Source organism: Sphaeramia orbicularis, chromosome 18 (genome assembly GCF_902148855.1).
Source record: "Sphaeramia orbicularis chromosome 18, fSphaOr1.1, whole genome shotgun sequence".
Lineage (NCBI taxonomy): Eukaryota > Metazoa > Chordata > Actinopteri > Kurtiformes > Apogonidae > Sphaeramia > Sphaeramia orbicularis.
The window spans coordinates 2,713,505-2,857,683 of NC_043974.1; the positions used below are offsets into that span (position 1 = coordinate 2,713,505).

At 38.2% G+C, this 144,179-nt stretch overlaps 6 protein-coding genes across 10 annotated transcripts in view; 3 read left to right on the top strand and 3 right to left on the bottom strand.

The window, feature by feature from the left end:
• The window catches only part of LOC115438146 (low affinity immunoglobulin gamma Fc region receptor II-like), a 14,950-nt gene extending 8,105 nt beyond the window's left edge, over positions 1–6,845 (top strand). Inside the window, exons 5-6 of the mRNA XM_030161560.1 lie at positions 3,982–4,050; positions 6,557–6,845. Of these exons, the coding sequence (XP_030017420.1) occupies positions 3,982–4,050; positions 6,557–6,624 (137 nt within the window). The 3' untranslated portion in view covers positions 6,625–6,845. The remainder of the gene's footprint in view (positions 1–3,981; positions 4,051–6,556) is intronic.
• Positions 6,846–20,689: 13,844 nt separating this feature from the next.
• On the bottom strand, positions 20,690–24,891 carry LOC115438152 (galactose-specific lectin nattectin-like). 2 transcript variants are annotated; one of them, XM_030161570.1, is made up of 8 exons: positions 24,831–24,891; positions 24,659–24,752; positions 23,918–23,965; positions 23,622–23,669; positions 22,142–22,245; positions 21,511–21,630; positions 21,283–21,418; positions 20,690–21,100 (listed from the first exon to the last, which is right to left on the bottom strand). In XM_030161570.1, exons 2-8 carry the CDS (start codon positions 24,711–24,713, stop codon positions 21,027–21,029), a joined length of 585 nt encoding a protein of 194 aa, XP_030017430.1. In that variant the 5' UTR covers positions 24,714–24,752; positions 24,831–24,891; the 3' UTR covers positions 20,690–21,026. The 2 variants fall into 2 exon arrangements, with proteins under 2 accessions (XP_030017430.1, XP_030017429.1); XM_030161569.1 differs by having other exon boundaries at positions 22,142–22,248.
• A 25,787-nt stretch (positions 24,892–50,678) lies between these two features.
• Positions 50,679–57,080, top strand: LOC115438154 (galactose-specific lectin nattectin-like). 2 transcript variants are annotated; one of them, XM_030161574.1, is made up of 8 exons: positions 50,679–50,755; positions 50,834–50,927; positions 51,630–51,677; positions 51,926–51,973; positions 55,806–55,912; positions 56,089–56,208; positions 56,301–56,412; positions 56,672–57,080. In XM_030161574.1, exons 2-8 carry the CDS (start codon positions 50,873–50,875, stop codon positions 56,743–56,745), a joined length of 564 nt encoding a protein of 187 aa, XP_030017434.1. In that variant the 5' UTR covers positions 50,679–50,755; positions 50,834–50,872; the 3' UTR covers positions 56,746–57,080. The 2 variants fall into 2 exon arrangements, with proteins under 2 accessions (XP_030017434.1, XP_030017435.1); XM_030161575.1 differs by having other exon boundaries at positions 50,681–50,755; positions 55,809–55,912.
• Positions 57,081–68,252: 11,172 nt separating this feature from the next.
• LOC115438137 (transmembrane protein 185A) lies at positions 68,253–81,022 on the top strand. The gene is made up of 7 exons (XM_030161547.1): positions 68,253–68,463; positions 70,699–70,875; positions 73,084–73,291; positions 73,431–73,514; positions 74,249–74,425; positions 78,690–78,813; positions 80,040–81,022. The coding sequence occupies exons 1-7, from the start codon at positions 68,426–68,428 to the stop codon at positions 80,288–80,290; spliced, it is 1,059 nt and encodes a 352-aa protein (XP_030017407.1). The 5' UTR covers positions 68,253–68,425; the 3' UTR covers positions 80,291–81,022.
• Positions 81,023–82,547: 1,525 nt separating this feature from the next.
• Positions 82,548–108,128, bottom strand: mus81 (MUS81 structure-specific endonuclease subunit). 3 transcript variants are annotated; one of them, XM_030161540.1, is made up of 17 exons: positions 108,059–108,128; positions 106,655–106,805; positions 105,549–105,678; positions 102,372–102,457; positions 102,085–102,216; positions 101,896–101,976; positions 101,714–101,802; positions 99,136–99,345; positions 97,927–98,091; positions 95,256–95,383; positions 93,186–93,298; positions 91,445–91,564; positions 91,212–91,307; positions 87,298–87,432; positions 86,257–86,360; positions 84,661–84,744; positions 82,548–82,952 (listed from the first exon to the last, which is right to left on the bottom strand). In XM_030161540.1, the coding sequence occupies exons 2-17, from the start codon at positions 106,793–106,795 to the stop codon at positions 82,886–82,888; spliced, it is 1,881 nt and encodes a 626-aa protein (XP_030017400.1). In that variant the 5' UTR covers positions 106,796–106,805; positions 108,059–108,128; the 3' UTR covers positions 82,548–82,885. The 3 variants fall into 3 exon arrangements, with proteins under 3 accessions (XP_030017400.1, XP_030017399.1, XP_030017398.1); XM_030161539.1 differs by lacking the exon at positions 108,059–108,128 and having other exon boundaries at positions 99,136–99,224; positions 99,255–99,345; positions 106,655–106,823; XM_030161538.1 differs by lacking the exon at positions 108,059–108,128 and having other exon boundaries at positions 102,085–102,213; positions 106,655–106,823.
• An 8,189-nt stretch (positions 108,129–116,317) lies between these two features.
• Positions 116,318–144,002, bottom strand: ovol1a (ovo-like zinc finger 1a). The gene is made up of 5 exons (XM_030162480.1): positions 143,540–144,002; positions 119,990–120,213; positions 119,374–119,583; positions 118,511–118,655; positions 116,318–116,863 (listed from the first exon to the last, which is right to left on the bottom strand). Exons 1-5 carry the CDS (start codon positions 143,637–143,639, stop codon positions 116,535–116,537), a joined length of 1,008 nt encoding a protein of 335 aa, XP_030018340.1. The 5' UTR covers positions 143,640–144,002; the 3' UTR covers positions 116,318–116,534.
• Between the last annotated feature and the right edge of the window lie 177 nt (positions 144,003–144,179).

Consider the following 144,179-nt stretch of genomic DNA (forward strand, 5'->3'; position numbering starts at 1 on the left):
CATTACATTTTTGGAAAACTAGTTCAACGTTTACATTTTTTATATGAATGTTTTTATTCTCTTTTTTTTTTTTTTTTTTCTCCCATTTACTTAAAATGGGCAAAATTTCACATGTCTGTAGCAGCAAAACTGTTGGTTGAATTCAGACCAAATTGGATTTATAGATTTTATGCTCACTTTGTAATAAAATTCTTGAACACATTTTGTAATAAACTTTGATGCATTTTGTAATAACTTATTACATATTGCAAAGTTTATTACAAAAAGCAGATGAAGCACTTTTATTTATTTTTTTTTAAAGGAAATGTAATAATCTGGTGCATTATGTAATAAACCATTAAAACTGATGCCCTGACTGGAAAAACCATCCCACCTGCAGTATGACTAAATTTCACGTCTGTAGCAGAAAAACTACAGGTTGAATTCAGACCTAATTGGGTTTATAGATTAGCAGAATGGATGTGGTGACATTTTGGAAAAGTAAGTTAAAGTTCACATTTTTTATGATTTTTTTTTTTTTTTTTTTTTTAATCTTTCTTCCCCCTCCCCTTTAGTTATAATGAGAGAAATTTCACACGTCTATAAAAACATCACTTTAATTTTAATTGACCTCAAACTTGGCACACACGTATATAGAGGCAACTGATATGATGACATCAGCACATACACAGACACGATGACTTCATCTGGATCGATGCCAAAATAAACTACAATACGTGCAGGGGGCGGGGCTTGTTATGACTGGCACCACTTGTTATTGTGTTTTTTTATGGACTGTCCTTTGCAGTGAACAGGTTTTTTTCTCAGTGAAGCTGTGAAACTCTCGTCCCCTACAGAAGAATAAAATGCACGGCAGGGTCATGAGGTTCATTCGAATGTACGGTCGAGGCTAAAAGTCTGGGAACGACAGAAATGGAGACTTAGCTTAAATGTGATTTATTTGTCAATCAAAGTCTTTCAAAATTCTGTTCTTCTAATTGTTCTTCACTGTACCTCAGAAACTCATAAAAAAAAAAAACCTGGGGAAAAAAAAATAACTTCCCAAAACTTAAAAGATTTTCTTCAAGTTTTTAAGCTTTAATGTGAAATTTTCTCTATTTATTAGACATAATAATTGTGATTTTTCTAATTCTGATGGAAGTTATTGTTACTACTTTTTAAAATATTACAGTAAAACTTAGTAAAACAGGTCAATAAAAGTGTAATGAATAACTCAGTAACTGATTAAGTGATGACTATTAAATTAAAAAGCATCTTTTCTGATCAATAATAAATCTGAGTAATTTTTAAGTCATATAATTACATTTATCTGTTGAATATTTTGTGGTTTCTCCACTCCTTTATGGAAATAAAGTGAATATCTTCTGTTTGCGGACCAAACCAGATATTTGAGGACATCACTGATCAACACTGGGCACACTTTTCTGACTTCAAACAACTAATTAATTAATCAAAAATACATAATAAATAACTATAATTACAACTCATAAATACAAACTGAGGCACGTTCTTATTAACATCTAAATGTGTGTGAAGCGAATATGAAACACCATCTAAATACAAGCAGTTTTTTCCAGCTCTTTGACAGGAACTTGTCTGGAATGTTTTGGATGTAACTCAAATAACATTCAGAATATAATATATGATCTCTGCTCTGTGAGTTTGGAGGCAAAGAAATAAAATGAACTGAAAGTTGACCAACAATATCTGAATTTAAACACTAGAAATACATGCAAATGTAAACAAATGTTTGTCTTCTAACAGCCGTTATGATGCTGTAGGTTTAGAAGATGTCGAATTATATTAATAAATATTTACGACAGCGTATTAAGGACACATAAGAAAATAAAAAAAACCTCTTGTCACTCTGAGAATAAAGTCGTTATATTTTGAGAATAAAGTCACTGTATAACGAGAATGAAGTTGTGGTTTTAAAAAACTTGTTATTTAATGAGACTACAGTCGTACCCGCTCATCGATGTGGAACTGTGAACGTTTAGTTTCAGTTCTTCTTTCATTTGTGGTTTAGACACAAAGGTTAAATCCTGAGTCTGTCCTCCATCAGCTCATTATCGTTAGTTTAAGGACTTTGAAAAGAGTCTGCACACATTTGAGTTTGTTATAAGAACTGAACTGATTTGGAGTAAATTTCCTCTTTTGTGGAGGAGAAACTGTCCAGGTGTTCATCTGTAGGACTATCAGTGGAAACAGCAGAACTGAAGGGTTTGTGTTTCTACAGAAACTGTGAGGATTCTGCTGAGTTTGTCAGTCCAACAGAAGGGAAAGGATCTGCTTCACTTGTTTCCTTCGCTGTAAAACTGGAAACTCTGTCGAATTTTCCAATAAAATCATAAAAGTACGACTTTATTCTCATTAAATAATGAGTTTATTCTCAAATATTACAACTTTATTCTCGTAGTCTCAAATGTTTTTATTTTCTTCTGTGGCCCTAATACACTGTTGTAAATATTAAATACTGGGCTGTGTATTGTGAAGTTTCAGCAGAATGAAGTCACAGGACAGGGAACTTGGGTTACACCGCTTGGCCCCAGAACACTGCATGACTATGAGAAGGCAGTTTTATCAACTATCATTTACAACAGCACATGTATGATGCAGCACATACTCTATTACACCAGCACAGAGTCATGGGGTCAAACTAAAACATTCCCTCCACCCGATCAGCTCAGCTGCTCTCCCCCCATAGACACAACATGGGTCACATGACTACACAACACATAACAGGAACTAGCTTTGAACCCATATTTTCAACATGCAAACTAGCACACATCACATGACCCAGCACAAACTGTACACCACACCAGTCTCATAACTCAGCACAAACCGTCCAACATTGCATTCAGTGTGGCTCACTGCAGTTTTTATTTTTTTTTAAATGTTTCAGACATGCATATTCACAGCTGCGTGGGTGGAAATACAAATGATCTTTTCATCTGCAACAACAAAGAGCTACTTCCTGAATTTACTTTGATTTAATTTTAGCTTTCAATGACTCCTTCAAAGTTTTTGATGCATGCTCTAACAAAACCATACTGTTGTTATTGCGTCATTGGGTGGTGTCCTGTTTGTCTGCCTCATAAACTCTGTCTGTGACTGTATGTGCTGGTGTCACACAGAAAACAGACCCCCATGGAAAAGTGACCCACAGGTCAGTTTTCTGTTTTAGAGTTCTGACCCTCCTTATGATGACCCAACCCCAGTAAACCACCAAATATGCAAAAAAAAGGTTAGTTTATATATACATATATATATACACACACACACACACACACACACACACACACACACACACACACACACACACACACACACAAACAAAAAAATTATAAAAGTACAAAAATGTTTTAAGAATAAGAATCATGCATTGCACAAATGTACAAGCTTATGGTATTACAACTAAATCCACTGGTACAATGTTCAATGCAACATTTATGCATTTACAGTATTTATAATATGATGATTACAGCTGTATCATATTAAAACAGTATTGTAACATATTGTTATTTTGTACTTAGGTCACAATACATTACATATTACAACTACAATACATAATAAAACATAAAGATTTACAAAGAGTCAAAATTCTACAGCATGGAAAATTAAAAAAAAAATAAATAAATAAATAATGATAATATATACATTAAAAAAGTATTGAATATATATATTTTAGAAAATAAATACATATAACCTATTTTTCCGCATTTTTTTCATACTTTAGGCTAGGCCCTGCACACACATGCTTTAATGAACCATCATCTGTGTGATTATAACAAGTGGTTCCAGGTACAACAAGCCCCGCCCCTCACACATATTGTACCTTATTTTGGCATCAGCTGATGTCATCATGTCTACATATGTGCTGATGTCAGCATATCAGCTGCCTCTATAAATGTGCCAAGTCTGAAGTCAACCCCTCAGTTCAACCCCCTTCGGTCACAGAATGCTGCTGTTGCTCTGCAGGTAAAAACCAGGACGTGTCCTACACAGATGTTATTATAGCAGAGGACGTCCAGCCGAGGAGGAGCAAAGGTAAAAGAAGCACCGACAAACTCACACTCATGTCCAACTATCTGGACTCAAATTCAACTTCACATGGAATTCCATTGTTTGTAGTTGTACTGAAGTCAGTATCTATAAACGTGTTAAATAAACATGTATGACAAACTTTATTTTCTCTTTCCATTCCACATGTTGTGAAGCATATTCAAACTATGAAAAACAGAAAGAAAAGATGAAAGTAAGCACTGCTGTGCATCTGTCAGCACCGTTTATATGTATTTGACAGTTTTCTGGAAATCAGGAAATGCCAAATATAAATTAAACCAAATTCTGTTTTCATTTGTTTCAGACAATGTGTCTTATAAATTCATTAAATACTAGCCTTTATTTATTTATTTATTTATTTATTTATTTCAGGACTTATATCAGTTGTGAATCAAACAGATATCACAGATAGTTTTTCGTCCCTGTACGTCTTTTCTACCCCTGAGATAATAAGATTGATTGAGGTATTTATTTTGAATATGAATGTCAAAACAGAAGAAAATAAATAAACAAAACACTTTAACAAAAGACATATAATATAAACTCAAACAGGAGTGAGAAGAAGTATAACTTATAAACTCCACCCCTTCTCCTTATATAAGTAATAATAATAATAATAATAATAATAATAATAATAATAATAATAATAATAATAATAATAACCTTTGTAGTCTAAGCAGATCTATACTAGATACCATAATATGACTGATACTCATTAGGAAATAATTTGGTTTCTGTCTTATATTAATATGAACAAATATAATATGATTTACATAAACACATAATACAATAACACATATATGTAAATACATATTCATACACAGATCTATACACACACACACACACACACACACACACACACACACGTCCATCTTTATAACCCCCAGTGATCCCCAAGCCCCTCCCTCATCCCTGTACTTCTGAAACATTGTGTCTTTGTTCGTCCTTTTAAATTCCTTCATTTTTGGACATCGCTTTAACTCTGTATTAAATGATGAGATACACTTTAGATAAATAAATAAATAAATAAATAAATAAATAAAACGTCCTGTTGCCCTTTCCATCAGTAGACCAGTGTCAGAACGTCTGTTACAGTAAAACACGTCAGTACTTTGACAGGGTCTTGTAGACCCTAATGTGCACATGTATGACTGTTTTTCTTTTTTATATCTGCAGCTCATGTCTTACGTCACCATTTGCACTTGGAGAAATAAAAAGTGTTATTTCAGCTAAAGTTCTTTAAGATAAAACATATGATCGAATGGGACATAAATATTTAGATTCAATCACTGGCAATTATGGACAAAAAGATTCCATGAGGTCTGTAGCACATGTGTATTTGTTATTGTTGTGCCTGGAAACGGCCTCTGATTGGTCCGAGTTGGTGACGCTCTGTCTCCCTGGTTACGGAAATGAAACAGTACTCCTGAGGTTTCATGTAAATTGAACTTTCAACATGTTTTATTTGGCCTTTCACAAATTAATAAAATAAATCTAGAAAAGTTATTAGTTAGTTATTTTTGCCAAATTTCACATTCATTGTGCTAAATTTGCACAGCAGTGTCCAAACATTATTGTTTTTAAGGCCCTTTTCTCCAATTATTTAGACAATTTAAAGGAAATAAAATCAACAAACTATGTCAAGTGTATAATGTTATTTAATTTGTATAATTTCTATTTATACCTCAAGCATTTTTTAAACATATATTTTTACTTACATGCATTTGTATATATTTAAAATGTAAAATATATTGTGAATTGTGAATTTTTCTATCCTTTTTTGATGTATACTATTATGTATATATTATATATCCCCCCCCCCCCCGATCACCACCTAAATTTAATCATTTGTTGCTTGTGCCAGTATCAACATTTACTGAAAATTTCATCCAAATCCGTCCATAACTTTCGGAGTTATCTTGCACACAGACAGACAAACCAACACCAACAAAAACAGAACCTCCCTGGTGGAGGTAAAAAACACACAAACCCAATGAAAACTTAAAAATTTCACTGCGGGATTTCTTCAGTTATTTCAGATTTGCCCACATTTACCCCCACATGCATGTGTTCTATTTTCAAATATATGAGCTGTTCCTGCATAAAGTTTCCAAACAGGACGGACCTGAAACTCACATGTGAAGGCTTTGACTTTCAGAATCATGAAGAGCACGAATGAAACTCTGTCTCTCTTCCGCTCTCTTTCTCTCTCTCTTACACCCCCCCTCTCTTTCTTTCACTCCCCCCCCTTTCTCTCTGTCTCTCACTCTCTCTCCCCCTCTTTCTCTCTGTCTCTCACTCTCTCTCACTCTCTCTCCCCCTCTTTCTCTCTGTCTCTCACTCTCTCTCTCCCCCTCTTTCTCTCTGTCTCTCACTCTCTCTCTCCCCCTCTTTCTCTCTGTCTCTCTCTCTCCATCCTTGTACAAAGGTAGTCTAAACAGTGCTTTCTGTTTTCTCATCTTCTTCTTTTTCTTTTCTCATGTGTTCACAGATGTGGAGTCTGCTGAGGCTGCGTTCACTCTGTACTCCACAATCAAACTGGAACACACACAAAGTTAACACAACATCCACAACATATGAACATATCCAGTCATAAATGGGGATCTGTCAGAATGAATGAACGTCTGAAGGAGTTTCATTCTCCATGACTGCCTGAGCCCTGTCACAGCCTTCGACTGTCAGAATTTTATTTTTTTTATTTTATATGTTCATTTTATTGAAAGAAAGAAAGAATTCTGACTTCTTTCTCAGAATTCTGACTTTGAACTCATAGTAATAATAATAAAATATATTAGACCTTAATGTTTTTGTTTTTCCAGTGGCCTTAATCCTCTTCCATAAGAAAGAAAGAAAGAAAGAAAGAAAGAAAGAAAGAAAGAAAGAAAGAAGATTAGGGCCACTAGAAAAAAAAAAAAAAGTAAGGTCCAGTATATATTTTTTATTATTCTAAGAAAAAAGTCAGAATTCTGTCTTTTTTTTTTTCCCCAGAATTCTGACTTTTTTTCTCAGAATAATAATAATAATAATAATAATAATAATAATAATAATAATAATACTAATAATAATAACAATAATAAATCTATATTAGACCTTAATGTTTTTGTTTTTTTCCAGTGGCTCTAAACCTCTTCCATAAGAAAGAAAGAAAGAAAGAAAGAGAGAGGATTAGGGCCACTAGAAAAAAAAGTAAGGTCCAGTATATATTTTTTATTATTATTCTAAGAAAAAAGTCAGAATTCTGTCTTTTTTTTCCCCAGAATTCTGACTTTTTTCTCAGAATAGTAATAATAATAATAATAATAATAATAATAATAATAATAATAATAATAATAATAATAATAATAATAATAATAAATCTATATTAGACCTTAATGTTTTTGTTTTTTTCCAGTGGCTCTAAACCTCTTCCATAAGAAAGAAAGAAAGAAAGAAAGAAAGAAAGAAAGAAAGAAAGAAAGAAAGAAAGAAAGAGAGAGGATTAGGGCCACTAGAAAAAAAAAAAAGTAAGGTCCAGTATATATTTTTTATTATTATTCTAAGAAAAAAGTCAGAATTCTGTCTTTTTTTCCCCCCAGAATTCTGACTTTTTTCTCAGAATAATAATAATAATAATAATAATAATAATAATAATAATAATAATAATAATAATAATAATAAATCTATATTAGACCTTAATGTTTTTGTTTTTTTCCAGTGGCCCTAAACCTCTTCCATAAGAAAGACAGACAGACAGACAGACAGACAGACAGACAGACAGACAGACAGACAGACAGACAGACAGACATGTTTTCCACACCTGCAGTTGTAAATCAGAGTCATGTGACTCCTTGGCTGACAGTATCAGTGAGTTCATAGTTTCACACACAGTTCAGGTTCCATTCCATCAAATTCCCCCACACTGAACTCACTCTGTCTTCTTCGCTGATTTTTTTTTTTTTTTTTTGAACATGTAAATGATCCAGAGACGTAAGCTGAGTTTTTATAATGTGAATGTGTTAAACCTGAAAACCAAACAGGACATCTTATTCTATTTTTGTTTTTTATGTCTTCACTTCCTTATTTTGTTCAGAACCACATATATTCTATTCAATTCAGTTCAGTTCAATTTTATTTGTAGAGCTCAATATCACAAGTTCTCCTCACAGGCCTTCACAGAATTTGTTGAACTGATAAAAAACACACAAAAAAATAAGCAAACAGTCAAATAATTAGTTAAACAGTGGATGAAACACATGGATTAAAGTCCTGGTCATGCCCCATCATTAGACCCTCCTCAGCAAAAAAAAAAAAAAAACCTCCAAAAACCCAGTGAGAAAAAGAGAAACCTGAGGCAGAAGCACAGTGAAGGACAGATCCACTATGGACGGACAGACTGGAGACGAACCAGGACTGATGGACGTCCACCTTTATTTTTTATTGGTAAAAAACCTGTTCATTACAGTCTGATAACAATTAGCAAGTTTTAGTGTGGGGGGCTTGGAGCCTGTCCCAGTGAAGGTGGGGTCCACCCTGGACATTTCACCAGTTCACAGGATAAAGCAGGTTCAGAAAATGAATGGATGAATGAGTGAGTGAGTGAATGAGTGGATGGATGAATGAGTGCATGTTAGTGCAGATCAGGTTTATCTAGAACAGCAGTTACAGTACTGGTCTGAACTGCAGAAGCGTCCACTGTGTGGGTGAATGTGGAACTAAAACAGCCAAATCCATGAATGTACAAGAGAAGCCCTCTGAACAGCGGTCCACTGCAGTGAACTCTGTGCATGAAAGGGTTCCAACAGCTCATGTGTGCTTTGGCTCATAGTCTACAGTGTTGTGTGAACTGCTGCTCTGAACTTGATAGCTGTTTCATAACTGTAGCCGTTATTATCTTTGCTGTTGGATTGTAACTATTGTCTATTGCCGACTGTTGTTTGTTATGTTTTGTAGAACACAATGATAAAATAACTAATAAAAACTAAGTGTCAGAATAAATAAATAAAATGTGGTCATTTGGTCTGTGCCACACCCACACTCTAATGGTGTTCTTCTGTCATAGTATGAGTGTCTATTTTTAGCTGATCAAACAGGTTCCACCTGTTAAAGCACTGACGTCAGTCACAGGGAATTCCTTCCATGCACAGTTTTATGACAGCAGGTAAAAGCCCTGGCCTTTATGCAAACATGACACAACACTGAGTTCACTCAGGTTCACATGGTGACTGTAACTATGACTGAAACTGGACTTTGGACTCAAGGAGTCTCATGCACTGGAAAAAAAAAAAAAACAACATAAAAAAACAGTCATATTCCAGCAGCTGGGGCGGCAAAAAAATACTGTTAAATAACAGAAAATAACCATCTCACAAAAATATGGTAATTTTCCATAATTCAAATACAGTTTTTTGCCCTAACTTTACATGAGATTTTGCATATTTTTTTGGACTTTTTAATGTTTAATAAAGAATATTTACATGTATTAAAACAATCAAATTACCTATGAATAAATAAATAAATAAATAAAGAATTTTCAGTGAGACTCAGTTGTCCAATCCACTGATAAAAACTGTATTTGGACAGTTTATCAGTGCTTATACATGTTATACATTCACAAAAATACATTTATTCAACAGTTTTGTTGTGAAACCTCCTGTAATTACACAAGATATTTGTCAAAGAACAAACAAGTCTGGTTCAACTGACAGAAAAAATACTTCTGTTACCGTTAATTGTCAGTAATGTTATCTCGTTTTATTTTTATTATTTTACAGTATTAAACTTTAAATTAACAGTTTAATCTCATAAATAGAAAATAAATATTTCTGAAATGATGATACATTTGTAAATGTATTTTAACTGTATTTTTCTGTGAAAAAAGAAAAAATTTCTTTTTAAAAAATGGAATTTTATGGTTATTCACAGTTACAGTTTTTTCGTGTAATTTTACATTTGACATGTAAAATCACAGTCTGTTTTTATCATTTCATTTATATTTTCCTATATCTTAAAAATACAGGAAAAATCTGTCAAATAAACAGTGAAAATTCTGTTAAATTACAGATTTTTTTAGTGTGTACAAAGGTTGCATACACACAAAAACCTGGCGTACACCCTTTTCCACGCTCGTGTTCAGATGTACAAACAGTGACATGACTGTGGAAATGTGCGCTCCTCCACTCCAACCCCACAGCTGGTGTTCACATGTTTCTAGTGCTTTAGAACCTTTGGAGACACCAGAGGAGACACTGAGAAACTGTTAATATGTAACAAAGGTCATTCCTCTGATTCATGTGCACATCAGAGATACACAGAAGAACAATGAACACACTGACATGCAATTCCACTGCCAGAGCAGCACATCCACCACCAGAACCAGACCCAGAACCAGACCAACCAGAACCAGACCCAGACCTGGACCCATCAGTGCCAGTCCTGCCATCTGAACAGGATGTGATTTCAACCACATACAGAGACAAGGACACAGAATTCACTGGTTGATAAATGCACTTAATGTCATATTAATGTGTGTGGGAACATTTATAAGTCGGTCCAGGTGCTCATTGACCCCGTCGCGGTCGGCACTTTCCTATATGGTCGTCATGTTCCAGATCTCATCTACGCATGTGCACTGCATATCTGTCAGAATATGTCAGAATGGTGGCGAGTACGAAACAGAAGAAACGAACAGGATGGAATATATTCATGCAAACAGTAGCAATAAGTACACATTCATTGTATTCTTTCACATTATAACTTTTATTAATTGAAATATGTTGAAGCAAACAACCATCCAGCCTGTCATAGAAGCATTCAGCACAGGTCAGGAGGAGGGGGGGCAGTTGTCAGTCAGAGAATTCTGGACCTGTAACTGCAGCACAGGATTGGTTAAACAGGTCATTTAGCACTGAATAACAAATATTCCAGAATGTCTCATATGCATGGCTTCCTTTAATAGAAGAACTGTATTTGTACTAAATAAATCTGAAGTTTCGTTTAGCCTAGTAGGTGAAAAAATACACAATATATTTGAAAATGGATTGTTAGCAATAACTTGATGACTAAGCAAAGACTGTATTAAAGCAAGCCCCTCACTGATCCTATCTGCAGGATACATGAGCCTTCTGTCCTCCTCTGAGTACATTTTAATGAACGTAAAGTAAATGACCTGTTTGACCAATCCTGTGCTGCACTTCCAGATCCTGACTGAATCAGGAGAGTCTAGGGAATTCTCTGACTGACAACTGCACCCCCCCCCCCCCACCCTCCCCGACCTGTGCTGAATGCTTCTATGACAGGCTGGATGGTTGTTTGCTTCAACATATGTCAACAAGAAAAGCACTGAGAGCACAGACCTCCGCCAAGGCAGATCAGTGGGCCCCTGTGGCCCCCCCCAACCCGATCACCACCAAAATGTTATCATTTCTTCCTTGTGCCACTATCAACATTTACTGAAAATTTCATGAAAATCCATCCATAACTTTTACAGTTATCTTGCTAACAAACAAAGAAACATACACACATGCACACAAACACAGAAATCAAAGCGATCACAGTACGTCCTGGTGGAGGTCATTAATAAAAGTTATAATGTAAAAGAATACACTGAATGTGCACTTATCACTACTGTTCACATGAATATGTCACAGTAGAGATTGAAATCCAGTAGGATTCCTAATCCTACTAGGACAGATAGTAATTTCAGTTTGTCCTAGGACAAACTAAAATCCTACAAGAAATTAGGATCTGAAGATTGGAATTCCTATCTGTCCTAGGAGAATTTACAATCCTACTAGGACAGATTGTAATTCTATTTGGAAGTGGGATCTGAAGATTGGAATTTTGGAATTTCAGTCTGTCCTACGATTTCGCCATCACCATTCCAGCTGAATTCTTTTCATATCTTAGATCCAGTATATGGCCCTTAGGTCAGTACACATTGTAACCAGGATGCCAGCTGTCCTATCTGGTCCAACCTTATTCAATGGCCGTTTGTAACTGTCATTGGTATGTAAATGACACACATTTGTATTCAGAAATCGCTAGAATTTGAAAAACGTACCTGTAAACAACCCGTTGCCATGGCAACATACAATTCTATTATTATCTAATTGTTGCCAAGCCATTCAGAAAATGTACGATGTTAAAGTTGGCATTGGCATTTTGCTGCCCCCTGGTCTAGATGGTAGGGTTAAAAGTAAAAGAAACAACAATATTCTTACAAACCATGATTTTATTCACAATTTACACAGACTTTGAATCTAATATGCTATAGCTAAGCTTCAAAGACTTTTTCTAAGACTTAAATGTGCTGCATACTACTCACTAGTTAAGTGACAATAACCTTAGTCTATAGTACTAACTTCAAAATTTCAAACAAGTAATACTACAGAGGTTTTGTCAGTTATTTTTCTAATACTTAAATGTGCTACATACTCTCCTAATAGAATTCGAGATTGTCTTGACAGAATTCTTATATTTTTTGCCGTAGGACAGACTGAAATTCCAATCTTCAGATCCCACTTCCAAATAGAATTACAATCTGTCCTAGTAGGATTGCAAATTCTCCTAGGACAGATTGGAATTCCAATCTTCAGATCCTAATGTCTTGTAGGATTTCAGTTTGTCCAAGGACAAACTAAAATTTCAATCTGTCCTAGTAGGATTAGGAATCCTACTGGATTTCAGTCTCTACTGTGACATATATATTCCATCCTGTTCGTTTCTTCCAGTTCGTACTAGCCACCATTCTGACATATTCTGACAGATTACAACGCACATGTGCAGATGAGATCTGGAACATGACGACCATATAGGAAAGGGCCGACCACAGCACCGCCCTCATGGCGTCCTCCTGTGACTCCAGTGAGCACAGAGGAGGACACAGCTGAGGACGGACATCTGCAGCTGTTGGACCAGAGGGATCCCAGGGTCTGTGACGGCTGGGACTGCATCTCACCGTCTTCTGTCTCAGTGTCTTTTGGGAAATCATAATTTCAGTAATTAAACATGAGTCACAGTCTTTGATTTCCTCTTTGATTTCCTGACATGATCACACATGAACCTTTATCTAGTTTGGCTGTGGTCAGACTGGTGAATGACCTGTAGAATGAACTAATGTGTGAGTTACACAAATACTAAATATACATTTACCTGGTGGGTGGTCCCAGTCAGCCCTGTCAGACCAGTGTCACCCACAGTAGTGGTGACCTTCTGCTCAAATGGGCTGAGTTTGTCTCTTTTCTCCTTCCGCCTGTTTTGGCTTCAGTTTATTAGTTTATTAGTTGTTCATTCGCTGCTGCACACCACAGCAGCTCCTCTTCCTGGGGTCATCAACAACAGAAAAACACAGCACCACAATTTCCCACAACTCACTCAACAAACAGGATGTACATATGCTCAACACAACAACAAAAAACCAAAAATCAACAACAGCACACAATACAAAACAATTACACCAACAATAATAATACTAACAACAGAAAAAAAAGAATAAATAAATAAACCCAAGAAACAGAAACAAAAACAGCTCCACAACAAACAAAAGAAAAACAAACCGTCTAGATCAGGGGTCGGCAACCCGCGGCTCCGGAGCCGCATGCGGCTCTTTCATCCTTCTGTTGCGGCTCTGCGTGGCTTCGGAAAATAAATTATAAGTGTCCGATTGAAGTGTATGTTATTTGTCTCAAAAACGTGTATCATGTCTTCTTATTAAGTCAAAGTTTTTAACTTCTTTCTTCAGACCTTGTGCAATTTCAGTGATCAGCATTCGCCTTCTTCAGAGACGTTTGACAGCACTTGACGTGTCAGCTGGCAGCCGGCATGCGCGGAATGCCCTGCGACACCAAAACTGCACAATATCTGAACAAAGTATTTTATTTGTGTTTGTTCGTTTGTTTAATTGTAGTTGTAAATTGTAAGATTATTGTGATCTCGAAATATTAAAATAAAATTACACACATATATATATATATATATATATATATATATATATATATATATATATATATACATACATATGTATTGTATTATTTTTCATCGCTCAAAATATGCGTCACACTCTCCGACAGCCCGCCAAAACGCCGTACATTTATCGAGACTTTCAACCCCAGGTAGGCCAAGTATGGAGAAATCTAAGAAAAGAAAAATATCTGAAGAAAATAGAACATGTAATGATGCCAGGTGCCATGGCACGACCAAGGTGCCATGGCACCTCGGGGCCAACACTAGGTGCCGTGGCACTGCAGCACTACGGCTCAATGCCAGGTGCCGTGGCACCGCGGTACCAGGGCTCAGTTCCGGGTGCCGTTGCACTGCAGTGCCACTGCTCGGTGTCAGGTGCCATGGCACCGCGGTGCCACCGGTGCCGCAGCACTACCGGCACCTCAAGCCGAGGCACCACTGTGGTGCCACGGCACCTGGCACCGAGCCATGGTACGGCGGTGCAACGGCACCTAGCGTTGGCCCTGAGGTGCGCCGCGGCACCACCGGAGGTGCGCCGCGGCACCAAGTCGTGGTACCAGTAAATTGTTGTATAAGCCGCATCGGAGTATAAGCCACAGTGTTTAAAGTGTGGGAAAAAAGTAGCGGCTTATAGTCCGGACTTTACGGTATATATAGGCTAACATCTTCATTTCAGATGTCAAAAAGTGTTTGCGGCTCCCAGTGTTGTCTTTTCCGTGGAAACCGGGTCGGAATGGCTCTTTGAGTGTTAAAGGTTGCCGACCCCTGGTCTAGATGATGTCACTATAGGATGTGCAACAGCTCAGTTATTCTTGGGTAAATATGACAATTCTTAACCTTTTAGAAAAACTAACTGCTTGAATTTCTGAAATCCTAAACTGTGCCAGTGTATTCCATGTCTTCATTGCCCTAGATTACACACTTCCCTGTATGTGATTGGTCCTACAGGCAGGAAACGTCAGCCTCTGCTTCGCGTCCACCTTGACATCATCATGTGATCATGCAGAGGTGAATCCCAGAGGGAATCCCACCTGCAGACCCTGTTTATACTGATTTGCATATTTAAATGTGGGTGTGGAGAGGGAGGAGTCAGGTACTCCAACATATGTGTTCAATTCCAGCTGACTGGGATGAATAAAGGAAGTGTGCTTGGATTCAGGCATACGCTCAGTTTTATTCATCTGGATTTTTTTTTGTGTATGGACTTTTCTGGATTTAAGCGTACGCCAGGTTTACGTATGAAATCCACTCCAGTCTGTACATGAGGCCCCAGGTGTTTTAAATGCCTGCCATAGAAGTCTCCAGCAGAAATCCAGTGCACTTTTTTTAGGTAATCTATAAATCTCTGTGGAAACTCTCCAAAACAAACCATTGTGCTAGCATTGTGACTGTCACACTGTTGACAAACACATGTCTTCATAAAGGAAGTTCTCATGAGTCACATGGGGAAAAAATAGTGTAATAGTTTATTTTTTTCCTCTTCCTGCTGTGACTGTAATGTCATATGATGTGAAGATAACACATTTAATCTAAGACCTAAATTAGTGTTGGTCTATTAGCAATTAGTTTTTGGTAATTTGATTAAAACATACATTTTTTTTATGCTTTCTTAAAATATACACAGAACCACCACAGTAGAAGCATTAGAGTAAGAGTGAACTTCACCCTTTGTAATTTTAGGTTCTAGTGCCCCCTAGTGGTTCAAATAATAACAGCAACAAAAGCTTTAACTACATCTGGCTGATAATTATCTGTGTCATTATTATCATTGGTAAAAACATCCGGGACAGTGAGACAGCATGGAGCAAAATCTGGGACAAATGTTCTCTTTTAAGGAGGGGTGGGCTGAGTGACTCCAAAGGTCAAAGGTCGTTGTGTTTCGTGGGAAGAAATGAAATGTAACAAGAGTTCATCCACTATTTTTAACATTCAATACACTGACAGAGGAGATAATCCACCAATTCACTGACAGATACAATACTTTAAATAGGATGGAAGTGGCCCTCACACAGCTCAAATACATGTGTAGAATAGAGAGAAATCTGGGAGAGAAAGACACTTTAAAAACAAAGGACAAATTGGAAAAAAGATGGACTTGGATTATAATTGAGTGCATTTTAATGGGCTCTCAAAAATAGAACAGTGCTTCATGAGTCCTCTTTAGGATATGGAGTACATTGTTAGTACAACCAAAAGAACATCCTTTCACTCCTTTAGTCAAGTGCACATTTAATAATAATAATAATAATAATAATAATAATAAACTTTATTTGTATAGCACCTTTCATACAGAAATTGTAGCCCAAAGTGCTTCACATTGATTGAAAAAATACAATATTAAAATACATTAAGATTTGATTATACATCAAGAGAAAATGAAATTTGAGAGAAATACAATAAAATAAAAATAAATATAAAAAAAAACACACATTAAAATATTTGATTATGCATAGAATTTTTGAAGTGCAAGAAATAAGATGAGAAATACAATAAAATAAAAATAAAAATAAAAGCAGCGCACATTAAAATGTTTGATTATGCATAGAATTTTTGAAGTGCAAGAAATAAGATGAAATTTGAAATACAATAAAATAAAAAATAAAAACAGAAATACAATAAAATAAAATAAAAATAAAAACCGCACATTCCTGGTTCCTGAATTGTGACCCTATTTTTATCTCCTTTCAAAGGCTAATGAGAATAAAAATGTTTTTAATATGGTTTTAAATATATTCAGTGAACTGGCTTCTCTAATGTCTTTTGGAATTGTATTCCATAACTTTGGTGCATAGTTAGTAAAGGCTGCGTCCCCCATTTTCTTTGTAATATTTCTGGGAGTCGCTAGTAACCCTGTGTTTGATGACCTCAGTGTTCTAGTTTGTACATAATTGATCAGTGAGTTTGCAATGTAACTTGGTCCGGTTCCATTTAAAACTTTACACGTGAGGAGTAGTATCTTCAAATCAATTCTGTAGGTTACCGGTAGCCAGTGCAGGGAAACCAACACTGGAGTAATGTGCTCTCTCTTCTTGGTTTTGGTTAATAACTTAGCTGCAGAGTTCTGAATCATTCAATCAATCAAAACATTTAACTAGAAAAGCACTCCAAGAGCGCAGACCTCCACCAAGACAGATCTGCCCCCCCATCACCAAAACTGAATAATTTCTTCCTTGTGCCAGTATCAACATTTACTGAAAATTTCATGAAAATCCGTCCATAACTTTGAGCTACCTTGCACACAGACAAACAAACACACACACAAACACACAAAGCAAAGTGATCACATTTAATTAGCCTAAGTATGCTTGTGCTTTTTTCTGCCTTTTTACCTCCGCCAAGGAACAGTGATGAGGTAATGTTTGTCTGTTAGCAAGATAATTCCACAAGTTATACAAGGATTTGGATGAATTTTGCAGGAAATGTTGATACTGGCACTTGATAAGCACTCAGAGTACAGACCTCTGAGTGAGATCAGTCTGTCTGCCCGCGCCCCCCCCCCACCCCGATCACCACCAGAATTTAATCATCTGTTCCTTGTGCCAGTATCAACATTTCCTGAAAATTTCAAAACTAAACTATAATGAAAAATCCCAAACTATTAGAGCCATGCTCAGTGTATGCTTACGCTGCGTTTCCAGTATGTGATCTGGACTCAGCTGGACTCCACTTCAGTACCAGCTCCTATTCCTGGAGGCCGTTTCCATTACAGGATAGTACCGACTTTACAGTACCTGCTCGTCACAGTGATGCTGCGCGTAACTTCAGTGATGTCATCTTCAACGCGACACAGCTGACGGTAAAAACAAAGAGGAAGAGAAGAAGTAGAAGATGAACAACAACAACGACACGATACATGCACACAGTGGAGGATGTCGATGGGATGGGGTTTGTGACACAAGGCTTGGACCCAAATGCACGGGACTGAGACAAAAAGAGCTTAGTTTGAGAATTTATTTTACTCAAAATATTCAAGCAACAAAAATAACTTCACAGCTGTGGTTTCAAAAATTAACACAAAAATCTTCACAAGCGTGGAATAAAAAAATTAAAAATATCTTCTCAGGTGAGGAATCAAAAAATCGAACTAAAAAGTCTTCACAAGCGCCCTATCAAAAATTAACACAAAAATCTTCTCAGTAGAGGAATCAAAAAATGTAACAAAAAGATCTTCACAAACATGGAATAAATAAACGTACAAAACAAAGCAAAGCAGCACAGACGATCAGGAGAAGGTTCAGGCAGATCTGGCATCGCATGGAAGACGCACTGACAACAGACACAAGGACAGGAGGGTGTACACTCAAAAACAGAGGAACCAGATCAGAACATTTATGCACCTGTAAGTACATTTTTTAAGGATGTTCTCTCAAAAGTATAATATTGGTCTGTAGGAGGCCAGAAGTGCACCTTTAGACCATGAAAAAGGCTCCACAGTTCTGTCCAGTCCAAATGTGTACTCTAAGGGACCCTGCAGCGTTAAAACTGTGTGTAGACCCTGAGAATAGGCTCTAGGCTAGAACTGAACAGTAGGACCAGTTAGAGTTCAAACATTAGGCTGAGTGCATTATGTAATATATCATACTGTAATTACTCTATATTATATTAAATAATCATTTGTGTTTTAATTGAATAGCCCAATTAGCTCAGTGATAATAGCCTAATAATGGATTTCTCTTCTTCGAACCTCTGATTATCGCCATAATCTGTGTTCGATCCAGTTTTCATTCACACCTCCATGTCTTGATGTCGTAGTTTGCCTATGCTGTTTTTTTTTTTTTTTTTTTTTTTTTCTCTCAATTAGTCCACCGGTTCAAACTTTAAACATCATGGCATTATCAACTATAGGAGAGTTTTCTTCTTTTGTAAAGTACTTCAGGTCCAAAAATGGACCATTTGAAAGGGTACAGAAATGTGTGTGAAAAAAGCCCACCCCCAGAGACAAGCATTTGGACCCTTTAAGAACAAGCTGGTACCTGTGTTTTTCAGAGTGTATAAAGAGTGGAGAGGTAATGAGCTCCAGGTGAAGACGCTCAGGGAATCAGGGAGGACACAGACGAACAAAACCCCTCACCAAAATAAAACAGGAAGTGAACCAAAACCAGCGAACATAAATGAACACCGCTGAGGGCAGTGCGTCACATCTGATCCACGGTGAAGTGTTTGATCCTCCTCTTTGACCACAGTGTTGTTTTGTGGGCTGTCATCATGGATGTATTTAGCCTACAGGTGTTAACTTCCAAATGTGGGGGGGGGGGGGGGGGCTGTGCATTGATGACAAAAATGACGCAGTGACAGCTCTCTGACCAATCAGTGGTCTGCAGTGTTTATACGTCACATTTTTGTATTTCTGCACCTGTTTTGGAACCTCGGCTGAGCAGGTACTAAAACACTAGTACCAGGTACCAGATTCCAAGCACTTTTATGGAACAGAAACACAAAAAGGCCGAGTCAAGTCAAGTCGAGCAGGTACCACGCAGCGGAAATCCGGCTTTAGGTGGAGGAAACGAAATAACTCTTTAATGCAAATGTGTTCTAGCAGTTCTGTCAAACTCATGTCAGTTCAGTTCCACATTCAGCCCAGTCTGATCTGCAGTGGGCTGAACCAGTCAAATAAGAACAGTGAAAAAAGGACAATTCAATTGTGATGTTTACATCTACAAAAAACAGAATAACATGAACAACTGGAAACGTCTTACAAAAAACAACTGCAGTTTTAACAATATTCTGCCTCAGATTCTCAGTTTATCCTTTACACATGTGCATTAGAACTGACATTAGAATTACAAATACACCAAACATTTAATAACAGGCACAATATTGGTACAACTGCATTCACTGATCTGAAGACATTTCAGGTTTGTCACATTTTTGGTCAAATAACAGTTTTTTAATAGAAACATTTTCATGTAATTTTACTTTTTGACACTAAAACAGATAAAATGGTCTGTTTTCATTCTTTCTAGGTTTAATATGATAGTATTTGACTGGTCTGACCTACTGGAGATCTAACTGGTCTGTATGTGGAATCTGAATGAAAAGGATTTGAACATCCTCCATTGTTCATATCTTCAGTGTAATTTTTGTATTTCATAAATCCATCCTATGGGTCAGATTGGATCCTGTGGTGGGTCGGATTGGATCCTGTGGTGGGTCAGATTGGATCCTGTGGTGGGTCAGATTTGGACCCCAGGCCTCATGTTTGACACCTGTGTATTCCTGTATCTTCAGTCACAGGTGAATCTCATATTTCTTTTGAACCAGTTTGTTCATTCATTGTCACTATTTAGTAAAACTGAAGTGAAACTGTGAAAATACCTGTTTTTTGTTCTTTTAATACTTCCATGATGTACTTTTAGAAATATTCTGCTTTAAAATAGAATTCTAATGTGGTTTAACCTCCAAAGATCCAGGAAATGTCAGCAAACTACAAGCTTTTTTGTTTTTTTTTCTATTAAATCAGTGCCTATATTGGAAACATGATGATGCAACGGTTATTTCACATGCAGTTTTTAAAATTTTTATGTAATGTCTTTTGTGGTGGACAGTTTTCTATTCTTCTTTTTTGTATAAAGTTGTGAAACTCTCGTCCACAAATGTGGACAGTGGGTCCTAGGAGGTTAAAGCAGGTTCTGCTGAGATCCTGAATTATTCCTGTTAAAATGATGTGATGAAAACTCAGAAACCATCTTGTTTCAATGCTTAAATCTTTTTAATCATGCATGATTGAAGAAGAACAGAATCAGAATGAAGATGAGCTAAAAGCATCTTTTCAGAACCGTTCAATCTGCTCTTTTATGAGACACCAGGTCCTAAAGCAGTCCACCTACAGTTCACATTTGACTTGTCGCTTCTTTCCACGTGTAGCGTTACAGCGAGAGAAAAGAAAAGAAATACAGGTTTGATTTCAAATATGGAGTCATCAGTTTATCTATGAGACTGATGACACAGACCGATGCACAGACTGTAGACACAAACACACAGCGCTGACTGGTTGTGGTTTCACTTCATGCCTCTGTGTTTGCTCAGGAATTCACTCTTCTGGTACAGATGGAATGAAGGCGAGACCTACAACTCACATCATTCCAGCACTTTCGGCCTGGAAGTCCCAAACACAGTAACTGAGTCAACATCTGTACACAAACTACACAACAGTTACACAACTCTGACCTGAACTTTAGCACAGAACCAACACATGATTTATCCTGGAGGAAAAACAGTTTCTCTCTAAAAATCTTTCACATATTTGTAGAATGAACCTATTTTTCTTTTCATACATACCGTAGGTATTGCGTCCTCCTGTACCTGTATTGTTAATCTCTACACAGTGCTCACGTCCACCGGCATTGTTTGGCTCTCCACTACACCAGTTTGCATAGTTGAAGGGTGTACCATCAACATTGAGCCACTGACCCTCCTAAAAGTAAACACAAATGAATATGAAGTTATATAGAAATGTGTTCATTTACAAACCAGACAGACAGTTGGATTCAGATTGTGGTTACATACTTCTTGTGCATCAGATGCTGCAATCCATGTCCGTCTCTTCCCCAGTAAACTCAAGGCCTGGTTGATCTGCTGCGCATTATGAACAGACAGAAGGTTTCCTCCCATGGACTGACAGCGCCTCTACAGAGGACACAGACAAAATATATGGATATGGAAGAAAAGAAGAGCAAAGGCAACGGAAAACTACTGTGTAAAAGTCTAAATGTAGAAAAGAAATACAACCACATAAGAAGAACAAGTGTTCAGAGAACGCAAACCTCCACCAAGCACCCTGAAGCATGAGTGGATCAACTATGTCTGTTTAAATTAAATAGTTTCCAGGTTGTTCCATACAGCAGAAACAGGTGAATCTGGTCCCAGTCATGTGTCTGTCCAATTAGATTCAACTCACACCAATATTAGTTGAGTTCTAATTTTAAATGTGTGGGAAATGGGATTTTCAATGTTAAATGTAAATTTCCACAGAGTCCACATTCCACAGTGGATGTGGACAATTTAGTTCCACATACAAGATATTGTTCTAAGCTACAGGTGGATCCAATTGGAGGAGAATTGGAGTCGTTTTGATTTTTTTTTTTAAATTTTCAAAAATTGCTCAAGAAGCATTTTCCATTCAGATCCTGTTGCATACCTGAGCATCAACCCACTTCAGTGGTCCTTTCACAACCAAACAACGAGTTCCAAACCGTCTCCAACCACAGGGACATCTTCTTGCTCTCTTGACAACACTGTGTTCTGCTGATGACAAATACAGACCAAACTGTAGCGGAACTGTTTAAAATACAGACCAAACTGTAACAGAACTGTTTAAAATACAGACCAAACTGTAACAGAACTGTTTTAAATACAGACCAAACTGTAGCAGAACTGTTTTAAAATACAGACCAAACTGTAGCAGAACTGTTTAAAATACAGACCAAACTGTAACAGAACTGTTTAAAATACAGACCAAACTGTAGCAGAACTGTTTAAAATACAGACCAAACTGTAACAGAACCGTTTAAAATACAGACCAAACTGTAACAGAACTGTTTTAAATACAGACCAAACTGTAGCAGAACTGTTTTAAAATACAGACCAAACTGTAACAGAACTGTTTAAAATACAGACCAAACTGTAACAGAACTGTTTTAAATACAGACCAAACTGTAGCAGAACTGTTTTAAAATACAGACCAAACTGTAGCAGAACTGTTTAAAATACAGACCAAACTGTAACAGAACTGTTTAAAATACAGACCAAACTGTAACAGAACTGTTTTAAATACAGACCAAACTGTAGCAGAATTGTTTAAAATACAGACCAAACTGTAACAGAACTGTTTAAAATACAGACCAAACTGTAACAGAACTGTTTTAAATACAGACCAAACTGTAGCAGAACTGTTTTAAAATACAGACCAAACTGTAACAGAACTGTTTTAAATACAGACCAAACTGTAACAGAACTGTTTTAAATACAGACCAAACTGTAACAGAACTGTTTAAAATACAGACCAAACTGTAACAGAACTGTTTTAAATACAGACCAAACTGTAGCAGAACTGTTTAAAATACAGACCAAACTGTAGCAGAACTGTTTAAAATACAGACCAAACTGTAACAGAACTGTTTAAAATACAGACCAAACTGTAACAGAACTGTTTTAAATACAGACCAAACTGTAGCAGAACTGTTTAAAATACAGACCAAACTGTAACAGAACTGTTTTAAATACAGACCAAACTGTAGCAGAACTGTTTAAAATACAGACCAAACTGTAACAGAACTGTTTTAAATACAGACCAAACTGTAGCAGAACTGTTTAAAATACAGACCAAACTGTAACAGAACTGTTTTAAATACAGACCAAACTGTAGCAGAACTGTTTAAAATACAGACCAAACTGTAACAGAACTGTTTTAAATACAGACCAAACTGTAACAGAACTGTTTTAAATACAGACCAAACTGTAACAGAACTGTTTAAAATACAGACCAAACTGTAGCAGAACTGTTTAAAATACAGACCAAACTGTAACAGAACTGTTTTAAAGCTGAACCTTTGTTGTGTCTGGGATAAACTGCTTATAATGTGACTTTGTAAAAGTCTGAAAAAATAACAGCAGATTACCGTCTCCATCTGCTGATTCTTCATCTGCTGATTCTGTGTCAGCTTCACCTTGGTTTTGTAAAAAGGATGAATATGTGAATGAATCAGAGACAGAAAAAGTGGATAAATACAGACATTTGATTCCATTCCCATTGCTCTGCTGTGTGTCTGTGTTCACAATCACACACATTCCAAACAGAATTACATCCATGTCATTTCAGACACTTATCAAAGCACTCATCTGTCATGCACACTGTTCTGATGAAAATCAATGACATTCAATTAAATCTATGACAAAAAGTAGAAAATGCACCCACGTTCTTCAGTCGGTTCAGCCTCAGGTCCAGGCTCTGGTTCTGGAAAACCTACAGTTTGATACCAGTAGACATTTGTTCTTTGTGTTAAAGTCCAAACACTTTCAGTGTGTGTGTGTGTGTGTGTGTGTGTGTGTGCACATGTGAGTGTGTGTACAGCAAGGTTATTACCGTTAACGAAAACTAACGAAATGACCAAAACTAGAATTGAAAAAACATTTTCATTAACTGAAATAAATAAAAACTACAATTAAAAGAAAAACCATAACTAACTGAAACTGTATTGTGTGTTTATAAAACTAACTAAAACGGATAAAAATTATGGATTAAATTCCCTTTGTTTTTGTCTTTGTCAACGTCGGATTGATACGAAATCGAGTAATTTTAGTTGGTGGCACCATACGACACTTGAAGGTCCGTCACTTGTGGTTTAGAGTCGTCTTCTCGTCCCCACTGTACTTGGCAACATGGAGACTAAAGTTAGGATAGAGTAGAATCCTGTCTGGGATTTATGTGAATACAACAGCGAGGAAGAGAAAAGACAGAAACAGACGAAAACTAAACTACAGCTAAGCATTTAGAAAAACAACAAAAACTAATAAAAACTAGCAAACCTGCTGTAAAAACCACCTAAAACTGACTGAATAGAGAAAAAAAAGTCCAAACTAAATTAAACTAAACTAAACTAGAACCTTGGTGTCCAGTCACACAAACACATGGAGGATCAGTCTGACTCATCAGTACCCTCTGACAGGACCAGCATGGATCCAACGAGCAGAAACACAACCAGCAACTTCATGACGACGGTGCAGATGATGCAGATGTCCCAGATGAAGGCCTTCAGAGCAGACAAACACATGTTAGATGTGTGGATGTGAGTATTAGTGCAGTTTGAATTCCACAGTGGATGCCAAACCTGCTGCAGATTTGCTTCTCTTGTGTCTTCTCAGTTTCAGTCTGAGGTGCTCAACGACACTAAGTCCACTTCTTATATACTGGTACATCGCATGTCATCAGCAAAAGAATCAGGAACTGCACACATTCTGACAGTGTACACACAGAGGATAAACATGAACGCATATGTACACAGATCATTTCACTCATAAATACAACAGTGACTGTTTCCATGGAAGGACGTGAAGTCAGCGAAAAGGACAAACAAGAATAAACTGAGCTGACAAACTGAACTGCAGAGCCATTTGCATGTTCTTTAAACTCTTATATTTCACATTCTGCTGGATCACAGGTTGGCCCCCTGCCCAAGGTTCCATTCTGGCCCTTGGGATGAAAGTGCATAAATGAACCTGAACAGTCCATGGTGTCCAGGTCCTTTTGGTTCAGGTTCCACATACAGACCAATGCGATCTACAGTCAAAAGAACAACACAATAAACCAGAAATAATGACAACTACAAATTGAAGTGAAAAAACCCCCCCAAAACATTACACTGTGAAAATATTTACATTTACAAAAATATTCTTTCACAAGAAAATGCAAATAAACACATAAAAAAACAAAGATGAACAACCCAAAATCTGCAATTTTAACAATATTCTGCCTGTTACTAAATGTTTGGTGCATTTATGGATCCACTGGGATCTGGAGCTGTGTTCATAATAACTCAGAACTCAGACTCAATACAAAGTTTCAAATCACTACTCAAAACTCACCTGTTCAAACTTGCATTTTCTTGAGCCTCTTTGTTTTCTCTCTGTTCTTTTTGTTTTGATTGTTTGTGAAGCCTCTTTGAGTGTCCAAAAAAGCACTGTATAAGTGTGATGTATTATTATTATTATTATTATTATTATTATTATTATTATTATTATTAAGATATGTAATATTGTAGAAATTGTTCAAATTTTAGTTCCAAACTCCAAAATTTTAACAATATTCTGTCTGTTACTAAATGCTTATGTAACATTGTGTGTAAATGTACATGTATAAATAATAAGTCCAGGCAGAATATTGTTAAAATTGTGTAACCCATGGGTATTTTATTGTCCACGTTATTTTATTTTTATTTTCACCAAAGGTTACATCAGGCATGTCCAAAGTCCGGCCCGGGGGCCAATCACAGCCCGCGGTCAGATTTTCTACGGCCCACAGCTTGGGTTTTATATTATATTATTTATGGCCCGCTTGGACTGTTGAACTGAGTACATGAATCATAAAAGGTTCAAAATGCAGTTTCTCCTGTCACCTCATGGTGGCAGCACCACTCTAACTCTATCTGGCTCTGTGACCTTGCCGTGAACCCTTTTCGCTAATTTCTAACCATGGCGCCTGTAAATAAAAAAAGGAAAGCTGACAGTGAGGGTCGCCGCTTCCAGGAGAGATGGGAATTACAAATTTTTTTTCCACTGAAAATCGAGGTGATTGTGTTTGCCTAATTTGTCAACAGACTGTTGCCTTGTTTAAGGAATTCAATGTAAAGAGACACTAGCAGACAAAACATGCTAACGCATACGACAAGCTAGCAGGGAGTAAGCGTTCTGAAAAAGTGAAGCAAATTCAAGCTGCTTTAAACTCACAACAGTGACTCTGCATGTGAACCTGAGTTCAATGAATTCACCACCAAGGCAGGCTGCCAAGTTGCCAGGTTAGTTGCCTATAACTGCTGGTGTTATGTACTTGTAGATGTGACACAAATATTACTTTCTGAATGATTTTGTGAAAGACAAGAGTAAGAGTCATATGTTTTCATCTTAAACGTTAACAGACTTTACATTACTGAGTAATATATGAGTAATGATTACTCATATAAGTCATGTTTAAAATGAATGTGGGGTTAAGATTTTTATCAACTTTTTGGAAGTTTCAGATACTCCATACAGTTTGTTCTATGTTATCTGACTCCAGATGGGAAAGGAAGGCAGAATTGTTTTTTTTTTTTTTTTTTTTTTTTAATTTGTTCACACCTGAGTGGCTTAGATTTGGTTACATTGCCATTTAAAAAAATTATATTGTGACAATGAAAATAAAATTGTTGTAGAACAGCACATTTACATGTAATTTTTACTGTTTAAAAAATGTCCGAAGGGACCACTGGCCCCTGGCAATGTCCACATTATCAGATCTGGCCCTCTTTAAAAAAAGTTTGGACACCCCTGGGTTACATTTTTCGTTGAGTACTGTTTTTTCTTATGTAGAATGAACGCACCACAGCGCAGTTCATGGCAAGTTCCTGCTCAGAGCTCCTGTAGGTAGCTTTCTTTCGCGGCATTTGTCTGCACGGAGCGAGATGTACAAAGGTGTTGTGGAAGTCAGTCCTGTAAACCTGTTGAGCCAAGGAGACTGAATGTTTTTTGTTGAAGAAAATCCTGGTTGGTTTTTATGTTGGTAGAGTCTGCTGCTAAGGACTGAACTGGGCCATCTAAGGACTGGATGCCACCGGAGATGTCATCAAAGGACGCTCCGAATCCCAAGGCCACCTGTCTTCTAGGAGGGTGGTAGGACAAAAAGGGTTCCTGAGTTCGTTAGAGGATTCCCATTTTTTTTTCTGAGATCTCATTTTATTTTGTTACTTTTTGGGTCAGATCTGATCCCACACAAACTGATGCATCAGAAAAACTGAATACTGAACAACTCAACATTGAAATACCATCCAAGTAGTGAAAAATAGGTGCACAACTGAAATGGACAGTGTTATCCGGTGCATTTATGGACACTTAAAGGGACGGTATTGAACACACATACAAAAAAAAAGTTGAACTATTGATGTGAACTAAAAGAGAAGTGGAAGGGTCTACAATATTTTTTTGTTCATGCCCATGTTCTTTTGTGGCCAAATTTAATTGTTCAAAATAATTTTTTTTTAATACATTCAATTCTTTCTTATGATGTTGTATGTGTCTGTCATTTCGGTTGAAGGTTCCTATTTACTCTGAAGAGTTACCATTGCCAATCTCCTTACGAATCTAAATGAACCTACATTGAGTAGAGTTTAGACATTTTTTGAAGTTTTGATACCAGATTATTAGAAATCTTGATTTTCCCTGACTACTCAGTTTAAAAGGGTGACAATTGCACTAATTTTTCAAATGAAATTTCTGTTTTTTCAGGTTATTCACATCTTTTTTGTAAAATGTAAATATTTTCATAATTTAATCGGGGGGGGGTTTGTACTAAAACAAAAAGAAAAACTTGGATTTGTCATTATTTATAGGTTATGAAGTCATTATTTTCCTGGTCTGGCCCGCTGCCGATCAAACTGGGCTAAATATGGAACTGAACTACAGTGAGTTGGACACTCCTGTTCTAGATTCATCTGTTTTTTCTGTTTCTCATACAGACTGTTCATTTGAGTGTGTGTGCTTTCATTCACCAACACCCAGATTCAGTTTCATGTCATCGCTGATGTGTGTTTAACCTGCTCACTAACAACACATTCAAGTTCCAACAGTATTTACTAAGGAATGAAAATACTCCTCAAACAGTCTGAAGTCATCACTATCTGTCTGAATCATGTGAACATGGCTTTCATAGTGTTACATTTCATGGGGACTGATCTAATTAATGATGGTGTTTGCTGAGTGTAGTGACACATACAAATACAACTCAATACAAATCAACCAGTCAGTATTCTTTATGGTCTTGTGATCAGTATTATTTGAATGTACCAAACCAGGGCTGTCAAACTCACTTTCTTCCAGGTTCCACATTCAGCTCAATTTGATCTGCAGTGGGTCGAACCAGAAAAATAACAACAGAATAACCTATAAATAATGACAACTGCAAATTTTTTATATGCAAAAAACCCCATTAAATTATGAAAATATTTACATTTTACAAACTACCCAAACAAAACAGATGTGAATAACCTGAAAAAAACTGAAATTTCTGAAGAAAAATAAGAAGAAATAATAATCAGAAAAATCTGATCAATGTTCTGCCTCAACTTCAGATTAATCTATGTGCATTACAGATCAGATTTACCAAGACACTAAACAGGCAGAAGATTGATCAAATTACACTGATTTTTCTGTAGACATTCCAGGTTGTTCATATTTGTTCAGGTTATTGACGTTTTACTTTGAAAGGAGATCAGAATTGAATGTTCTTTGCAGTAAATCAAACAGAACAAACTGGTGTTGTCATTATTTGTAGACATGATGTCAGATTATTTTTTCCACATGAAACCCAGAAGAATATTTGCAGTCGTTATTTCTAGGTTATTATGTTATTATTTTACTGGGGCGGTCATGGCTCAGGTGGTAGAGCGGGTCGTCCAATAACCGAAGGGTTGGTGGTTTGAATCCCGCTCTATCCTAGTCAGTCCGTTGTGTCCTTGGGCAAGACACTTCACCCTCCTTGCCTCATTACTGCTATACACCACGTTGAGCCGGTTTGTTTTTACCACTCAGTCTGACTGAGAGGGGCGTGGCCTGGGGGGAAGTGATGGATGTGCATTCCCTCTATAGCAGGGGTGTCAAACTCATTTTAGTTCAGGGGCCAATTTCACCCCAGTTTGATCTGCAGTGGGCCGGACCAGTCAAATAATAACAGTGAAAAAAGTACATTTATTATGATCACGTTTACATCGACAAAGTTTCCTTAAAAATCTGAATAATATGAACAACTTGAATTGTCTTAAGAAAAACAAGTGCAATTTTAACAATATTCTGCCTCAGTTTATCAGTTTATCATTTACACATGTGCATTACAATCGCACAAAACATTTAGTAACAGGCAGAATATTGATAAAACTGCATTTACTTTTCTCAAGACATTTCTGTTTGTTCATATTTCTTCAGGTTACTCATGTTTTTTGCAAAAGTATAGTTTGGTAATGGAAACAGTGTCATGTAATTTTACTTTTTTACATCTAAAAAACAAAGAGAAAATTTGGGGTTGTCATTATTTATGGGTTATAATGATAATATTTTACCGGTCTGACCCACTTGAAATCTAATTGGTCTGTATGTGGAACTTGAATTAAAATGATTTTGACACCACTGATTGTTCATATCTTCAGTGTAATTTTTGCATTAACAAATTCATCCCACAGGCCGGATTGGACCCTTTGGTGGGCCGGATTTGGCCCCCGGGCCGCATGTTTGACACATGTGCTCTATAGGGATGTTAGAAAATATCGTTTAACTCGAACTGATGCAGTGAGTTTCTTCTCATTCCTGAAACAAGCATCAGTTTGTAGAGAGCATAAATGTATGTGTTTATTTTTATTTCAAATATCAAAAAACCAAAAAAACAAGGATAAAAAGTTGTTTGTTGTCCTCTGTTTGATAATAATAATAATAATAATAATAATAATAATAATAATGATAATAATAATAATAATAATAATAATAATAATAAACTTTATTTGTATAGCACCTTTCATACAGAAATTGTAGCCCAAAGTGCTTCACATTGATTGAAAAAATACAATATTAAAATACATCAATACATTGATGTCATTGTTGTTGTTGGTGGTGTGTTCTGCTATGTTCAGGACCTGCTTGAACTGAATACAGTTGTCTGTGTCTGTATCTGGAAGTTCAACGGAGGTCTAGTGCTCACCACAACCCCAGTAAAACTCAGATATTCTGAAGAAATATTTATCATTCATTCATTCAATTTTAAAACTGCCCAAACAACCAAAGAAAGTGTATTTAACTAAACTAATAGGTAAAAGTCTTAAAGGGTTTGTTCTATGAGAAACAATAACAAGACATTTTTGCTAATTTATAAAAACCGCCTGGACACTCTGGACAGGACCTGATAACAGGACGTGTGGTCAACCCTAAACACAGGCTTTTATGCTAAGCTGCACACAGTACGAAGATAAAGTGTTTATTCTTTGGTACCTGAACACTGTCATTGTGAAGTAGAAAGAAAGGGACAGTTTGAACCCATAAAACTGATAAATGGAATTACAGTCTGCAAATTTAAATTAAAATCATCCAAACTGAAATAAAGTTGGTTTGAACTACTCGGTGTGAATCAACAGTAGTGACCACTAGGATAGGACAGAATAGAATAGAATAGAATAGAATAGAATCGAATAGAACAGACTTATTTTCCATTTGCACAGATACATCGCAGTACAGGTACATTGGAATTCTCGCATGTTTCCCTGAGTCATGGAGTTTGAAAAAGATATGAATAAAAAACAGAAACCAAACATAAACACAGTTAAAACATATAAAAACAGTTATTGCACAAACAAGCACAAATACACATTTGTAAAACTGAGTACTGACTGGGGGTGGGGGGGTGGGGGGGTGGGTTATAATAATAATAAGTACCAGACTACCCTCCTTCTCATGTATTTGCTTGTTGTAATTCAAAAAAGTCCAAATGGATGATGCTTTAAAGTGACACAGAGCACACACAGCCTTCGTGTTGACACTTGAATAAACATATAAAAGCTGTGAACACATCAGTGATCTGAACAAACCAGACAAGTGGGGTTTTATTTGACTAGTCAATAAACTGGATTGGTTTAATTCTGTATTAATTACATGGAATGAGTGTTTCCTTGTAGACAGTAGGCTGAGCATATATGCTTTTCTTCAGTGACACCCTGATTCAGTTTCACTCTTTAAGTGATGCACATCAACGGTACATTCCAGGTAGAGGACATTCAAGGAAGGACAAAATAAACTGTCAGTGGACAGTCCTGTGATGTCCACCAGCTGTGTTAAAGCAAAGCAGTCCCACCGTCTGTGCCCCCCCAGGACAAAAGTGAAAACCATGGGTGACAGGGCTTTGGCTTTGGCTGCTCCCCGTCTGTGGAACGCCCTGCCTGACCACCTCCAGACCCCACAGACTGAGGAGGACACGTTTAAAAAAGAGCTGAAGACCTTTTAATTCAGGAAAGCATGTCCATGATCTCCCCACATCTGTGCATGCTTCACCTGTTTTAACTGTCTGGGGTTTTTTTAACTGTTTTTATCTGTCTTCCTATTTTTATTCTCTGACTTCCCTTTAATCGTTTTTATTGTACCCTGCCTGCAGCACTTTGAGGTTTTTAGATAAAAATGTAAAGTGCATTACAAATAAAATTTATTATTATTATTATTATTATTATTATTATTATTATTATTATTAATGATAATAATAGTAATAATAATAATAATAATAATAATAATAATAATAATAATAAAGGAAATGGAAAGGCTGCATGAAAATACTCTAATGATCACTTCCATCATTCCAACACCTTTTGTGGGTTGAGTCTAGGTCAGGTTTGTTTACATAGCACATTTGAAACGATGCAAAGTGTCCAAATGCCATACAAATACAAAGCAGAAGAGTTAAATGTTAATGTTTAATTGAATCAAATCAAATCCTACTATAATGCACGTTCTGTGTCCGTCCAGCGTCCGGCATGGGGATGTTGCAGCACGGGAGGGCGTTAGGGTACAATGGCACCACGGGTACAATGCCGCTAGTCAAATCAATTCAAAGAAAAGCAGAAAAGTGCTCGGAGAGCGCAGACCTCCGCCAAGGCAGACCCCGCCCCCCCCCCGCCATCACCACCAAAATGTGATCATTTGTTGCTGGTGCCAGTGTCAACATTTCCTGAAAATTTCATCCTAATCTATCCATAACTTTTTGAGTTATGGACTGTACAAACAGACAGACAGACAGACAGTCAGACAGACAGTCAGACAGACAGTCAGACAGAAAGACAGACAGAGAGACAGACAGTCAGACAGAGAGACAGACAGTCAGTCAGACAGACAGACAGACAGATAGACAGTCAGTCAGTCAGACAGACAGACATTCAGTCAGACAGACAGACAGTCAGTCAGACGGACAGTCAGACAGACAGTCAGTCAGACAGACAGACAGACAGACAGACAGACAGAAAGACAGACAGACAGTCAGACAGACAGACAGTCAGTCAGTCAGACAGACAGACATTCAGTCAGACAGACAGACAGACAGTCAGACAGACACACAGACAGACAGACAGACAGTCAGTCAGACAGACAGACAGACAGACATACAGACAGACAGTCAGTCAGACAGACAGACAGACAGACAGACAGTCAGACAGACAGTCAGACAGACAGTCAGACAGACAAACATACAGACAGACAGACAGACAAACAGACAGACAGACAGACAGACAAACAGACAGACAGACAGTCAGACAGACAGTCAGACAGACAACATACAGACAGACAGACAGACAAACAGACAGACAGACAGTCAGTCAGACAGACATACAGACAGACAGACAGACAGTCAGTCAGACAGACAGACCCTGATGAAAACATAAGCTTACACTTGGCAGAGGTAATAATCAGTGGGTTGGTTGATTACAAAAAGCTGCAGTTTTAAATGAGATAAATAAAAATATTCCCACATGTACTAGTTTTTTACCCCTTGACCCAGGGATGTTGTAACTGTTTTCTCGTCTGTCTGTCTTTCTGTCTGTCTGTCTGTCTGTCTGTCTGTCCATTCAACGACATGACCCCATTATCTGTAGAATACATTCAGATCTCTGCTCCACATTTATCCTGTGGATGCATCTGCACATGGAGCAGAAGAATACAGAGCACAGGTGACCTTTGACCTATTCTTTAAAGGTCCTGTGTCCTTGTGTCTTGTGCAGTTCGAATATCTGAGTACTTTCAAATATAAATATGTATGGAATAAGTCTGACACAAAGACAGTCTGATCTAAATTATAGGGCAGGAACTTCAACACAATCTGACACTACATTTGGATTAAAAATGAACAGCACGTTGTTAGCTTATTAGTTTACTGGCCGACAGGCCGTAAGCTGTTGTCATCATGTGGCGTCTGTTGTCATCGTCTGTCGTCGTCTGTCTTCATCTGTCGTTGTCTGTCGTCGTCTGTCATCGTCTGTCGTCATCTGTCGTCGTCTGTCATCATCTGTCGTTGTCTGTCGTCATCTGTCGTCGTCTGTTGTCGTCATCTGTCGTTTGCCGTCATCTGTCGTTGTCTGTCGTCATCTATCATCATGTGGCATCTTTTCTAAATGGCTATTATTCACTAACATGAATAACATATGAAATTATTGTCTGTTTTTCACCACACAGAAAACACACTCACCTTATCAATATGTATGAAATGGAACACCATGAAAGCAAATGTTAGCACGACTGTGTCCACAGACAGTGACCGCTTAAGACTGTCACATCAAGTATGTTTGAACAGTATTTTCATTCCTTAGTAAATACTGTTGGAACTTGAATGTGTTGTTAGTGAGCAGGTGAAACACGCATCAGTGATGACATGAAACTGAATCTGGGTGGTGGTGAATTCAAGTCTACCTTCTGTGTGAGGTGCCACATGATCCCACGACGGGCAACAGTTGAAACATGCAGAAGTCACAGTTTGGCCAAATATTATACATAAATATTTTAGCCTTCTCCTTATTTAGAGTTTAGCTTTGTTTGTGTCAGAGCTGTCAAACTCCTGTTCTTTCAGGTTCCACATTCAGCTCAATTTGATCTGCAGTGGGTCGGACCAGTCAAATAATAAAAGAATAACCTATAAATAATGACAACTCCAAATTCTTTATAGGCAAAAAATAACATTAAATTGTGAAAACATTTACATTTTACAAACAATCCAAACAAAAAAAGATCCGAATAACCTGAAAAAACTGAAATTTCTGAAGAAAAATAAGAAGAAAGAAATAATAATAATAATAAAAATCTGATCAATATTCTGCCTCAATTTATGATTAATCCATGTGCTTTACAGATCAGATCTACCAAGACACTAAACAGGCAGAAGATTGTTCAAATTGTGCTTATTTTTCTTTAGATACTTCAAGTTGTTCATATTTGTTCAGGTTATTGATGTTTTATTATTAAAGCAGATCAGAATTGAATGTTCTTTGCAGTAAATCAAAGAGAAAAAATTGGTGTTGTCATTATTTAGAGGGATGACGTCAGATTATTTTTTGCACATGAAACCCAGTAGAACATTTACGGTCATTATTTCTAGGTTATTCTGCTGTTATTTTACAGTTCACCCTTGACTGTTCATATCTTCTACACTTTGTAAATTCATCCTGTGGGTCAGACTGGACCCTTTGGTGGGACGGGTTTGGACCCGGGACGCATGTTTGACTCCTGTGACATAGAAGAACACACCAACGACAACAACAGTGACATCAAACAGAAGACGACAGACAGGAGTCCAACATGTCAAAGACACCACATCAGTACAGAACCAAGGACACAAGGATGAAAAAGGACTGAAAAGGACTAAAAAAGGACTGAAAATGGCTGAAAAGGACTGAAAAGGACGAAAAATGACTGAAAAGGACTGAAAAGGATGAAAAAGAACTGAAATAGGACTAAAATGGACTGAAAAGGACAGAAATAGGACTGAAAAGGACTGAAAAAGGATGGAAAAGGATGGAAAAGGACTGAAAAGGACTAAAAACAGACTGAAAATGACTGAAAAGGACTGAAAATGACTGAAAAGGACTGAAAAGGACTAAAAAGGACTGAAATAGGACTAAAAAGGATTAAAAAGGACTGAAAAGGACTAAAAAAAAGGACTGAAATAGGTCTAAAAAAGGACGAAAAAGGATGAAAAAGGACTGAAAAGAGACTGACTGGTACTGAAACCACAGACTACTTCTACAGTCAGTGTCCTGGTTTGACTGCACCTTACCTGGGCCTTAGCTCCTCCTTTTCCTTAGCTCCTCCTCCTCCTTCCGTCCACCTGGCCTCTGGTCATTGGTTCTCCACCTCCTCATTGGACTTACCTGGGTCTTAGCTCCTCCTCTTCCTTAGCTCCTCCTTTTCCTTAGCTCCTCCTCTTCCTTAGCCCCTCCTCTTCCTTAGCTCCTCCTCCTCCTTCCATTCACCTGCCCTCTGGTCAGTGGTTCTCCACCTCCTCAGTCTCAGTCCTGCTCTTCACTCTGTTCATTCCATCAGATCTCCAGCTGTTCACTGACACCAGGTGCTGTCTTCATGTGTCCTCCGTCAGCCTCGGCCTTCTCTGGTGTTCACACACATCTGGACCGTCATGACCTTCTGGGTTTGGAGTCGGACACAGAAAGGACAGAGGTCCGTCAACTGCAACACTCACACACATTTTTTTACCCATTTAAAAAAGCTAAATATCACTCCTTTAAGTTTTTTTTTTTTTACCTTTATTGAAACGACACCAAGTGACAAAGAGATTTATGTACAATATTGTACAATATTTACATGACATCATCCTAAAACACAGGTCAGTCAGTAATAAAAATCAGTGTCCTGTCCTGGTTGTGTAAATGTTGAGTGTGTGGTGGAGTGTGTAAGATGTGTATGTGGTGTGACTGCTGTGATGTGGACTTCTGAAAGAAAAAGAAAAGAAAAAAGAAATTAAAAAAAGGAAAAAAATAAAAAAATAAATAAAATCAGGGATATGACCAAATACAGTCATTAGGTAACTGAAACTAAGTGAGATGAGGAGAAAGGAAAAGGAGAGAGAGAGAGAGAGAGAGAGAGAGAGAGAAAAGAGGAAAACGGGGGGTTGATAAAAACAAATAAGTAAAATAAATGAAAATAACATGATGAAATTCAAAGTACAATTTATCTATATTTAATGCCATTGCCCCGCTGCCTCACCTGGCCATCACAGCACTGCTGCAACTTCATTTATTTATTTATATATATATATATATATATATATATATATATATATATATATATATATATATATATATATATATATATACATATATATATATATATATATATATATATATATATATATATACATTTTTTTTTATTATTTTTTTTTTTTAACACTCACACAGATGTAGTGACAGCAGATCCATAATCAGATTACTAGTTCCACCACTGCTGCACATCCACCAGTCTTTAACAGTATCTGGAGCTGGACTCATCAGTTTGAAGCACTAATGTGACGTCCACATGCCTGTTCCTTTTTAATCTAATTCAGTCTGTTTTAATAATTCTCTCTTTTTTAGGACCATTAGAGATGTCTGTTTCTCACACCTGATGTACACCATTAAAATAAGATTTAAAAAAAAAAAACAACAACAATCTTTTGGTTTTCTACAATAAGACACTAACATGCAAATGAACATTGAAGCTGTTAAAGAAGCAGATGTAAAAGTTTTATTCTGTCGTTTCTCCTCTGTGTGATGTCAATAACAGAAAGAATAGAATATATAACACCATTGTTTGGTCAAAACTGTGTGAGTCTATCCGTATGTGTCACTACACTCAGCAAACAGCATCATTAATTAGATCAGTCCACATGAAATGTAACACTATGAAAGCCATGTTCACATGATTCAGACAGATAGTGATGACTTCAGACTGTTTGAGGAGTATTTTCATTCCTTAGTAAATACTGTTGGAACTTGAATGTGTTGTTAGTGAGCAGGTTAAACACACATCAGCGATGACATGAAACTGAATCTGGGTGTTGGTGAATGAAAGCACACACACTCAAATGAACAGTCTGTACGAGAAACAGAAAAAACAGATGAATCTAGAACAGGAGTGTCCAACTCATTTTAGTTCAGTTCCATATTTAGCCCAGTTTGATCTGCAGTGGGCCAGACCAGGAAAATAATGACTGAATAACCTATAAATAAACAGGAGCGTGAAGTTGGTTCCGTAAACGGAACCAGTTCCGAGTTCCGAAAACGGAAATGCTCCGTTTACGGAACCAGTTCCGTTTTCGGAACTCGCAACCAGTTCCGTTTAAGGGTCCAGTCCCGTTTAAGTGTCATGGAAGTAAGCCGTGCTCCGACCTCCATGCACCGCTTAGCGTCCTCCAAGCCCGGCTCCTGTGGGGCTTGGAGCTGCTCTAACCCGCAGTGAATCGTGAGAACAAGCCGGTCCTCCACGGACCTCGGATCTCGTTCTGAATAATGCTCTCCATCAGGTCCGACCCATAAATTAATACACATTTACACTCTTCTGCTGTTTATATTTTCTTTAATGCTGGCGAATGTCATTTTATTTTACTTCATTAATGCCAACCCCAACTTCCACATGGCCCGTTGTGCCCTGCACAAAGCGGGCTCCAGGCTTCTAGCGCCAGCTTGCAGACCGGTGCACTAAGCCGCTGTGACCCGGTACAGCACGCCACAGCACAGACCTCCAAGCTCCAGGCTTTTCATCAGCTACCGGCTACGTATAAATTAAACGGACCTCGGAAGTCCAGTTCGTGCTGGTTATGAATAAGCTTTCTTGGATCTGCTTATTCGGAACCAGCTCCGTTTAAGGATTGAACTAGTTTCGTTTCTGTGGGCCTGGGAGGTGTTCTAAAACGGGCTGAACCGGGAGACCAAGCCGCCTTTCCACGGACCTCGGATCTAGTTCTGAATAATGCTCTCCTTCAGGTCTGAGCCAAAAAGTAAAACGCATTTGCACTCCTCTGCTGTTTACATTTTCTTTAATGCTGGTGAATGTCATTTATGATTTCCTTAATGTTAACTCCAACTCCCACATCGCCGCATGCCATGGAGGAAGCCGTCCTACGGGGTCCGAACGCCGGCTTCTACGGCTTGCAAAGCTGTGCAGTGAGCCGCTGTGACCCGGGGCGCGGATCCAGTTCCGACAACCGTTTTCGTTCACAGAACTCGGAACCAAGCCGGGCTGGAAGCTCTACTTTGACCATGAAAAGATGACAAATTGCATTTTACACCAATTATTTGCATGTATTGATCGGATAAGTGGTGAAGAAGTTCTTAAACATTTTAGAGCAGTAGATGATTTTGGACTGTGGTGGTTTGGGTCTGTATGGGTTGAATAGAGTTATTGTGTCATACTGTCATATATTCCTTGAACAGTATGATTATAGAACGTTATGACCAGGGCCGTTTCAAGATATCTGGGGGCCCTAGGCAAGAAAGTAAAGTGAGGCCCCTAATACGCAAAGATGTGGTGGTCGAATCACCGAAGAAGAAAAATAAAATCCAGATGCGATTTCCTGTTTTCTGGTGCATTTAATGAGTCATGAATTACTCTGTATTACGCAGCACAGAGTATCCACCAGAGTGTAGTAAAGGACACAGTGTCTTCAATTAGGCATTGTTGATGGGAATGACACAAATTGTCACTATCAACTGGTGCTGACAGAAATTTAAGCAAAGCACCTAAAAAAGAAAAAAAAAAAGGCATTTGGTGATTAGGCTTACTTTTGTCCTTATTCTAGGAGTATATGATTAAAGTGCGGAGGATTTGATAGTAACTTTGCAGGAGAAGAACTTCACTTCCCATAATGCACCAAAATGTAACGTCAGACCTCATCGGCAAAACTACCTGAGCACATGGTGCAAAGTGTTGTGATGTGTTGATGGGCAAGTGTAGGAAATATAGATAATTACAGAGTTTAAAATGTAGGATTGTGATTACATGGTTCACAGACATGGTTCACAGACACCACCATTCATTTTTTTGATGTTGTATTTGAATATTCTGAATATTTGACGATTTTGAAGTGTTGTAATTTCCTAATTATTCTAATTGTTCCTGAACGCCTCATGTATTGTTTACGTGTGCTTTCCTTGAATGTGAAGAAAAAACGCAGTGAGGACACAGAGCTGATGTGAGGGACTTGAACAAATGTTGGCTTGAAAATACAAACTTCTGCTGCAGGCCTACTCTAGTCCTCTTCTGTGCCTAAACCAGCTGACACACAAGGAACAGACGTATGGATGAGACGGACAAACACAATGGAAAAGGGACATTGGGACATGTTTTTGCCAGGGTTTGTTTGTTTATCTGTTTGTTTGTTTGTTTGTTTGTTTGTCTGTCCGTTAGTGTGCAACATAACTCAAAAAGTTATGGACAGATTTGGATGAAATTTTCAGGGGTTGTTGGAAATGGGATAAGGAAGAAATGATTAAATTTTGGTGGTGATCAGGGGTGGGGGGGCCCACAGGGGGGGCCACTGATCAGCCTTGGCGGAGGTCTGTGCTCTCCGAGTGCTTTGCAGACCTCCTAATGGGATGGACAGATCACCAACGGAAATTGCTAGCTAACCGAAAATGTACATTGAACTGGATGGATTCTTTGGCCAAACTGGATGGGATTCATAGGACCAGACGATTTTGTGTGGAATAAAGTTGTGTGGGTGACCACAGCAGGGGGCAGACAACCGTCCAGAGTAAGTGAAAACACTTCAGTAGGCTTAGCTTTGGCTTTTCAGGACTAAATACTTTTAATGCTGTCGTACTTCGGTCCTCCACATCCAAATTATTTAACTCCAAAGAAGTTTTGGAACGCTGTACAACAGTAGAAAAGGGCGATGGAGAAGTTGTGTTTATTCTCTCCTTAAATTCTTAAAACAGAACACAGTTGTGTTGTGTATATGATTAGTTCTTGAACTGAATCCTCTCCCTCTCATGCTAACATCTATCTGTGTGTTTGGTCACTGATGTGAGGGCTTTTGTTCGCACACTTTCAAATATATCACACAGTTGTTGCCTATTTGGAGAAAACAATGGTTTACTTAATACTTACCGCTGTGTCGTTGGCGTTTTTCCTCTTCTTTCGTTTTTTTGTCTTTTTTCAAACCCTGAAGGGTAGGAGCGCTTCATCATTGCTGTTCTTTTTAAATGCTCGCGCCGCCGTGCTCAGTGTGGACAGACCGTTTGTTCCACTGACAGCAAGTGGGGGGTGTGATGGGGGGTGCGCGAGGACAGACATTTCTACATGACCCTCATAGCGTTTGTCATTGCATAGGGGGAATCCCTGTAGTTTAGGGGGCTACAGTAGGACTGTGCAATTAATCAAAATTCAATTACGATTTCGATTATTAGACGCAACGATTACAAAAATTATATAATCGAGAAAAAACGATTATTAATTTTGAGTTGTTTTAATTCACGCGCACGCAAGCTACCATGAGCTGCCCTGCCCCGCCCCCCTCTAAGCTACTGCTGCCAACTAGCCGGCAGGTCCACCCCAAGAGGAAAGTTGTACCTAGCGGTCTGGACAAATGGCGGGAGAATTATAGCAGAAGTGCTTGGTAAACAAAAAAGGCAAGTCAAATTCAATTGTATGGAATCACTTTGGGTTTGATGACGAAGACAAAGAGCAAAAACACATCACGTGCAAAAAGTGTTTCGTAGTTGTGTCCGCACCGACTGCTAACACAACAAACCTTTTTAACCATTTAAAGTTTAACCACCGCCACCGTTATCATAATCTTATGAAAAACTAAAACACATAAAAACAACTTCGTCCGCAATGCAATCTTCAGTCTCCGAATCTCTTTACGCTGCAACTCCTGTATTAACCTAACCCTAACCCGTATAACCCTAACGTACGTATACTAAATGGCTGTTGTATACAGAAGGTCTGAACTGAAACCTCACAGCACGCCACTGAATTTACTGTTTCATACTACATTGAACATACTTGAATTTATAATTTGCACTTTACGTGAGTTTTTTTTTTTTTTAAATTGCTACAGTTCTATGACAAGTCTATAGCAGTTTAATTCCAGTGCACTATTTATTTACAAAAGGAAACATACTTGAATTTACAGTACACTTATTTGCATTCAAAGATTTTTTTGTTTCGTACAAAAGTGAACATACTTTGCTTTAGTGGTTAAAAGCTTTATTTATGTTTAAAGAGCATATTTTACATTGTTTTGCAAGAAAAAAATAAACAACTTTAAGGTTAACAAATAATCGTTTTTAATAATCGTGATTTCAATTATTGCTAAAATAATCGTGATTTTTTTTTTTTTCTATAATCGAGCAGCCCTAGGCCCCAGTCACAAAACAGTACAGGAGAGGGTTAGCGCTGCCTCACTGTGGTGGTTTGTTTACAATGGATAGTTTTTAATTAGGTGTACAGATAAATGACCATGCGGCCATCGGGGGCCCTCTTCAGCGAGGGGGCCCTGGGCAGCTGCCTACCTTGCCTACGTCATCCCGACGGCTCTGGTTATGACATGGTTAAAGTTAAAGGGGAAAAATATATAATGTGATATGAGGAATGACTCGTGCGCTGTCCATTGTGCTGAATCCGAGACCCTTACACGGAAGCAGATCCGAGAAAGTTTATCTTTGTTTTGAATATGTTTGAAAGAAGGTGTTTCAGGGGAGTCACTCATCCGATTTTATTGAGAACTTATTGTTGTTGTTTTTTTGTTGTTGTTTGTTTTGTTTTGTTTTGTGTTTAAGAAAAGTTTTTGTTTTACTTTAAACAATGACTTTACCTGTATTTCTATTAGCCCCGTACGCCGCATATGTGTAATACAGCACCATGGACAGCGCACGAGTCATTCCTATATCACATTGTATTATAATTTTATTCCTTATACAACTTCAACCGTGTCATAACGTTCTATAATCATACCGTTCAAGGAATATATGACAGTATGACACAATAACTCTATTCAACCCATACAGACCCAAACCACCACAGTCCAAAATCATCTACTGCTCTAAAATGTTTAAGAACTTCTTCACCACTTATCCGATCAATACATGCAAATAATTGGTGTAAAATGCAATTTGTCATCTTTTCATGGTCAAAGTAGAGCTTCCAGCCCGGCTTGGTTCCGAGTTCTGTGAGCGAAAATGGTTGTCGGAACTGGATCCACGCCCCGGGTCACAGCAGCTCACTGCACGGCTTTGCAAGCCGTAGAAGCCGGCGTTCGGACCCCGTAGGATGGCTTCCTCCATGGCATGCGGCGATGTGGGAGTTGGAGTTAACATTAAGGAAATCATAAATGACATTCACCAGCATTAAAGAAAATGTAAACAGCAGAGGAGTGCAAATGTGTTTTACTTTTTGGCTCAGACCTGAAGGAGAGCATTATTCAGAACTAGATCCGAGGTCCGTGGAAAGGCGGCTTGGTCTCCCGGTTCAGCCCGTTTTAGAACACCTCCCAGGCCCACAGAAACGAAACTAGTTCAATCCTTAAACGGAGCTGGTTCCGAATAAGCAGATCCAAGAAAGCTTATTCATAACCAGCACGAACTGGACTTCCGAGGTCCATTTAATTTATACGTAGCCGGTAGCTGATGAAAAGCCTGGAGCTTGGAGGTCTGTGCTGCGGCGTGCTGTACCGGGTCACAGCGGCTTAGTGCACCGGTCTGCAAGCTGGCGCTAGAAGCCTGGAGCCCGCTTTGTGCAGGGCAGAACGGGCCATGTGGAAGTTGGGGTTGGCATTAATGAAGTAAAATAAAATGACATTCGCCAGCATTAAAGAAAATATAAACAGCAGAAGAGTGTAAATGTGTATTAATTTATGGGTCGGACCTGATGGAGAGCATTATTCAGAACGAGATCCGAGGTCCGTGGAGGACCGGCTTGTTCTCACGATTCACTGCGGGTTAGAGCAGCTCCAAGCCCCACAGGAGCCGGGCTTGGAGGACGCTAAGCGGTGCATGGAGGTCGGAGCACGGCTTACTTCCATGACACTTAAACGGGACTGGACCCTTAAACGGAACTGGTTGCGAGTTCCGAAAACGGAACTGGTTCCGTAAACGGAGCATTTCCGTTTTCGGAACTCGGAACTGGTTCCGTTTACGGAACCAACTTCACGCTCCCTAAATAAACTGAAGATATGAACAATCAAGGATGTTCAAACCATTTTAGGTTAATTCAATCTGAAATCGATCAGACCAGTAAAAGACTATCATAACTAGAAGCACTGGGAGAGCGCAGACCTCTGCCAAGGCAGATCAGTGAGCCCCTGTGGCCCCCACCCCTGATCACCACCAAAATTTAATCATTTGTTCCTTGTGCCAGTATCAACATTTCCTGAAATTTTCATTCAAATCCTTCCATAACTTTTGGAGTTATCTTGCACACAGACAGACAGACAGACAAACCAACGCCAGCAAAAACATGACCTTCTTGCCAAAGGTAATAACCTATAAATAATGAAAACTGTAAATTTGTCTCTTTGTTTTAGTGTAAAAAAAAAAAAGTAAAATTGCAAAAATGTTTACATTTACAGACTATCCTTCTACAAAAAATGTGAATATCTGAAATGTCTTAAGAGAAGTATGTGGAATTTTAATCCTATTCTCCCTGTTATTTAATGTTTGGTGTATTTGTAGATCCACTCTGATCTGTGAGTTGTGATTCACTCGTATAAATGACAAACTGAGGTGTAATATTGTTAAAACTGCACTTATTTTACAAATGAATTTTCAGGTTGTTCATATTCGTACATGTTGTGTTCATTCGTAGATGTAAACATTTTCATTATGGAATTTACTTTTTTCACTCAAAAGTTCTTCTCCTATTATTTATATTATTTGACTGGTTCGATCCACTTTAGATCAGATTAAGCTGGATGTGGAACTGAACTAACATGAGTTTGACAGCCCTGCACTACCTGAACAACACTATCCACACATGATCAAACTGTTATTTGTCTAGTGTGTCAGTCACCAAACTTCATGCCTTCTGCACATGTTTTATTTAAACATTTATTGATTTCAACAGGATGAAGAATCTCATTCTCAGCACAGAAACTTGAACTGACTTCTGACAAAAAAGCAAAGAACATATGTGAAAAAATTAGTAATAAAATAAAACTAAAGTGATTCACAATTGTGCCTTCATGTAAACCATGGGTGTCAAACTCTTTTTATTTCAGGGGCCAAATTCAGCCAAATTTGGTCTGAAATGGGCCGGACCAAAAAAATAATAACATGATTATATATAAATAATGTTAATTCCAAACTTTCCTCTAGCTTTTAGAGCAAAAAAAGTAAAATTATCTGATGAAAATGTTTATATCTACCAACTATCCTTTAAAACATGGGTGTTAAACTCATTTTAGTTCAGGGGCCACATTAAGCCACATTTGATCTGAAGTGGGTTGGACCAGTGAAATAAAAACATAATAATATATAAATAATGTCAACTCCAGACTTTTCTTACATGATGAAAATGTTTACATCTACAAACTGCTCTTTAAAACAATGTGAAGAACATGAAGAACCTAAAATTTGTTAAGAAAAATAAGTGCAATTTTAACCATATTCTGCCTCAGTTTATCATTATAACGTACAGATCACAGGGGATCTACAAATACAGTAAATATTCAATAACAGGCAGAATATTATTAAAATTACACTTACATCTCTTCAGACATTTTAGGTTTTTCGTATTTGTTCAGGATATTGATGTTTTCTGTGGAATTATAGTTTGTTTTAGTGTAAATACAGGAAAGTTACATGAAAATACTGACATTTTAAAAAAAGAAAAAACTGGAGTTGTAAGAATTTATAGGTTATTATGATAATATTTTTCCTGGTCTGTATGTGGAACCTGAACAAAATTTTCTGTGATCATCTTCAGTGTAATTTTTGCATTTCACAAATTCATCCTGCAGGCCAGATTGGAACCTTTGGCGGGCCGCATTTGGCCCCCGGGCCGCATGTTTGACACCCCTGATATAAACGATTATAAACATAACAATGTGTATGAGACGTATACACTGACTTAAACTGATTCATATCAAAAACCCTGGACCTGACTTATGAAAATCTTCCAAATATTGACTGTCACTGATACGTTGATTTGTAAAATGTAGAATGTTTGAGACTGTGAATTAATACTGGAATTGGTTTGTGCAATAGATGTATAAAGGAATCCCAGATTTATGTAAAACAGTCCGTACAGAGGAAAAGAATGAATGGAAATGAACCAGAAGTCTCAGAGAAAGAAATATACAATGACAAATCATGTAAACTGTTTCGATCCTTAGCATGTCTCAGATGTCTTTAATAGTAAATAAATAAATGTGAACGACAGAATCCATGAAGTGGGAAAAGTGGAATACAGATTTGTCATTGATTGATTGATTATGATTTATTGAAGAGAAAACATGTCAAAAAAAATGTAAAGGGTGCGCTTCAAGTTTATTATACAGATATTTTTATTTATCTATTTATTTTATGTTATTTGTTTTTGTGTGCGTAATGTGGCACCCCCTCCAGCAGATAGCGCCCTAGTCAGCCACCTGTGTGGCCTATACCCAGAGCCTGGCCGGACTCTGACATTGCATTATGAACATGTGTGTTAACATTAGGGTCATTTTCACAGGCTTGAGCTAACATACTCGGACCGCACTCAATGTGGACCCAAATCGGATGTGACAGTGCACAGCATGGTAAAGAAAAAAGGAGGAATGAAAATGCAAAAATGTGAACCATCATTTGGAACAATACCCTGCAGCCGCTGTGGCCGAGGGTAAAAATGAAATAAGTACAGCCCACATGGAATGAAATGTGAAATGAAATTCACACTTTGAATGAAATATCAGGATTCCCTCTGTAAGGATGCACATTTGTGCTTTTTTCCCAAATAATAAACAACTGATTTAAGCCAAACACATGTACCCTCAAGAATAGGGCTGTCAAACTCATTTTCTTGAATGGGCCACATTCAGCCCAATTTAATCTGAAGTGGGCCGGACCAGTACAATAATAGCATGATAGGCAATAAATAATGACAACTCCAAATTGTTTTAGCACAAAAAAAAGACATTCAATTACGCCAATATTTATGTTTACAAACCGAGGTTATTACCGTTAATGAAAACTAACGAAATGACAAAAACTAGAATTGAAAAAAACATTTTCGTTAACTGAAATAAATAAAAACTATAATTAAAAGAAAAAAAATGTAACTAACTGAAACTGTATTGTGTGTTTCCACAAACTAAAATGTATAAAAATTATGGATAAAATTCGCTTTGTTTTGTCAATGTCAGATTAATATGAAATCGATTTATTTCACTCCATCAGTTTTAGCGAGCGGCACCATACGGTACTTCACGGTCCGTCATTTAGTTTAGAGTGGGAAACATGGAGACTAAAGATGCAGAGTCCTGTCTGGGATTTATGTGAATACAACGGCGAAGAGGAGAAAAGATATAAAAAAAATTAAATCTAATACTAGAACTAAACTAAAACTAAGCATTTAGAAGAAAAAACAAAAACTAATAAAAACGATCAAACCTGCTCTAAAAACAAATTCAAACTAACTGAATTAAAGAAAAAAAAGTCAAAACTAAATAAAACTAAACTATAATGAAAAATCCAAAACTATTAGAACCTTGTTACAAACCATCCAAACAAAAAGGATGGGAATAACCTGAAAAAAATGAAATTTGTTAAGAAATATAAGTTCAATCTTATCAACATTTTGCCTCCACTTATCATTTATACATGTGCATTATGGATCAGATCTACAAAGGCACAAAACAATTAGTAACAGGCAGAATACTGTTCAAGTTCCACTGAATTTTCTTTAGACATTTCAGGATGTTCATATTTGTTCAGGTTATTCACATTTTAGTGTTAAAGAATAGTTTCTTAAAGTAAATATTTTCATAATTTAATGTTTTTGCACTAAATCAAAGACGAAAAATTGGTGGTGTCATTAATTATAGGTTATTATGATATTTTTGAGTTTGATGCCCTAACATGCACTTTGCAAATTCATCCCGTGGGGCGGTGTTGGAACCTTTGGCGGGGCAGTTTGGAAACTTTGGTGGGCCGGTTTGGAACCTTTGGGGAGCTGGTTTGGAACTTTTGGCAGGCCAGTTTTGGAACATTTGGCGGGGCAGTTTGGAACCTTTGGTGGGCCGGTTTGGAACCTTTGGTGGGGTGGTTTGGAACCTTTAGCGGGATGGTTTGGAACCTTTGGCGAGCCGGTTTTGGAACCTTTGGCAGGTTGGGTTGGAACCTTTGGCGGGGCAGTTTGGAACCTTTGGTGGGCCGGTTTTGGAACCTTTGGCGGGCCAGTTTGGAACCTTTGGCGGGCCGGTTTGGAACCTTTGGCGGGCTGGTTCGAAACCTTTGGTGGGGTGGTTTGGAACCTTTGGTGGGCCGGTTTGGAACCTTTGGCGGGCTGGTTTGGAATCTTTGGCGGGGTGGCTTTGGACCTATTAAATTAAATGCATTTATCAACCAGTGTATTTTGTTTCCTTGTCTCTTTATATGGTTGTTGCTTAATGTCTTCCCAGGCAGGATTGGCATGGATGGGTCCAGGGTCTGGTTGGTTCTGGTTCTGGTGGTGGATGTGCTGCTCTGGCAGCAGGATGACGTGCTGGTGTGTTCATTACCTCTGCCAAGGAGGTTATGTTTTTGCCTGCGTCCGCCTGTCTGTCTGCCTGCCTGTTTGTCTGTCTGTCTGTCTGTCTGTCTGTCTGCCTGTTTGTCTGTCTGTCTGTCTGTCTGCCTGCCTGTTTGTCTGTCTGTCTGTCTGCCTGTTTGTCTGTCTGTCTGTCTGTCTGTCTGTCTGCCTGTTTGTCTGTCTGTCTGTCTGTCTGTCTGCCTGTTTGTCTGTCTGTCTGTCTGTCTGTCTGTCTGCCTGCCTGTTTGTCTGCCTGTCTGTCTGCCTGTTTGTCTGCCTGTCTGTCTGTCTGCCTGTTTGTCTGCCTGTCTGCCTGCCTGCCTGTCTGTCTGCCTGTTTGTCTGCCTGTCTGTCTGTCTGTCTGCCTGCCTGCCTGCCTGTCTGTCTGTCTGTCTGCCTGTTTGTCTGCCTGTCTGTCTGTCTGCCTGTCTGTCTGTCTGCCTGCCTGCCTGCCTGCCTGCCTGTCTGTCTGTCTGTCTGTCTGTCTGTGCACAAGATAACTCAAAAAGTTATGGATGGATTTGGATGAAAGTTTCAGGAAATGTTGACACTGGCACAAAGAACAAATTATTAAATTTTGGTGGTGATCAGGTGGGGGCGGGGACCCACTGATCGGCCTTGGTGGAGGTCTGTGCTCTCCGAGTGCTTCTAGTTGTTAATATGTGTATCTCTGATGCGCCCATCAATCGCAGGAATGACCTTTTTCACATTATTAACAGTTTTTCAGTGTCACCTCTAAGTGTCTCCAGTGGTTCTACAGCACTAGAACTGTGTGGACACCAGCTGTGGAGTTGGAGTGGAGCACCGCACATTTCCACGGTCATTTAACTCTTTGTACATCTGAACGTGAGCGTGGAAAAGGGCCTACGCCAGGTTTTTGTGCGTACACATGCTTTATACATGAGGCCCCTGGACTTCTATCTCCATCCTTCATTCATCAGACTCCTGTTTGTTCCTCTTAGTTGTTGTTTCTGTTAAGAAATCTGTTTTTTCCTTCATGTGCATTTGACTTCTGTTCATTCACATCCTTAGACAGGAGACTGTGGTCAGTGACAGTAGACTGTGGTCAGTGGTCAGTAGACTGTGGTCAGTGACAGTAGACTGTGGTCAGTGACAGTAGACTGCGGTCATTAGACTGTGGTCAGTGACAGCAGACTGTGGTCAGTAGACTGTGGTCAGTGACAGTAGATTGTGGTTAGTGACAGTAGAGTGTGGTCAGTAGACTGTGGTCAGTGACAGTACAGTGTGGTCAGTAGACTGTGGTCAGTGGTCAGTAGACTGTGGTCAGTGGTCAGTAGACTGTGGTTAGTGACAGTAGACTGTGGTCAGTGACAGTAGGCTGTGGTCAGTGGTCAGTGGACTGTGGTCAGTGACAGCAGACTGTGGTCAGTAGACTGTGGTCAGTGACAGTAGACTGTGGTCAGTAGACTGTGGTCAGTGGTCAGTAGACTTTGGTCAGTGGTCAGTAGACTGTGGTCAGTGAAAGTAGACTGTGGTCAGTAGACTGTGGTCAGTGGTCAGTAGACTGTGGTCAGTGACAGTAGACTGTGGTCAGTAGACTGTAGCCAGTAGACTGTGGTAAGTGGTCAGTAGACTGTGGTCAGTGACAGTAGACTGTGGTCAGTAGACTGTGGTTAGTGGTCAGTAGACTGTGGTCAGTGACAGTAGACTGTGGTCAGTGGTCAGTAGACTGTGGTCAGTAGACTGTAGTCAGTAGACTGTGGTCACTGGTCAGTAGACTGTGGTCAGTAGTCGGTAGACTGCGGTCAGTGGTCAGTAGAGTATGGTCAGTGACAGGAGGAGCAGGTCCAGTGAAGCCTCAGATTCAGATGGACACATACGAGGGCCGTTCAATAAGTTCATGGCCTCACCCAGAACAGAACAACACAGACTGATAATTTATATTTTAGTTTTCAACATAATCTCCATTTACAGCAATGCACTTGGTCCATCGATGTTCAAGCATCACTATCCCATCACGAAAGAATGTAACATCCTGTATTATAACAACCAGTATTTCTGGGTGAGGCCATGAACTTATTGAACGGCCCTCGTATGCAGAGACGGCGATAATGGATCGGATGCTGGACGTCTGTAATGGATGATTGACAGGAGGCTCAGCCAGGTTCGGCCAATTATTTTATTCGGACTGAATAAAATGATTGGTCAGAATTTTATCAGAAATATGAGCAATATATGAGAATTAAAGATTTTTGAGTTTCAACACCTGGTGGATTTCTTTTACATTTTAGTCTGACACACTCTTCTCAGGAGCGTTTGAAGATGACAAATGAACAGTGTAAACATGTCCCATGGTACAGTAGAGCTTTAACTGAGGAGGAGGAGGAGGAGAACTGAACACCTTGCTTTTCCAACTCAACATGGATCTGCTCCAGGCCTCCACCTTCTGGAATCGGTGTATTGTAAACTGATGAATTTGGGGGGGACGGATCAGGTCACTAAAAAACTGGGGGGTACACGTCCCCCCCATCCCCAGTGCTGTCTGCGCACATGCACACACTGCAGCTGCAGTTCAGTTTGTCAGCTCAGTTTATTCTTGTTTGTCCTTTTCGCTGACTTCACGTCCTTCCATGGAAACAGTCACTGTTGTATTTATGAGTGAAATGATCTGTGTACATATGCGTTCATGTTTATCCTCTGTGTGTACACTGTCAGAATGTGTGCAGTTCCTGATTCTTTTGCTGATGACATGCGATGTACCAGTATATAAGAAGTGGACTTAGTGTCGTTGAGCACCTCAGACTGAAACTGAGAAGACACAAGAGAAGCAAATCTGCAGCAGGTTTGGCATCCACTGTGGAATTCAAACTGCACTAATACTCACATCCACACATCTAACATGTGTTTGTCTGCTCTGAAGGCCTTCATCTGGGACATCTGCATCATCTGCACCGTCGTCATGAAGTTGCTGGTTGTGTTTCTGCTCGTTGGATCCATGATGGTCCTGTCAGAGGGTACTGATGAGTCAGACTGATCCTCCATGTGTTTGTGTGACTGGACACCAAGGTTCTAGTTTAGTTTAGTTTAATTTAGTTTGGACTTTTTTTTCTCTAATTCAGTCAGTTTTAGGTGGTTTTTACAGCAGGTTTGCTAGTTTTTATTAGTTTTTGTTGTTTTTCTAAATGCTTAGCTGTAGTTTAGTTTTCGTCTGTTTCTGTCTTTTCTCTTCCTCGCTGTTGTATTCACATAAATCCCAGACAGGATTCTACTCTATCCTAACTTTAGTCTCCATGTTGCCAAGTACAGTGGGGACGAGAAGACGACTCTAAACCACAAGTGACGGACCTTCAAGTGTCGTATGGTGCCACCAACTAAAATTACTCGATTTCGTATCAATCCGACGTTGACAAAGACAAAAACAAAGGGAATTTAATCCATAATTTTTATCCGTTTTAGTTAGTTTTATAAACACACAATACAGTTTCAGTTAGTTATGGTTTTTCTTTTAATTGTAGTTTTTATTTATTTCAGTTAATGAAAATGTTTTTTCAATTCTAGTTTTGGTCATTTCGTTAGTTTTCGTTAACGGTAATAACCTTGCTGTACACACACTCACATGTGCACACACACACACACACACACACACACACACACACACACTGAAAGTGTTTGGACTTTAACACAAAGAACAAATGTCTACTGGTATCAAACTGTAGGTTTTCCAGAACCAGAGCCTGGACCTGAGGCTGAACCGACTGAAGAACGTGGGTGCATTTTCTACTTTTTGTCATAGATTTAATTGAATGTCATTGATTTTCATCAGAACAGTGTGCATGACAGATAAGTGCTTTGATAAGTGTCTGAAATGACATGGATGTAATTCTGTTTGGAATGTGTGTGATTGTGAACACAGACACACAGCAGAGCAATGGGAATGGAATCAAATGTCTGTATTTATCCACTTTTTCTGTCTCTGATTCATTCACATATTCATCCTTTTTACAAAACCAAGGTGAAGCTGACACAGAATCAGCAGATGAAGAATCAGCAGATGGAGACGGTAATCTGCTGTTATTTTTTCAGACTTTTACAAAGTCACATTATAAGCAGTTTATCCCAGACACAACAAAGGTTCAGCTTTAAAACAGTTCTGTTACAGTTTGGTCTGTATTTAAAACAGTTCTGTTACAGTTTGGTCTGTATTTTAAACAGTTCTGTTACAGTTTGGTCTGTATTTTAAACAGTTCTGTTACAGTTTGGTCTGTATTTAAAACAGTTCTGTTACAGTTTGGTCTGTATTTAAAACAGTTCTGTTACAGTTTGGTCTGTATTTAAAACAGTTCTGTTACAGTTTGGTCTGTATTTAAAACAGTTCTGTTACAGTTTGGTCTGTATTTAAAACAGTTCTGCTACAGTTTGGTCTGTATTTAAAACAGTTCTGTTACAGTTTGGTCTGTATTTTAAACAGTTCTGTTACAGTTTGGTCTGTATTTAAAACAGTTCTGTTACAGTTTGGTCTGTATTTAAAACGGTTCTGTTACAGTTTGGTCTGTATTTTAAACAGTTCTGTTACAGTTTGGTCTGTATTTTAAACAGTTCTGCTACAGTTTGTTCTGTATTTAAAACGGTTCTGTTACAGTTTGGTCTGTATTTAAAACAGTTCTGTTACAGTTTGGTCTGTATTTTAAACAATTCTGCTACAGTTTGTTCTGTATTTAAAACGGTTCTGTTACAGTTTGGTCTGTATTTTAAACAGTTCTGTTACAGTTTGGTCTGTATTTTAAACAATTCTGCTACAGTTTGGTCTGTATTTTAAACAGTTCTGTTACAGTTTGGTCTGTATTTTAAACAGTTCTGTTACAGTTTGGTCTGTATTTTAAACAATTCTGCTACAGTTTGGTCTGTATTTAAAACGGTTCTGTTACAGTTTGGTCTGTATTTTAAACGGTTCTGTTACAGTTTGGTCTGTATTGTAAACAGTTCTGCTACAGTTTGGTCTGTATTTTAAACAGTTCTGCTACAGTTTGGTCTGTATTTTAAAACAGTTCTGTTACAGTTTGGTCTGTATTTTAAACAGTTCTGTTACAGTTTGATCTGTATTTAAAACAGTTCTGTTACAGTTTGGTCTGAATTTAAAACGGTTCTGTTACAGTTTGGTCTGTATTTTAAACAGTTCTGTTACAGTTTGGTCTGTATTTTAAACAATTCTGCTACAGTTTGGTCTGTATTTAAAACAGTTCTGTTACAGTTTGGTCTGTATTTTAAACAGTTCTGTTACAGTTTGGTCTGTATTTTAAACAGTTCTGTTACAGTTTGGTCTGTATTTTAAACGGTTCTGTTACAGTTTGGTCTGTATTTAAAACAGTTCTGCTACAGTTTGGTCTGTATTTTAAACAGTTCTGCTACAGTTTGGTCTGTATTTAAAACAGTTCTGTTACAGTTTGGTCTGTATTTTAAACGGTTCTGTTACAGTTTGGTCTGTATTTTAAACAGTTCTGCTACAGTTTGGTCTGTATTTTAAACAGTTCTGTTACAGCTTGGTCTGTATTTAAAACAGTTCTGTTACAGTTTGGTCTGTATTTTAAACGGTTCTGTTACAGTTTGGTCTATTGTAAACGGTTCTGTTACAGTTTGGTCTGTATTTTAAACGGTTCTGTTACAGTTTGGTCTGTATTTTAAACAGTTCTGCTACAGTTTGGTCTGTATTTTAAAAAGTTCTGCTACAGTTTGGTCTGTATTTTAAACAGTTCTGTTACAGTTTGGTCTGTATTTAAAACAGTTCTGCTACAGTTTGGTCTGTATTTTAAACAGTTCTGCTACAGTTTGGTCTGTATTTTAAACAGTTCTGCTACAGTTTGGTCTGTATTTTAAACAGTTCTGCTACAGTTTGGTCTGTATTTTAAACAGTTCTGTTACAGTTTGGTCTGTATTTTAAACAGTTCTGCTACAGTTTGGTCTGTATTTTAAACAGTTCTGTTACAGTTTGGTCTGTATTTTAAACAGTTCTGTTACAGTTTGGTCTGTATTTAAAACGGTTATGTTACAGTTTGGTCTGTATTTTAAACAGTTCTGTTACAGTTTGGTCTGTATTTAAAACGGTTATGTTACAGTTTGGTCTGTATTTTAAACAGTTCTGCTACAGTTTGGTCTGTATTTAAAACGGTTCTGTTACAGTTTGGTCTGTATTTTAAACAGTTCTGCTACAGTTTGGTCTGTATTTTAAACAGTTCTGTTACAGTTTGGTCTGTATTTAAAACAGTTCTGTTACAGTTTGGTCTGTATTTTAAACAGTTCTGTTACAGTTTGGTCTGTATTTAAAACGGTTCTGTTACAGTTTGGTCTGTATTTTAAACGGTTCTGCTACAGTTTGGTCTGTATTTTAAACAGTTCTGTTACAGTTTGGTCTGTATTTTAAACAGTTCTGTTACAGTTTGGTCTGTATTTTAAACAGTTCTGCTACAGTTTGGTCTGTATTTTAAACAGTTCTGTTACAGTTTGGTCTGTATTTTAAACAGTTCTGTTACAGTTTGGTCTGTATTTAAAACAGTTCTGCTACAGTTTGGTCTGTATTTTAAACAGTTCTGCTACAGTTTGGTCTGTATTTTAAACAGTTCTGTTACAGTTTGGTCTGTATTTTAAACAGTTCTGTTACAGTTTGGTCTGTATTTAAAACGGTTATGTTACAGTTTGGTCTGTATTTTAAACAGTTCTGTTACAGTTTGGTCTGTATTTAAAACGGTTATGTTACAGTTTGGTCTGTATTTTAAACAGTTCTGCTACAGTTTGGTCTGTATTTAAAACAGTTCTGTTACAGTTTGGTCTGTATTTAAAACAGTTCTGTTACAGTTTGGTCTGTATTTTAAACAGTTCTGTTACAGTTTGGTCTGTATTTTAAACAGTTCTGTTACAGTTTGGTCTGTATTTAAAACAGTTCTGTTACAGTTTTGTCTGTATTTTAAACAGTTCTGTTACAGTTTGGTCTGTATTTTAAACAGTTCTGCTACAGTTTGGTCTGTATTTTAAACAGTTCTGTTACAGTTTGGTCTGTATTTTAAACAGTTCTGTTACAGTTTGGTCTGTATTTAAAACGGTTATGTTACAGTTTGGTCTGTATTTTAAACAGTTCTGCTACAGTTTGGTCTGTATTTAAAACAGTTCTGTTACAGTTTGGTCTGTATTTAAAACAGTTCTGTTACAGTTTTGTCTGTATTTTAAACAGTTCTGTTACAGTTTGGTCTGTATTTAAAACAGTTCTGTTACAGTTTGGTCTGTATTTAAAACAGTTCTGTTACAGTTTGGTCTGTATTTTAAACAGTTCTGTTACAGTTTGGTCTGTATTTTAAACAGTTCTGCTACAGTTTGGTCTGTATTTTAAACAGTTCTGTTACAGTTTGGTCTGTATTTTAAACAGTTCTGCTACAGTTTGGTCTGTATTTTAAACAGTTCTGTTACAGTTTGGTCTGTATTTTAAACAGTTCTGTTACAGTTTGGTCTGTATTTTAAACAGTTCTGTTACAGTTTGGTCTGTATTTTAAACAGTTCTGCTACAGTTTGGTCTGTATTTTAAACAGTTCTGTTACAGTTTGGTCTGTATTTTAAACAGTTCTGTTACAGTTTGGTCTGTATTTTAAACAGTTCTGTTACAGTTTGGTCTGTATTTTAAACAGTTCTGTTACAGTTTGGTCTTTATTTTAAACAGTTCTGCTACAGTTTGGTCTGTATTTAAAACAGTTCTGTTACAGTTTGGTCTGTATTTTAAACAGTTCTGCTACAGTTTGGTCTGTATTTAAAACAGTTCTGTTACAGTTTGGTCTGTATTTAAAACAGTTCTGTTACAGTTTGGTCTGTATTTTAAACAGTTCTGCTACAGTTTGGTCTGTATTTGTCATCAGCAGAACACAGTGTTGTCAAGAGAGCAACAAGATGTCCCTGTGGTTGGAGACAGTTTGGAACTCTGTGTTTGGTTGTGAATGAAAAAATGAAGTGGACTGACGCTCAGGTATTCAACAGGATCTGAATGGAAAATGCTTCTCAACATTACCTTTTGTGTTTTTGTTTTGTTCTTCTTATGTGGTTGTATTTCTTTTCTACATTTAGACTTTTACACAGTAGTTTTCCGTTGCCTTTGCTCTTCTTTTCTTCCATATCCATATATTTTGTCTGTGTCCTCTGTAGAGGCGCTGTATGTCCATGGGAGGAAGCCTTCTGTCTGTTCATAATGTGGAGCAGAACAACCACACCTTGAGTTTACTGGGGGACAAACGAGCATGGATTGCAGGATTTGATGCGCAAGAAGTATGTAACCACAATCTGAATCCAACTGTCTGTCTGGTTTGTAAATGAATACATTTCTATGTAACTTCATATTCATTTGTGTTTACTTTTAGGAGGGTCAGTGGCTCAATGTTGATGGTACACCCTTCAACTATACAAACTGGTGTCGTGGACAGCCAGACAATGCCCATGGCAAAGAGCACTGTGTTGAAGTTAACTTTAGAGGTAAAGGAGGACACACTACCTATGTATTAAAAGAAAAATAATCATCTATTCACAATAAATATTTGATAAATCATCATGTTGTTCTACAACATTTAGTTGGTTCATTCTACAAATATGCGAAAGATTTTTAGAGAGAAACTGTTTTTCCTCCAGGATAAATCATGTGTTGGTTCTGTGCTAAAGTTCAGGTCAGAGTTGTGTAACTGTTGTGTAGTTTGTGTACAGATGTTGACTCAGTTACTGTGTTTGGGACTTCCAGGTCGAAGGTGCTGGAATGATTTTGTTTGTACAAAGCTCCTTTACTCCATCTGTGCCACAACAGTGAATCCCTGAGCAAACACAGAGGCATGAAGTGAAACCACAACCAGTCAGCGCTGTGTGTTTGTGTCTACAGTCTGTGCATCGGTCTGTGTCATCAGTCTCATAGATAAACTGATGACTCCATATTTGAAATCAAACCTGTATTTCTTTTCTTTTCTCTCGCTGTAACGCTACACATGGAAAGAAGTGACAAGTCAAATGTGAACTGTAGGTGGACTGCTTTAGGACCTGGTGTCTCATAAAAGAGCAGATTGAACGGTTCTGAAAAGATGATTTTAGCTCAACTTCATTCTGATTCTGTTCTTCTTCAATCATGCATGATTAAAAAGATTTAAGCATTGAAACAAGATGGTTTCTGAGTTTTCATCACATCATTTTAACAGGAATAATTCAGGATCTCAGCAGAACCTCGCTGTAAAAAAAAAACACCCGTAAAAAATCTGTAATATTCCAGCAGCAGGGGTGCCAAAAAAATACTGTTAAATAATGGAAAATAACCATCTCATAAAAATACCGTAATTTTCCATAATTAAAATACAGTTTTTTGCCCTAACTTTACATGAGATTTTGCATATTTTTTTTTTACTTTTTAATGTTTAATAAAGAATATTTACATGTATAAAACAATCAAATTACCTATATAAACATATATATATATATATATATATATATATATATATATATATATATATATATAGTAGTGGTGGGCAGCGATTACAATTTTTAATCACAATTAATCATGTGGATTTCTGCGATTAATTGCGATTAATCGCATAGTTATATGGGAGGTTGCTGGCATCAAAAGCGTGTATTTCCTTTCAGTGATATTTCAGACTGAAGTACTCCGGTGATCAAAAATAACTGCACATGTCAGTGCTTCCAAACACCTGTGTCCTTCTCACCCCCACCATCTGAAGACATTTAAAATGAAAATGTCCATGGAACAGACCGCTACTGTTACACATGTTTATGTCCACACCAGTTTATTTCCACTGGTGAGTGATTGACAGGAGTCTTAGTCCCACTAATAAGTACTCATACTAATAAGACCAATAATATGTGATGTTCAGTTGTTCAAAGCAAACAACGGGGGCCCTCTAGTGGTGGGAATGAGTGTCACTAACGTATGTTTTGTCCTTGCAGTGTTTCCGTAGTCAGTTCATATATATACATATATTATGTAGTCAGTTCATATATATATATATATATATATATATATATATACATACATACACACACACACACACACACATATATATATATATATATATACATATATATATATATATATATATATATATATATATATATATATATATATATATATATATAAATACAGTGAGGTGCAGTCAGAGGAGGCAGGGGAGGCAGAGCCTCCCTTGTCATTCTTGAAAAGAAAAAAAATACTTAACCATAAAATATAATAAATGTTGATAGTTTTCAGTTGGTATGTCCTATAAACTCATTTTCCGTTCGAATCCAATATTATTATTATTATTTATTTATTTATTTATTTTGTCAATTAGAATAGCAGAATTTCCACATGCTCCGTTCAAATACAGAGGAGGCAGCGCTGTGCTGTGCCTCCCACAGAACTGTTTCCTCCCGTCATGAACTCTGCTGAAAATATTGTGTGGCTGTCCCTCTGTATATCGCAGTTCAAATGCTTTCAAACACTCTGATTATATGCTCTAACCTTCCATAATCTGCATAACATATGGAATGTATTTCTGTAATGTGTTTAGGCTCGCAGATTAATCAGAAAACCGCAGTGAAAAAGTCACTAGGGGAGGCACACAGTACCCCTGCCTCATGATAGATGGCGCCAGTGAGTCCACAGATTCATGCGCTGATAATCTTCTTCGTTCTTTTTTATACACTTTAATTCACCTCATCAAAAATGGAGGATTACATTTCATGTACAAATAAAGGTAAGACCATAAACTTTTTTTATTTTTAGTTTGAAATGGCTCTTTTTGAAGGTTTCCTGTTGAGTTCCTGCCAGTCTACCTATGCTGACCTGATGCACAGCCCATATACCCAGGCCGTTCCTTTGGCTCACTCTCTCTATTCCAGTTTCTCAGGCAGTGGTGATTTCTCACAGACTGCAGTGGAAGCCCGGCTTCCCCTAAAATTACGAAAATTAAATGGTTAAATCTGTTCGGTTGTGTTGACATTTCATTGACTACAAATGTGTTAGAACACGTTCATCTCAAAGACGAGTTCGTTCAGAATCAGCTTTATCACAAATCAACGAACGCGATGTTGTTCACTTCTCCTCCATTCCCGTTGCGCTGTTTTCTCCTCCATCTCTGCTCAGTGCATTTGTCCGTAGACTGTGTCCGTCTCTGGGCTTCAATGGGACTGAGTGGAACAGTTTTTTTCATTGCCTCAAAACTGGACAGTAATTGGATAAATGCCACGATGTTGTCCCGCCCCCGGACGCCGGACGTCTCTGGGGTGAATGGAGTTGTGGGCGGAGCTCAGCCGGGCTGGACGCCAGAATCCCACGTGCTGATTGGAGGATCAGTCCAAAGGCTGAATCCCGTTTGATTGACAGCTGTTTTCAGATCTGCTCCTTCACTGACACAGTTCAGTTTAATACCGTCACACATTCTGCTGTGGAATCAGAGAAACCACTACCAAAGTACTCGTTCATTTCTTGCACTGTAAATAAAACACTCATTGGACTTCCTTGTTTCAATTTGACATAATTTCAGCATTTTCTTGTTTCAGTTCCATAATTTAATCATTTCTTGTTCGAGTTTAATATGGTTTTGTAGATAGTTAAATCAATCATACTGTCGGCTAGGTCGAAGTGAAAGGAGCATCTGTAGTTTAAAAAGGCTGAAGTCTGACACCCACAATGCACTGGGCCAAGGCCGTCTGAGCAGAGAGGACACTGGTCCAGTCCCTGGAAAAGACGCCTACTTGGTACGATAAGGTTACTGAGCATTTTCTTAAAAAGGAACGGAGGGCCGAATGTATGTTTAAATAACTTGACAATTTTTTATTTTTATTTTTTTTTTATGTAAGCTGACAATGAGCTTCCCCTGTCTGAAAGGTGAGCAGCCGCCACTGTTCTCAGGCCACCATATATTTGTAGATCTAGTTCTGAAAGAGTCAGTGCCTCCCCAGCCATGAGCCCCACTGCACGTCACTGTATAAATATATATATATATGTATAAAATTTTCAGTGAGACTCAGTTGTCCAATCCACTGTTAAAAACTGTATTTGGACAGTTTATCAGTGCTTATACATGTTATACATTCACAAAAATACATTTATTCAACAGTTTTGTTGTGAAACCTCCTGTAATTACACAAGATATTTGTCAATTAACAAACAAGTCTGGTTCAACTGACAGAACCAATACTTCTGTTACCATTAATTGTCAGTAATTTTATCTGGTTTTATTTATTTATTTTTTTACAGTATTAAACTTTAAATTAACAGTTTAATCTCACAAATAGAAAAGAAATATTTGTGAAATTACGACACATTTGCAAATGTATTTTAACTGTAGTTTTCTGTGACACCCCCCCCCCCCCCCCCCCCACCGAAATCTTTCAAAAATGTAAATTTTTTGGTAATTCACAGTTACAGTTTTTTCATGTTATTTTACATGTAAAATCACAGTCTGTTTTTTTTCGTTTCATTGATATTTTCCTGTATCTTAAAAATACAGGAAAAATCTGTAAAAATAAACAGTGAAAATTCTGTTAAATTACAGATTTTTTTTACAGTGCTGCTTTTAACCACATTAAAATTATATTTTAAAGCAGAATATTTCTAAAAGTACATCATGGTAGTATTAAAAGAACAAAAAACAAGTATTTTCACAGTTTCACTTCAGTTTTACTAAATAGTGACAATGAATGAACAAACTGGTTCAAAAGAAATATGAGATTCACCTGTGACTGAAGATACAGGAATACACAGGTGTCAAACATGAGGCCTGGGGTCCAAATCCGACCCACCACAGGATCCAATCTGACCTGTAGGATGGATTTATGAAATACAAAAATTACACTGAAAATATGAACAATGGAGGATGTCAGAATCCTTTTCATTCAGATTCCACATACAGACCAGTTAGATCTCCAGTAGGTCAGACCAGTCAAATACTATCATATTAAACCTAGAAAGAATGAAAACAGACCATTTTATCTTTGTTTTAGTGTCAAAAAGTCAAATTACATGAAAATGTTTCTATTAAAAAACTGTTATTTGACAAAAAATGTGAATAACCTGAAATGCCTTCAGATAAGTGAATGCAGTTGTACCAATATTCTGCCTGTTATTAAATGTTTGGTGTATTTGTAATTCTAATGTCAGTTCTAATGCACATGTGTAAAGGATAAACTGAGAATCTGAGGCAGAATATTGTTCAAATTGCAGTTGTTTTTCTTCAGATGTTTCCAGTTGTTCATGTTCTTCAGATTTTTGTCGATGTAAACGTTATCATCATTTAATTGTACTTTTTTCACTGTTCTTATTTTACTGGTCCGGCCCGCTGCAGCTCAGACTGGGCTGAATGTGGAACTGAACTGACATGAGTTTGACAGAATTGCATGAATACACTGATGAAAGTGTCAGAGTCACTGAGTTGATGTGAAATATTCCCATCAGTGAATCAAAGCCCGGTCATCAGAAGTCATGTGGTGGTCCATATTTCAAATGTTCCTCCATTCATCTGACCTCAGCTCTAACACAAGTCTAGGATGTCTACCATTCTAGGACTGGAAGTCACATTAGTACCATTCCTAGCCCTGACACTGAACACTAAAGACTGTCACACACAGCAAAACTAAGAAGGATTTTCATTCATTGGCAAATCATAGATGTGTAGGAGCTATTTGTCTAGTTTTTTTGTTCAAAGTTAATTTACTTTTTTGTTCACTAATTTAGTGTTTATTGTTTATTTTTTGTTTGCTTTTTGTTCGTTTATCCTCCTCAGACCCAGGAAATATCAGCAAAATACCAGCTTTTTTTGTTTTTTTTATTAAATCAGTGCCTATATTGGAAACATGATGATGCAACAGTGTTTTCAGATGCAGTTTTAAAATTTTCATGGAACATCCTTTGTGGTGGACAGTTTTCTTTTCTTCCTTTTTTTTGTATAAAGTTGTGAAACTCTTGTCCAAATGTGGACAGAAAACCCATAGCTGGGTCTGAGGAGGTTAATATTTAGAATATATATGTTGATTTTCATAGTTATTGTTTTCATTCTTTAGTATTTAGCACCTTTTCGTTTTGTGTTTTCTTATTGGTTTAGACCGTGGGCACCTGGGTATAAACAGGCAGCACTAAGAGAGACCAGCATGCACCTGGGTGGGCCCATGGTTTTATGCCAGCCAGCCAGCATGAATGAATGAATGAATGAATGAATGAATGAATAAGCAGGAGACACAACACACAAGGCCTTGGTTGTTGTTTGCCTGCTGCTAGAGTCCTCACTCAGACCAGAAAAGCGGACCACATTAGTCCAACTCTGAGCTCCTCCCACTGGCTGCCTGTCCGTCAGAGGACAGACTTTCCAGTTCTGTTGCTGGTCTATAAAGCTCTGAATGGTTTAGGACCAAAATACATCAGTGTCCTCCTGACCCAGTGTGAACCCACCAGACCCCTCAGGTCATCTGGATCCGGTCTGTTGTCAGTTCCCAGAGTCAGACCCAGACCTCCAGAAGCTGCGTTCAGCTTCTATGCTCCACATATCTGGAACAAACTCCCAGAAAACCTCAGATCAGCTGAAACACTCCGTTTATTTAAATCCAGGTTCCAGACCCACCTGTTCTCAGCTGCATTTGAACAGAGTTTGTATTCATCAGTTCAGATCTGCACTGTTCCTTTTAAGCTAAGTTTTTATCTGTTTTATCTGCTGGTCTCTTTTATCTGTTTATCTGTTTTATCTATTTATCTGATTTTTGTTTGTTTTTCTCACGCCTTCTGTTGTAATGCTTTGAATGTTTTATGTAAAGCACTTTGAACTGTCTTGTACATGAAATGTGCTGTAGAAACAAAGCTGCCTTGCCTTGCCTTGCCTGCAAAAATCCTAAAAATAAACCACTTGAAATCCATCTGTGGTCTGGACATGGTGTTTCTGACGGTAGAAACCACAAACCCATGGTGCATCCAGTGGTTATTTGAATTTTGTTAAAGTCTTCAGTTCAGTCACTTTTGATTTAACTTGATTTAATTTTGATGACAAGTAGCCGCTACAATATGGATAGGATTTTCAACTGAAGTGAACAGGTCTGAAGAACAGAATAAAGTACATTGGGAAGTTACTTTTCCAAACGTATTTTTCCTTCTGTTTGTTACCCCCCCCCCCCCCCAATAGAGACAAGGGCTATTGTTTTAGGTTCAGTTTGTTTGTTTAGTAACACTTTAGCACAGACCTGGGCAATGTAAGGCCTACTGGCCACATGCTGACCCTGACCATGCATGAGGTCACTGGCAAATTAAAAGTCAATGCCAGTATTTATCATGGTAATAGATGCAACCAATGCAATGGCACAGCTTTTATTTAGTAGGATCTGATAAATTAGTGTGTTTTCACACATACTTTCCATTCTCAGCATACAGCTTATGGTTATAATGAAGCTTATTGGTTTGTTGGTCAGTTTCAGCCCATTGAGATGTCAGCCAATGCCAAAAAAAGAAAGAAAGATTGATTAAGAACGCAGAGATTTTAACAAGACATGGACTTCTAAGTATTTCTTCACTGAAGTCAGAAAAGGAACTGAGATATGCAGACAAACAAAGCTGCATTTATGGTTTTTCATGTAAAGTTAACATGGAGCTGGTTTTGCACATTTTTGACAATGTTTTTGTGAATATTCATTAGATAGTTGTATTCTGTGCTCCACATTTTCATTGTATCATTGTGCTGTTTCATTGACTGTTTTTATGAGATATTTATTGAGCAGAGCTGTAAGTGAGTTGATCCAGCCCTTAAAAACTGTCAAAGTTTCTCATGTGGCCCCATAGGTAAATTAATTGCCCACCCCTGCTTTAGCAGCAAAACTGTTGGTTGAATTCAGATCTAATTGGGTTTACAGATTACCAGTGACCCAGAATGGACGTGATTACATTTTGGGAAAAGTAGGTCCAAGTTCACATTTTTAGGAATTTTTAAAATCTTTTTTTTTCTCCATTTACTTATAATGGGTGAAATGTGTCTCTGCTGTCTATGTCTACGCTGACGTCAGTACACACAGACATGATGACATCAGCTGGATTCATACCAAAATAAGATGGAATACATGTGAGGGGCGGGGCTTGTTGTGCCTGGAACCACTTGTTTGTGTGTGTTTTGCAGATACATTTAACCCACAGGTGTCAAACATGCATCCCGGGTCCAAAACCGTCCCACCAAAGGGTCCAGTCTGACCCACAGGATGGATTTACAAAGTGCAGAAGATACGAACAGTCAAGGACATAAAACTGGAAAATAACAGCAGAATAACTGAGAAATAATGACTGCAAATGTTCTTCTGGGTTTCATGTGAAAAAAATCAGCTGACATCATGTCTATAAATAATGACAACACCAATTTATTCTGGTTGATTTACTGCAAAGAACATTAAATTCTGATCTACTTTAATAATAAAACGTCAATAACCTGAACAAATATGAACAACCTGAAATGTCTACAGAAAAATCAGTGCAATTGAAACAATATTCTGCCTGTTTAGTGTCTTGGTAGATCTGATCTGTAATGAACATGTAGAAATCAGAAGTTGAGATTGATCAGTTTTTTCTTATTATTTCTTCTTATTTTTCTTCAGAAATGTCAGTTTTTTTCAGGTTATTCACATCTGTTTTGTTTGGATTGTTTGTAAAATGTAAATGTTTTCATAATTTAATATTATTTTTTGCATATAAAAAATTTGGAGTCGTCATTATTTATAGGTTATTCTGTTATTATTTGACTGGTCTGACCCACTGCAGATCAAATTGAGCTGAATGTGGAATCTGAAAGAACAGGAGTTGGACAGCCCTGCCTTAAATGCTGTATTAATGACAGTATGGGATTTTCAGTCTTTCCCAGCTGTGTTTACATTGAAAACAAAAAATGTGTTTATGTGTTATTTTATTAAACAGAGCTCATCTCAGACTCACCTTTAACAACTTCAATCAAATCTTTATTTCTTTTCTTTTGTCTTGCTGTAATGCTACTGAATGAAAGAACTGACAAGTAAAATGTAAACTGTAGATCGGCCGCTTCATCCAAGTGTTCAAATAAAATAGGAAAGTCAAAAAATATATTCTAAACATTAAACACACAAAAGTCAAACAAATCAAAAACAAACAATTAGCAAGAAATACTAAATTACTAAACAAAAAAGTAAATGAACTTTGAAAAAAAAACTAAATAGACAAATAGCTGGTACACCCCCACCCCCCCAACCAGGCCCCCCTGTGTGGGCTCAAACACTGACGTCACACTGACTTTTTGTTGTTGCTTTGTAGGAGTGTTAGAAAATATCAGTTCTGCAATATATTTCACAATATTGTATTTATTAAAAATACTGTATCAATATTTTTAGGTATTTATTAAAATGCAGATATTGTGGAGGTTCATTTTTGTTTATTGTTATTGTTTATATCTTATTTATTCTTATTTAACACTGTTTTATTAAATAATGGTTATTTGAATCATCCTAAAAGCACTTTTTACTGTCTGAGAGGCAGATGGGAGTTCCTTTGTCAGGACTGAACTCCAATCCTGTTCTGATGTTAGTTGTGAAGTAATAGAATCTGAACATTTGAACAGGATCTGAAACTGGAATGTGTGTAAAACAGAATTTCAGTTTGAACACAGGAAAATGTTGTGATATAACATGAGATTCTGTTGTGATCAAATAAAAATGTGTTTAGTATTTCTGCAGATTTCTGGTTTAATTCAATTCTTTCAGGAAATAATCATTTTTTTAAAAAACAAACCAAAAACTGCCTTTTTAACAGTATCATGATAAATTGTGATATATCGTAGTGTGATCCTAGTGTTGTGATTCGTATCGTATCACCAGATACTTGCTGATACACAGCCCTAATGCTTTGTGTGGCTGCTGTAGGTTTAAGGCCATCTCAGCCTATGTTTCTGATATTTATCTGAAATCGACTAGATGTCCTGTTTACTTTGTCACTATCTAAAGTTTTACACTATCACAGGATAAAGAGTTCACATTTGTTAAGCACAAAAAATATGCTTTTTAAAAGCAAGCACTAAAAAATTATATATTAATATTATAATCTACATTCATTGAGCTATTTTTGCATACATGTGACCTAATTATTCTTATCAAATATTCATTAATATGTAAAAATCTTTAACCTTTTGTATGCCATTTTCTTGGTAATGATGCCACTGTGTTTTTAGAAATAAACAAACAAACAAACAAACAATAAAAAATAATTCAGTTCAATACAATTCAATACAAAATGAAAAGTAAACTTTTGTTTTTATTGAATTATGATATCGACATACAAACATCTGTTTCTCAGGCTTAACTACGGTGGCCCAGAGGTGCAAGAGCCCAAAAAATTATCCACTATAAGAAAAAAAGAGAACAGCCCTAAAAAATTTTCTTATAGTGGATCATTTTTGGGGCTGTTCTCTTTTTTTCTTATAGTGGATAATTTTTTGGGCTATTGTCTTTTTTTTTCCTATAGTGGATAATTTTTGGGGCTGTTGTCTTTTGTTTCTTATAGTGGATCATTTTTTGGACTGTTGTCTTTTTTTTTCTTAGAGTGGAAAATTTTGGGGGCTGTTCTCTTTTTTTTCTTATTGTGGATAATTTTTGGGGCTGTTGTCTTTTGTTTCTCATAGTGGATCATTTTTGGGGCAGTTGTCTTTTTTTTCTTCTAGTGGATAATTTTGGGGGCTGTTGTCTTTTGTTTCTTACAGTGGATAATTTTTGGGGCTATTGTCTTTTTTTTTCTTATAGTGGATAATTTTTGGGGCTGTTGTCTTTTGTTTCTTACAGTGGATAATTTTTGGGGCTATTGTCTTTTTTTTCTTATAGTGGATAATTTTTGGGGCTGTTGTCTTTTGTTTCCTCTAGTGGATAATTTTTGGGGCTGTTGTCTTTTTTTTCTTCTAGTGGATAATTTTTGGCGCTGTTGTCTTTTGTTTCTTCTAGTGGATAATTTTTGGGGCTGTTGTCTTTTGTTTCTTACAGTGGATAATTTTTGGGGCTATTGTCTTTTTTTTTTATAGTGGATAATTTTTGGGGCTATTGTCTTTTGTTTCTTCTAGTGGATAATTTTTGGGGCTGTTGTCTTTTGTTTCTTATAGTGGATAATTTTTTGGACTGTTGTCTTTTTTTCTTCTTATAGTGGAAAATTTGGGGGGGGGGGGTGTTCTCTCTCTTTTTTTCTTTTTTTTTCTTATAATGGATAATTTTTTGGGCTGTTGTCTTTTTTTTTTCTTATTGTGGATAATTTAATGGGCTGTTGCACCTCTGGGCCACTTCACTTAACGCTTAAGGGAGAGAGATGGGTCCCGTCTACTAGAAAAGCCATGTTTTTTATGCTAAATATGGTCAAATGACGCCATCTGGTGGAGAGCAGTGAAAATTATGATTGAAAGGCAAAGCCCAGCCTGATGTCCAGATATTATAAAGCGCATGTATGGCAGCACAGTTCAATGGAAGAGGGGTCAGAAACTGCAGTTGAATGGGTTTCAGTGGCACATTTTTTGGCTCTTAACAATATGAGTGCCACATTTATTTGTACACAGTGTATTTTAGACGTAATGCAGGAGCTGATCTGGAAATAATTAGGGCTATAAGAAAAGATCAGTTCTGCAATATATTGTGATATTTAATGTCACAACACTGTATCAATATTAAAAAGTAATGTATGGATATTTTTATGTATTTATTCAAATGCAGATATTGTGGAGGTTCATTTTTATTTTGTGTTTTTCTTTTTTGTATATATTTTATTTATTATTATTTCACACTCTTTTATTAAATAATGTTAGTTCCTTTGTTGGGATTGAACTCCAATCCTGTTCTGATGTTAGTTGTGAACTAATAGAATCTGAACATTTGAACAGGATCTAAAACTGGAATGTCTGGAAAACAGAATTTCAGTTTGAACACAGTTTGAACATTTGCTGATAGAACATTAGATCCTGTTGGGATCAAATACAAATGTGTTTAGGATTTGGGCAGATTTCTGCTGGAATTCAATTCTTCAAGGAAATAATCATTTTTAAAAAAGAAACAAACAAAAAGATTGCTTTTTTAACAGTATCATGATATATTGTGATATATCGTATGGTATTGTGATTTTTATCGTGTCGCCAGATTCTTACAAATACACAGCCCCAGAAATAATACGATCAAATACAAATACACAATGCGGACCATGTGTTTGTTTGTTTAGATTTTACTGTCTACATGTTCGAAAGAAAGATTTCATTCATTCCGTTCATTGCACGATCTTTGGCAATGAAGGCTTCGGCAATCTTCGGCAATCACGTGACTTCCGAGGCACGTTGTGAAAAAACACAGTAAAAACAAACGGGTGAAGAGCAGCGCAATGAAGCCACACCGAAACGGTCAACACACCCAGAATAAACCTTTACATGTTCCACCAAGCGTGATGTTATGGTCCGAATAATCAACTACATGGTGAACTAATGTCAGTTGGATAATTGTCGGCCTTTACACCATGAATTTAAGAGGACTTTTCCAGGACTTCAACCCCAGGTAATGTTAGCCACAAGCTAGCGCTGTAGCTAACTAGCTTAACAATATTTAGCCTGAAGATTGGGATTCACAAGAAAAGTAGTCTAGAAAGTGTTCATTTCTTCTTGTAAACACCTCCCTTAATGTTGTCCACACATCTGTAAGCTACTATCGGCTCAAAGCCAGTAATTAGGATAAGTCTGGAGCTAACCGAGGCCTGCTAACATGCTAGCTAAGGCCATTTTGCGTTACCTGACAGTCAGTGCAACGCTTTTATCTGTGTATTTATGCTGAATACAATTTAAAAGGGACTATTTCAGATGTCGATGACTTTTTAACAGTGTGCTTCATAGTCCCACCGTAACAATAGCTACTGAGTTCGTATGGAGAGGCTTAACTGCCAAGGCATTAAACACGACACAAAAGTATTCAAATACGCACGCTCCTTCAGCAGGAGGCTAAAACCTTTCAGAATTCTATTTTTCTGTCGTGTTTTGGCTCATAATTATGTTCAAAGAATGTGTAGAACAGGGCTGTCAAACTCATTTTAGTTCACGGGCCACATTCAGCTAAATTTGATCTGAAATGGGCCGAACCACTAAAGTAATAATATATAAATAATGTCAACTCCAAACTTTTATCTATGTTTCAGAACGAAAAAGTAAATTTACATTATGAAAAGGTTTACATCTACAAACTATCCTTTCAAAATATGTGAATAATGTGAACAAATTGGAAAAAAATAGTGTAATTTTAACAATGTTATGCTTTAGTTTATCATTTACACATGTACATTAGAACTTACAGATCACAGTGGATCTACAAATACACAAAACATTTAGTAACAGGCAGAATATTGTTAAAATTGTACTTACTTCTTTTGAGACATTTCACGTTATTCACATTTTTTACAAAATTATACCTTGTTTTAGAGTAAATGCATGAAAATATTTACATTTACAAGGAGAAACATTTGGAGTTGTCATTATTTATATGTTATGATAGTATTTGACTGGTCCTGCCCACTGGAGATTGAATGGGCTTTAGTCACAGCCCCACTACTTCCTGAACTTCAGGTGGGTCCCTTATTTCCTGTCTTTCATTATTGGACACACTGATTAATCCAGGTGTGCCTAATTAATCAGTAGTCACAACAAGAAGTAGCAGACACACCTGGATTAATCAGTGTGTCCAATAATGAAAGACAGGAAATAAAGGACCCTCCTGAAGTTCAGGAAGTAGTGGGGCGATGCATAGAGTTCATTGGTCTGAATGTGGAACCTGAACTAACAGGATTAGTCATATCTTTAGTGTAATTTTTGCATTTCACAAATTCATCCCAAGGGCTGGGCTGGACCCTTTGGCGGGCTGGATTTGGCCCCCGGGACGCATGTTTGACACCTGTGGTTTAGAACAAGTAGTTTTAATGATGACAACTATTTGACAACAATGCTTTACTTGGTCCTTTGATTCAATGGGGTATAAAAATAACAAATGGATATAAGCAAGACATATTGGTTGTGTTCAGTCATCTGAGAGATTTGATAGTGAAAGTAAGCAGCTGCAGAACCACAGCTACATACATTTATCTAACCTGTATTTACAAACTTCCATTTTAAATGATAGTACAGGACTTTCCTTTCAGTTCCACTCATGGGTGACCCCAGTCCTTGTAAGTTATGTATTTGTTTCTTTGGTTATCTTTTCCTTTTCCACTCATATTTAGAGCTGCAACCGATTAATCGACTAGGTGCTTGAAGTGAATGCAAAAATTCACGATTCGATTAATCGACTTGAATTGATTAAAGGGAAATATTCTATTGCAGTTTTCCTGAATCGAAGCATCTTTGTGCGTCACAGTAAGCGTGCATGTGAAACCCAACAGTGGAACTAATGTTTAACAGCAGAGAAAGGAAGAAAACAAAGCTCTGATTCAGGAGAATTGTGGTTGAATTATTATTTTTTTATCACTTTGAGTCGATTAATCGGTTGCAGCTCTACTCATATTCCTCCGATGTTTCCTTTTACTTTGGATTTCCATCAGATGATCATTCTCAATCTCATTAATGCACAAGCTACTACCTTTTGATTTATCATTGATGGAGTGTGAAGGGTTAGAAATCCTTTTTAAGTGTTTTAGGTCCTTCTTGTTAAAACTCGTACTACATTCATGGGACCTGAAGCTCCGTAAACAGCAAACAACACACCAGGCTCTGTTGATGTGTGTTGCGATGAAGTGTTGCCTTTGTGTTGCAGTAAGTTCCTGATCTACTCGTGCCTGCTGTTGTTCTCTGTGCTGCTGTCTCTGAGGCTGGATGGAGTCATACAGTGGAGCTACTGGGCCGTCTTCACTCCAATATGGCTGTGGAAGCTGCTGGTTATCATCGGGGCTTCTGTGGGCACTGGGGTCTGGGCGCACAACCCTCAGTACAGGTGAAACAGCTGTTAATATTTTTTTTTGTGCATCCTTAAGACAAAAAATTCTTTAATCGGGTCAGATCAAGCATCACGTCAGTGCAAAGCTGCTGTTCAGTGACCTGTAACTAATGAATTAAACCAGGGCTCTCAAACTCATTTTCTTTCAGGTTCCACATTCAGTCTGATTTGATCTCCAGTGGGCCGAACCAGTAAAATAATAACAGAATAATCTATAAATAATGACAACTCCCAATTTTTGTCTTTGTTTTAGTGCAAAACCCCCCATTAAATTGTGAAAATACTTACTTTTATAAACTATCCCAACAAAAAAGAGGTGAATAACCTGAAAAAACTGAAATTTCTTCAGAAAAATCAGTGCAATTTTAACAATATTCTGCCTCAACTTATCATTTCTACATGTGCATTATGAATCACATCTACAAAGACACTAAACACTGAGGAACAGGAAGAAAATAGTTCAAATTGTGCTGAATTTTCTTTAGACATTTCACGTTGTTTATATTTGTTCAGGTTATTCACATTTTATTGTTACAGGATGGTTTGTAAATGTTTTCATAATTTAATGTTATTTTTTGCACTAAAACAAAGACAAATTTTGAAGTTGTTATTATTTATAGACACAACGTAAGATTTTCACATCAAACCGAGAAATAAATCTGCAGTCATTCTTTTTTGTCGGTTCTTCTGCTGTTATTATTTGACTGTAGATCAGATTGGTCTGTATGTGGAACCTGAACTAAAATGAGTTCCACAGCCTTGACTGTGGAATTTTTACACTTTGCAAATTTATCCCAGGGGTCGGATTGGAACCTTTGGCGGGACGCATGTTTGACACCCCTGAACTAAATGAAACAAATAAGTTTATTTCATATTTCTATGTAGGTATAAATAAGTACTTTAAAATGGTTTGTATGATAATTTGTCTGAGTTCACTTTATTATGTGCAAATGACAAAAACCATGCACAGTCACATAGCCGCTGAAAAAGTATCTCTACTTTTTAGGGTTTATGTTTAAGTGGATAACACACTGTTCCTGTTTCACTATTGTTCTAAATGGACATTGGTATTTTAGAGAACATGTTTATCTATAAGACCAGGGGCGTAAGAAAATATCGGTTCCGCAATATATTGTGATATTTCACTTCACGACACTGTATTGATTTTAAAAAGTACTGTATCGATATTTTTTGGTATTTATTCAAATGCAGATAATGTGGAGGTTCATTTTTGTTTTTTGTTTTTCCAGCTCTTTTATTTCTATATTCATGGGTATTTTGTTCAGTTGTTTGTTTACTATAAAAGTACTATTGTGATACTGCAGCTCATACATTGATAATGCTATTTTATTAAATAATGGATAATTCGATCATCCTAAAAGCACTTTTTACTGTCTGAAAGAGGTAAGTGTTAGTTTGTTTTTATTGGGAATGCACAAAAATAATGTTCTAGTGGTGGATGATTCAGGGACTGAACACTATGGATTCTTTTCACAAAAGAATACGAACATTTAAGCAGGATCTGAAAATATAATGTCTGTTAAACATTATTTATTTGTGTTTTTATGTTGTACTGGTAAGTTAGTTTTATTTAGTTTTGACTTTTTTTCTCTAATTCAGTTCGTTTTAATTCGTTTTTAGTGCAGGTTTGATAGTTTTTATTAGTTTAAATTTCTTCCTAAATGCTTAGTTTTAGTATTAATTTTAGTTTAGTCGTCTCTTTTCTCTTCTTCTCTGTCGTCGTATTCAAATAAATCCCAGACAGGATTCTGCTGCTTTCTCCCAATTTTAGTCTCCATGTTTCCAGGAAGAGTGGGGACCAGAAGACGACTGGAAACCACAAGTGAACACAAGTGACAGACTGTCAAGTGTTGTATGGTGACAGCAGAGAAAATTGCTAGAGCGAAATAAATCAATTTCATATCAGTCCGGCATTGACGAAGACGAAAACTGAGGGAATTTTATCCATGATTTTTATCCGTTTTAGTTAGATTTATAAACACACAATACAGTTTCAGTTATCGTTTTTTTCTTTTAATTATAGTTTTTATTTATTTCAGTTAACGAAAATGTTTTTACAATTCTAGTTTTGGTCATTTTGTTAGGTTTCGTGAACGATAATAACCTTGGTTGAGCCAAGTCCTGGCGTGTAAATCCTGTTCAACTGAATGTTTGTTGTGATTCTGTTTGCGTGTCCTCCATCAGGGCTGAAGGGGAGACCTGTGTGGAGTTCAAGGCTATGCTGATTGCCGTCGGCCTCCACGTCCTGCTGCTCATGTTCGAGGTTTTGGTGTGTGACCGAGTAGCGAGGGGAAACTACTTCTGGCTCCTGGTGTTCATGCCGCTCTTCTTCGTGTCGCCTGTGTCTGTGGCGGCCTGCGTGTGGGGTTTCAGACATGACCGCTCTCTAGAGGTGAGCGACCAGATACGCTGAGACGCAGACCAACCGATACTGCCGAGCAGAATGTCGGATATAACAGGAGGAGCCAGGGTCGGTCACTGTTTGTCATCTAAAGCTTCTTTGTCCTTTGTTCCTTGTCGTTCTTCTGCAGCTGGAGGTTCTGTGCTCAGTCAACATCCTCCAGTTCATCTTCATCGCTCTGAGGCTCGACAGGATCATCAACTGGCCTTGGCTGGTACGATACAAACACACACATCAGATGTTAGCCTGTGCTCATACTTGACAAACTGATGTTTTATATCAGGGCTGTCAAACTCATTTCAGTTCAGTTCCACATTCAGCCCAGTTTGATCTGCAGTGGGCCGAACCAGTAAAATAATAACAGTGAAAAAAGTAAGGTTATATTGTGATTAGGTTTACATCTACAACGTTTCCTTAAAAATCTGAATAACATGAACAAGTTGAATTGTCTTCAGAAAAACAAGTGCAGTTTTAACAATATTCTGCCTTAGTTTATCAGTTTATCATTTACACATGTGCATTACAATCACACAAAACATTTAGTAACAGGCAGAGTATTGGTACAATTGCATTTACTTTTCTTCAGACATTTCCGTTTGCTCATATTTGTTTAGGTTGTTCATGTTTTTTGTAAAAGCATAGTTTAGTAATGTAAACATTTTCATGTAATTTTACTTCTTTACACCAAAAAAACAGAACATGTGGAGTTGTCATTATTTATAGGTTATTCTGATTATATTTTACTGGTTCTGACCCACTTGAAATCTAATTGGACTGTATGTGGAACCTGAATTCAAATGATTTTCACACCATTGATTGTTAATATCTTCAGTGTAATTTTTACATTTCACAAATTCATCCCGCGGGCTGGATTTGGCCCCCGGGACGCATGTTTGACACCTGTGCTATATATGTATGTGCGTGTGTGTGTGTGTGTGTGTGTTACAGGTGGTGTGTGTCCCGTTGTGGATCCTGATGTCTTTCCTGTGCCTTGTCGTGTTGTACTACATCATCTGGTCCGTCCTCTTTCTGCGCTCCATTGACATCATCGCAGAGCAGCGGCGGACTCACATCACCATGGCAATCAGCTGGATGACCATAGTCGTCCCTCTTCTCACATTTGAGGTGATTTTATTTTGTTATTTTGTTTTTATTTTAGACTACTGTTTGTATTTAGCCAAGTTACACCCTGTTACTAGACATCCAATTCTGAATGTGTGAACATTAACTCTTTCAGTGCCATGGGCCGATTAAATCGGCTTTACGAAAACAACCTGTAAAGTGCCATGGGCCGATCAGATCGGCTTTGGAGAACACGCCACATTTGTGTACAAACAAACCATCCACCCCCATTTCTTTCTCACATTTCGATGACGTTCTTTCTGTGTCCCCCTTTTGAGACCAATCAGACGGGAATTTGAGGTCACGTGACCGAATAATATTTTTATATCTTTTTAATGTTTCTTATTCTCCGGTGTTTCATCAGAGGGAGCCCTCCATGCCGGGGGGCGGCTGTGGACTCCGGGGGCTGTGGCGCCTTCTCTCACTGGGGTCCGCTCCTTTCTGGTGGGTGGGGGTCCCAGTTGGCCCTCTCCCACTAGTTGGGATGCGGGGCTGTGTTGCTGGTGCCTGGTCGCCGGGGTCGGCGGCTGCCTCCTGGTGCGGATGGCTCCCTGAGACAGCGCCTCCTAAACTGATGTTTTACTTTTACTTGTACATTTTTGTTCTGGTCTACCCGTGCTCAGTCAGTCTTCTTAAGTATGTGTGAGCTTGTGGGTTTGCATGTATGTGTGTGTGTGTGTGCGCGGGTGGGTGTGGGTGGGGGGCGGTACTGATTTTTAAACTGATATGTAAAGCACTTTGTGCCACAGTTTTTAATGTATGAAAAGTGCTATATAAATAAAGATTATTATTATTATTATTATGAATTATGCAAATTACGATCAATAATGAATCGGCTGCGTCCGGTGCGTTTTGAATCTAATTAGCAATCGGTCGGATGTTACCGAGCAGTTTCCTGCAGGATTCTTCAAATATTATAAAAACGACGCGAAATACTGAAAAACGGCCAAAATCTGTGGCACTTTTAAGGCTTATTAGCCCCTTAACTGTCTGGCACCGAAAGAGTTAATGGTGTCAGCCCTGCGATGAACTGGAGACATGCCCAGGTGAACCCTGCCTTCGCCCATACATAGCTGGGATAGGCTACAGTGACCCCTGTGACCCTAGTGAGTAGGGATGGGAATCGAGAATCAGTTCTTTTTGAGAACCGGATCCCAGTAGCTCGATTCCTTGGAATCGTTTGCCTGCCTGCTTATCGATTCTGCCTTCGTTGCACATGCGCGATGACGTCACATGTACGCAGCATTGTTTTGGTCAGAACGAAGCCAATATGGTGTTGAGGCAGAAACGGTCCAAACAGACCACACCAGGTCTAAACAGACCACACCAGGTCTAAACAGACCACACCAGGTCCAAACAGACCACACCAGGTCCAAACAGACCACACCAGGTCTAAACAGACCACACCAGGTCCAAACAGACCACACCAGGTCTAAACAGACCACACCAGGTCTAAACAGACCACACCAGGTCCAAACAGACCACACCAGGTCCAAACAGACCACACCAGGTCCAAACAGACCACACCAGGTCCAAACAGACCACACCAGGTCTAAACAGACCACACCAGGTCCAGTTGAACTCTGTCAAAGCTTCCATTTCTTCTAAAGGGTGGAATCCCTCCAATCTGTTCACATGTGATTCATTTGATTCGATACTCAGCGGTGCTTGTGGATGTAGCGGCACAGTGAACACCGGGCTGTCATCTGGGCCCAGTTCTGGTTCCGGTGCAGGCAACAAACTTCGTACCCCCTCAAATACAAGTTTCTGAAGGTAGGGGAAAGGAAATGAGGAGCACAACGATGGGAGACGAGCAGAATCGAACCGGTTCCACGCAGTAGAAATGCAGCAATAGAGGAATTAGTAAAGAGTCTGGAGTTTCACTGTCACTGTATACCCCCCCCCCCCCCCCTGTTTTTATTCCCTCACCCAATGAGACTGATAAGCAAAATTGATAATGGAATCAGAATCATTAAATTCTTATTGATTCCCATCCCTACTAGTGAGGATAAAGTGAGTTCAGATAATGAATGAATCCTACTATATAATGCACGTTTCGGCCCCGCCCCGTTTCCGGTGTCTGTCCCATTGATGTCTGATCGAAGTTGCAAACACGGGACACGGGAGGGTGTTTGGGTGCAATGCCACTGTTGCACCACAGGAGTGGTATCGTACAAGGAACCACGGGTACAATGCTGCTAGTGAACATTAATGGAAGATCAGAAAACTACGATCTTCAACTCCATTTTCTGCTTTTTTGTCCTAGGAGGACAAAATACCTCAGAGGCAAATCTTGTCTTTTAAAAAACTTTTTTTTTTTTTCTCATACAGCTTGAAGTCTTTTTCAGATTACCAGTGAAAAACATGTACCTCAAAGTGTTGATTTAGAATATTTTTGTAAACAGAGCTGTTTATTTCATAAGACAATCTTAAAATATTCCCTTTTATGCCAAAGGAACTTTATAAAGTCCCTCACTGATGCCAATCTTAAACCAGGCAGGTTTTTTCTGAACTAGTGAAAAGCTGACTTTTGGAGACACGTGGTTCTCACAGGACAGCAATGCTACAAATGTTCTGTATGAGCTTATAGAATATGATGCATCACTGTAGATGAAACTACCAGCTGTGTTTTCAGTGAACTCAACCATAAACGGGAATCCAAAACACCATACAGTAGATACAGCAGTAACCGTTGAAGGCTCATGTATGTTCACTTGTTCACTTTACATACGAAAATAGATTTGTTCGTTTCTCATGTCGTCATGCGTCAGTGCCTTCATACTTCCATGCGTCCTGTATGTTGGAATGAGTGTTTTTCAATTACTCCACCAGAGGGTGTAGTTTTTAATTAACATACTGACTGAATACCATGAAGAAGAGTAAAGTTTTTAGAAGAAAGCCAATAATAACAAACATGGCGATGACAGAGGTGGTTTTACTAATGTTAATATTCAGAGGGGTAGTTGTTATGAGTATATCGGTAGTTTTTCACTGACTCACACAGTCGCTCTTTGAAAAGTACAGACAGAATTACATATAGACTGTAGGCAGAGGACAGACAGAACTGTATCTGTCTGCGTCTGTAATGTAGAGCAGGGCTGTCAGACTCCTGTTAGTTCAGTTCCACATTCAGACCAATATAATCTGAAGGGGGCCGGACCAGGAAAATAGCTTAATTAATGCTCGGTGTCTGCCTTGGTTCTTGTTTTTCTCGGGTCATGTGCACTATGTGTTGCTGTTTTTTTTTTCTGTTTGTGTGTCTTAGTTCAGTTCTGGTACTGTTATCTGTACGTTTTTTTGTTTGTTTGTTTGTTATTTACCTGCTAATGGGACTCAAGATTAAAATTAGCTGTATGGCTAATCAAGGTTCTAATAGTTTTGGATTTGTCATTATAGTTTAGTTTTGTTTAGTTTTGACTTTTTGTCTCTAATTCAGTTCATTGTAATTCGTTTTTAGAGCAGGTTTGCTAGTTTTTATTAGTTTTTGTATTTTTTCTAAATGCTTAGTTTTAGTTTAGTTTTAGTATTAATTTTAGTTTTGTCGTCTCTTATCTCTTCTTCTCCATCGTATTCAAATAAATCCCAGACAGGACTCTGCTGCTTTCTCCCAACTTTAGTCTCCATGTTTCCAGGTAAAGATAAGAAGACGACTCTAAACGACAAGTGACGGACCGTGAAGTGTTGTATGGTGCCGCTAGCTAAAATTGCTAGAGCGAAATAAATTGATTTCATATCAATCCTACATTGACAAAGATGAAAACGAAGGGAATTTTATCTATAATTTTTATCCATTTTAGTTAGTTTTGTAAACACACAATACAGTTTCAATTGGTTATGTTTTTTTTCTTTTAATTGTAGTTTATATTTATTTCAGTTAACAAAAAATTTTTTTCAATTCTAGTTTTCGTCATTCTGTTAGTTTTTGTTAATAATAATAACCTTGTGGCTAATCTTATATAATCATATTTCCATTTAAATGTTCATTAATACGAACTGTCCCATTTTAAAAATTTGTCAGTTCCCTGCGTTCCCAGCGGTCCTTCTGCTGGACAGACTGTTTTACTGGACACTCAGTACTTTGACTGCTCATATTATTGATGAATGTTCTTCTACTTGTACTTTTTTCAGGTTGTGAAAGCAGATCTTGTGCCTGCAGTGGTGTATTTTCAGTGTGGCCTCAGTGCTTTTACTGAGAGAACAGAGCAGATGGTCCTCCCCTTGTAAACAGCACCATGTGCTCATGACAGCTTCTGCTTTGTGTGTTTAGATCCTGCTGGTGCACAAACTGGACGGACACAACAGTCTGAGTTATGTTTGTGTGTTCGTCCCCCTCTGGCTCTCTCTGCTCACGCTCATGGCCACCACCTTTGGCCAGAAAGGAGGCAACCACTGTGAGTATTTTAGTCCTGCTCTATATTTACAGATTGGCTGAACACGTCTGATGCTGTGGTTTGTGAGGCTTCGGCCGGCTACTTTAAAAGACAGTCACACTTTGGAAACCTGCTGTTGTTAGGGGTGGTTTTATCGCTCAGGTAGGGCTGAACGATTAATCGATTTTAAATCAAAATTGGATTTTTTAATTAGAACGATTTTTAAAAAAGGGAAATTGTAAAATCAGGGCCCATCATGTGATACCATCACAGATTTGAGGTTGGGAGCAGTGGCTTGGATTGTGGGCTGCTCACGAAAACGACATCTGACTTCTGTTGTCTTTTGTAGTTTAACCCAAAAATTGAAATTGAAAATTGAGTTTTTAGAGGAAAAAAATCTGGATTTTATTTTTTGCCAAAATTGTGCAGCCCTACGCTCAGGTGTACTTTGAACAGGATTCCTGCGGAGTCTTAAAAAGTCTTGAATTTACAAATCTGCATTTAACACCTTTGAAGAAGTCTTTGAAAGTATTACATTTGATCTGGTCGGTCTCCAGTTGTGTTTCCATAACCTTGTTGGCTGTGTTGTATTTAAATGTGTCTGTTCAATGTCCAAACTAGACAGAAAGTAACATTAGTCGACTCAGTTCCACCCGTTCCAACCCAACAATTTATACTGAAATCAGGAGTCAACTATCACTAACTTTGCAGCCCAACTTTTTAAAAGTCACAAAAAGAAGAAAAAAAAAAAAAAAAAAAAAAAAAAAAGGGCCTGGTCAGAAGGTTGTGTTAAAGGGGAGGTCACATGTGGCCATGATGGACAGGAGGAGGAGGAGGAGAGAGGAGGACAGACAGGAGGAGAAAAGAGGAGAGAGGAGGACAGACAGGAGGAAAGACAGCAGGAGAGAAGAGGAGAGACAGGAGGAGCAGAGAGGAGGTGAGACAGGAGGAGGAAGAGCAGAGAGGAGGACAGACAGGAGGAGGAGGAGGAGCAGAGAGGAGGTGAGACAGGAGGAGGACAGACAGGAGGAGGAGGAGGAGCAGAGAGGAGGTCAGATAGGAGGAGAGAGTTCAGTTTCTTTCTCGTTACTGTTCTGAATCCAACATTGGGGCGGAGCTTCCTGTTCCAGTTCCAACAGTAGAACTGATCTGAACCTGAACCTCGTTGGTTCTAATGTTCTTGGTAGACTTTGTAGATTTCCACTTGGATGGAAAACTGACCGTTTCCCCTCTGTCCGTCCCTTCAGGGTGGTTCGGCATCCGTAAAGACTTCTGCCACTTCCTGCTGGAGCTCCTCCCCTTCCTGCGCGAATACGGAAACGTGTCGTACGACCTCCAGCGCAGCGAGGACCCCGAGGCGGCCGAGGACCTGCCCGTGCCCGAACCGCCGCCTAAAATCGCCCCCATGTTCCACAAGAAAACCGGAGTGGTGATCACGCAGAGCCCAGGGAAGTACTTTGTCCCCCCGCCCAAACTGTGCATCGACATGCCAGACTAAGGACGAGGCCTGGGGGGGTGGGGGGCGTGTTCTGAACGATCAGCGATCCGAGCAGCAGAGGACTGTGTCTGGGTTGGATCCACTGTCTGGAAGGACTGGTCCCTTCTCCTAAACTGCTGGACACAGACTGGACTAACGGAACCAAAACGGGCCGCTCTGACCTTTAGCTGACGTCTCACTGTTTTTGCTTTTCTTCCAACTTTTCAAATATGGACATTTTGAGGACACTGCCCACAGAAGGTGTAAGATCCACTTGAATGGTTCGGTTTGTTGTAGAAGAATGGGATCTGGACAGACAGATCTGGTACCGAACAGCAGATCCACGCTGGACCTGGTACCGAACAGCAGATCCACGCTGGACCTGGTACCGAACTGCAGATCCACGCTGGACCTGGTACCGAACTGCAGATCCACGCTGGACCTGGTACCGAACAGCAGATCCATGCTGGGGGTTCAAAGAGTTTCTGAACAAAGACTGTTCTGAAGCCCGGCTCGGACCTGGGACCACTAGAGGGACTCTGCTGAACCTGGGATCAGCGGAGCCCCTCCTGTTCTCACTTCAGAACAAACGAAGGAGAATCACAAGACAACGGCACTTTGTTATCCTGTTCCAATAGAAGCCCTCTCCTTTTGTTTTTGTATATTTTTTGTTTTTGTAAATAACCAGTCATCAACTTAGGGACCAGAGTGGAAATGCAATGGCTGAAGTTTATTAAAGCAGGAAACAATCATGACTCACTGTGTTAAATCATAAATCTGCTTCATAATTTCATGAGTTGGGTTTTATGAGAATAAAGCGACTTTAAAATGATATTCACGCAGTACTAGGGCTGTGCACTGGAACTGGGAACACATTCTGGACTTAACCCAGGGGGCTGTCAAACTCATGTCAGTTCAGTTCCACATTCAGCCCAGTTTGATCTGAAATGGGCCGGACCAGTAGAATAATAACAGTGAAGAAAGGAAAATTATATTATCAGGTTTACATCTGAACTTTCATAATTGATTTATTACCATTTATTGTAATATTATCTTCTTTTTTTGCATTTTTTCAGTGAAAATCATGTGTTTTCCTACATTTAATTTACTAATGATATATATGTTCATAAAAGCTCAGAGTAAAGTTGAGGGTTATTATTTTAGAATTAGAGAAAACTGAAGAAAAAGTGACTTTCTCAGCAAAATCCATCATTAACTGAACATAAACCCAGTGTGTCCATCAACTGTCACTGATCCAACTCCATGGGTTTGACTGGGGAATCAATGTTGTAGTACAGTTCTGTCAAACTCAGTTCAGTTCAGTTCCACATTCAGCCCAATCTGATCTGCAGTGGACCGAACCAGTCAAATAATAACAGTGAAAAAAAGAAAATTATATTATGATCAGGTTTACATTTACAAAATTTCCTTAAAAATCTGAATAGCATGAACAACTTGAATTGTCTTCAGAAAAACAAGTGCAGTTTTACCAATATTCTGCCTCAGTTTATCAGTTTATAATTTACACATGTGCATTACAATCACACAAAACATTTAATAACAGGCAGAATATTCTTCAAATTGCATTTACTTTTCTTCAGACATTTCCGTTTGTTCATATTTGTTCAGGTTATTCACATTTTTTGTAAAAGTATAGTTTGGTAATGTAAACATTTTCATGTAATTTTACTTTTTTACACCAAAAAACACAGAGAACATGTGGGGTTGTCATTATTTAGAGGTTATTCTGATCATATTTGACTGGTTCTGACCCACTGGAAATCGAATTGGACTGTATGTGTCTGTATGTGGAACCTGAATTAAAAAGACATTGACACCACTGATTAATATCTTCAGTGTAATTTTTGCATTTTACAAATTCATCCCGTGGGCCGGGTTGGACCCGTTAGCGGGCCGGATTTGGCCCCCGGGCCACACGTTTGTTTTATTTAGTACACCCACAGTATACAACACTAGCTTCTATGCATTACAGTGGAATAATGCAAAATGAATATGCACTATCAGTAAAGGGGATTTGAATAAAGCTATAAGAACTTATCGAGTTACCGATCAGTGAAATGCACACATCAGTCGTGTGTTTAAGGCTTTTATGGAAGTAAATAAGAGAAAATGGAATTCATTTCACAAGTGATGGATTTTTCATATTAAAAAGCAAAAATCTATTTAATTATATTGAGAACTGTAGGGTGTCCTTAAGAATATAAATAAATATCGCAATATATTGCAAAACCAATATTTTCTTACACCCCCGGGAGGCACATTGTGCAAGTAAATGGTTACCTTTATTTGTTGGGAAACATTTTCTTTGCATTTAACCACAGCTACATGAGCAGGAGCCGAGGACCGGCTCATGTAAAAGAACAGAAAACAACAAACTTTTTAAAAAATAACACATTTATTACAAATGATTCACTGAAGTCTCCAGTAGAAATATTAGCTTATAATATAGCAGCATTTTTAAACACGTGGTTTAAGTTTAGGTTATTCAAGTTTAAGAGGAATTAAAAATGACAATGATGAATGAGCATGATTCTTGAAAACATAACCTGGAGGTGTGAAATCCTAGAGTTCATGTGCATTTAGAGGTTCGTCTGTCTATGATAAGGCTCCTGGTGTACAGTAGAGCTGATAGACCGTTCTGCTCAGAGCTGGACCCAGGTTCCTACAACACAAAGTTCAAAAGGACAGTCAGTCGTATGTACAGTAGGTCCATGCACAGCTGGAGTCAGATACAGTTCATATTTAAAGAGAAGAAAAAACTAAACAGGATGTGATTTAGTGGGAAAAGGACCAGACGGCCTCAGTGTCAGTCTGATAAACCCGTCTGTTCTGAATCTGTGAACATTTGTAACATAACTACAGAAAACCTACATGAAAAAGCAAATTCCCTTTGGTACTGCAACTGTCAGATTATATAGAACAAGTGTTCAGAGAACGCAAACCTCCGCCAAGCACCCTGAACGCTGTGCATGTGTGGATCGACTGTTTCTGTTTAAATTCAACAGTTTCCAGGTTGTTCCATACAGCAGAAACAGTTGCAGCTTGGTCCCAGTCATATGTCTGTCCAATTAGATTCAATTCCAACCAATATTTGTTTAGTTTTAATTTTAAATGTGTGGTAAATGGGATTTTCAGTGTTAAATGTAAATGTCCACAGAGTCCACATTCCACAGTGGATGTGGACAATTTAGTTCCAGATACAAGATACTGTTCTAAGCTCCGGGTGGATCCAATTGGAGTCGTTTTGAATTTTTGATGAATTTTGGAAAATTGCTTAATGATGACGGATAGGAAAATTGTAGATGTTGTGACCTTGCTGTGACCTTGAACTTTGGCCTACTGGGACCAGAATGTCATGGGTTGGTCCCAGGGCCTAGGCCTATCTGTGGGGAAGATTTGGGAAAGATGGGTGGAAGAGTTTTCCTGTAAAGTTGCTAACAAGCAAACAAACAAACACACAAAACAAAGTGATCACAGTACCTCCTGGCAGAGGTAATAATTATTTATCCAATTATGCAGAATTACAGCAATTACAATTCCAGATGATCATATAAGGCAGGGGTGTCAAACATGCATCCTGGGGCCCAAATGCGTCCCTCCAAAGGTTCCAATCCGGCCCCTGGGATGAATTTACAAAGTGCAAAAATTCCACAGTCCAGGCTGTGGAACTCATTTTAGTTCAGGTTCCACATACAGACCAATCTGATCTACAGTCAAATAATAACAGCAGAAGAACTGACAAAAAAGAATGACTGCAGATTTTCTACTGGGTTTGATGAAAAAAATAAATAAATAAATAAATAAATAAATAAAAATTACATAATGTTCATAAATAATGACAACTTCAAATTTTGGTCTTTGTTTTAGTGCAAAAAATGACATTAAATTTATGAAAAAATTATATTTACGAACTATTCTGTAACAATAAAATATGAAGAACCTGAAATGTTTAAAGAAAATTCAGTCCACTTTGAACTCTTTTCTTCCTGTTCCTCAGTGTTTAGTGTCTTTGTAGATCTGATCCAGAATGCACATGGACTAATGAGAAGTGGAGGAAGAAGACTGTTAAAATTGCACTGATTTTTCTTAAGAAATTTCAGTTTTTTCAGGTTATTCACATCTTTTGTTTGGATAGTTTATAAAAGTAAGTATTTTCATAATTTAATGGTGTTTTTTTTGCACAAAAAAAAAGACAAAAATTTGCAGTTGTCATTATTTCTAGGTTATTCTGTTATTTTACTGGTACGACCCACTGCACATCAAATCAGACTGAATGTGGAACCTGAAAGAAAATGAGTTTGACAGCCCTGATATAAGGGCTTACAACTACTCCATAAATCCTATGTTGGATAAATAAACATATACTACACCTTTTCAGTTTGCCGTATCGGATGGACGACAGGAGGTTCTCCTTCTCTGCTCCACTTGAACATTTCTCATAAGCCGTCAGAAGACTAAGAGATAAAGTCAGTGTGGATTAACGACCAACTCACTCCTTTGATACTATTTACATGTGAAAAAGTAAAGCACATGTAAACACCATGTGTGTGAAATATGGAAGAATAGTGTCAGAGAAATAGGCTGCTGAAATTGTAAAAAAAAAAAAACATTTTTTTTAAAAAATTCACGTATTGCAGTTTGAGCACCAGACCGTGCACTGCACCTGTCCTAGAGGGAAAGAACATGTGGGTCCAACACGAAAACAATCGGATGAATAGTGTCCGACAAATGGGATGGACAAAAATCTTGAACGGATGGACTTCCTGGTAGATTGAACCCCCCCCTTTAAAAACACTGGAAAAGTCTCTTCATTTCACTAACTGCCTAGTTTTCTTTGTGAAGGCGCTGTTACGGGTGAAATTATTCATATCTTTAGAAAAAAAAAAATTCAATGGCATGGTTCAGTACCATTTCAGAAATAGACCAAACACTCCACAACAGTGTTAGAAATGAAACGACAAACTGGTGAAAACCTGGACACCTCTGAAAACCTCCTACATGGACTGTACTGTCCCTAAACAGACAACCCAACCACCAGGTCCTCCTCTGGGTCTGGGTCTGGGTCTTCCTCTGGGTCTGGGTCTGGGTCTTCTTCTGGGTCTGGGTCTGGGTCTTCTTCTGGGTCTGGGTCTGGGTCTGGGTCTTGGTCTTGCTCTGGGTCTGGGTCTGGGTCTTGCTCTGGGTCTGGGTCTGGGTCTTCCTCTGGGTCTGGGTCTGGGTCTGGGTCTTGGTCTTGCTCTGGGTCTGGGTCTTGCTCTGGGTCTGGGTCTTGCTCTGGGTCTTCCTCTGGGTCTGGGTCTGGGTCTTGGTCTTGGTCTTGCTCTGGGTCTGGGTCTTGCTCTGGGTCTGGGTCTTGCTCTGGGTCTGGGTCTTCCTCTGGGTCTGGGTCTTCCTCTGGGTCTGGGTCTGGGTCTTGGTCTTGGTCTTGCTCTGGGTCTGGGTCTTGGTCTTGCTCTGGGTCTTCCTCTGGGTCTGGATCTTCCTCTGGGTCTGGGTCTGGGTCTTGCTCTGGGTCTGGGTCTTGCTCTGGGTCTGGGTCTTGCTCTGGGTCTTGCTCTGGGTCTAGGTCTGGGTCTGGGTCTAGGTCTGGGTCTGACAGCTGTAGCAGACTAAGGAACTGAAAACCCTTTGACTGACAAACAATGGATGCTTCATCTTTCTTCTTCTTCTTCTGTTTTATGGCAGTTGCCAAGGCAACAATGTGCACTGTGTACTGGTGAAATGCACCAAATCTAAGCAATTTAGATGTATTATTATGGGCTGTATTTATCGGTGAAAACCGTAATTATCTGAATGACATCATTTTCTTTTCAATAACGGACCAGTAATTATCGGTGCCTGTAGTTATCGTCTATCTCTAAACCAAATGGATCTTTACACTATGTTTGGAATGAGGCTTGTTTTGTTGCCCCCCCCCCCCCCCCGAACGGTGAGTTCAGGGAACGTCTGACAGTACGACAGCTTACCTGTGGGGGGTGCTGTACTGCTCCAGAATTGCCGCAGCCTTGTCTCCAGACAAACCGCTGATTTGCATCAGCTGTCGTGCAAACACCTCCCTCACTGTCTGACACTGGAAAGCAGATGAGAACACACAGCCGTGACTCCTGCAGGTCTTTGGTCACCATGGAAACCCAGCAGACACACGAGGACAGGCCTGTCAAACTCATGTTAGTTCAGTTCCACATTCAGCTAAATTAGATCTGCAGTGGGCCCAACCAGAAAAATAAGAACAGAATAATATATAAATAATGTCAACTCCAAACTTTTCTCTATGTTTTAGAGCAAAAAAAGTAAATTTACATTAGGAAAAGGTTTCCATCTACAAACTCTCCTTTCAAAAGATGTGAATAACATGAACAAACTGAAAAAATAAGTGTAATTTGAACAATATTCTGCCTCTGTTTATCATTTACACACGTACATTAGAACTTACAGATCACAGTGGATCTACAAACACACAAAACATTTAATAACAGACAGAATATTGGTACAATTGTACTTACTTCTCTTAAGACATTTCAGGTTATTCACATTTTTTGTGAAATTATACATTGTTTTAGTGTAAATACATGAAAATATTTACATTTACATGTCTTTTCTATTATTTGATTTTTTTTTTATTTGTGTATTGTTTTTTTTTTTTTTATTTCATTATCTTCCATATGTATTGTATTATTTCTGTGTCTGAAATAAACAAAAACTAACTAACTAACATTTAACATTTACAAACAGAGACATTGTCAGTTGTCATTATTTCTCTGTTATTCAGATCGTATTTGACTGGTCCTGCCCACTGCAGATTGAATTGGCCTGAATGTGGAACCTGAACTAAAAGGATTGTTCATATCTTCAGTGTAATTTTTACATTTCACAAATTCATCCCAGGGACTGGACTGGACCCTCTGGGGGGCAGGATTTGGCCCCTGGGCCACATGTTTGACCCCTGTGTACTAGGATGTTCATCTGTGTAGAAGGAGCTCTGGTCTGCAGTCCCCCTCAGCACCCACCTTGTTTTTGGTGGCACCGTGGTTAAACTCAGCAAAAGAAATGAGCGAACAGGAGGGGAGTCCCCTCCCCCCCTCCTCCTCGTCACCGCCTACATCCCCCTCCAGCTCTCTGGAGCGACACACCAGCGTACGGTTCTGGGAAAACAAGACGCAACAGGAATGATCAAATGTTGCGAGGTTTCATGACATTACAGATGTTTTTAAATGTAAAGTAAAGTAAAGTAAATTTTATTTATAGAGCGCTTTTCACAGACAGAGTCACAAAGTGCTTTATCAATTCAAATCAGAATCAAATTAAGTTTACAGAGACCCAACAGAATCCTTCAGGAGCAAACACATGTGATTGGTGACAGTAGAAGGAAAAACTTCCCTTTAACAGCAGAAACCTGGAGCAGACCCAGACTCCTGAAGGATGGACGTCTGCCTTGACCAGTTGGGGTTAAAGAGAGAGAGAGAGAGTAAAGGAGGAGAAAAGAGAGAGCGATAGAGATATAGAGAGACTGGGGGGGGGGGATGACACATGGAGTACGTTATGATGAATACATAGAGTGTAATCAGTCTGTGGTGGTCCTGGGTCAGGTGGGAGACTAAAAGCCTTTTTGAACAGGAGGGTTTTGAGGTGTTTCTTAAAGCTCTCTCCAGAGTCCATGGACCGTAGGTGTAGAGGCAGGTCATTCCATAGACGTGGTCCACAGCTTTAACAGACCTGTCACCGCGTGTGCTAAAACAGGTCCGTGGAACCATCAGCAGGTACTGTCCTGAAGACCTCAAGCTACGAGTCGAGCTGTAGGGCTGGATCAGGGAAGCAATGTATGCAGGGGCCTGGCCATGTAGAGCCCGGAAAGTTAGCACAAGAATTTTGAAATGAAGATGATATAGAACAGGGAGCCAGTGGAGAGATTTAAGGATGGGAGTGATGTGGGTTCTCCTGTTTGTGCGGGTCAGGAGCCTGGCAGCAGAGTTCTGGACAAACTGTAGACGGGCCAGCTCCTTCTGTTTAAGCATGTAAACAGGCTGTTGCAGTAGTCTAAGCCAGAAGATATGAAAGCGTGAACGATCATCTCGAGCTCATTTGTGGACACCATAGATCTGAGTTTGGAGATGTTGCGTAGGTGGAAGAAACAGTTTTTGACTAGGTGTTTGGAGTAGAATTCTAAAGACATGTCCTGGTCAAAGATGACACCCAGATTCCTCAGTTTTGTCTTTACCGAGGAACTCAGGTCTCCAAGGTGATGTTTGATCCCTGGGATTGCACTATCCGGGGCAATAATGAGGGTCTGTGTTTGACTGGAGTTCAGCTGGAGGCTGTTCTCATTTAGCCACTGCTTCAGCTCTGACAAGCAGATGATTAAGGAACTCAGTTTGTGGGGCTCAGAGGAGTTAAAGGAGCAGTACATCTGGATGTCATCCGCGAATAGATGATAGGAGACATCACTGTACTGTCGGATAATGTGGCCAAGTGGGAGGACATAGAGTAAGAATAGGACTGGTCCCAGGACAGAGCCTTGGGGCACACCACACAGTAGATCCGCTGAGTCAGATTGGAAGTTGTTTATTGACACAGTGAAGCTTCTGCTGGTCAGGTAAGAGGAGAACCAGTCTAGCACAGGACCTGACATCCCTACCAGGTCCCTCAGTCTCTCAATCATTATGGTATGGTCCACTGTGTCAAAGGCCGAGGAGAGATCTAGCAGGACCAAGACCGTGGATTTCCCGGAGTCAGCCGCCATCAGGATGTCACTAGACACTTTTAATAGTGCGGTTTCTGTTGAGTGGCGTTGTCTAAACCCAGACTGAAAAGTGTCATAGATCTGGTGTGTCTCCAGAAAAGCTGTAAGTTGTTTAGACACTGCTTTCTCAAGGATTTTGGCCAATAGGGGGAGCTTTGAAATGGGCCTGTAGCTTTTGAAGTCTGTGGGGTCCAGTGTGGTTTTCTTTAGTTTAGGTTCTATGATGGCCTGTTTGAAGGAGCTGGGAAACAAACCAGTTGTGAGCGACAGGTTAAAAAACTTTGTGACCCATGGTCCAATAGTGTCAAAGACACCGACAAGGAGCTTATGGGGGAGGAGGTCTGCAGAGTTGGAGGAGGGTTTCGTTTTGGATAAAAGTGCTGAGATGTCCTCCAGTGTCACAGGGTCGAAAGAGGACCAGGTTTGCAGAGGGGGATCAGATAGGGTCAGACGGCCAGAGGGTGGTGGGATACTGTGTTTAATATAAATGTGGTTTCCTCTGCCGTTAAACAGGCACATTTAGGTTCATTCTCCTGTCAGTGCTCTGGACCACCATGCTGATGAAGGTCTGAGGAGGTCCCTCTCACTGACACTGAATTCCTATGGGGATAATAAAGCCAGTGAACCTTTTATCACTTTCTAATTTTAGATGCCCGGGCCTAAAGTCTGTTTAAGTCCGTTCAGACTAAACAGGAACTTCAGAACATACTGAAATGAAGTGATTATCGTCTTAAGGGGGCAGCTGCTGTTCCATCTGCGTTGCCACGGTAATGCTACGCAACGCTTATGGCAAGATACACATGCTTTACATCCACGTCAGTTAAAAGCTCATAACCAATTTTTGTGAAACAGGACACGATCCAAACAACAAGCACTTAAATGGACAAATATGTAAAACAAACCCAACAGTCTGAGACCAGCGTACGATATGAATAAGCTCTTCAAATCAAAGACCAGTCAGACAAACGCTGCACCACTTTGCTAACACTAGGGACGAAAAATAACTATAGGCACCGATAATTATCAGCCCCATATTGAAAAAAATGACATCATTCAGATAATTCTGATCATTAAAGTTTACACCGATAAATAGAGCACATAATAATAAATATCAGTGGCTTATTTATTGATTATTTTGTTAATTTTGTTGATTGTTTTGGGGGGTTTTAAACAATTTTTTTTATTATTTTGTTGATTATTTGTAAATGTTTTTATTTTGTGCATTTGTTGACTGTTTTCTGTTGTTCTGGTTTTTTTTCACTTAGTTTTTGATTATTTTGTTCATTTTATTGATTATTGTGGTCTTTCTTATTCTTGTTTTTATTATTTGGTTTATTATTTGTAAATTTTTTTGATTATTTTGTTCATTTTGTTGATTGTTTTGGGTTTTTTTTTTTAACTCTTATTATTTTGTTAATTATTTGTACTTTTTTTATTATTTTGTTCATTTTGTTGATTATTTGTAAATGTTTTTATCATTATTATATTATTTTTTTGTTTTGTTTTATTATGGTTTTATTCTTGCCTGCATTTGGTTTAATTCTACCTGTGCCCGTACCCGCGACCCGATGCACTCATCTGGGTGCAGGACTCTGACACACACCGTGACATGCTATTACTAGGAAATGCGTACGGTAGATAACCATGGCGTTTTTATACCGCTGTTTTCTTTTACATCCTTATGCAGAACAGGAATTTATTTAAAAAAGCTCCCTTTAGGCCTCATGTGTGCACATTGTGCCTGTTTTATACGACTGAATACAAGTAAAGGAATAAGAAAAGGTTCAACTGTTCAGGACAGAAAGGGTTCTTCTATTCAGTTCAGTGATATAATTCATTCCTAGTGTGAAATTTAGGTTTTGCTGACAAGCAAAATAAAAATATAATTTTGGGAGAAAAAAAAATGCTCTCTTTACACACAAACTGCGGCCCAAGAAGCGAGGTACAGACTGAACTGTGGCCTACCTGTACCGCTGCACCATTAGTCTGTACACAGTATAGGACCATCAACAAAGGCACATGCATTCCTTCATCTTACTTTATTCAGCTTTTAGAAATAAAGTCTGAAAAGCTCAGACACTGAAACTAAATAAAAACTAAACTAAAACTAGTTAATTTCCTAAAATCGAATTACACACTGCTAAAAGTAACTACCACTAAACTATAATAACAGAAGTGTGTTACCTGGTAGAGTTTGGTCAGGTATCGGGTCATGACAGTGAGGTAGGCTGCAGACTCTCGCACATCCTGAACTCTCTTCACAAAGAAGCCGTCCACCACCTGAAAACACACATCACATCACTTCACAGCTTTGGATCAGGGTCTCTAGGTTATGTTCTTTTACTGAGGCCTTCGATAAAACAATACTCTGACTTTCCAGCTCCCTGTGGTGGTCAGAATATGAAGCGCACTGGTACCTGTGTGTTGACGATGGCCTGCTGCAGGCTGGTTTCAGGTAAACTCAGGTGAGAGGCAGCAGAGCCACACTCCTCCACCAGGTAAATGGGTCGACGGAGGCCACACCTTTTAAGACGAAACTGTTACAAAGAGTAAGAATGAGAGGAAAAAAACAAAATATGGAAAAATGGAAATGTGAGAAGAGTGATTCAAAATATTATCAACACTTGAGTTTATGAGGAAAATTAGTAAATGGACCAAACAACTGGCCTAGTGTGACTGGGGAACAGTACAAGTGAAACACTCCGATAATTAAGATTTTTATGCAGCAATATACTTTAAATTATTAATACACATACACATAGTACTCTTAACATTTATTGCCCTTGCTGGTAAAAAAATAAACACACAAAATGCAGTCTTCAGCAGTACTACACACAGAGATTATGAAAGTGTTTTCAGTGCAGAGGTAGAAAGTTCAAACACTGTATTAAAATGCATAATATGTATAAAATGTATAAAAAAAAGTGCAGCATCTTAAGAATATCAAGTCAGTCAACTATCATATAATATGATATCACAGTATAAAACAAATAAACCCGTACACAACCAAGTAAGAAACAAAAAGTAAAGGGGTAAGCAGCAGTAAAGCACAACAATATAAAATAAACTCAACCAGTGCCCTGAAAAGTGGTTTCAGTGCAAGGAGCTGCTTCAAACTGGTCCAAGCATCTTGACTTCAAGTACCTCATTATCAAAGAAAAATAAATGACCACAGTATAAATTAACCTCCTCAGACCCAGCTGTGGGTTTCCTGTCCACATTTGTGGACATGAGTTTCACAACTTTATACAAAAAAAAAGGAAAACTGTCCACCACAACGGACATTCCATAAAAATATTAAAAACTGCATCTGAAAAAACTTGCATCATGATGTTTCCAATATAGGCACTGATTTAATAAAAAACACAAAAAGCTGGAACTTTGCTGACATTTCCTGGGTCTGAGGAGGTTAAACTGAAAAAAAGCACACTGATCAAATATCCAGTGTCACTCACACTGGTGTGTGAATGTGTATGAATATTCAGTGGTGGTGGGAGGGGCTGTTTGGTGCAACTTGGCAGCCACGCCTCCATCAGTCTGCCCCAGGGCAGCTGTGGATACACACAGAGTTTAACACCACCACAGTGAATGAATAATGGATCCATACTGTAAAGCACTTTGGGTGCCTTGAAAAGCACTATAGAAATCTAATCCATTATTATTATTATTATTATTATTATTATTATTATTATTATTAAATATTGGCTTTAAGAAAAAAATTAAGGCCAATATTGAAAAAAATCCATATATCGGCTCTAGCTGATGTTCCTGAAAAAGAACTGGTGAACATGTACAGTACAGTTCATGCTAGAGGGAGTGGTTTGTTTTAGTTTAGAACAGTTTAGTTTGAAAAATGTTATATACGTTATATTTATTTTTAAGTTATTTTCCCTCCCCCACACACACTTTTCTCAAGTTTCATGTTGTTGTTATTTCAATTGTAATGTGGTGAAATAAATATTCACAAGTTTTTACTATTTTTTCTATATGACTTTAATCACCACACATTCACACAAAAAGTACTGAAAACAGGTACCACTGTCTACCGGTACCCATTCCCAGGAACCGAGTATCAGTACGGTAACGGTTTAAATGTGAGTGAGACCGTAAGTCCCCATTAGTTTGAGTCGGTTTGTGTGTTACGGATTATGAACTGACCTTCTGCTCCCTGAAGCGTCCATCGATGATGCTCCCGCACAGATCGTCCATCCTCTTCCTCTCTACAATGTAATCGAGTACCAGCTCCCGACCGGGCGGCGCTCGCAGCTGACCTGCACAGACCCACACAGAGAAGAGCACGACCATGCATGAAGAGTTTAGAGAGAGTGGGAGAGGGACAGCAAAAGCACATTTAATAACAAAGCTTCATATATACCAAAGCTCCAGAACAAGAGCAACATTCTATTGTGCATTTACCACAAAAGGTTCAAAACTGTTTACTCTGTATTCTAAGTAACCCATTTTTAAAGAAAAATGCCAGACAAAAAGAAAAGATCCTGAGAACGAAGATTATAAGTATCTGTGGTCCTCCGACTGATGTAGGTCAGAAGGTAGGATGGAGCAGAACTGTAATAACCAAATGAATGAAGCTTTTAAAAGTCCGTTCAACATGATTTCCTTCTCACATCGCAGAACTCCTTTGACTGGTCACATGACTGATTTCTTCCTTTTATTACAATAACCATTAAAACACTGAGGTAGATGTCACCTGTTCTGTGTTTAGATCCAGACATGGTCCAAACACACATTTCAGTTATAGCAGAGGTTAAAAGGTTTAAATGGTGTATACTGTTCACTTCCTTTTATTTTCTCAGAAAAGCGCTGGTACCTTTTCTGCTCCATCTGCTCAGAACCTTTGGCAAACAAATCTAAAACTGAAGGATCTGGTCTGTGTAGACCCCTTTAACAGGATTTTAAAGGACAGGCCAGGGAGACTCAGTCACCTGGATGTAGTCGTTTCACCTGACTGTTAAAATATATTCTGCTCCATCTCATAATTATTTTATATTTATAAACTGAATATTGATTTTATATCTTTAGAAATTTCCAATTTTACATGCATTACTTGATTGTATTTTTGGCTGTATATTAACTGTAACTGACATGTAATCTGTGATGCTGCTCGTCTTAGGATCCTCCTGCAAAAGGTTTTTAATCTCAATGAGACTTTTCCTGGTCAAATCACAGTTAAATATATACAGCACAGGTGTTAAACATGCGGCCCAGGGGCCGAATCCGGCCCACCAAACGGTCCAATCCGGCCTGTAGGATGAATTTATGAAATGCAAAAATTACACTGTAGATATTAACAATCAGTGGTGTCAAAATCATTTTAATTCAGGTTCCACATACAGACACATACAGTCCAATTAGATTTCAAGTGGGTCAAAACCCGTAAAATATGATTAGAATAACTTATAAATTATGACAACTCCACATTTTCTCTTTGTTGTTTTGGCGCAAAAAAGTAAAATTACATGAGAATGTTTCCATTACCAAACTATACTTTTACAAAAAACATGAATAACTTGAACAAGTATGAAATGTTTTAAGAAAAGTAAATGCAATTTTACCAATATTCTGCCTGTTAATAAATGTTTTTTGTGATTGTAATGCACATGTGTAAATGATAAACTGATAAACTGAGGCAGAATATTGTTAAAATTGCACTTGTTTTTCTTAAGACATTTCAAGTTATTCAGATTTTTAAGGAAACTTTGTAGATGTAAACCTGATCAGAATAGAATTTTCCTTTTTTTACTGTTATTATTTTATACTGGTTCGGCCCACTGGAGATCAGATTGGGCTGAATGTGGAACTGAACTGAAATGAGTTTGACAGCCCTAATATGAAGTTTTGAGACGACTCCATTTGTGAAAATGCTCAAACTTGTACAAGTGCATCCAGGTTCATGCTTTTATGAAAAGGTGAACGACTGTAGAATGAGATGTTTCAAATGAGAAGCCTCCATTTTCTGAGTTCTCTGTCCAAGGGATCAGTAACATTCCATCTCATCAGATCTAAAGTTCAGTTGCTCTTCTTTGACAAATCTTCACCACCTGGATTACATAGAGGTTTTTTCCTCATTTTCATGACATTTTATACTTCAAACAAAATCAATTCATTCATTCAAAAATTGTTGGATGTTTGACATGGATAGCCTGAAGTTATATCCATGTTACACCTCTACATACTGATCAACACCTTTGTTGTCCTTTACATTTTTACCTGGAATAGGTGCGACATTTTCTCGAGCCACCCACAGGAAGTCTCCGACGTTCAGCTTCCGGATGTCGAAGTTGACCCCATTCCTCTGGAGCTCTTTGACCAGCTCCTGCTTGCGGTGGTGGCTGCCGCTGCACACAGACAAAGCCTTTTCACACTTTAATAATTCTTATTATTGCTGTATAGGTATACCAGGAACACTGTCCATCTGTCCATCTGAGATTTTGGTCCAAATGATTTCATGGACACTGTTCACCCAATTCATCAGAACATTATTTTAGTTCAATCCCAAACAAAGGAACTACCATCTGCCTCTCAGACAGTAAAAAGCACTTTTAGGATGCTTCAAATAACCATTATTGTTATTATAAAACAGTGTTAAATAATAATAAATAAGATATAAACAATAAAGAAAAACAAACAAAAATTAACCTCTGCCATATCTGCATTTGAATAAATACCTAAAAATATTGATACAGTACTTTTTAATATCAATACAGTATTGTGAAATGAAATATCGCAATATATAGCAGAACTGATATTTTCGAACAGCCCTACTGGTCGGGTCCAGTAGAAGGCCAGGTGCATTGCGGTGGACCCCCCCCCAAGCAACAGACTGTTTATACTGATTTGTTCTGGAAAATGGCTTTCAGAGCTCTGGGCAAAAAGCTGTTTCTGAGTCTGGTGGTGTTGGTTTTTATGGTTTTGTACCATCACTCCCCTGACAGACACACATCCCCCACCCCACCCCCCCCCCACCCCCATACAACTGTGTCCTGCACTGAACTGCACGCTCCAACTCCTCTGGGACTGCGATTCCTTTGCACATTACTACCTTATTGCACATAACTGCATCCTAACAGCCCATACTGTGACTGCACTGGACTGTACAGACTGGATTGGACATTTCTTTCTATATACATGTACATTGTACATAGTCTTGATCCACTAATTCTTAGTGTTTAGGGCGTCTGAAAAATCACTTTTCTCTTCAGATCACGGTGTTTTTTAAACCAGTTAATCTCCAACATGATAATAGCCCCCCCAAAAAATTTCAGCAAAATCCGTCAATGTTTGACACCCCCCACCCTCCACCGCAAAGTTGAAGGGCCTGTCAAAAAACGCCAAAAAATGCTGTTTTTAAATGCATTACCATGGTTAATGGATAGTAAATGGATGCCAAAGTCCCTAAAGTAAAGACCTCCATACTGTGTCACATGTGGTACCTGACTGAGTCTACTGTGGTTCTAAGTCTGTTTGACAAAGAAGTACCAACAGAAACCAGAGCAGCCATGGCAACACAACTGCAGTACAGACAAATGAGGGCTATAGTCTTGGGGGACACAGTGGTGCAGTGGATAGACCTGGTGCCTCACAGACAGAAGGTCCTGGGCTCGGACCTTTCTGTGTGGAGTTTGCATGTTCTCCCCGTGTCTGTGTGGGTTCTCTGGGGGTACTCTGGCTCCTCCCACCATCCAAACACATGCACTGATATATTAATGAGTTAATCTAAATTGCCCATAGGTGTGAATGTGAGAATGATTGTTTGTCTCTATATGTTCAGTCCTGAGATGAACTGGAGACATGTCCAGGGTGAACCCCACCTTCGCCCCTATGTAGCTGGGATAGGCTCCAAGTGACCCCTGTGACCCTAGTGAGGATAAAGTGGGTTCAGAAAATGGATGAATGAATGTCTCGGAGCTGTCTGTCATTAATGATGCTGCAGAAAGAGGTGTTAAGGACATCCCAGATGGTGCCAATGCATCCATGGATGGAGCCCACAGAGGGAACATGGTTCCCACAGGATCAAACTACCAGAGTTTCTCAAGAATGAAATGGAAGAGAAACTATAGAGAGAGTAATATCTGAATAAACTGTGAAATGCACATGTATAAAAGTATGTCCAGATTATCAGAACCATGTCATCATTAAAAGTCTGTGATTTATGCAGCCTTAGATCTTGTATTTAGCCTTATTATTGAAGTGTTCGGCTCTATTGTCTGCAACTCAAACCTGTATTTTGCTGAAAAGAGGGTTTAGAAAACAGACACTGTGTTCAACTAGATTTACTGTTCTGAACTTCTTTCTATTTCAAGTTTTTAGCCTATAATTGAGTTATTTTATCATAAACTCACCTTATTTTCACTTATATATCACCTGATACAATAACCTATGAAGCTGATATTACAGGGACGCTGTAAAAACCAGAAAAAGCTATTTGTGCACACTTAAGAACTCATATGTGATTTTCTGGGTTAAAATGAGTGTCTTGGCGTTTTTTGATGGGCCCTTCATACTTTGCGGTGTGTGTGTGTGTTTGTGGGGGTGTGTGTGTGTGTGGGGGGGGTGTCAAACATGACAGATTTTGCTGAAATTTTTTTTGGGGGGGGGGGCTATTATCATGTTGGAGATGAACTGGTTTAAATAACACCATGATCTAAAGAGAAAAGTGATTTTTGAGACGCCCTAATAGTGTTTTTATATTGATGTACATATTCTCGGGTGTCTGTATTTTCTCTTTTTCTATTTTTATCTAGCCGAGAACTAGACAGTAAACATTCTTGAATCTCACTTTTTCATGTGTCACTTTATTTTAGTTGGTATAATTCTCTAATGATAGTTTCTAAAAAATGTTAAAGCCTACACGCTTACAGGTGTATGAATTAACTCTTACCCGGTCGTCTCAATAAAGTCCACACAGAGAATAATCTGGTAGGTTCCGGGCAGCAGACGTCCTGCATCTGGCCTCCTGCTCTGAGAGTCCTGAGGTTTGGAAGAACTCGTCTCCTCCACCTCCATCCTGAGTGTCTGAGTGACACCGGCCGGCTTCTCTGTATGACTGTCAATATCGATAACAGAGTTTTAGTCTTTTTCATTTCAACATTAACAGCAAGTAGCACAGTATCTGACCCAGGGCTCTCAAACTCATGTTCTTTCAGGTTCCACATTCAGCCCGATTTGATCTCCAGTGGGCGGGACCAGTAAAATAACAGCAGAATAACCGATAAATAATGACAACTGACAATTTTTGTCTATGTTGTAGTGCAAAAAAAAAAACCCATGAAATTATGAAAATACTTACTTTTATAACGTATCCAAACAAAAAAGATGTGAATAACCTGAAAAAAACTGAAATTTCTTAAGAAAAATCAGTGCAGTTTTAACAGTCTTCTGCCTCCACTTCTCATTAGTCCATGTGCATTCTGGATCAGATCTACAAAGACACTAAACACTGAGGAACAGGAAGAAAAGAGTTCAAATTGGGCTAAATTTTCTTTAGACATTTCAGGTAGTTCATATTTGTTCAGGTTATTCACATTTTATTGTTACAGGATAGTTTGTAAATGTAAATATTTTCATAATTTAATATTTTTTGAACTAAAACAATGACAAATATTTGAAGTTGTCATTATTTATAGACATGGTGTAATATTATTTTTCTCACATCAAACCCAGTAGTAAATCTGCAGTCATTCTTTTTTGTCGGTTCTTCTGCTGTTATTATTTGACTGTAGATCAGATTGGTCTGGATGTGGAACCGACACTAAAATGAGTTCCACAGCCTGGACTGTGGAATTTGTACACTTTATAAATTCATCCCAGGGGTCGGACTGGAACCTTTGGTGGGCTGCATTTGGCCCCTGGGACGCATGTTTGAGAGCCCTGATGTAACCATAAAATGTCATGGGTCTATCATTTGCCCTCAGAGCTACACTATTTTCCTCTGCAAATACACAGAGTTTTATTCTGAACGGATTCCTGAGAGAAGCAGAAATTAGCTCGAACTTTATGTCTACAGTAGATGAACGACTACAGGAAGAAGCAGAAGCACAGTCTAATTTATGGAGTGGGTGTTTCTGAGACAAACCTACTGAACACTCACTCTGTTCTGTCGTCTGCTTGTTCTGCGTCATCATCACTCTCAGTAAGATCCACAACTCCAGGACGCCCCTCCTCCTCCTCCTCCTCCTCCTCCTCCTCCTCCTCTCCTCCACCTCTAACCTCCCCTCTGTCTCCTCCTGGTCCTCCTCCTCCTCCTGCTTCTGCTTCCAGCCGCTGAGCCAAAGCCACACCCTCCTCTGTCAGAGAATATCTAACACAAGAAGACACACTACATTTTCCTACCTGCTGACGCTGAATTCATCCTCCCAACACAGACTGACTAGATTTTTTTGGGCTGATACTGATTATTAGTGATGGAATTGACAGAACTATAGATGTTTCCTCCTCGAGCATATCATGAGTTTGACCATTTTAGAGCAATATTTACAGCTACCAATACCAATTATTTTCATTAATCAATTAACCTGTCAATTTAATTTTTTTTTACAACTAATCAGTCAGTTGTTCAATCTATATAATGTCAGAAAAATGGCAAAACTGTTAGTGTTTCATTTCCAAAACCTTTGGTGATGCCATTACTGGGGGTGTAAAAAAAAAAAAAAAAGGTTCTGCAATATTTCACGATATTTTATTTCACAATACTGTATCGATATTAAAAAGTACTGTATTGATATTTTTAGGTATTTATTCAAATGCAGATATTGTGGAGGTTCATTTTTGTTTTCTCTTTTTTGTTTGTATTTTCTTTATTATTATTTAACACTCTTTTATTAAATAATGTTAGTTCCTTTGTTGGGATTGAACTCAAATACTGTTCTGATGTTAGTTCTGAACTAATAGAATCTGAACATTTGAACAGGATCTGAAACTGGAATGTCTGTAAAACAGAATTTCAGTTTGAACACAGGAACATTTTGTGATATAACATTAGATCCTGTTGGGATCAAATAAAAATGTGTTTAGTATTTGTGCAGATTTCTGCAGTAATTCAATTCTTCCAGAAAATAATCATTTAAAAAAACAGAAACAAACAAAAAATTGCCTTTTTAACAGTATCATGATATATTGTATTGTGATCCTAGTATTGTGATTTGTATCGTACTTATCGCCACATTCTTCAGCCCTAGCCATTACATGTCTTGTTTGGTCTGCAATCCAAAGATATTCTGTGAGCTATCACACTTAAAAAGGTTGAAAGTATAACATTTAGGCTATTTCTCACTGAAACTGATTAATCAGTAATCGGAATAGGTGGAAACATAGCTGAGAAATAATTGATAATGAACCTCCATTAAATGTACATCCACAGTCCTGTTACTACTAATACTCCCCATGTAACCACATGTAGATTAATCCACAATGTATTTATTTATTGGTTGCTTCATTTATCAGGGACAGTACAGTGAAACATAGTGGACCTGCTGAACATGTGATGCTCAGCACAAAGACTATATAGCAAGGGTGTCAAACTCATTTTTATTCAGGGGCCACATTAAGCCAAATTTGATCTGCAGTGGGACGAACCAGTGAAATAATAGCATAATAATATATAATAAATAATGTCAACTCCAAACTTTCCTCTATGTTTTAGAGCGAAAAAAGTAAAATTATGCGATGAAAATGTTTACATCTACAAACTATCCTTTAAAACAATGTGAATTACATGAACCAACTGAAATTTCTTAAGAAAACTAACTGCAATTTTAACAATATTATGTCTAAGTTTATCATTTACACATGTAAACTTACAGATCACAGTGGATCTACAAATACACAAAACATTTAATAACAGGCAGAATATTGGTAAACTTGCATTTCAGACATTTCAAAATGTTCATATTTGTTCAGATTATTCATGTTTTTGTGAAATGATAGTTTGTTTTAATGTAAATACAGTAAAATTACACAAAAATGTTTACATTTACAAAGAGAAAAATTTGGAGTTCTGAGTATTTATAGGTTATTATGATAGTATTTTACTAATCCAACCCACTTGAGATTAAATTGGTCTGTATGTGGAGCCCGAACTAAAATGATTAATATCTTCAGTGCAATTTTTGCATTTCACAAATTCATCCCACGGGTCAGACTGGACCCTTTGGCGGGCCGCATTTGGCCCCCAGGCCGCATGTTTGACACCTCTGCTATATAGCATTTAAGTAACTCACAACTCCCGTCCCTGGTTGAGCTTTTCAAGAAAGAAAACACATATACAGGAAAAATAACATATTCAAAGTAGTTCATAATAACCTGTTTACTTAATACTACAACTTTAGAAAAATATGCTTTTTTTCTGAATGAAATAATACTCATGTTTTTCTAACATCTAGAAAATGAGAAATGTGCTAGTGCTGAGTGCCACAGAAAACATAGAAGACACAAGTACTGTATTTTGTCCTCTAATCAAACGTGTGTGTATTACGAATATATATTTCTTGTTTCACCTATAATGCACATTTTTGGAAATATAAATTTTCCTGCTATTTCTATGAAATACCTAAAGAGACTGACTTTAGCACACTTCCAACACAGAAATAACACCTAATCTAACTCAGCCAGAATGCCTGCTGTAATTCTTAGTGTTATATACTGCACCACAATCAGAAGTGTGTGTTTACCTTGCAGGATTGTGAGTCTTTATCAGCAGATTCTTCTGGATCAGAGTGCTGACTGACGACCAGGCGGTGTACTTACTGCCTAGATCAGGCTACAGACACACAAAATGCTTTAAATCGCCTACAATACAAGAATATACAGCTGAAAGTATGTACTCTGGGTGAGGCTAGAGGATGCTACCTACCACAGTAAAGGATTTATCACAGTAAGGTTGGGCTGCAGTCTGCAGCTCCAGTTTAAACATGTAACCTTTACTGCCTGGAATCTGTAGGAAATCAGATCATACAACACAATCAGTTTGGATAAAACTTTTACAATATTATGGAAAACAACTCATTCAAACACATTTACTGTCTATGAACCTAATGTTTACCTCTGAGTGTCTGTAAAGAGTGAGCAGCACAGCATAACCCCCTGACCTCTTCTGAGGGACATAACCCCTCTTCTTCCTCCTCCCTCCTCCTCCTCCTCCTCTATCTTCTCTTTGGTCTCCAGCAGCATTCTTCTGAAAGGAAAGACAAGTTACATTGTTTAATGCAAAACACCTTTAACAACTACAATTATCTTATTGAGGAATTTGATGAAAGTAAAAAAAGCTCGTATTACACAAGTCCTCCCAAAAAAAGACATGTGACCATCCTCTCTTCATTACTGTCCTACCTTTCTAGGCAGAGCCAGGCAGTTCTTGTCTGGTCTGCCAACAGATGGCGCTCTGTCTGGTAGACAGTGAATGGGAGCTTCTGGACCTGATGGATATGAAGAGAAAGGAGGCACACATTACACTTATCAGTATCAATATACACTCAGCAGATACTTAAAAGATATGGGTGTTTGAAAATATTGGTTCTGTAATATATTGCGATATTTCATTTCACAATACTGTATTGATATTAAAAAGTACTGTATCAATATTTTTAGGTATTTATTCAGATGCAGATATGGCGGAGGTTCATTTTTGTTTTTGTTTTTCTTTATTGTTTATAATTTATTCATTATTATTTAACACTGTTTTATTAAATAATGATTATGTGAAGCATCCTAAAAGCACTTTTTACTGTCTGAGAGGCAGATGGGAGTTCCTTTGTTGGGATTGAACTCCAATCCTGTTCTGATGTTAGTTGTGAACTAATATAATCTGAACATTTGAACGGATCTGAAACTGGAATGTCTGTAAAACACAATTTCTGTTTGAACACAGGAACATTTTGTGATAGAACATGAGATCCTGTTGGGATCAAATAAAAATGTGTTTAGTATTTGTGCAGATTTCTGCTGTAATTCAATTCTTCCAGGAAATAATCATTTTTTTGAAAAAGAAACAAACAAAAAATTGCCTTTTTAACAGTATCATATATCACGATATATCGTGATATATCGTGATCCTAGTGTTGTGATTTGTATTGTATCGCCAGATTCTTGCTGATACACAGCCCTATTAAAGGAGTGATATTTTGCTTTTTTAACTGGAATTCTTCCTTTTCCCACATTTCCCTGTGGTCTCCATAAACTGTAAATGCTCTGCTTGGCTCTGAATTCTTCATTCATTCAACTCCACAGGTCCATCTTCAACCCTATTTCTGAGGAATGACACCAGAAAGGTGGTTTGGAGCGCTGGCCCTTTAAATGCACAGGAGACACTTCAGGCCCCGCCCCCTCCAGGTTGTCGACTGTGCTGCTCTGTCCTGTTCAACCAACAACTGAACATTTGAGGTAATGGGCTCCAAGTCTGGACAAATTTTCAGTCTGGACTACAACCACTGATGACGACAAACTATTATGGAGAAATACTGGAGAAATGTTGGTCTGAAGTCTGGACCTGATATGAGCAAATGTGGAGACGGAACGAGTTATAAAACATAACAAACTAAGAAGGAATTCAAACAGGTTGGAGAACTCCACTCAATTCTTGCTGGAATGAATCTAAAGATAGTTTAGCAGCAGCTGGAGGGTTCAAATTCAAACTGTCTGAACTATTAGGGTCCAAATACACAAAGAAATGAACCACAGACTAAGAAAAGTGGGTTTAGACAAAGATGAACCCTTTAAATCACCTTTCCTTCCCATTCTGATGCTTGGTTGGAACTTAAGGAGACCACCTTAACCCTGTCTTCATGCCTAAATACCCTGAGCTCTATGATTGGGCCATTACATATTTGCATTAACCACCTGCACAACAGGTGTACCTAATAAAATGGCCGGTGAGTATAATTCAAAGGGAACATGCATCACTATCACTGAGGTCAGTTCATTAGCAAAGATACATGAGGCAACTACCGGTGATGACAGTACCCACGTTTCCATTGGACATCAGTGCAAAACTTTACCAATATTTACTAAATGTCGAAAAGACAGAGGTGTGTAATGTCGGTTTTTCCATTAAATCACAAATGCGATGATTTGTTTATTTATTATCGCGAGATGACACGAGAAGTCATTCCATAAACATGATGACGAACGTAAATATGGTGTTGATTTAAAGATAGATTAATTATTATTATATATTACCCCTCTATCTCCAACTAAATTCTAAAATGATTGGGTTTCCTGGTGTGTCCACACATACCAACACGTTTCTTTTAAAACTCTTCTTCTTCACTTGTTCTAACGTCTGTCAACACCCGTTTTTTTTTTTATTCATGTGACTCTAGTTGTGGAGAAAGGTCTTTCCATTTTTGTGTGATATACCAGTTGTGCTACACCCGAAAAACCACCTCTTGCCAGCACAAAAACTTTTAACTGAAAAATCAGAGTTTTGGCGAAATTGTCGTTTTTCCATTAGGTAAATTTTTATACACAAGTTATATTCGTGCAATTTGAGGGTCAATGGAAAAGCAACTAGTGATGCGATATTCTGTGTGAGACGCCAGCAAATTCAATAATGTGATACTTTGAATTCAATATGCTACAGTTTGATTTGATTCTTCCTGAGCAGACAGTACATCTGAAACTCAGTACACCTCTCATTTCCGCATTCACCTTTTATAAGGAGTCCTGTACAAATAATTCTATAAAAAAAAAATTAAAAATCAATTCTACAGATGAAAAAGATTTTGATTTCACTCCAAATTGTACTGGGATATTTTTTATTTGAAAAACCTGTATTTTGAACTTTTACACACTTTTACCAAGGTTAAAATAGTTTTGGATTTTTCATTATAGTTTAGTTTTATATGGTTTAGACTTTTTTTTCCTCTAATTCAGTTCATTTTAATTTGCTTTTAGAGCAGGTTTGCTAGTTTTTATTAGTTTTCATTTTTTTCTAAATGCTTAGTTTTAGTTTAATTTTAGTTTTGTCGTCTCTTTTCTCTTCTTCTCTGTCGTCGTATTCAAATAAATCCCAGACAGGACTCTGCTGCTTTCTCCCAACTTTAGTCTCCATGTTTCCAGGTAGAGTGGGGACCAGAAGACGACTGGAAACCACAAGTGAACACAACTGACGTACCAAAAAGTGTCAGATGGTGACTGCAGACAAAATTGCTCAGTCTGACATTGGCAAAGATGAAAACGAAGGGAATTTTATCCATAATTTTTATATGTTGTAGTTCGTTTTGTAAACACACAATACAGTTTCAGTTACCATTTGGTTTTTCTTTTAATTCTAGTTTTTATTTATTTCAGTTAACGAAAATGTTTTTTCCAATTCTAGTTTTCGTCATTTTGTTAGTTTTCATTGACAATAATAACCTTGTTACACTCATTCATCACTGTGACAGACTTTACAGAATGTGTAATATACCAGTATTAACATACAACACAATTATTAAGTAAATCATCATAAAAAATCATATCATAAAACTTTGAGTGTAAGGACTTAACATCCTTTGGTTCTGTTCTTACCGTTCTGTCTGTAGTGCCGCTGGAGTTTCTCATCCAATATTTTACAGATCCCATCTCCAAAGTTTTGGAGAATTTTTGCCTCTTTGGCGTTTTGAAGTGGTAATGGATATTTATTCAAAGAGTTGATCGCCTGTTTAAGAAAAGCAACACAAAAAACACACTTTTTTTTTTTTTTTTTTTTACATATTTTTATGTATTTTTACCCTCTGCTTGGTGTATTTGGTTATATCATTACTCTATTGTGAAGATCTCTTTATTCAATCAAACTTATTTAAGATTAACTGACCTTGTGAAATATTATACCCTATTAATTTCATTTAAAGCATTTAACAAATCACTACCAAATAACATACAAAGGTTTTTTACACTTAAAGAGATTACTTATGACATAAGAGGCTTTGGAAATTTTACACTTCCTAAAGCACCAGGTATCCGTATGTATGTGGGGTGAAACTGTGGAACAGTCTGGATCTTCACCACAACCAATGCCCAAATATCCACAGTTTTAAAGTACTTTACAAACGGATGGTCTGGTCACAGTACAGGGAGGGCGGGGCTTATTGTTCACTCCATCCTTGGCTCTTTCTTATCTTTGTTGGTTTGTGCTTGTCGTTTTTTATCATGTTGGTATGTGTCACTTCCATTACCATTGTTGGTATGTGATTATTGTTAAATATATTGTATTATAAGTTCTGCACACTATCATGTAGATACGAAGTGTAATATACTTCAGTTTTCCTAATCTGTTTACTATCTGTTGTTTCCATTATTAGGACTCTAAACAGATGTTATTATATCATAAAGGAAGCAAAAGTCATGTGTTCCATTGTACAAATGTGAGCTGGGGGCGCGATTTAATAAGTTTTCTTCTTCCCACTCCTTTTTGAGCACTACGTATTGAATTTGTTTTGTTATTGCTAATGTACATGGCAATTGCCATTTTGTCTTGATCACCTTTGTTTATGAATGTTTGCTCAGATATTGGTTCCTTGTACACAGAAAATGTTTGGTTTTTTCTTCTGCTCAAAACAAATAAATGAATGAATAAACATAATTTGTTGCGTTTTGTTTTATTTCTCATTAGTTTTGTTGTATAGACCCTTTACCTTCTGGTAGGTGCACTGGATCTTCAGGCCTTTCTCCCTCGCCTCATCCCGGAGCTCTGTGAGCCACTTGAGGAACAGCGGGTTTGGGCAGGACGGCAGGGCACGTTTCCGACCGAACCGGACCGGCTCAGAGGCAGGCATCACTCCGGTTCTGACGGAGCATAAAGAACAAAGGCCTCATCACTAGGGCTGTGGATCGGCAAGAATCTGGCAATACGATACAAATCACAATACTAGGATCACGATACAATATATCATGATACTGTTAAAAAGACAATTTTTTGTTTGTTTCTTCTTTTTTTAAATGATTATTTCCTTGAAGAATTGAATTACACCAGAAATCTGCACAAATCCTAAACACATTTTTATTTAATCCCAACAGGATCTAATGTTCTATCAGCAAATGTTCCAACTGTGTTTAAACTGAAATTCTGTTTTACAGACATTCCAGTTTCAGATCCTGTTCAAATGTTCAGATTCTATCAGTTCAGAACTAACATCAGAACAGGATTTTAGTTCAATCCCAACAAAGGAACAAACATTACTGAATAAAAGAGTGTTAAATAAGAATAAATAAAATAGAAAAACAAAAAAGAAAAAGACAACAATGAACCTCCACAATATCTGCATTTGAATAAATACCTAAAAATATCAATACAGTACTTTTTAATATCGACACAGTATTGTGAAATGAAATATCGCGATATATTGCAGAACCAATATTTTCTTACATCCCTACTCATCACCTCTCATCATTTACTAAAATAAGCCTTGTTGTGCCGAATTCTACTCCCTGCCAAAAACTGCTCCCCCTTCCTAAGTCCGCCATGAAGAGGACAGTTATGCAGATGTGTTTTTTATCTGTTTAATAGTAAAGAATGTGCAAACTGTAAGGTTTAAAAAACTTACAAACGTTAAATCTTAGATACACAACACACAGAATATCTAATAATAAAACAGATGCTGCTGAAAACTACATCACCCGCGACTGTGGATGTACTTTTCGACAGGGAGCAGAATTCGGCACCAGGTACTGCCGTAAACTGCATCCCCCATCAGAATAAACCTGCGAAGCTAAAGGAGTGAACTGACTTTAACAGCTCACATTTGGAGTTCTTCTGGTGTGACAGGGTCAGTTTGGTGCACAGTGTCCTCTTCACGGCTGACTTTGGAAAGGGGAGCTGTTTTCAGCAGGGAGCAGAATTCAGCACAACTAGCATCACAGCTAACAGCTAGGGTGTTGACATTAGCATCCACCGGTTAGCAGTTAGCGTTAAAGTCAATATGAAGAGTTTTCAGGTCAAAGTCCTGGTTGTAAAACACAACAGAGAATGTGTGGAGGCTACTGCAGAGGAAGAGGGAGTGGTGTGGGGTGAAGTGTCTCCTCTGGGGAGCAGAACTCACCTTTAGCTGGATGCAGCTGCTTTTAGCGCCTCCTTTTCAAAGACACACAGGTTTATTGACATCAGTCACGTGACTGACGGAAGCAAACGGACCGGAAATGGACAGCGACACCTGGTGGCGGAGGTCAGACTGAACCCAGTGACTGCTGAACAGGAGTCTGTTAATGACAAAAAAAGGAAGAAAAGTTATGAATCATTTCAGAAAAATTGTACATGTATAATAGAAACATAAAAAATTCATGTTTTTTTGTTTTGTACTTGCTGTATGTTATAATTGTGGTTTATTATTATAAGTTAGTAAAGTTTATTTAGAGAGCATGTAATGGCTACCCTGTGCTCCTTTTTAAACGTGCCTGGACCGCTCGAGCTATCACAGCACTTTTCACAGACAGTCGCAAAGTGCTTTACAGTGCAAAGTACAAATAAACAGTGCAAATAAAATACAATTAAAATACTGTTAAAACACAATAAAGTACAATTAAAATACAATTAAAATTCAATTAAAATATGATAAGTACATAAAATGCAGTCAGTTTGTAGCAGCCCTGTGTCAGTTGGGAAATTCAAAAGCCTGCTTGAACAGGAGTGTTTTGAGGTGTTTTTTTTCAAACTCTCTACAGAGTCCATGGACCGTAGGTGTAGAGGCAGGTCATTCCAAAGATGCGGTGCGACAGCTTTAAAATCAGTCATTATATTCATACTTTTACTTAATAACTAACCCTATTAACAGTGGTGGAGAAGCGGAGTCTGTGGATCTTTAAAAACTCGGGGCCTATAAATGAATTTAGAAATCTTCACCCTAAAATATACAGTATTTTAAAGTTATTCCAGACTACAATGAGTGTTAGATGTCAGACACTGTACACACTGGCATGGCTTAATGGTGTTAAGACCCAAACATCCATGATCGTCCGTTCAAATCCTGGCATGAGTGGTGATGTTGGAATTTTTTTTAACCCTTATGTTGATTTTCTATTTTTTTAATGCCATGCAATCGACCCATAGTACCCTCACCACTGATCTAAATGCACTGGCTGTAATATCAGTGGAAAAGACACTGTTTGAAGGACAGACGTTTGAAACTTACACATAAAAAATAAATGACTGAAAACACATTTTGTGTCATTTTATTCAAACTTAAATAATATTTTTAAAATAGTGGTGCATGTGCCTTGGCATATCCTAGTGGTGATATGTGCTTATGGTGCATCTGGCTTGGCAGATTTATTAGTATAGCACAATTCATGCACAGGGTAATTCACAGTGCTTTACAAAAATGGAAAAAAGACAGGTTAAAAACACACAATTATAATTAAAACATAATCAATAAAACATAAATAATAATCAGTTATTTATTTATTTATTTTTTATTTATTTATTCGTTCCAATCTAAATGATTGTAAAGGATCAGGATGAAGAAAACTTCTAATCCTTGCCCCTTTCTTCAAACACCTGCTTCCATCAAACAGGTTACCGTTACAGCTGTTACAGTAAACAGTTTACATGACAGTCAATGCAAATACAACAAATCCAACATCCATAAGTTAAATTATTTCATTCCATGCGTTTATAAAGCTTCTCTGTTCTTTCCTTATACAACCTCTGAAACTGATACATATTTGTCCAGCTCTTCTCTTCCACATTCTGACACCCACAACACAAACACACATTTTCTTCACATTAGTTCGAACCCTTTGTTGTTTCTAATTAAACCTCCTTCTATGTTCTTCATCCTGTCAAACTAAAACAAATAATCTCTGCAAATTTGCAGCAAAAGTCAGTTTCTTGTTCTAAATGCAATCATCACTGTCCTTAATTCAGCTAACTGTCAAACTGAAACATTCCTGATTTAATAAACAACTCATTTGTATGTTTCCTGAAATTAACATTTTACATGATTCTTTTTGCTCTTTTCTGTCATAAAAACACTGGCTTTGTGTTCCTCATACATGTGTTGGCCCATACTTCAATACAAGAACTCAAATATGGCAGAATAAGTCAACAATATCAAATTCTCATTGCTTTATAATCCAACACATATTTTGCTTTACTCAATACAGGAATATTTTTAGACACCTCTTTTTTTTTTACATAAGCAGTATGTGGCTTCCATGTTAATTTATCGTCCAATTTTATACCCAAAAAAACAAATTTCTGAAACCTTCTCTATCATAACACCATTAATAAACAATGAAACATGTTCTTCCTTTTTTCTGTTTGTGAACACCATCAACTTAGTTTTATTCTAATTCACAGATAATTTGTTTATATTAATTAAAATCAAGTCAAAGAGAAGAGTGCAGATACTGTAGAACCCTTTCAGTTGTTCTGTGCACAGTTGAATCTGAAAACTGACTGCATCACCAACAAATAATGTCATCAGCCCCCCCTGGTGTTTACCCTTCTCATGTGAAGGTCAGACTGGAATGTTTTTCTGATGCGTCTCATATTTGACCTGTTACTGTGGTGAAGGCTGGGAGTGACTGTCTGTCTGTCTGTCTGTCTGTCTGTCTGTCTCTCTCTCTCTCTCTCTCTCTCTCTCTCCTCCACCTGGTTCTATCTGCTGCTGTTCTGGGGTCTGTCTAGGTCACAGGTGTCAAACATGTGGTCCAGGGCCCAAATCCGGCCCACCAAAGGGTCCAGTCCGGCCCCTGGGATGAATTTGTGAAATGCAAAAATTACACTGAAGACATGAACAATCCTTTTAGTTCAGGTTCCACATTCAGACCAGTTCAATCTCATAATAACCTATACATTCTAACAACTCAAATTTTTCTCTTTGTAAATGTAAATACAACGTGAAATGTCTTAAGAGAAGTGTAATTTTAATAATATTCTGCCTTTTACTAAATATTTTGTGTATCTGTAGATCCACTGTGATCTATAAGTTATAATGTACATGTGGAAATGATAAACTAAAGCAGAATATTGTTAAAATTACAAAATTTTTTTCAGTTTGTTCATGTTATTCACATTGTTTGAAAGGATAGTTTGTAGATGTAAACATTTTCATCATGTATTTTTACTTTTTTTCTCTGTAAAACATTGAGAAAAGTTTGGAGTTGACATTATTTGCCTATTATTATGTAATTAATTTATACACTAGGATATTAACAATCCTTTTAGTTCAGGTTCCAAATGCAAAAATGACACTGTGGATATTAACAGTTAAGGATGTTCAATCTAAAGTGGGTCAGACCAGTAAAATACTATCATAATAACCTTTGAATAATGAAAAAAAGCTAATTTTTCTCTTTGTTTTAGTGTCAAAAAAGTAAAATTACAGAAAAATGTTTACATTTACAGACTAGCCTTTCACAAAAAAAAAGAACAACCTGAAATGTTTTCAGAGAAGTATGTAGTATTTTAACAGTATTCTGCCTGGTATTAAATGTTTTGTGTATTTGTAGATCCACTGTGGTCTGTAAGTTGTGATGCACATGTATGAACAATAAACGGAGGTGTAATATTGTTAAAATTATACTTATTATTCTTAAGAATTTTCAGGGTGTTCATATTTGTTCATGTTATGTTCAAGTACGGTTCGAAGACGGGAACATTTTCATTACGGAATTTTACTTTTTTGACTCAAAACCAAAGAAAACCACTTGAAGATACAACGACACTGAAGATATGAACAATCCTTTTAGTTCAGGTTCCACATTCAGAACAATTCAATCTGCAGTGGGCAGGATTCAGTCAAATACGATCAGAATAACAGAGAAATAATGACAACTGACAATGTTTCTGTTTGTAAATGTAAATATTTTCATGTATTTACACAAAAACAAAGTAGAATTTCACAAAAAATGTGAATAACCTGAACAAATATGAACAACCTGAAATGTCTTAAGAGAAGTAAGTACAATTTTAACAATATTCTGTCTGTTATTAAATGTTTTGTGTGTTTGTAGATCCACTGTGATTTGTAAGTTATAATGTACATGTGGAAATGATAAACTGAGGCAGAATATTGTTCAAATTACACTGATTTTTTCAGTTTGTTCATATTATTCACATCTTTTAAAAGGACAGTTTGTGGATGTAAACCTTTTCATCATGTAAATGTACTTTTTTCACTCTAAAGCATACAGAAAAGTTTGCAGTTGACATTATTTCTATATTATTCTGTTCTTATTGTACTTGTTGGGCCCACACAGATCAGATTCAGCTGAATGTGGAACTGAACTAACAGGAGTCTGACAGCTCTGGTCTGGGGTCAGTCTGCTCTGGAGGTGCCTCTCAGTAGTCCGTCTCCATGCTTCTTTTGGCCTCCCTCTGTTCCTCTTCTCCTGAAGTGTCCGTCGAAGGGCTGTTTTAGGAAGTCAACTGTGAGTACCAAACCACCCTTAAGCCTCTGAAATCCTGCAGCCGTTGTAGGTTTGCAGACCGTTATCCAGCCGACACGCCCTGTTGTATCCTGAGGCTGAAGGCTGTTTGCAGGAATCCTCCAACAAGACCTGACAGAGACCAGGAATCCAACCCACACCCTCCAGTTTGTGCCAGAGTGGAGCAGGGACAGCTCAACTCACAGCACGACTCAAGGAAAAGCCGGATTCACTCAGTCTTTTGTGTTCAAATGTGAGGTGATCCAGCAGAGTATACGCAGCACATGGAATCATTTCAGAGGAAAGACAGTGGGATTTCCACTGTAGTTGCATCATTACAGTGTAATCAGAGTACTGTTAATTCACACATTAGTTTTATACATACTTAAGAATGATAAAAAAAAAAAAAGATGATATTAAATCTATGTCATTAGTAGTTTTTATCCACAGGCCGACAGGTTACTGAACCATGAAGTGCCTGCAGCTCCTATCTGTACACATCCTCACATATCTGAACAACAGTAATAAAGTTTGCACTCAGCGTCTACCACCCCGGACAGTATTTAGTATCTTACACAATCAACCAATCTTTATTTTTTTGCACCTTTGATACACTTACTGTTTGTACAGAGTATTCATTTCATTTTATTTTACCTATTTATTTGTCCTTGCTTAGTGTACAGTTTATTTCCTTTGTTGTGTTTCAGTTTAGTTGAAATTGTTTTAACTGTACAGTTATGTTATTTGATTTTAGGAAAGGGAAGTCGCAAAGTCAGAACTTCATTGCTCAGTAGTGCTGTGTATATGACAATAAACTTCTTGAATCTTGCAGTGGTAGTTTCTCCTGGCTGTAGGATTCAAGTTCTTCTTGGGCAGAAAATATCTCTGGATACAAGGAGCTGCAGCTTGGTTTTATTCCACGTTTATTCGGTTAGCTTCAGTGAAGAAAACCGCTTCACCCACTGATGATAAAGCAGTTTATTTATATCCCTATGAATGTTTTCTGAAATATTATTTAGGGTTTCATCAAATGTCACCAAATGCCTGAGATTTAAATGTGTTTTCTTTTTGCTTTTTGTTAGTTGTCAGAGTCAGATAGTGGTTGATGCCATTGCGTGAAATTACACCCCCCCCCCCCCCCCCCCCCAGATATGAAAAAAGTCAATAACAACAATCATTTGATACAGGCCAAGGTTATTACTGTTGACGAAAACTAACAAAATAACATAAACTAGAATTGGAAAAACATTTTTGTTAACTGAAATAAATAAAAACTATAATTAAAAGAAAAAAACGATAACTGAAACTGTATTGTGTGTTTATAAAACTAACTAAAACGGATAAAAATTATGGATAAAATTCCCTTCGTTTTTGTCTTTGTCAGTGTCAGACTGATATGAAGTTTGCTCTCTCAGTTTTCTGTGCTGTCTCCATACGACACTTTTTGCTCCGTCACTGGTGTTCACTGTGGTTTCCAGTCGTCTTCTGGTCCCCACTCTACCTGGAAACATGGAGACTAAAGCAGCAGAGTCCTGTCTGGGACTGATTTGAATAGGAGCACAGAGAAGAAGAGAAAAGAGACCACTGAACTAAAATTAATACTAAAACTAAGCATTTAGAAAAAAATGAAACTAATACAAACTATCAAACCTGCTCTAAAAACTAATTAAAACTGAAGAGAAAAAAAGTCCAAACTAAATAAAACTAAACTAGAATGAAAAATCCAAAACTATTAGAACCTTGATTCAAGCATAAGTTAAAGCAAAAGAAGAAACTAATTTCTGAGTTATATATTATTACCTTTATTGAATAAAGCACATTTTCATAGAAAAGTTGGATATTTTGCTGTACAGAAACCCCAGCAGGTAACATTAGCAGTCGAAGAAAATCAGGTTATTTCATCTCACACATTATAATCCCATAGAACACAAAAAAACAGTAGAACAAAAGTTGCCCAAATTCGACTTGTAGACATCTATACATACAGTACTTTGTCCAATGCTACCTCTGCTCGTGCCCCCCTTCACCGCCCAACCCCACCCCCCATTCCGACTTTTACTGATGCTGGATCAACCTGAGCCACGCTCTGCTGTGATTGGTTGTTAGCAGCTTTGGCTAATGCTAATGGCTAAAATATTCAGAGCTTTTCCACTTCTTCATCCACTCACACATGTAAAAACATTTAAAATTTCCTGCTCTGACGTGTGGATTTCCTGCTTTCCATTTCACTCATTTAAATCACTTAAATGTTTCGTCCGTCATGATGCACAAACATTTTCTCTTTATCTATTTATAGTAGCTAATAGTTTAGTTCACAGAGGGCTTTTCCAGCAGTTAATGGGCAGAATCCAACATGAGGAAGGTAAAAGCTTCTGTGTGTTTTTGTACAGCTTCATCAACATGAGGCGTCATAATACAGACAGAAGCTGATCTTTATGAGTGCATTAGCACATTCAGAGCCACCACCGTTTCTGATGGAGGGCAGCTTCATAATTATGCCAGATGACAAATCACGTATTAAACAGAATATTCAGGATGACTTCCATATATGTGGGTATTTGAAACGGCCCACTGAGAAAAATTCAATTCATATTTATAAAAAACAATTCTACAGAGTAACAAAATTCTCCAGCAAACGAAGAGGAAAGGTGACTGGTGGGTGGAGTCGGTCACAGCTCGTCAATTAAATGTTGCCGCCCTCGCTGAACACAAAGCCAGAGACACGATGACAGAGGAACATTTGTGACTCTCTTCGAATAAATCTGAGGTTAAAACCGAAGAGAAAACGCAGATAGATTCATCACTAGGCAAAAGAGGCTAAATGAGTCATAAAAAGTTCCCAAATCTAGCAAGAAACTCATTAAATTAACAACAGTGGCACATATGGCACAAACAGTAGAAGCCAAGAATTCACAGGCATGTAATAACCCAGAGCTGTCAGACTCCTGTGAGTTCAGTTCCACATTCAGCTGAATCTGATCTGTGTGGGCCCAACCAGCACAATAACAGAATAATACAGAAATAATGTCAACTCCAAACTTTTATCTGTTTTAGAGCAAAAAAAGTAAATTTACATGATGAAAAGGTTTACATCTGCAAACTATCCTTTAAAAGATGTGAATAACATGAACAAACTGAAAAAAAATCAGTGTAATTTGAACAATATTCTGCTTCAGTTTATCATTTCCACATGTACATTAGAACTGACAGATCACAGTGGATCTACAAACACAAAACATTTAATAACAGGCAGAATATTGGTCAAATTGTACTGACTTCTCTTAACACATTACAGGTTGTTCACATTTGTTCAGGTGATTCACTTTTTTGTGAAATTCTGCTTTGTTTTAGTGTAAATACATGAAAATATTCACATTTACAAACAGAAACATTGTCAGTTGTCATTATTTCTCTGTTATTCTGATCGTATTTGACTGAATCCTGCCCACTGCAGATTGAATTGTTCTGAATGTGGAACCTGAACTAAAAGGATTGTTCATATCTTCAGTGTTGTTGTATCTTCAAGTTGTTTTCTCTGTTTTTGAGTGAAAAAAGTGAAATTCCATATGAAAATGTTTCCATCTTTGAACCGTACTTGAACATAACATGAACAAATATGAACAACCTGAAAATTTTTAAGAAAAATAAGTATAATTTTAACAATATTACACCTCAGTTTATCATTCATACATGTGCATCACAACGTACAGACCACAGTGGATCTACAAATACACAAAACATTTAATACCAGGCAGAATACTGTTAAAATACTCCATACTTCTCTGAAAACATTTCAGGTTGTTCATTTTTTTGTGAAAGGCTAGTCTGTGAATGTAAACATTTTTGTGTAATTTTACTTTTTTGACACTGAAAGAGAAAAATTAGCTTTTTTTTTTTTTAATTATTATTTATAGGTTATTATGATAGTATTTTTCTGGTCTGACCCACTTTAGATTGAACATCCTTAACTGTTAATATCCACAGTGTCATTTTTGCAGTTCACAAATCCATCCTACAGGTCAGACTGGACCCTTTGGTGGGCTGGATTTGGCCGGTTTGCCACCTGTGTAATAAAAGAACCAATCACAGCTGAGTAGAGCCTCCTTCTGATGGATCCAGTCCAACACCGACCCCCCTGAGTTCCTCTTTCTACTGCCCCACCGATCCGCTCGTGTCATCGCTCTCCGCTCCCTGAGGAGATCCTGGGGCGGATTCTCCTCCGTCCCTCCCCGCCGTGGCTCTCCTCGCAGCCTTTCCCTTCAGCAGAATACTGTCCGGGTGGAGCTGGTGAAGGTGCAGCAGCAGGTCGTCTTGAGTTCCCGCCGTGTGGCCGCACTCCTCGCACACGTACAGCTTGTTCCGACGCTCCTTGTAGGCGTACTTCAAGGTGACCCCGTGGATCTTCTTCATGTGCGACTCCAGGGAGCAGCGCTGGGTGAAGGCTTTGTCGCACAGAGTACATTTGTACGGACGGACTCCTGCAGGAAAATAGAACAACGTCACACCTCTGCTTTCATGGGTTTCTGCTGTAAAACCCAACATTAAACACTGGGCTGCATCAACAAGTTCACTCTGAACCTATATTAAATGTATACTTAAACTCAGGGGTGGTAAACGCATTTCAGTTCAGTTCCACATTCAGCTAAATCTGATCTGCAGTGGGCCAGACCAGTCAAATAATAACAGAATAATATGTAAATAATGTCAACTCCAAACTTTTCTCAATATTTTACAGTGAAAAAAGTAAAATTTGCATGATGAAAATGTTTACATCTACAAACTATCCTTTCAAACAACGTGAATAACATGAACAAACTGAAAAAAAAAATGTAATTTTAACATTATTTTGCTTTAGTTTATCATTTCCCCATGTACATTATAACTTACAGATCACAGTGGATCTACAGACACACAAAATATTTAGTAAAAGGTGGAATATTATTAAAATTGCACTTCTCTTAAGACATTTCAGGTTGTATTTACATTTACAAAGACAAAAATGTGAGTTGTGAGTATTTATAGGTTATTATGAGATTGAACTGGTCTGAATGTGGAACCTGAACTAAAAGGATCGTTCATATTTTAGTGTAATTTTTGCATTTCACAAATTCATCCCAGGGGCCGGACTGGACCCTTTGGTGGGCTGGATTTGGCCCCTGGACCACATGTTTGACACCTGTGCTTTAACTTATTCTCATACGTTAACTTTTGCATCTGAAGTTTAAACTCCAGTTTCAAATGTGATTCAATGGTTTAAACTCAGAAGGATTCAGTTGTAAAATGGCTGCTTTTTGAGATGCACACAGCTGAGATGACCCTCCACACTCCTCTATGATCTGATCAGTCACTTATTCAACTAATTTAACTCCATCTGTTGTCTCCATGAAGCCACTTTAGTAAACTATTAAATAAGGCCAAATGGATCTAAATCCTTCTCCCATTATTTGAGGAAAGATCTCATAAATATGAGAAAAGTCAAACCTCATCATCAATTGTTGTTAAATAACAGACAGAATGCAGATTTTTTTTTATTTTTTTATTTTTTTATGAAAAGCCAAACATATCTATACGATTAGCATTTTTCAGTTTTTTGGGGGGTTTTTTTGGAGGGGGGGGGGGCATTTTCTTGATCAATAACCTTCATATTCATATTTTCACAATAGCTGATAGTTTGGACATAACCTCTCATATTATTAACAATATTATTATTATTATTATTATTATTATTATTATTATTATTAATAATAATAATAATAATAATAATAATAATAATAATAATAATAATAATGTGTTGGCATAACCCACTGGTGTGTGTGTGTGTGTGTTGGTATAACCCACCTGTGTGTGTGTGTGTGTGTGTGTTGGTATAACCCACCTGTGTGTGTGTGTGTGTGTGTGTGTGTGTGTTGGTATAACCCACCCGTGTGTGTGTGTGTGTGTGTGTGTTTGTTGGTATAACCCACCTGTGTGTGTGTGTGTGTGTGTGTTGGTATAACCCACCTGTGTGTGTGTGTGTGTGTGTGTGTGTGTTGGTATAACCCACCTGTGTGTGTGTGTGTGTGTGTGTGTGTTTGTTGGTATAACCCACCTGTGTGTGTGTGTGTGTGTGTGTTGGTATAACCCACCTGTGTGTGTGCGCACATGTCTCTTCAGGTCGAAGGTGTCGTTGAAGCCTTTTCCGCAGAAGCTACACAGGTGTCTCTTGGTCTCGTTGTGACACTTGATGTGTCGGTTCAACATTCGCTGGTACTGGAACATCTTCTGACAAACCTACACACAACAACAGCACAGTGAACCCTCTGGATTCACAGCACTTTATTTGACTGATGACAAGTCCTACTGTCTGTCATCTATATACTGTTTCTTTCAAAATAAATGCAAATACCAAATAGTTCAATAAACTGTGTATATATATATATATATATATATATATGTGTACACACACACAGTACTTGGCCAAAGTTTTGTTCGTCCTTTACATTAGTTGTTTTTTCAGTGTTTACATGAACATGTATATTTCTTTCTCAGTCTCTTTTCTTCAGATACAACAAGAAAATACAGGAAATCTGTGCACAGCCTTAAACGACACAATAACCCAGAACTAAATGGGCTTAAGGTTACAGTCAGTATTCAGTGTGACCTCTGACCCCATGAAAAGAAGCAGCAAAAAACATTAGAAACATCTGACATGTGTTGGATAAAACCTGGAATCAAACATCAGAAAGTGAACAAAAGGATTAAAGACATGTTCAGAGGAAAAGGAAGGTCAGACTAAATACATACCAGCACTTTGGTTTAGAGCAGCTGCAAAAACAACTAATGTACAGGCCGGCCAAAACTTTGTGTGTGTGTATAGACACACACACACACACACACACACACACCCACACACACACACACACACACACACACACACACACATTTTATTTATTTATTTATTTTTAATATTCATTGTAAATACTCCAGTTTCGGCTGTGAATCCTCATACCTGGCAGACAAATGTTCCAGTTGTCCTCGTTGCTGAACTTTGACTCTGAGCTGCTGATCTGGTTGCCACAGGTCCTGTTTCCATGGGTGCAGGAGATGTCGTCATGGCAACCGGAGTCACAATGGTGTGTGGGGTGAAAGTTGGGAGAGCTGGAACCGGAGGAAGAGAGAGTGGGAGAGACGGATCGGGAGGCAACTCGCCCGTGGTTACCTGTGATGAGAACGAAAAGAGTTCCAAACGAATCCAAACAGAAGGAACTCAGGTTCACAAGGACTTCACTTCAGTGTGTGTGAATTCTGCTGCAGACAGGACAAGCTTTCCTAAACCTCATCTGTACGTGCAGCTTTCATTCAAGTATGGAGGCCAACATGCTCCAGTTAGCAAACTCAGACCCAGAAAAATACATTTTGCCAGAGTAAAATAAAACAAGCACTTTTACAAATCCATACATAAAATTGAACTAAAATACAAATAATGTAAGAAAGAGTGATTCAGAAAGTCTAAAAAGAGGAGAACACGTGTGCTGTTTAATGTGGAGGCAGTAGTCAGGTTGACAGTGTCTAAAGGACACACATATAGTGTTGAAGTGTCAGTACCACTCAGCTCATTCCTTCACCTTTATCTTTGATCGGATGTAAATGGAGCCTCCCTGCGTCCTCCGCCTGACCTCTGACCTCTCCTGTGTGGAAGCGGGCGGGCTCTGCGGCCGGCCCAGCACCGTGCTGGACGGTAGCTCCGCGTACGTGTCGGACAGAGAGGGTTTGGTGAGGCAGAGCGGCGTGGACTCTGCCGGCGTGGCTTCAGCCTCCATCATCAGACTGGACGGAGGGAAGATGGAGACTGAAAGACAAGAGTCAGCTGTCAGTCATCTGTACGCAAGCAGACAGACGTCTGAGGACCAAAGACAGCAGAGAGGGACAAAAACACAAGTCTACAGTCATCTGTAGTTCACCACTGTGGATGTTATGAGATATTTAAGAACAAAACACATGCTGTTGTGGAAGAAAAAACAAGTGTGTGAAAAAGAAGAATTAGACATGACTTTGGATTTCATAACGAGCTACCAGCCTGCACCGCAAATATTTGCACAATAGCATAATTAGCAAACAGGCAAAGGTAAATGTGTGTGTATGTGGCTGAGTGCAACAGGGTGTGCACACATTCAGCCTATTGTTTCTGCAGACACACACACACACACACACACACACACACACACACACACACACACACACACACACACACACACACACAGTCCTATTACCATTACAGTTAGACTCGTCTGACCAGACAGTCTTGCAGCACCAGCTCTTTACCTTCCTCAAACAATCCACCTCCGCAGGGGTGGATGCCAGCCTGTGTGTGTGTGTGTGTGTGTGTGTGTGTTGCTGAGGACTGTGTGTGTACATGCCTTTTGCATGGTATGAACACCCGCTAACAAAACATGCCTGAAAAGAGGGAGGCACAGAAATAGATGCAGGGTTTAAAGTCATAGAAACCACTGAGCCAACATCATACAGGTGTGTTTGTCTGTGTGTGTGTGTGTGTGTGTGTGTGTGTGTGTGTGTGTGTGTGTGTGTGTGTGTGTGTGTGTGTGTGTGTGTGTGTGTGAGGCAGACAGGTGTGGTTCAGCTCAGTGACAAACAACGAATCACTTGACTCCAAAGAGCCTGAATCAGATAAAACTCAAATGTGAATGCAAATGCAGCAGTGGGGTTAGCGTTAGCGTTAGCCCAGGCGGACAGAAGGGCTGATGTTCACAGCAGAGGTAACGGTCTGCACAGACACACAACATGTCCCAACACAACATCTCACACACAGAACAGACTCCTTTCACACTGTCGGTACAGACACACCGCTCATGTTCCCTTTCAGGCTACAACACACACTGTGGTCCTGTCCTCATGGATCTGGACTGTGCAGATGACAGCTCCATCCAGCAGGTACAGGACCTGCTCACATGGACATGTTTGGAGGACAACCACCACAGCTGGACTCTGTCTAAATGTGAGGGTGTTGAAGTTCACAACCTTTAGTGGGGAGTAAGGATGTAATGATTACCGGTATAACAATAAACCACAGTAAAATTGCAGACAGTTAGTATTAGCGTTTAAATTCTAATTCTCATAACTGTGTTTGATTACCGCACTTTGAAAGAGAAAACGCCTTTGTAAAGATCTGCTGTTATGTCAAATATTTGAGTATAGTGTTAATTTATTACAATTTTAATTTTCTATACCTAATATTTGGAACCAATATTCACTTTTAAAGTTTTTGAAAAGGTTCATTAAGCATCTGTGTGTTATTTATGCAATAAATTATATACATTTTTCAAATCAGATTTTACATTTTTTTGTGTTTTCTGGCCTTTTATGTTTTTATAGTAGGTTAAAATGAAAAATAATAATAGACAGATGATACAGATGAAGTTGTGCTGAAAAAACAGATCCAAACATGGGTATAGTAAACATTTGTTTATATAGTATATAAAGGCAAAACCAAAAGGACTGAAAAACGGACAAAATAGACTCAGACCACTAAGGGTTAATATTTGAATGTTTCTGACATAGAAGGTACATTGTGCCAATTATTTTATTTGGATTTTTTTTGTTGTTTTTTTTTTTTTTTTTCAAAATACAACTTGGTTAAATTATTTCAGTGTCTATCAGTACGTTTTGAACATTTTGAGCACAATTTCAACAATACCGCAATAATAATGATAACTGTGATAATTTTGGTCACAATAACCGTGATATGAAATTTTCATATGGTTCCATCCCTAGTGGGGATGAAGACTATCAGTGTATCCAGTCCAAAGACAGCACTCCCAGAGGTTATTAACCAACAGTACTTTGGATCTTTTGTATTTGAAGGACTCTTTAATTTGCACAACACACAGGGACAGAACACCTGTGATAAGGTGCATCTCATCTGACTGTCCACCTCCCATATACACCTGAACTCATTCTATTAAAGCTGGTGTAAAAAGTCAAGCTGAAACCTGGGTAGACATGGAACTATTACCGGTATAACGATAAACCGCAGTAAAATTCCAGACAGTTAGTATTAGCGTTTAAATTCTAATTCTCATGATAACTGTGTTTGATTACTGCACTTTGAAAGAGAAAGAGAGAGAGAGAGAGAGAGAGAGAGAGAGAGAGAGAGAGAGACACCCTAAAACAACTCAAACAGTGTCCATACGGTTCCATCTCTAATGCACATTTGCATGTTTGATGTTTACATGTTAATATTTGAATGTTTCTGACACAGAAAGTACACTGTGCCTATTATATTTATTTATTTATTTATTTTCAAAATACAACTTGGTTAAATTATTTCAGTGTGTGTTTAAGTACTTTTTGAACATTTTGAGCACAATTTCAACAATACTGTGATAATAATGATAACTGTGATAATTTGGTCCCAATAACCATGATATGAAATTTTCCTCTGGTTCCATCCCTAAACCTGGGCCATGAAGAAAGATCTACTGGGACTACCTGATAGAGCCTACACCAGCTGGGTTTCCATGACAGTTTTAACAAAATAAAAGTAATATTTGTCCAGTTCTGACCCAGTCCAGTTTGTCCATGTAGGTGTTTCCATTGAACAGTGTTTGGTTCTGCTGTGGTTCTAGTCCAGTTCTGTCTGTCCACATGTGTTCATTGTGGTCCAGTCCTGTCTAGTTGTGTTCTGGTTCTGGTTTACAGCAGATGTTTGGCCTCAGTTGGATCAGAACCTCCTGGTGTGTCCGCTGTAGTGTGGGTTCATCTGGTTCTGGTTCTGCCTCAGTTGGATCAGAACCTCCTGGTGTGTCCGCTGTAGTGTGGGTTCATCTGGTTCTGGTTCTGCCTCAGTTGGATCAGAACCTCCTGGTGTGTCCGCTGTAGTGTGGGTTCATCTGGTTCTGGTTCTGCCTCAGTTGGATCAGAACCTCCTGGTGTGTCCACTGTAGTGTGGGTTCATCTGGTTCTGGTTCTGCCTCAGTTGGATCAGAACCTCCTGGTGTGTCCGCTGTAGTGTGGGTTCATCTGGTTCTGGTTCTGCCTCAGTTGGATCAGAACCTCCTGGTGTGTCTGCTGTAGTGTGGGTTCATCTGGTTCTGGTTCTGCCTCAGTTGGATCAGAACCTCCTGGTGTGTCCGCTGTAGTGTGGGTTCATCTGGTTCTGGTTCTGCCTCAGTTGGATCAGAACCTCCTGGTGTGTCTGCTGTAGTGTGGGTTCATCTGCTGCTGTTGCACTGACTGTCTTCAACTCCAGAAGAAGGGAACGCAGAACCGGACCGAGGAAAAGTCCACATTTATGGACACCATGGCACCATGGATTTATGGGACACAACTGGACTGCAGCAATTCAACAACCAGTGGTGGATCCAGAATTTCCCAGTGACCTGGGTACTGTTTCCTGAATTGTGTGATGTTCTGGACCCTCAGGTGTCCCCAGACTGGTCCTGCCCTGGGGGGGGGGGGGGGGGCAGTTCCTCCACTAAAGCCAGTGTCTATTGGACAGAACCAACTAGAACCACCTGTTCTGAGTCCAGGGTCATAGGGAGACCACTGGACTGAGCAGAACCACCAGGACCACATGAACAGGACAAAACCACCAGAACCACATGAACAGGATTAAACCACCAGGACCACATGAACAGGACTAAACCACCGGGACCACATGAACAGGACTAAACCACCGGGACCACATGAACAGGACTAAACCCCCAGGACCACATGAACAGGACTAAACCACCAGGACCACATGAACAGGACTAAACCACCGGGACCACATGAACAGGACTAAACCACCGGGACCACATGAACAGGACTAAACCACCGGGACCACATGAACAGGACTAAACCACCAGGACCACATGAACAGGATTAAACCACCAGGACCACATGAACAGGACTAAACCACTGAGACCACATGAACAGGACTAAACCACTGAGACCACATGAACAGGACTAAACCACCAGGACCACATAAACAGCATTAAACCACCAGGACCACATGAACAGGACAAAACCACCAGGACCACATGAACAGGACTAAACCACCAGGACCACATGAACAGGACTAAATCACCAGGACCACATGAACAGGACAAAACCACCAGGACCACATGAACAGGACAAAACCACCAGGACCACATGAACAGGACTAAACCACCAGGACCACATGAACAGGACTAAACCACCAGGACCACATAAACAGCATTAAACCACCAGGACCACATGAACAGGACTAAACCACCAGGACCACATGAACAGGACTAAACCACCAGGACCACATGAACAGGACTAAACCACCAGGACCACATGAACAGGACAAAACCACCAGGACCACATGAACAGGACTAAACCACCAGGACCACATGAACAGGACAAAACCACCAGGACCACATGAACAGGACTAAACCACCAGGACCACATGAACAGGACTAAACCACCAGGACCACATGAACTAACTGTGTTCCCAGTACACCTGTACACTATACTTCTAGATCCAAACGACTCCAGAACCACCTGATGAGAGCGTACACACTTATTTGTGATCTTTGACAGTTTTTGCGACATTTCGGGGTTTCCGTTTCCAGTTTTCTGTTGCACACTTTACATTTTGCACATTTCTGAGGGTCATGGAAACCCAGTTAGAGACTATTACTGGTCTTCTGGTTGTACCACCTGACCGTGGCAGACATCTGTGAAGTGCTGAACCAGTATCTGTCAGTGCTGTTCAGTGAAGGACATGCTTTCCAGGACACTGTGTCTGTGTGAAGAACCCCGCTGTTGGTCATGTTTAAGCTGTACGCTCCTGTTCACTCCCAGAGGATGACAGCCTGGTACCCATGTGGATGTCAGAGTGAGAAATCTGCAATAAACTCCTGGTGATATCTCTGAAGTGGAGGGATCTGGAGATACTAGAAAATGTCGAACTAACACTACTTTGAATTATTCATCCTGTCGTGTAGACATTATTCAGTTGCTGCAGCTCTGGACAGTGTGGTTACATTCTAAACTATCTAAACTATTCTCATGCTCATTATAGCACTTTTTAAGACCTCTAAAACAAATCCTCAAAAACTCTAGTACCTTTAAGTGCAGATTTCAGATATTTCCCTTCAAGAGGTTTCTGTGATTAGGTTCAGTGATTGGATCAATCAGCTGATAGACACATTAAAGAAATATGAATAGAAATTCCAGTGACCGAGCAATGATTCCATTTTTGTTTTCTTTTGTTCTACATTTCTAATGTTAATCTGAATTCACATTTTTGTAAAATACTGACTTTAATATTAATTCTGATACATGTTAATTAGTTTTTGACATCACTACTGTGCAAATTAGCATCTGACAGAATATACAGTCTACTCTCGTTATACCGCCAACTTCCGTTCACGGCCAAATTGGCGGTATAGTGAAAATGGCGTTCCAACGGGTTGCGTCCATAATGTGCATGTCTTTACTATATGATGTCTATGCTGCCTCCGTTAACCCGTTCTAATTGCGTTTCTAAATAAATCTTGATTCTGTTATGTTGTAAGGGATCATTTAAAGTGGGGAAACATTTTAAGCATTATTATACCGTGTCGGGAAATGACACCCCATCATCTTGAGGCTTTGGCTTAATCCCACGTCCTCTTCCCGACATCCTGACCTACTGAGTGTTCCGCGATAAATGAACGGTGGCCGTTCCGTAGACCTACTCGTAGCTTGTCGCGATCAGCGTCTGGCGCGTTTGTTTCAGTGCATTGTTAAAATTTATGTGTACTCGATGGCAATCACGCTGGCGGTATAACGGTCGGGAAATCAATGGTATAAGTGTTGTTTGCGCATGGAACTGGGCTGGCGGATGGCGATAGGCGGAAATGGCGGTATAACGGCGGGCGGTTTAACGAGAGTAGACTGTAGTAACTTTTCAAGCAAACTTCAGACACTTCAGAGCAGAAACTGATGCTAATAATGCTTGATGGTAAATGGACCTAATTTATACAGTGCATTTTCTGCACTTTCATGGTGCTCAAAGTGCTTCACAAAGCCTCACATTCACCCATTCACACACACACACACACACACACACACACACACACATATACACATACTGTATATATGTATGTATATGAACGATTAGTTGGTGACTAGTGTCTTGCTAGCTAGCGCTGCCTGTCAGTGTTAGCATCTCAATCATCAGTTTAGTGTCTGGGTGTCCTGAGTCGCTAATTAGCATGTTAGCCAATGTTACATACCAGCTTTAAGATTTTAATGTTTGTGTTTGTGTATTTTAGTTTGTAACTAGTGTGTTAGCATCTGAATTCAGTTTGTTTCTTAATTGCTATCTTTTGTCTTGGTAACTAGCCGTACTTGTTAGTGTAGCATTTGAATCATTTATTTGTGTCTTTTGTACGTTACTAGTGTCTTGCTAGCAAGCTAACGTTACTCATTAAGCACTTTAACCTTCCTAGTCACATTTCATCTGTGATTTGTGGACTTGTGTCTGTTGTGGATGAGGTGCCAACACAGCGCATTTATTCAACACAGTTTTGATAGAGGACGGGTCAGAACAGGAAGGATGTGTTCGAGTGATTCCAGGTAGACACCGAATTTGGGTTTTGGGTTTTGATCTGCGAATAACTTAGAAGTAAAATTCCACAGCGTAGCACAGCTCCTGCTGCGTTAAGACCAAGTAGAAGAACAGCCTTATTCCATGTATTTTTGACTTAAATATTTTTGGTGACTAAAGGATACAGGGGTTGGACAAAATAATGGAAACACCTTCACCTCAAGATGATAATGCCCCAATCCATACAGCTAGAATTGTTAAAGAATGGCATGAGGAACATTCTAATGAAGTTGAGCATCTCGTATGGCCGGCACAGTCCCCAGACCTCAGCATTATTGAGCATTTATGGTCAGTTTTAGAGATTCAAGTAAGACGTCGATTTCCACCGCCATCGTCTCTAAAAGAGTTGGAGGGTATTCTAACTGAAGAATGGCTGAAAATTCCTTTGGAAACAATTCACAAGTTGTATGAATCAATACCTCGGAGAATTGAGGCTGTAATTGCCGCAAAAGGCGGACCTACACCATATTAAATTATATTTTGTTGATTTTTAAAGGTGTTTCCATTATTTTGTCCAACCCCTGTAGATGTTACAGAGATGGTTTTAAATTAAAAAACACAGATGTGTCTTAAAGTCATGAAGAAGTTGTGGAACCCAAGAACTTCTTCCTTGATCTCAGGGTGTGTTTTGTAGCTCGTCTTTTGTTGTAGATATGTTCCCAGCACCTGACACCACTATTCTTAAAAAAAAATTGTGAATCATTAACCGTGTGAAGAGCCATTAACTTCAACAAATCCAGAGAACTGGACTGATGTAAACTTCTGCACCATCCTGGGAAAGGTGCCGCTCTAGTCTAGTCTAGACACAAACTGCCGATCCTCTGCTGGAGCCAAAAGATTTGCATGTTTTTGCTTCACCTGAAATGTGAAAGTTGACACAGTCTACAGCACAGGTGTCAAACATGCGGCCCAGGGGCCAAAACCGGCCCGCCAAAGGGTCCAATCCAGCCCAAGGGATGAATTTGTGAAATGCAAAAATTACACTGAAGACATGAACCATCAAGGATGTTCAAATCATTTTAGGTCAATTTAATCTAAAGTGGGTCAGACCAGTACAATACTATCATAATAACCTATAAATAATGAAAACTGCAAATTTTTGTCTTGGTTTAGTTATAAAAAAGTAAAATTATACAAAAATGTTTACATTTACAGACTAGCCTTTTAGAAAAAATGTGAAAAACCTGAACAAATATGAACAACCTGGAATGTGTAGTAGTATGTCTAATGTTACCAATATTCTGCCTGTTATTAAATGTTTTGTGTATTTGTAGATCCACTGTGATCTGTTGTTTTGTATAAATGATAAACTAGGTGCAACATTGTTAAAATTGTACATAGTTTTAAAAACATAATTTGGCTTTTTTCACTCAACAACATAGAGAAAACTTTAGAGTTGACATTATTTCTAAGTTCTTCTCCTATTATTTATATTATTGTACTGGTCCGGCCCACTTTAGATCAGATTAGGCTGAAAGTGGAACTGAGCTAACCTGAGTTTGACAGCCCTGGTCTACAGGTTGGAGAGAGGATGGAGCAGATAGAAGTAAAGTAGAAGTCTGGGACTGTTGCACAGCGGTGAATTGGTATGTACTGAGTTGAAGGAAAAGCTAAATACAGAAGAAGGTAAGAAGTGTCCTGGAGGAAGTCATCCTACTTCCACATTCCACACCATTATCGACTCCATAATCTGACAGACTGATGACACCTGAAGCCCAGACATGACCACAGATGTTTGTGGTGCGCTGAAGAAAAAGGTCCACTCTGACCTTTCCTTTTAGATTTTATACTTTAAGTAAACGGCACAAAGTGTTTCTCCAAAAGGGTAAACTTTAAAACACCAAACTAGGGACGTAACGATTACCGGTATGACGATAAACCACGGTAAAATTCCAGACGGTTAGTATTAGCATTCAAATTCTAATTCTCATGATAACTGTGTTTGATTAACGCACTATGAAAGAGAAAGAGAGAGAGGGAGAAAGAAAGAGAGAAAAAGAGAGATTATCTATTTATCTATCTCTGAAAAACAAACTAAAAACTCTTAGTTTTTCTATAAACTGTTCGGTTAGTTTCCACTCATTTCATACTCATTTGTATGCTTGATATTCACATGTGAACATTTGAATGTTTCTGACATGGAAAGGGCATTGTGCTGATTATTTTATTTATTTATTTATTTTCCAAAATACAACTTGGTTTAATTATTTCAGTGTGTGTATCAGTACTTTTTGAACATTTTGAGCACAATTTCAACAATACCGTGATAATAAAGATAACTGTGATAATTTTAGTCCCAATAACCCTGATGTGAAATGTTCTTATGGTTCCATGTCTACACCAAACATAATTACTGTATGAGTTTCCATCATTAAAAAGTGGACGCTGCAGAAAACACTGTGTGTGTTTTTACATCGCTCCTAATTCTTTGTTTGAGTCAGTGATAGTTTCTGTGGCGACCGCTGCCGGCTGGACATTTAATCTCATCTCACATTGTTTGTTCACCCCCACCCCCACCCCCACCAATGAATGAGGTGTGTGTGTGTGTGTGTGTGTGTGTGTGTGTTTGAGAGTTCGACGGGGGGGGGGGGGGGGGGGGGGGGTTCAAAATACCCCACAAGACAACAACACAAAGAGGCGGAGACACCAAAAAATAAAGTGCGTTTCCCCCCTGCACTTTAACCCTTTCATGCATGAATTATGAAAACCTTAATCAGGGTTTTTTCACCCTGTTTTTATTCCTCTTTAGTTTTGAACAAAACTATGTGAATGAAAATTTTCTTATGAACCTATTTTTCATGGAGTTGCAAAAATATCCACTCAGCTGGACCCCATGTGTTTTATATTTGAAGCAAAGAAACATGCATTTACTGATATTTTGTGTGAAAACTATGAATTAAAACATTTCTAATGCTGCTAATCTGATGTTTTCTCACATTTTAACATACTATAATACTAGTTATTACTCACTTCATGGAGATAATATGCAAAAAAAAAAAAAAACAACTTGTGTTAACGACAATCTAATAACAATAACAAACAACTGATTTACACTCAAACATGTTAGTGCAGATCAGATTTATCTAGAACAGCAACGTTACAGTAATGGTCTGAGTGTCAGTGTATTATTATGGAATGGTGCATAAGCGTCCACTGTGTCGGCTGATATGGAAATAAAACAACAAAATCCATGAATATATCCTCCTGAGACCCAGTAAGTAAACATTTTGGCCATTTTACATTAAATAATTGCCTTAATTGGAAACAGCATGATGCAACAGTTTTTCAGATACAGTTTATATATATATATATATATATATATATATATATATATATATATATATATATATATATATATATATATATATACATATAAAATGTCCTTTTCAGTGGACATTTATGTATTTTTTAAGTAAAGCTGTGAGACTTTTGTCCACTACAGAAGACACAGATGCATTGCTGGGTGTCAGGAGGATAAAAGAGAACATCTTTGAAGAGCTGTCCACTGTAGTGACCACTACGCATGAAAGGGTTAATAACCTGTGTTTGGAATTCATCTGGTCGAGCTGCCGGGTCGAATAATCAGATAAGTTTATCAACCAGAGGGTGTGAGGCTGTTTGCTGAAGGTGTGTCGTCTGCCGCTGGAGGCTGTCTGTAGGGTCCGTTACATTTCCTCTCAGCCAATAAACATTAACCAGGAAGACGCCATAAGACGAGTGTGGAGGCAGAAGGAAAATACGGAGAACGCAGAAGGAAAAAAGAAAAAGAGCTTGCCATTTTGTGTGTGAAACAGTTCGCAGTACTTCAGATTAAACTTCCAATCATTCCTCTAGGATTGATGAACATATTAAAAGGTCACTATCTACAGTACTGTTCCCTTACATTAGTTGTTTGTGCAGTGTTTACATGAACATGTGTATTTATTTCTCAGTCTCTTTTCTTCAGATACAACAAGAAAATACAGGAAATCTGTGCACAGCCTTAAGAGACACACGACAAACAGAACTAAATGGGTTAAAGGTTACAGTCAGTATTCAGTGTGACCTCTGACCCCATGACAAGAAGCAGCACAAACCGTTAGAAACATCTGACATGCGTTGGATAAAACCTGGAATCAAACATGAGAAAGTGAACAAAAGGATTAAAGACATGTTCACAGAAGGGCTGTAAGAAAATATGGGTTCTGCAATATATCGCGATATTTCATTTCACAATACTGTATCAATATTTAAAAGTACTGTATCGATATTTTTAAGTATTTAGTCAAATGCAGATATTGTGGAGATTAATTTTTGTTTTTTGTTTATATTTTATTAATTATTATTTAACACTTTTATTCAATAATGTTAGTTCCTTTGTTGGGATTGAACTCCAATCCTGTTCTGATGTTAGTTGTGAACTAACAGAATCTGAACATTTGAACAGGATCTGAAACTGGAATGTCTGGAAAACAGAATTTCAGTTTGAACACAGTTGGAACATTTTGTGATAGAACATTAGATCCTGTTCTGATCAAATAAAAATGTGTTTAGGATTTGTGCAGATTTCTGCTGTAATTCAATTCTTCAAGGAAATAATCATTTAAAAAAAGAAACAAACAAAAAATGTCCTTTTTAACAGTATCATGATACATCGTATCATGATCCTAGTATTGTGATTTGTATCATATCACCAGATTCTTGCCGACACACAGGCCTAGTTCAGAGTAAAAGGAAGCTCAGACTAAATAAATACCAACACTTATGTTTAGAGAAGCATTTTTTTTTTCACTGAAACTTTGGTTTTTACTGCTGTAAAATATGAACAACAGTAAAAACAAACATCCTTTTGTTCAGACAATATGACATTTTTGTCACTTTCTAATGTTTTGATTCCAGGTTTTATCCAACACAGGTCAGATGTTTCTAACGGTTTGTGCTGCTTCTTGTCACGGGTCAGAGGTCAAACTGAATACTGACTTTAACCTTTAACCCATTTAGTTCGATTTTTTATGTCTCTTAAGGCTGTGCACAGATTTCCTGTATTTTCTTGTTGTATCTGAAGAAAAGAGACTGAGAATAAATATACATGTTCATGTAAACACTGCAAAAACAGCTAATATAAAGGACGACCAAAACTTTAAACAGTCCTGTAAATTCATTCATATGGATTAAATCTGTTTTCTTTTGCTTTATCATCACTATCAGTCTATTTATGATTGTAACCATGCTATCCCTTTTGGCCCGCTCCAGAAACCAGGTTAACAGCGTCTTCGCCTAACCCTGAACTCTGAGCAGATACAATCCTGAGCTGTTCCAGAACAGCTGATATGAGTCGGTTTATTCGACCGCTAAGTTTTAGAGATCAGCACCTACCTGAGGACTGAAAAATAAATATTATCAATGAAGATATGAGATGATCATTCACCATGGCAACAGGTCATCAAGCATCAGACATGTTAACACAGTGGAGGGAAAAATATATGCATGTGTAAGACTGGATGACAAAACAATAACATCATCATTATTATTATTATTATTATTATTATTATTATTATTATTATTATTATTATTATTATTATTATCATCATCATCATCATCATTATTATCATTATGATTATGATTATTATTATTATATGTATTATTGTGATAGATACTTTTGTCCACAAATAACCAGTTATTATGTTGTTTTCATTTTTGTTGCATCTTTTATTGTCTTGTTTTGCCTTTCACATTGTTTTCAGCTTTTGGGTTCTTTTTTAATCCCATTAATCTCATTTTGTGTTGTTTCAAACTTTTGTCTCATGTCAGATGGAAAAGATGAAAGATGGAAAAGAGTAAAAATGTAAGCACTGGATTCAAGGTGTGGTTTCTATTCTGCTCTAGGTCACTGGGTCGCAAACTTCTTACAGTGGAGTACCCCCTGAAATAAACTTTATCCAATGACCCCCCAACTCTTGCTAGTATTTGAAGTAGTAGTGTATGCACTGTTAATACTTGTATTTGTAGTTGTAGTATTAACAGTTATGGCTAGGGATGGGAATCGAGAACCAGTTCTTTTTGAGAACTGGATCCCAGTAGCTCGATTCCTTGGAATCGTTTGCCTGCCTGCTTAACCATTCTGCTTATAGATTCTGCCTTCATTGTGCATGCACGATGACGTCACGTGTACGCTGCATTGTTTTGGTCAGAACGAAGACAACATGGTGTTGAGGCAGAAACGGTCCAAACAGACCACACCAGGTCCAAACAGACCACACCGGGTCCAAACAGACCACACCGGGTCTAAACAGACCACACCAGGTCTAAACAGACCACACCAGGTCTAAACAGACCACACCAGGTCCAAACAGACCACACCAGGTCCAAACAGACCACACCAGGTCCAAACAGACAACATCAGGTCCAAACAGACCACACCAGGTCCAAACAGACCACACCAGGTCTAAACAGACCACACCAGGTCCAAACAGACCACATCAGGTCCAAACAGACCACACCAGGTCCAAACAGACAACATCAGGTCCAAACAGACCACACCAGGTCCAAACAGACAACATCAGGTCCAAACAGACCACACCAGGTCCAAACAGACCACACCAGGTCCAAACAGACCACACCAGGTCCAAACAGACCACACCAGGTCCAAACAGACCACATCAGGTCCAAACAGACCACACCAGGTCCAAACAGACCACACCAGGTCTAAACAGACCACACCAGGTCCAAACAGACCACACCAGGTCTAAACAGACCACACCAGGTCCACACAGACCACACCAGGTCCAAACAGACCACACCAGGTCTAACCAGACCACACCAGGTCTAAACAGACCACACCAGGTCCACACAGACCACACCAGGTCCAAACAGACCACACCAGGTCTAAACAGACCACACCAGGTCCACACAGACCACACCAGGTCCAGGTGAACTCTGTCAGATCTTCCATGTCTTCTAAAGGTGGAATCCCTCCAGTCTGTTCAAACGTTTGTCCACATGTGATTCATTTGATTCGATACTTACCGGCACTTGTGAATCTAGCAACAGAGTGAACACCAGGCCATCATCTGGGCCCAGTTCTGGTTCTGGTGCGGGCAACAAATGTCGTACCCCCTCAAATACAAGTTTCTGAAGGTAGAGGAAAGGAAAAGAGGAGCACAACAACAGGAGACGAGCAGAGTCGAACCGGTTCCATGTAGTGGAAATGCAGCAATAGAGGAATTAGTAAAGAGTCTGGAGTTTCACTGTCACTGTACCCCCCCCCCCCCCCCCCGAACCATCATCTGTTCTTATTATTAGTTCATACTGTATATGTTCTATTTTCTGTGTAGATGGAAATATAACAGACAGTTAATGCAAACACACCTGTTTGTACTCTTTTATTCCCTCACCCAATGAGAATCAATAAGAGAATTGGATCAAAAGGCAAAATCGATAATGGAATCAGAATCATTAAATTCTTATCTATTCCCATCCCTAGTTATGGGTATTTGTACTAGTTGTTGGTAGTTCTATTAACTCCAGCTCATCTACTTTTTAAACAGTTCTAGTTCAGTTTGTGCATCCATGTGTCTCCAAGTGTTTACTCCTGGAGGATTCTGTAGGTTCTGTTGGTTCTGTACATTAGTTTAACAGTCTGGTTTATTCCAGTTCTACATGTAAAATGCCATAAGAAAACTTTTGTTGTGATTTGGTACTGTATAAATACTAAAATGTGATTGATTGAACTATAGTTATCAGAGTGCATAATGCCACCTATCACAGCCCAGATGACATGACAGGAAACAGGAAACAGCTGATCCTCGTGTGCATGACGGCTCCTGTTACATGTGGCAAAAACAGAAGTAACTGTATTTCCTTTTTTTAATTTCCATTCTAATCAACTACTTCTTTTCTGTATCTAAGCTACTTGTTTGTGCTAATTTCCTTGTTATCTTTGCTCATTAAAAAAAAAAAAAATCACTAAATCATGGTGAAAGGCCAGTTATGTGTGTAATAAAGAGACGCGATGAGAAAACTTTACAAATAAATGCATGACCACAACTGTCCAAACAGGTGGTATCTGGAACCAGAGAAAAGTACTAACACGCCTGTTTCATCCCTCCCCCTTTGACTTTGTGTGTGTGTGTGTGTGTGTGTGTGTTTCAAGGTTATTATCGTTAACAAAAACTAACGAAATGACGAAAACTAGAATTGTAAAAACATTTTCATTAACTGAAATAAATAAAAACTATAATTAAAAGAAAAAAACAATAACTGAAACTGTATTGTGTGTTTACAAAACTAACTAAAACGGATAAAATTATGGACAAAATTCACTTCGTTTTCATCTTTGTCAGTGTCGGATTGATATGAAATCAATTTCTTTGTCTCTCTCAGTTTTCTGTGCTGTCTCCATACGACACTTTTTGCTCCGTCACTGGTGTTCACTGTGGTTTCCAGTCGTCTTCTGGTCCCCACTCTACCTGGAAACATGGAGACTAAAGCAGCAGAGTCCTGTCTGGGATTGATTTGAATAGGAGCACAGAGAAGAAGAGAAAAGAGACCACTGAACTACAACTGAACTACAACTGAACTACAACTGAACTACAACTAAACTACAACTGAACTACAACTGAACTACAACTGAACTACAACTGAACTACAACTAAACTACAACTGAACTACAACTGAACTACAACTAAGCATTTAGAAAAAAATGAAAACTAATAAAAACTAGTAAAGCACTCAGACCTCCGCCAAGGCAGATCAGTGTCCACCCCCCATCACCACCAAAATGTAATCATTTGTTCTTAGTGCCAGTATCAACATTTCCTGAAATTTTCATCCAAATTCATCCATAAGTTTTTGAGTTATTTATACACAGACGGACAGACCAACGCCGGCAAAAACAGAACCTCCTTGGCGGAGGTAAGAAAAACAAAAAAAGCTGGTACTTTGCTGACATTTCCTGGGTCTGAGGAGGTTAATGAAAAATCCACAACTATTATAACCTTGGTGTGTGTGTGTGTGTGTGTGTGTGTGTGTGTGTGTGTGTGTGTGTGTGTGTGTGTGTGTGTCCTGTCAGGCAGGTCCATCAGGTAACAGCACATACCAGATCATTATGCTGGATGGTTCTTGTGGGTTTGGTACAGGAGCGTTAACTGTGCCTAATTACGCACAGACACGCTCTTTCGTTCGGCGGTGTCTCTGTTTTTTTCATGAGGACTCATGTCTCTGTCACCAACAGTACATTCATGGAGGGTGTGGTCGAGCAGGAATGTTGTTCTTATTAAATACGCTGCTTATGATATAAAGTCACAATTTACTGCAGGTCGTAACTGCGCTCAAGAGTAGGGCTGTGTATCGGCAAGAATCTGGTGAGACGATACAAATCAAATACTAGGATCACGATACGATATGTCACAATATATCATGATACTGTTAAAAAGACAATTTTTTAATGGTTTTGTTTCTTTTTATAAAAGATTATCTTCCGGAAGAATTGAATTCCAGCAGAAATCTGCCCAAATCCTAAACACATTTGTATTTGATCCCAACAGGATCTAATGTTCTATCACAAATGTTCCAACTGTGTTCAAACTGAAATTCTGTTTTCCAGACATTCCAGTTTCAGATCCTGTTCAAATGTTCAGATTCTATGAGTTCACAACTAGTGTCACAACATTAAATATAAACAAAAAACAAAAACACAAAATGAACCTCCACTATATCTGCATTTGAATAAATACCTAAAATATCCATACAGTACTTTTTAATATCAATTCAGTATTGTGAAATGAAAAATGATGATATACCGCAGAACTGATACTTTCTAACAGCCCTACTCAAGAGACAAAAACACCATGTAATAAAAATGCCAGAACTGTAATTAAATAACTTTCCAGTAAACATTATAAGTATAACATTATTCAGTTAAACACTTTTTAATGTGACACACATTTGTTGTTTGATCAGGAAATGTATTTTTAATGAGGATTTTATTTGAAATAGTTACTTTCAGGTGATTCGTAAGTTAGCGGGTGTAGGGGTGTGAGAAAATATCGGTTCTGCAATATATCGCGATATTTCATTTCACAATACTGTATCGATATTAAAAAAGTACTGTATCGATATTTTTTAGGTATTTTTTCAAATGCAGATATTGAGGAGGTTCATTTGTGTTTTTTTTGTTTTTCTTCTTTGTTTATATTTTATTTATTATTCTTTCACACTCTTTTATTACATAATGTTGGTTCCTTTGTTGGGATTGAACTCAAATCCTGTTCTGATGTTAGTTGTGAACTAATAGAATCTGAACATTTGAACAGGATCTGAAACTGGAATGTCTGTAAAACAGAATTTCAGTTTGAACACAGTTGAAACATTTGGTGATAGAACATTAGATCCTGTTGGGATCAAATACAAATGTGTTTAGGATTTGGGCAGATTTAGGATGGAATTCAATTCTTCAAGGAAATAATCATTTAAAAAAAGAAACAAACCAAAAATTTTGTTTTAAACAGTATCGTGATATATCGTATTGTGATCCTAGTGTTGTCATTTGTATCGTATCACCAGATTCTTGCTGATACACAGCCCTAAGCAGGTGACTTTAATTCAAATGACACAGACGTTAAAAGGTCTGAACGGTAAAGTTGGTTGTTAATTATTCCTTTTGCATCAAACACACATGCTTGTAGTAAACACATAACATGTCAGCGAAAGCAGTTCAGGAAATGACAAGTTTCTTCCTTTCTACCATTATCAGGATCTAAATCTGTCTTTGATCGTGTCCAAAAGATGTTTTAGGTAAAAATGTCCTGTGAGTTGTATGTGTATTTGACCTGACACTGCTGCTTGTGGTTGTTTCAGACTTTCAGATTCAATCAAACACCCAAAGTGTTACAAAAGCTTTACAGTGCATTCTCAGTCATAATTAATTGACCGTTTTTGTGCATAGAACACTGCACCTTCTGTCAGGCCGGTCATTTCTGTTCATTTAGAATTATTATTATCAAAGGCTGGTGAGTTCCATTCATACAGGAGTCCTTTTTGATTTACGATCTAAAACTATTTACTTTAATCGTAATATTTGTCCAGACTCATATATGTAAATGCACTATTAACTTTAATCATAATATTTGTTCTTGTATCAGTGATATTTTCAGTCTGTGAATCTGTTGAACTAATTCTTCAACAGTACATGAATATTCAGAGGTTCTGTCCAATCCAATTATTAGTCCATTATTCTCTGCTATTATCTGCATATATCACTTCAGTTCAGAGGTGTTTAGTGTCCGACTGCAGTGGAAGCTCAGCTTCCACTAAAATTACAAAATTAAATGCTCAAATCTGTTCAGTGTTTTCATTTCATTGACTCCAAATGTGTTGGAACACGTTCATCTCTCAGACCAGTTGGTTCAGAATCAGTTTGATCCCAGATCAGTGGACTGGATGTTGTTCACTTCTCCTCCATTCCCGTGTCTGTGTTTTCTCCTCCATCTCTGCTCAGTGCATTTGTCGTAGACGCTCAGCGTCCATGCACTTCAATGGGACTGAGTGGAACTGCTTTTTTCAACGACTCTAAACTGGACGCTAATTGGATAAATGACACCATGTTGTCCCGCCCCCGGACGCTCGGTGTCTCTGGGGGTGAATGGAGCTGTGGGCGGAGCTCAGCCGGGCTGGACGTTGAGCTTCCACGTGCTGATTGGAGGATGGGTCTGAGGGCTGAATCCTGTTTGATTGACAGCTGTTTTCAGATCTGCTCCTTCACTGACACAGTTCAGTTTAATACCGTCACACATTCTGCTGGGAAATCACAGAAACCAAATGAACTGTTCATTTACTGACCTGAAAGAAAACACAACCACTGGACTAACTGGTTTACATTTAACATCATTTCAACGTTTTCTTGTTTACTTGGTACGATAAGGTCACTGAGCATTTTCTTAAAAAGGAACGGAGGACGAATTTATGTTTAAATAACTTGACTTTTTTTTTTTTTTTTTTTTTTTTTTTATGAAAGTCGACAATGAGCTTCCCCTGTCTGAAAGACCAGCAGCTCCACTGCTTCAGTTGGAATATGTCTGTTCAATAAAAGTTTAGGATCATATTTGTCGTGCTTTAGTTCCCGTCAGTCTTTTATTGGGATACTGAACAAAGGTCCAAACTGCTGTCCCCCTGTCCCAACAGATTTGTGTTCATAAAAAGTGATCATTTCAACATTTTGATCCAATATTGATCCCAGTTGTAGTTTTCCATCAGAGCTAAAGCCCTTTGTTTCATTTAGGATCCATGTACGATGAGAACAGCATGTTTTGGACATTTGAAAAAAGTGAAAAAAAAAAAACATGTTCAGTGGTCATTTTGAGTCCCAGTGTTACGCAGCAGGAATTTAAGTATTTTATCCCAAAATGTTATTTCTGTCAGCTGTACCATGTGTCATGTGACAGTCCTGACTCAGACCTACTCATACCTGGATTAAACACAGATCAGTTATTGAGTTTAAACCAGGGGTGTCAAACATGCGGCCCATGGAATGAATTTACAAAGTACAAAATTCCACAGTCCAGGCTGTGGAACTCATTTTAGTGTCAGTTCCACATCCAGACCAATCTGATCTACAGTCAAATAATAACAGCAGAAGAACCGACAAAAAAGAAGAACTGCAGATTTACTACTGGGTTTGATGTGAAAAAATAATATTCCACTATGTCTATAAATAATGACAACTATAATGCTTTTTCTTTGTTTTAGTGCAAAAAATAACATTAAATTGTGAAAATATTTACATTTACAAACTATCCTGTTACAATAAAATGTGAATTATCTGAACAAATATGAACCTGAAATGTCTAAAGAAAATTCAGCCCAATTTGAACTCTTTTCTTCCTGTTCCTCAGTGTTTAGTGTCTTTGTAGATCTGATCCAGAATGCACATGGACTAATGAGAAGTGGAGGCAGAAGACTGTTAAAATTGCACTGATTTTTCTTAAGAAATTTCAGTTTTTTCAGGTTATTCATATCTTTTTTTGTTTGGAAAGTTTATAAAAGTAAGTATTTTCATAATTTAATGGGTTGTTTTGCACTAAAACAGAGAAAACTAGAAAAGCACTTAGAGAACACAGACCTCCACCAAGACAGATCTGCCCCACCCCACCCCCGAACACCACCAAAATGTAATCATTTGTTCCTTGTGCCAGTATCAACATTTCCTGAAATTTTCATGAAAATCCATCCATAACTTTTTGAGTTATCTTGCTAACAGACAAACAAACACACAAAGCACAGCGATCACAGTACCTCCTGGTGGAGGCAAAAGTTGTCAGTTGTCATTATTTATCGGTTATTCTGTTCTTATTTGACTGGTTCGACCCACTGCAGATCAAACTGGACTGAATGTGGAACCTGAAAGAACAGGAGTCTGAGAGCCCTGGTTTAAACAGACACTAGTGAACAGGACATGCACTGTCAGACCAGATAAGTTGAGTTTACTTAAAAAATCGGAGGTCACCCTTAAAAAATGTAAGTAATGAGTAATGAAAACTTGAGTGTATTAAACTGAAATGCCTGATTTGAATAGAATTACTATTTTAAGTACAACACACTAAATGCCGAGTTCATTTCACTGAAAATTTGTTGCAATGTTAATTGTTTTGTATAATAATTAAGTTAATATCATCAGTTCATTGGACTCAATTCTAAGTTGATTTAAATTAAAATCTTTTGCAATATAAACTGCTTTGTATATTTATTCAACTTAATATATTGTAGCATGGACAGAAGTTATACAAGAAGTTTGCTCAAAATTTACCAGTAGGGGAGGTGCTTATAATTTGGCAAGAAATATAGAATAACACTATATATAAATGATTCTATCTGAACAGTAAATGCGTAGTTGTTCCTCTGGCTCTGACTGACGGTGCAGCTGTACAAAAATACACAAACAAACCCAAAAAGGCCGATAAACACTGACACACACACATTCAGTCCAAACTAACACTAACAGCACAACCCACTGAACCCCTGCACAGAAAAACAACACATTTACAACAACAGCAACAATACCCACAATGCAATGCACAGATAAAAAGGTGTGGTCAGGACTAAAACTGAAGGATTTAAATCCATTCAGCCAAAACTGTTTCATACTTTCCACTATGTTTACAAATGAGTAGAACGTACTGAACATTTTATAGAACTGGAATCAAACTGAAATCATTGAAGTACATTGTAACTAAAGTCTTTTAGTAAATACAAAGTCTGGCCGTACACCGCTGGATCTGGACCCAAAGTCAATGATTAAAAGTTAACGGTGATGGGATGAATGAAGGAAAAGAAAGACACACAGAGAGACAGAGGAGGAGGAGGGGGGGGGGGGTGTTGGGTGTAGTCCGTTAGCTGTTATCTGATACCAACGTGGTCTTACAATAAAACCTCCACCGGTGGCAACAATGGGGATTGTTTTCAAGGAGAGAGAGAAAGAAAAAAGGGTTGAAGGGAAAAGAGGTGCACTCCCTTGGCTTTGTCATTCAGATGCAGAGCTGAAGGTAAACACAGAACAGACAGTGAACACATGGCACCTCCTGCACAGAACACACCACAGCATCCAGGTATGAAACACAGCCACCCATTTCAACTGAAAAACTCTGAAGTCAGGTGTCTTTAGGATTTTTGAAACCTTCAGAAAGAGGCTTTTAACTCATCTGTTTCAACTAATCAATAAGTTTGACTATACTCTAAATCAGGGTTTTGTGTAAAATAAATAAATAAATAAATGTTTGGTCTGGATTTTACATGGAACTGTTCGGTTTGGTTTTAATTGTTAAGTTTCATTCCAGTTCCATAGTTACACAGTTTACACACATCAAAGGTATCGAATAAATTCTAATCAGACTGTAATTACAGTCGAATCTCCTGTTTTTTTGTTTGTTTGTTTGTGTGTAAAATATGCAGATGTGACTAAAACACACCTTATCCTCCTGAGACCCAGCAATGCATGTTTGTCCTCTGTTGTGGACAACAGTTCCACAGCTTTATTAAAAAAAAAAAAAAAAAAAAAAAAAAAAAAAAAAAAAAAAAAAAACAGTATAAAGGACATTATATTTTTAAAAATGCATCTGAAAAAACTGTTGCATCCCGCTGTTTCCAATTAAGGCAATTATTTAATGTAAAATGGCGAAAATGCTGACTTACTGGGTTTCAGGAGGACATCTGTCAGTTCAGTGGAGTTCTTCCCATCTTTATCTCTGAACAATTTTGTTTTTTTTTTTTTTACGAATGTAGTGGATGTTTTTCAGGAGGGCTGATTCTGGCACGTCATTAGGACTAGATCTGATTCTGCGCGTAAACTTCGACAATTAACAAAGCTCCAGCAGTAAACAGCACCTGAGTAGGGCATAAATACCACTAAAATGTGCAAAGGACAAGTCTGACAAGGATTTATTTGTTATAGTTGATTAAACTGATGGGAGTCCGTTTAAAGTCTTACTGAGTTGTGCGTAAAAATGACCAAACCACTGAAACTTCACACAAAGATAGTTTAGTTTTCAGGATAATTCAGCTTTAAAGCTCTGTTTTATGTTTGAGTTCGCATCTTGAGAACTTTGTTTGCAGAATGAGATATCCTCCTGAGACCCAGCAATGGATTTTAGTCCTATAGTGGAGAAGAGTTTCACAGTTTTATTTAAGAAAAAAAAAAAACACTGTCCACTGCAAAGGACATTTCATCCCATGAAAAGAACAGAAACCACCAACATTTAATCATTTGTTCCTTATAAATATTTCCTGAAAATTTCATGAAAATCTTTCCATAACTTTTTGAGTTATCTTGCTAACAAACAAACAAAAACAAACCCTGGCAAAAACATAACCTCGTTGGCGGAGGTAGTTATCTGAAAAAAACTGTGGCATCATACGGTTTCCAATTAAAACAATTATAGAATGTAAAAAAAAAAAAAAAAAACTTTACTTAGTGGGACATTAAATCCAGAAATCCGTCATATAAATCCTATTCTGTTCAAAATCCTAAACCTCTCACGCTCCACAGCTCAATTAATATTCAATAAGATTTCAAATGTGTCTGAATTTGGGGCAAATGTAACGCAAATGTGCAGAAGGAACGCAGGCGCATTCAGGCTGAAGGTCGAGCCCAGAAAACCAACAGGAACCGGTACCTGCAGGCCCAAACACGGACCAGAACCCGGGTTAGACATGGTATTATGGGGTCAGTTTTAAAGGTGTGGTGGTGATGGACGGGCCTTCCAGTCCAGGGGGGTCCACTGTGGATCTGACCCGCACCCACCACGACCGGATTCCCTCTTCCTCTCTCTCTCTCTCTCTCTCCCTCTCTCTCTCTCTCTCTCTCTCCTCGGCCCGCTGTGTGTTTCCCGTTATTCTGCAGCTGCCCCGTTACAATCTCAGCCCTCTGCCCCACGGATCACCCCCCCCACCCCACTCCCACCCATGTCCCCAAACAGCCCCAAACCCACAAAAGCCCGTGCGTAAAAGTCTCCGGTTCCGCCCGTGTCCTCCGGCCCCTCTCTCCTGCTGAAGCCCGGACATGGCTCATTACGCGGCGGGGACTCACCTGGGATGTAGACGTCTCCTCGTTCATGATCCGGGAGTTCCGACCAGTTCCGCTTTCCCGGCGAAACGTTGGCCTTCTTCACCAGAAAGGCCCTGGGCATGTTCCAGCCGGAGCCCCAGGAGAGGCCGACACAAGTCCCAAACACTGGCGGACAAACAGGAACTGCAGGCGGGAGGACTCAGACGGAAGGAGCCGGTCCCCTGTCCTCCTGTCCTCTTTTCGTCTTTTCCTCCTTTCTTGTCCTTTTTTTTTTTACCGTTTGAATCCTTCCACCTCTTTACGCACACCTGGTTCCAGCTCTGACGCAAAAAAATGAAAAGAATTCGGACTTTTTCCTTCGGAGTCCAGGACAGGTGAGTCCGCACACAGGTGATCCAACCCGGACAGACAGACAGAAAACAGACAGACAGGTACAGACACGGCCTGAAATAACGGGAGTAGAGAAAGAAGGAGGGAGGGAGGGAGGGAGGGGTGAGAGGAGGGGAGGGGGGCACATACCCCGATCACACACACACACACACACATTCAACAGTCCCAGAGGTGGGTCAGAGAGCTGCACAGGTAGCTACTCATTAAAAAAAAAAAAGCAGGAAACGGGTGCCAGCACGCATGCGCGGCAGAAATAACGGTGACAACAAGC

What these genes read in the sequence shown, in the direction of transcription:
- ovol1a (XM_030162480.1), bottom strand. Translation starts at nt 143,639, where the DNA reads ATGCCCAGGGCCTTTCTGGTGAAGAAGGCCAACGTTTCGCCGGGAAAG. An exon ending in ACATCCGATCAAAGATAAAG is followed by an intron (nt 119,584 to 119,989) that starts GTGAAGGAATGA and finishes TTCTCATCACAG; the next exon opens with GTAACCACGGGCGAGTTGCC. An exon ending in CTGGAACATTTGTCTGCCAG is followed by an intron (nt 118,656 to 119,373) that starts GTATGAGGATTC and finishes TGTTGTGTGTAG; the next exon opens with GTTTGTCAGAAGATGTTCCA.
- LOC115438152 (XM_030161569.1), bottom strand. Translation starts at nt 24,713, where the DNA reads ATGAAGTTGCTGGTTGTGTTTCTGCTCGTTGGATCCATGCTGGTCCTG. An exon ending in CATGCTGGTCCTGTCAGAGG is followed by an intron (nt 23,966 to 24,658) that starts GTACTGATGAGT and finishes ATCAAACTGTAG; the next exon opens with GTTTTCCAGAACCAGAGCCT. An exon ending in AGGAGGACGCAATACCTACG is followed by an intron (nt 21,101 to 21,282) that starts GTATGTATGAAA and finishes TGGGACTTCCAG; the next exon opens with GCCGAAAGTGCTGGAATGAT.
- mus81 (XM_030161540.1), bottom strand. Translation starts at nt 106,795, where the DNA reads ATGCCTGCCTCTGAGCCGGTCCGGTTCGGTCGGAAACGTGCCCTGCCG. An exon ending in CTCTTTACAGACACTCAGAG is followed by an intron (nt 101,977 to 102,084) that starts GTAAACATTAGG and finishes GATTTCCTACAG; the next exon opens with ATTCCAGGCAGTAAAGGTTA. An exon ending in CAAGCAGACGACAGAACAGA is followed by an intron (nt 98,092 to 99,135) that starts GTGAGTGTTCAG and finishes CGATATTGACAG; the next exon opens with TCATACAGAGAAGCCGGCCG.
- LOC115438154 (XM_030161574.1), top strand. Translation starts at nt 50,873, where the DNA reads ATGAAGTTGCTGGTTGTGTTTCTGCTCGTTGGATCCATGATGGTCCTG. An exon ending in CATGATGGTCCTGTCAGAGG is followed by an intron (nt 50,928 to 51,629) that starts GTACTGATGAGT and finishes ATCAAACTGTAG; the next exon opens with GTTTTCCAGAACCAGAGCCT. An exon ending in TGTTGAAGTTAACTTTAGAG is followed by an intron (nt 56,413 to 56,671) that starts GTAAAGGAGGAC and finishes TGGGACTTCCAG; the next exon opens with GTCGAAGGTGCTGGAATGAT.
- LOC115438137 (XM_030161547.1), top strand. Translation starts at nt 68,426, where the DNA reads ATGAATTTAAGAGGACTTTTCCAGGACTTCAACCCCAG. An exon ending in GACATGACCGCTCTCTAGAG is followed by an intron (nt 73,292 to 73,430) that starts GTGAGCGACCAG and finishes GTTCTTCTGCAG; the next exon opens with CTGGAGGTTCTGTGCTCAGT. An exon ending in TCATCAACTGGCCTTGGCTG is followed by an intron (nt 73,515 to 74,248) that starts GTACGATACAAA and finishes TGTGTGTTACAG; the next exon opens with GTGGTGTGTGTCCCGTTGTG.